Here is a 120,936-nt window from a genome sequence, read left to right as displayed (position 1 = left end):
AATCACGATCTTCTCTACATTTAAATTTGGTTTTGGGAACAGTCAGCAAAAAGGGGAGTATTTATGTAAACAATCAAGAATAAAATTAAAAGTATAAAAGTCGAACAAAAACAAGTAAAGGTAGAGGGAGAGGTAGAGGGACTGTATGTTATGCATGAGACGCTCAGTTATAATGCAGCTAACTCTTTTGCAGGTTAATGGAACTCTTGTGGGTGTATCCGCATCGCTAGCTACAGTTAAGCCCAAAATTATTAGCCCCCCTGAAATTTTGGAACATTACTCTAAAATTCTCCCTAAATTTTTCCATCCCTGATCAAATTTTAAAAATCAAACATTCGCCAGTGTTATTATGTAGAATCTGGTGCATTTTGGAGTGTTAATATATTAGGAATGCTTAATCTCAAATTGTGTGAAATGTGGAGTGGTCAAAATTAATAGCCCCCATGTGATTTTTTTGCTTTTAAACGCACACGACCAACCTGTCACCTTTCAAGCCACACCTTTGCAGTTAGTTAATGTCCAGACAACACCTGAACACCCAACCAGCATTGATTGTTTACCTAAAGACTTCAAGGAACAGGCCTACAGGCACTTGAACACCTGTCTGAGAGGGGACTGCCTTTACAGGCATACTGAAGATAAAGGAAATCTGTCTGGACCTCAGAAAGAACATCATTGAGGCCTATAATATGGAGAAAGGCTATACTGTAATTTCTAGATGCTTCACAGTCTGTAGAACAGCCGTGCAAGGCATCATTACAAAGTACAAAGAGTTCCAAGTTTGTGCATAACAAACCTAAGTGTGGATGAAAATGCTAAATATCTCAATCTAGAGAGAAAAATCATCAGGGATGTTAGCAAGCAACCCTGCACATCCGCCAAAATGATAGTTGCTGACCTTGAGACCTCTGGGGTTAAAGTCTTGAGGAAGACAGTAGCGAGGGATTTTTATTGTGGAGGCCTCCAAGGTCATCGGCTGAGAAAAAACCCTTACTCCAAAAGGGGCGCTTCAAAGTCAGACTGAACTTTGCCCATGCACATTTAAAAGCTAAAAATGAGTTTTGGAAAACTGTCCTTTGGTCTGATAACATTAAACTGGAGCTGTTTGGGCACATGGATGTTGCCTATGTTTGGCGAAAAAAGGGAAGGCCTACAACCATAAAAGTACAGTTCCCACAGTGAAGCATGGTGGTAGGAGCCAGTGATGCGCGGGTACGTGTCTGAACGACCCGCCCCGCCCCGCCGTTTACAACTAACCCGACCGCAACTCGGACCGCAAAAAATAATTATTGAAATACAGGACCCGACCCGCTTCCCGACCCGCTTATTGTAAAAAGTAGTCTAACTTAGTCGTAGCGCCATTGAGCTACGCAAAATTGGTATCTCATATGCATGTAAAACAATAATATATATTGCCTAATTATATATAGCCTATAATTGCTCAGAATTTGGGAAACATGCATTTAGTCTACCTTTTTTTTGTTCCGTGTCAGCATTCATCCAAAAATGTGGCTATTTGACTCAACATTGAACATAATTAGCCTAGGATTTTCCTATACAAATTCTGTTTCAGCCGTTCCTCACATGAATGCCTTGAAGCTCTCCCAAGCATGAAATGCAGGCATAGAATATTATTAAGAAACTCTTTATTAACGTCTTCATCAATGGACCAAAAGTCCATTGCTCCGCAATTATAAATTGCAGCGAGATGAAACCTTTATTGCTCGACGTGGGGAAGAGCAGACGTGGGGCTTTCCAACGAGCCACTAGGCCTATATAAGTTGCGCAAGGACGCACACATTGCATGCTCATACCAATTGTAGGCTATAGCCTATGCCTTGATGCCATTAAATTAAGAAGTATTTCCTGATTTGGGAAACTTTTAGTTTATTTTTCTTTCCATAATACCATTCGATCTTGCTGCAAATTATCAGACTTGAGAAGCATCGGCATTGCATCGGCAACTTCGCTGCTCAGTAGACGATTCTGCCACTTTCTGTAGATCCAGCAGTTCGAGAAAAAAGCTGCAGATCATAGACAGAGAAAGCATATGCTCTGAGAACAGAACACAACTGCATGTCAAGTGTAGCCGAGGGTCTGTCTACGCAGAAACAACAAGTGCATTTCTACATGTTCGTGACAAAATGTGGGGGATAGAATCGCGTTTCAGTGGGAATGCTGCAACTTATGTCTTTCTCTTCTAAAGACAATTATGTACGATATAAATGACAAAAAAATAACGGCATATTTTTTGTACCGACCCGACCAAACATGACCCGCATATCATTAAAAATATTTTTTCTTGACCCATAACTGCGGGTGACCGCGGGTGACCGCGGTCGCCCGCTCGATTTGGATCAGCCCGCGCATCACTGGTAGGAGCATCATGTAATGGGGTTGTTTTGCTGTCTCAGGCACAGGGAGCCTTGTTTGGGTGCATGGGATCATGAAAAAGAAAGATTATGTTGACCTTTTGAGGGATAACATCAAGACGCCTGCTCTTAGTCTAGGCTTAGGTCACCACCAGGTCCTTCAGCATGATAATAACCAAAAGCATAGTGAAGAGTGGTCTAAAACGCCCTAAAGGATACCAAAATCAAGGTGCTGGAATAGCCTACACAGAGACCAGACCTCAACCCCATTGAGAATCTGTGGCACGTGCTTAAGAGTCATTGCACGAGAAAACCAGGCAGAACAAGCAGGAAGTGGGAAGAAGGGGGTCGGCCAAATCGGCTCATACTTTGTATATGTGATAAGTATGTGGAACTATGAACAGCCATATACTTAAAACCCTCCAGCTGTTTTTTGTTATGGAGTTCTGGGACCCGTCTCAGAGACCCTCAAAAATCCAACAATTCATGGCTGAAAATGACTGAAATTGCCATTTCTACCCTGATTATCCTGATAAAGATATGAACACGAGCTTTATGTTTCCATAGAGCTTAGGTAGAATAGTTTTAAAGACCAAAAGGTGCACTAGGGGGTTATCCACTGAAAGCAGAATTTTCATCCCTCTAAAATTGGTCATTTTTAGGAGGCATTATCTCACATTCGCAGTGGCTTTGGTGGATGGTTTTACTGTTGCTGGACAGAGGAACATCTTCTGATTCAAAAACAATGGTCGTCTAATTGGGCCACACATAATGTAATACCAGGAGGGTCTTTCCGGTATTTTTTCGGATTTTGGAGTATAATAAACCAGGTAATAATATCTCACTATAGGGTAATTTATGGTCAATTTTTGTGTCACTGTATGACAAATTGTTAAAGAAAGCTTTAATTAACTAGAAAAGCACTCAAAGAGTGCAGACCTCTGCATGCATTGATGCTCTTGGTTGTCATACATTTGAAATTATTCTGACTATTCAGATCGTCACCGAGTGGCCATACCATGCCATTACATCGCAAACATCTGGCATTAAATCTGTTTGTGATGTAATGCCATGGTATGGCCATGTGATGGCGATCTGAATATGGTTTATCATAGGCCAAAACACGACAAATTCTGCTAAAGACCCTCCTGGCACGGCACACATTATGTGTGGCCCAATTAGACGACAATTGTTTTTGAATCAGTAGATGTTCCTTTCTCCAGCAACAGTAAAACCATCCACCAAAGCCACTGCGAATACGAGATAATGCTTCTTAAAAATGACCGAAATTTAGAGGGGGGGGACATTCTGCTTTCAGTGGTGTAGATAACCCCTCGGGGCACCTTTTGGTCTTTAAAACTATGCTACCTAGGCTCTATGGAAATATAAAGCTTATCTTCATATCTTTATCAGGATAATCAGGGTAGAAATGGCAATTTCTGTCATTTTCAGCCATGAATTGTTGGATTTTTGAGGGTCTCTGAGAGGGGTCCCAGAACTCCATAACAAAAAACAGCTGGAGGGTTTTAAGTATATGGCTGTTCATAGTTCCACATACTTATCACATATACAAAGTATGAGCCGATTTGGCCGACCCCCATCTTCCCACCTCTGCCTGGTTTTCTCATGCAATGACTCTTAAAGCAAGAGTCCATACAAGAAAACCATGCAGTTTGAACGAGCTGTAGCTAAAGAGTGCTTAAGAGATATGTGCCAACCTAGTAAAAGACTATTCGAAGAAGTTGTTGTCAGTTGAAGCAAAGTAAGGCTACACTATTGACTATTAATGGTCTGGGGGCTAATCATTTTGAACATGTCAATTTTTGCTTTTCTTGTCACAAATCAGAGCATGAGTAAACAATGATCATCAAACTTTGTGGGCATACTGTCTTTGCGCTTCTGTAATCATATAAACTAGGCACATTTTTGGAAATGGTCATTTTCATGTATAAACAAAGGATTATGTCTGAATTCATAAGGGGGGCTAATCATTTTGGGCTTAACTGTATGTTAGCACATTGTTGTCATTACCTATGCACTCACAAGGATCCTTACAAAACTACTGGAATTCTGGCATATTTCACTACAAATGGAAAAGGGGAAACATATTAAAGTGTTTGAATGAATGGATAGCCAGAAGTTCATCGCCCGAAAGCTACCATTAAGTGAATCCTGCCATGTCTAAAAACAGTTAACGTTAACGTTACATAATGTTGTTATAATAACCAAAATTGTCTGTGAAATGTCCACCAATAAACACACAAACGTGCGCTTTTTGGATGTGCATGATCTACTCATTTCAAAACGATCGACAACAGGATGGTACAAGCAAGTGGATTTGGTTTATTATTTAATACAAATCAAAACAAGAGTGAGGTTAAACCAGTGTTAATATTTAATGGGCCCCGGGCCATTTTGTACTAGATATTGGGCCTCAAGGTCAAAAAGGTTAAAGGTTGAGGTTCTTCAGATGCTGCGTGGTGTCTTCGCGCCTGGCAGCTGTGCTTAGCCTGTACTATGTCCGAAAATAGTTCCAAATCTAAATTGGTTTGGTAAATCCCTTCGTGTTAATTTTCATTGATATTTGTACTCGATATGAATGTACAGGTTACGAGATATAATTATTTAATTATTATTTTATTAAAAGAGTTCATTTGATTCACTTTTGCAACGACATGCCAGCTGGACATTTTGGAATACAGCGACTACGCTAAGCTAACCGGGCCGTTTCTAGATTAGGACAGTGTCTGGGTCGTCTACAAAACGCTTTGGCTCACTCATCCAACTCTAGGGACTGCGGGGAGTGACCCAATTTCACCTAGGGGTGGCGTATTCCTTTAAGAACCCCTGGCCCCTGGCTGAGATTCAGTACAGAAGAAGGGGGGAAAACTGCTGTTATGCGTCTTCCCTACATCCCTTCTATCTACAGGTAAGAGAAAGTTCAATCAAACTTGAACTATGACAAACTTGTTAGGACAAGGACCCATGTTTTGTTTTGTCACCAGGCACATTGAGAGGGATATAATTCCACTGCTAGTGGCTAGTTCGAATTCAGCTCTTGCTTAAATGGAACCTTTCACCGTTTGTGTGTAGAGGGTAGCACCATCCCTTGTTTCAACCAGGTTAACCCTCTGGATTTGAAAAACTAGTTTTTGGCTAGTTTTTGTCCTAGAAACATATAAGTGACACCATTAGAAACCTTTAATCAACTAGTTTCCTGTAAACAGACGGCATGAATTTTTCAATTGGAATAGTTTAATCGGAATAACAAACATGACTGTAGTCAGATTGCATGTAAACTTCACTTCTGCAGAGTCTGATTATTCTCTTAGTCCAGGAACTGAGTTACTACTTCACTGTGAAGAGGGGGGTGCATAACATCTATCTTTACAATTGTGGAAAAAATGTCTATTATACATAATATTTAAAGAGAGAACTAATTGAATAACTTATCAAGGAACTGATAAACATAGGCCTCATTTAATGAGATGAAATGTTGCATATTTGTGCAAAATAGTACTGTGGGACTAACAAGTGCATCTCAAAAATAACTATTGTAAAAATCTTTTCTATTTTTTACATTTATTTCAGATTCATACATATAAATATTTAATGTCTTTTGTTTTAATCTTGATTATTAAAGATAAAGATACATTCTTGGATTTTTTCCATCATCAAGATTTAAAAAAGGAAAAAAGAGGTTTGAAATCATTCACTTTATACAGTGCCTATAGAAAGTCATCATACCCTTTTGAAATAGTTACTTTTTTTTGTCTTACAGCCTGAAATCAAAACCTATTTTAAAAACAATCTTTTTCAGTTTTATTCACAAATTTAGCTGTACAACATCAAAATAATGAAAAAAAAGTCAACAGTTCTGAAAATTAATAAAAAATTAAAAACTAGAATTACAGGGTTGGAAAAGTCATCATACCCCTGACTTAATACTTTGTAAAGCTTCCTTTTGCTTTCATTACAGCCATCAATCTGTTTGGATATGTCTCTATTATAGCTTTGCACACCTAGATAGGGGAATATTTGCCCAATTTTTTGTGCGGAAATGTTAAAATTTAGTCAAATTCTGTAGGGAATGGCGATGGACTGCTCTCTTCAAGTCAATCCACAGATTTTCTATAGGATTTAAGTCAGGGCTCTGATTTTGCCACTCAAGGATATTCACCATCCTATCCTTAAGCCACTGCTTTGTTCTTTTGGCAGTATGTTTAGGATTATTGTCGTGTTGGAAGGCGAATGACCTCCCCATCCTCAGCTGTCTAGGAGAGGGACGCAGGTTTTCCTCAAGAATGTGGGTGTACTTGGCAGCATCCATTTTCCCTTCTATCCTGACCAATTGCCCAGTCCCCGCTGAAGAGAAACATCCCCAAAACATAATGTTGCCCCCGCCATGCGTCACAGTGGGTATGGTGTGTTTTGGGTGTGTTTGGGTGTGTATACTGTGTTTGGTTAGCGCCTGGAGCTCAGTCCAAAAACTTCAATCTTAGTCTCCAAAAAGTTCGATCTTAGTCTCATCTGACCATAAAAGCTTTTTCCACATGGTAGCAGAATATTCCAGATGTGTTTTTGCACTGAACTCCAAGCGCAATGTTTGGCGAAAACCAACACAGTACACCACCCAAAACACACCATACCTAGTGTGAAGCATGGTGGGGGCAACATTATGTTGTGGGGATGTTTCTCTTCAGCGGGGACTGGGCAATTGGTCAGGATAAAAGGGAAAATGGATGCTGCCAAGTACACCCACATTCTTAAGGAAAACCTGCGTCCCTCTCCTAGACAGCTGAAGATGGGCAGGTCATTCGCCTTCCAACACGACAATGATCCAAAACATACTGCCAAAAGAACAAAGCAGTGGCTTAAGGATAGGATGGTGAATATCCTTGAGTGGCAAAGTCAGAGCCCTGACTTAAATCCTATAGAAAATCTGTGGTTTGACTTGAAGAGAGCAGTCCATCGCCATTCCCTACAGAATTTGACTACATTTTAGCATTTCTGCACGGAAAATTGGGCAAATATTCCCCTATCTAGGTGTGCAAAGCTATAATAGAGACATTTCCAAACAGATTGATGGCTGTAATGAAAGCAAAAGGAAGCTTTACAAAGTATTAAGTCAGGGGTATGATGACTTTTCCAACCCTGTTATTCTAGTTTTTAATTTTTTATTAATTTTCAGAACTGTTGACTTTTTTTTCATTATTTTGATGTTGTACAGCTAAATTTGTAAATAAAACTGGAAAAGATTTTTTTAAAAATGGGTTTTGATTTCAGGCTGTAAGACAAAAAGAGTAACTATTTCAAAAGGGTATGATGACTTTCTATAGGCACTGTATATAATGAATCTAAAATATATGAAAGTTTAAACGTTCTACATTATGATGATTTTTTTTACATGGCCCAACTTGCTTTGTACAAAAGGCAGTGGCCCTCATTTATCAACCGAGCGTAGAAACCAGTGTATATCTGAGCGCAGAAACCATCTTACGACAAGGCTCACGTGTGATTCATCAAACTTTCGTATCACTCCAATTCTAGCGTAAGAATAAACGTGTGTTGATAAATGTGGCGGCTGGAAACAAGCGTAATTTAAATATCACGCCCCTATAATATGCTTGTTTTAATGGCCTCGCCCCTAGAATTTACGACATGAAGGTGCATTATACGTCCAAAAGAGATCATTAGTGATCTCCAGCCACAGTGACGTCCAGCTGAACCTTGTTAATTTTGACAGCTACAACCCCTGGCAAAAAATATGGAATCACCAGTCTTGGAGGATGTTAATACAGTTGTTTAATTTTTTAGAAAAAAGACAGATCACAGACATGACACAAAACTAAGTTCATTTGAAATGGCAACTTTCTGGCTTTAGGAAACATTAAAGGAAATCAAGAAAAAAAATAATTAATCAGTAACAGTTGCTCATTTTAGACCAGCCAGAGGGGAAAAAAATATGGAATCACTCAATTCCAAGGAAAAAAATATGGAATCATGAAAAACAAATTGACAAAAGAACACTTCAACGCACCACTAGTACTTTGTTGCACCACCTCTGGCTTTTATAACAGCTTACAGTCTCTGAGGCATGGACTTAATGAGTGACAATCAGTACTCTTCATCAATCTGGCTCCAACTTTCTCTGATTCCAGTTGCCAGATCAGTTTTGCAGGTTTGAGCCTTGGGATGCACCATTTTCTTCAAATTCTACTACAGATTTTCAATTGGATTGAGCATTATCGAAGATGTAACGATCGCCGTCTCCCCAATGCCTTTACCTGACATGCAGCCCCATATCATCAACGACTGAGGAAATGTGCATGTTTTCTTCAGGCAGTTGTCTTCATAAATCTCATTGGAATGTGGATATAACTAGATGAAAGTCATATTCAGTGATGAATCGCGTTTCTGCAATGGGCAAGGTGATGATGCTGGAACTTTTGTTTGGTGCCATTTCAATGAGATTAATGAAGACAACTGCCTGAAAAAAACAAGGTCATTGATGATATGGGGCTGCATGTCAGGTAAAGACATTGGGGAGATGGCGATCGTTACATCTTCAATAATGCTTATATTATTATTTATTATATAAAGTTTATATTGACATTTTGGACACTTTTCTTATCCTTATTCTAATCAATTGAAAGGATGTTTGGGGATTTTTTCAAGATGATAATGCATCTTGTCATAGAGCAAAAACTGTTGAATTCCTTGAAGAAAGACACATAAGGTCAATGTCATGGCCTGCAAATAGTCTGGATCTCAATCCAATTGAAAATCTGTAGTTGAATTAAAGAAAATGGTGCATCCCAAGGCTTCAACCTGCAAAACTGATCTGGCAACTGGAATCATAGAAAGTTGGAGCCAGATTGATGAAGAGTACTGATTGTCACTCATTAAGTCCATGCTTCAGAGACTGTAAGGTGTTATAAAAGACAGAGGTGGTGCAACAAAGTACTAGTGGTGCGTTGAAGTGTTCTTTTGTCAATTTGTTTTTCATGATTCCATATTTTTTTCCTTGGAATTGAGTGATTCCATATTTTTTTCCCCTCTGGCTGGTCTAAAACAAGCAACTGTTACTGATTAATTATTTTTTTTCTTGATTTCCTTTAATGTTTCCTAAAGCCAGAAAGTTGCCATTTCAAATGAACTTAGTTTTGTGTCATGTCTGTGATCTGGCTTTTTTCTAAAAAATTAAACAACTGGATTTAACATCCTCCAAGACTGGTGATTCCATATTTTTTGCCAGGGGTTGTAGAAGCTGTCATCAAGGAAGGCGGGAAACTAGAGCGATTTAAGCGCAACAGACTTTATTTTCGCAGAGAGAACGTATCATACTATAAATACATTCATTACAAAACCATAAGACACTGAAATTTGCCCTTTGAAAATAATTTAAAATATATAATTCATAAATGTTGCATTTGACAAAGAGAAAGTATAATCATCTCCTATGGCTATTCTAAGCCATCAAATGTGTCAATATAATATGCTACATTAAAGCAAATAGGCTGCACATGTACAGGAAAGGTGTTATGTCCGAGAGTTATGTCCGAGAGTCCATAAATTCAACTCATCAACTTTGTAATCCACCGGCGATTTACTGCTGCACAGTGCTATGCCGCCTGAAAAACTTCCGTACGCGAGTTCAGACTAGACGTGAGATTTGAGCGTATAGCACCGGTCACGTTCACATTGATAAATGCCAAACTTTGCGTGGAAACAAGCGTACGCCTGTTTTACGCCTGGTTTTGGTCGTACGCACGTTTCATAAATGAGGGCCAATATGTCCCAGTTGAATGGGAGACAATAAAAAGATGTCATAACATTCCCATTTCTCTATACATTATCCAAAATATCAAGGTGGTCTCCAAGGTATTCCTTGTACTTTATTAAGCATTTAACAGATTTACAATCTTAATACAGTATAAGCACATTCAATTATTTACAATAATCACAGTCTCTCATGAATGCAGTGCTTCGAAATCTACTTATGTCTGAGTATTTTGGTTACTAAATCATATTATCTGCATTTTTTTCCAAACATTCTGAGGCACTCAAGGTTCATCATAGCATTCTAGTTTTTTACAGCTGGTTTATCTGGTGTCTGGTAGTAAACAAGTAGTCGTACTTTCATTCAATGGCTCTAAATCTTCAGTGTTGATACTGGAAAACCTCTCATCTCTGTCACCGAGTCCCTTTTCAAGCATCTTCTTCCACAGTGTCACTGGCAACAAAGAAAAAGATTTAGCATACCAGCATGTAAGTTTATCAAGTTGAATTATCATCTGAATGTGAAGGGAATTTACATTCTGTTGACAACCAAAATAATATTGCACATGTTATTATGGTATCATTGTACCATGATAAGGGAGACGAACAAATGAACTTGACTTGACTTGATTGTACAGTGAACAACTTTAAGCTTGGGCTTGGTTAAGTTACACAACATGAGGGGCTTTTTTATTTTCAGTAAATATAACAAATGCATAGGAAGATGCCACGTAGTCACTGCAATAGGTTTTTTTTGAAGACAATCTAGAGCAGGGATTGGAAACGGTCAAACTACTTTGACAAAATGGACATGGCTGAGAGCTTTTACAGCGCCCTCCACAATTATTGGCACCCCTGGTTAAGATGTGTTCTTTAGCTTCTAATAAATTCATTTTTTTCCCAAATAATATAGGACCACAATGAAAAAAAAACGTAAAATCCAACCTTTAATACAAGTGCATTTATTTAGAAGGAAAAAAAATCCCACATTAAGAAATAATTATTTTACATCAAATCATGTGTGCCACAATTATTGGCACCCCTGATGTTAATGCTTTGTACAACCCCCTTTTGCTAATAAAACAGCACCTAATCTTGTTTTATAATCTTTCACAAGATTAGAGAAAACAGAAAGAGGGATCTTCGACCATTCCTCTTTGCACAAAATCTCCAAATCAGCCAACGACCTGGGTTCTCTCCTCTGCACTCTCCTCTTCAACTCACCCCACAGGTTTTCAATGGGGTTGAGGTCTGGGAACTGAGATGGCCATGGTAGGAGCTTGATACGGTGTCTGGTGAACCATTTCTGTGTAGACTTGGCCATATGTTTAGGGTCATTATCTTGCTGAAAGACCCAGTGACGATCCATCTTCAGCTTTCGGGCAGAGATTTTGATTTAAAATGTCCTGGTATTTCAAAGCATTCATGATGCCATGCACCCTAACAAGGTTCCCAGGCCCTTTGGAAGAGAAACAGGCCCACAGCATCACCGATCCTCCCCCATACTTCACAGTGGGCATGAGGTGCTGTTCTGCATACTCATCTTTTTGTTACGCCAGACCCACTTAGAGTGTTTGTTGCCAAAAAGCTCTAACTTTGTCTCATCTGACCAAAGCACACGGTCCCAGTTGAAGGCCCAGTACCGCTCCAGACGTTTGTGCTTATGATTTTGAGTGAGAAAGGTTTTTTTCCCTGCATGCCTCCCAAACAACTTGTTGGCATGTAGATAGCGCCTGATGGTTGTTTTGGAGACTTTGTGACCCCAAGATGCAACCATTTGATGCAATTCTGAAACAGTGAGTTTTGGAGATTTTTTTTATTTCTCTTACCATCCTCCTCACTGTGCGTGGTGGCAAAATAAACTTGCGTCCTCTTCCAGGCTTGTTTACCACTGTTCCAGTTGTTTTAAACTTCTTAACGATTCCTCTGACCATAGATATGGGCAGGTGTGCGAGTGGCTATTTTCTTATAGCCATTTCCTTACTTGTGAAGGGTCGACACACATCTGCCTTACTTGAACAGTGTGTTCCTTTGTCTTTCCAATGTTGAAGAGAAATGGCCTCTGTGTCACATCATATTGATAGCCCAGGGAAACAGGATGTTAAGAATTACTAATTAAATGTTCCTACATACTCTGATTGACTTTGTAAACTACCGTAGAAATGACAGAAATGACAGAAATACTTTAATTACATTCATTTCCTAGGAATTGTTAGGGGTGCCAATAATTGTGGAACAGGTGATTTTATGAAGAATAATGATTTCTTAATGTGGGATTGTTTTCCTTCTAAATAAATGCACTTGTATTAAAGGTTGGATTTTACGCTTTTTTTCATTGTGGTCCTATATTATTTGGAAAAAAAATGAATTTATTAGAAGCTAAAGAACACATATTTACCAGGGGTGCCAATAATTGTGGAGGGCGCTGTATATTACTAGTACCATGCCATGTATTCACATAGCTGATCTCCAGCCAAGACTGAATAAGATTGGTTTGTTTTTAAAGGTTCCTTTCAACTCATTTACCTTCTCTCTTTGAAGACTGTGAATTTGATTTCATAGGAATTTTAACACTTTTCCCAAGTGACTGGGTTGTCAGATTTATGAACATCTTCCTCAAATTTTTGGAGAGATATTTGAAAATAGGTAGGTGGTAGCTCGCCACCTGTTGGGAGACCCCTGATCTAGTATACAGAATGTTCTAACAACACTTTCAAACAAAAATATACTAATTAAAAGACAACATTCAAAATTCGCAAACAAATAACTTGTGTAATTGCAAAATAAATCTGTCTAACTCTTTGAATAACCTGTCTTTTTGTATACAATAACCTCAAATTCTTTCTCAGTGACAACATTCTTTTGTTTACTGCTGGCTTTGCAATTGCACTTCTGGCTGTCAGCTGATTTAATTAATAAATTGCACAGATACAGTATGTGGTAGGACTTTTACTTAATGAGGCTGGACTTTTCCACCTCTGAACAGGAGGCAGAACAGGCTCAACTAGCTTGTATGTAATGTTGGGCATAACTATACACAAGTTTGCTTTCCTGCAACCGGACATACAGTATATTCTTCTTACGGGAAACCAACTTTGGCATAGTTATGCCCATCACACCGTGGGGAGATAACCGCTATGTGGTACCCTTCCCCATGGACCAGATTTGGTGGACATGTGTGTTGTATTCAGTGTTGGTCAAGTTACTTGGAAAAAGTAATTAGTTACTGATTACTTATCTGACAAAGTAATTATGTTACTTTATTGATTACTTTTTCCAAAAGTAATTAGTTACTTTACTAATTACTTTACTTAGTTACTTTTCAAAAACACACTAGCTAGGCTACACAACCTGAATATGCTATAAAGCAATACACCTTTCAGCCTAATTCTATTCTTTCTGCATATTCCATCATATAAAATAGAATCCAATGCAGTGTTGTGCATAAATGACTTCTGTGAACTATGAACTGCATACAACACATTTGTAAATAAAGAACGTGAATTCGTTCAGATTATGTGAAATGAACAATGAGCGTCACTGCTGAGTTCCAATTAAACGTTGCGCAGTTAACCTGCATGTCACGCTCCAATCTTTCATCGATGCTGCAGATGTAACAGTTGCAACAACATTCGGAATAGGCGCGATGTCGGTGGTAAAACAAAAACAGTAGCTGTAACTATGGGAAAAGTTTAGGAAAACCTCATGCAGGCTATTAAATGCAGCATGGTCATGCTCTCTCCCGCACTCTGTTGTCTCGTCTGTTGTTTACATCTCTCGCAATGCGTTGCACGTTATAGGCTACTGATTGTCACCAGACAGTCTCAAAGCAATTAAAATCACAATTTAGTAACGCAGTAACGCAGCCTGCTTGCAGGAAAGTAACGATAATCTAATTACTGATTTTGCTTTACTTTACTCGTTACTTGAAAAAAGTAATCGGATTACAGTAACGCACTACTTCTAACGCGTTACTGCCCATCACTGGTTGTATTAACCACGTAAGCAACACCGTGGCAACATTGTTGTCTTGCATTAGGTGACACAATGGTTACATTGCCCTTCTAACAACTACTAGGCCTATTTGGTTTTCAAAAGTCAAATGCTCCCTGACATTTGAAAATAAAGAATGTTTCTTGACTCGAAAAATACACTATTGCTTGCGAACTCGCTTCATTCAACCCTTAGAGACATTGCGGGCCGGTGCACTAAAATGTAGCCTAGATAGTTTTATCTTGTGCTCTTCTTCTTGAATTTCCCCTTGGGGGTCAATAAAGTATCATCTATCTATCTATCTATCCATCTTTAACTTCTCGGAATTTAGGCCTCCACAACGTCATCACCAAATACATCGTTTATTTTTAGTTGATCAACCACATTAAGTACAGTAGTCTACTTCAACTGCACTGACAACCGGCAATGCTGCAGCGGACTTAAACTGCCACCTCTTGGCGATAAGTTGTAATACATTTCATGCAGCAATCACAGAAAGCACAAGTGAAATGGCCACTTCTAAATGGGGCCCACTGTACAATGGATATCTCTCTATAGCAAGTTTTGCCATTGGCTTCTTGTATCACAATAAGAAGTATTGTAAAGGACAAGACAAGAAAAGAAAAGGACATTACACAATCTCATCATGCTTCCACGTTAGCATTCACGGAAACATAGCTTGATGGTAGCATTGATGACCAAGCGCTTTTTATTGAAGGCTTCAACACTCCAATAAGGCTCGATAGAGACAAATGCAGCACTGGAAAGGCAAACGAAGTCGGAATGTGTCTTTATATCTACAACCGCTGGTGCTCTACAGCCATCATTCGCGAGAGTCTGTCCATGCCTGATGTAGAGCTCCTGGCCGTGTCACTCCATCTTTTTTATCTACCAGTTTCCCAGAGTTTCCCCAACTATATTTTATTCTTGTTTGTATTCACCCCAAAGCCAATGCGAAGCCATCAAGAACACTATGAATAGACTGGAGCTGATTGCACCTGACTCATCCAAACATATTTTCAACCACCGCCCTATGGACAAATCATTGAAAAATAGCAATATATTACATGTGCCAGTGACGTGCGGTCAGGGTAGGCAGGGTAGGCAGTGCAATTTCAATTCTAAAAAGTAAATTTACGGCTTATTTAAGGTCAAAAACTCAAACGTGAAGGCTTACGCAAACAGCGATTCACAACACTGAACTACGCAGCAAAGCAAACATGCCTGGTTACCGTGGGAACGCCCAAGCAAGCAGTCCCGAAGCTTGCTTGGATTCCAAAGGCCAGGGTAGGCTTTTAAGGTCTCTGCCTATCCTCACCATTCATTTCAATGCTGCGAATTTCGGAGGTTGCGCATGCGTATTACATGATTCATGCGAAAGTTTATGGGGAGCATAAGCATGCTTATTCCCGCCAAGTGCTGCCTTTAGAACGCAGATAAGCCAATGGCAGTCCGGCCTCAACGGGGCTCGGGGACATCAGCTCGGACTCCAGATAGGAAACAGCAGGGAGGAGGTAGCCTACAGTTACAAATTAATGGTGGATTTATGTAGTTTAGCTAATTAAAAACCCAGACGGATAACCATGGTCAACCAAGTACACCGAGACGCTAGAAAACGAGGTTATATTTCATCAACAGTACCTACAAGATGTCTCACGTTTGCAGCAGGTCTACTAAAGAAGCTAACAACGCACCAGGTATTCACTATTCATCATGTCACGGGCAGAAAAAAAAGTTTGGGTCTCAGTTAAAACGCCCCCCCCCCCCTCTTAATCCCCCATAAATACCAGTAGGTCCAGTGAGGGAAATTAGCTTAGGCTATTTGTTATTAAAATATGATGAGGAGGACCCCAACGAATTTTCATGCACACCTAGTGACGCCTTTGATTCTGTGAAATGACTAAGTAGGAGGAGTATTACCATGAAAATATAGTACTATTTGCGAGTGTATGGATGGAATTTACACATGTGAATGGCCACTGCCTACCCTGCCACAGACCTCACCGCACGCCACTGATATGTGCCACACGTTTTGGCAGAGTTCTTGATAAGTGCTATGGTTCTATTTCAGGGGCTTATAAATCTGTACCCCTTCCTCCTCTTGGAACTGCTGATCATAACTCTATCCTTCTTGCACCAGAGTACACAGCAGTTAGGAAAGCATTGATGAATGAAGGGCATGTTTTGAGTGTACATCTTGGATGAACAGGTCAACAGTGTATCGTCTTCTATATCTGTTTGCGTAGATAATGTCATATCCCCATTAAAGAAATTACCATCTTTCCTAATAATAAACCCTGGGTCACTAAAGAATGTAAGGCTATCCTGAACAAAAGGAAACAATTGTTCTACACTGAATCTATGTTGGAGAAGAAACAAGTGAACGGAGAGGTGTGGCAGGCCATCAAAAAAAGCTAAATCATTGTACAAAAGTAAGATCGAAGTGAAATTCACACAAGGTAACCTCCAGGAGGCCTGGCAGGGTTTTAAGACAATGGCAGCAGTAAACACTGTGCGGGACTTCAGACCTGTGTGTGTGGTTGGCAGCAGTGATGAATCCCTCCCCAATGAGCTTAACTCTCTATACACCAGGTTTGAGAAAGATTACTAGATCACTAGTTTGACCCCGAGTGACCCCATCATCGTCACAATTGAGTCTGTGGTGGAATGTTTGAGAAGGACAAAGATTAAGAAAGCACCTGTGGGGTGTCCTACGAAGCTCGATTAGTGGCTTAGTGAGGTATGTTGCGCTGGATTTGTTTTAGGGTCGCTGTGGTGGAGGTATACTTTGGGGCTGAGCAATTTACAGAAATATGTGGTGTGTGCCTTCCAGAAATAAATGGCCATTTTTATTTAGTGATGAAAAAATGACTTTTTGGCACTTTTTGCGCTCCATATTTGTGACACTAGCTGATCTGACATGACTTGTTTGCGGTAGCACACATGACGTGCACAGATGATGATTCTCTATAATATTTGTTTTACTGCATTGCAATGAACAAAGTAAAGGCAAAAAGTGTTTATTTGTCAAACTAATTTGGATGCAATATGAGTCTTGAATTGGATACCATACAGGAGTTTGCTAGGATCTCAAAACCGTGTTATGAACGTGACTTGTCATAGAGAAACACATGATAACATTGGATTATGAACATAGGCTATTCCACACAAAAACACGAGGTATGTGGAGCTAAATTAAGTTATTATTTTGCTGTCACTTCGTCTGTTTTATGGCCTAGAAGGTTGTATTTGGTATCTGTGGATAGCTCTAGCTCTCCTCTTTCATCTGACATGCGTGCCATATCTTTTTGATCGCGGTTTAACGAGGAAATCAAACGAGAGTAAAGGTAGCCAAAGCTATATGACATTATTATTTGTTTGTAACTTCGTCTGATTTTATCATACGAAATGATCAATGTATTTGGTATCAATGCAAAGCTCTGCTTCTCCTCTTTCATTTGATATGCGTGTCATGTCTGTGCGATGCGTGGTCCGCGAGTAATTCAAGCGAGAGTTCTGGATGCGCCGGTGAACGCAGATCAATATAGACTGTAAATATGATATACTTTGATTTAACTTTATCATTTTATTTTATTTTCATACTTGATCGTACAGACAAGTGTCTAGTATCGTTGGAAAGCCCCGGTTCTGCTCTTTCCTGCAATATAAGTTTCATCTCGCTGTGACTAATAATAGCGGAGCAATGTAACAAAGAAAATGTGTGCATTTTTTTGACGCACTTTGCGTCAGAGGGGTTAAGGGGAGACACTACAGGTGAATAGGGTAAAAAAATTAACTTACAGATATCATCATGAAACTTCACCAGCTGATTACTCACATAAATGTGTGAAAAAAATGTATTGCAAGTTTTCTGTATTTTAATGTTTGAATATGCTAATTAGGCGTTCTCATTAATTATGCACTAATTTGCATATATTTCAAACCTCAAAAACTCAACATTAGACAAAGCCAGGTCCAAAATTCTTTTTTCATGTTGTATATATAGTAAATCCAAAGACATGTCCAGACCAGAGGGGTTTATGGATGTTTCATTTTGTTTTCCAGTAAACCTGAAAATACTGTCAATACCCATAAAAACTTGATTTTTGCCTCATGTTTAAGAATAAAACGTCATATAAATCAGGATTAGAATAATAAATCAACAAACCCCTCTGGACAAGTCTTCACAATATACTTAGGAATAAAACTGGAAAGTTTGGTGTATGTAGGTGATACAGAAGTGGAGTTTTTGAGCTTAGAGTGGGAGAGGAAACCGGGGGAAACTCGTTTCGAGAAAACAGCCTTGAAACCATAAAAACACAGCCATTGAGATACCGTTCTTAAGCCTAGACCCGCCTATAAACTTTCGCGATTGGTTGCTAATACGAAGGAAATGCCCATATTTGGATGCATAGCGTCATGCACAAGGAACAGAGCTTCCCAACGGTGTCACACACGATATGCTTCGGATCACGGTCACGGTAGGACATGACACTTAAGAATGGGAACTTTTGGTGAAATTAGGAAAAATATATAGGGGCCAGTAGTCAAAATGTCACGAAATAAACACCTAAATGTGCAAACCGGACTTTGTTGTTGTAGTAGGGTGAAAGAATACATGCTAAGGTAGCAAACTAGCACAAAATCTCAAAATTGGCCGATGCATGGAAAAACAAAATGTTCACCTGCCGTGTCTCGCCTTAACTTAATACCCGAGTTAAGGCTTTGTGTAACCTCGATATGTCTAGATAACCTAGATATGTCTAACTTGCTTCGTAGGATACCCCACAGGTCCAGATCACATCTGCGGTTACAACTGAAATACTGTGCAGAGCAGCTTGGAAAAGTTTTCCAGCAGATCTTCCAGATGTCTCTATCCACTGTCTCACAGTCATGAGCCCTTTTTAGACTGAGAAACGATACATTAGCGTTTAAGAAATAGCAGGCTCAGGGGGAGTTCGCAGTGTGAAAGGTAGATGTGTTTTGGTCCCGGGTTGCCTAAAGCCGAGTTCAGAGGCGAGTTTTGGGAGGCGTTGCCTAGCAGGATGTCACACGCCATTTGGGAGTGAACAATGACGTTAAAGGGATAATCCGGAGTGAAATGCACTTTAGATCAATTTTTCGGACTATTGGGAGTACATACGTTGAGTTGACACCAAAATCATGTCATTCGGATGTATTTTGAGAATGTTCGAGTTCACCGTTTTTAGCCAAAACTCGTTAGCCTGGAAGTGACCGGGGCAAGTCCTTTCGCCGCTACAAAACGCTATTTTTATACCTCTTCTACTGTTCCAACCAACACTACACTTACGTGGTAGTGAGTAGAGGGTCCCTAAAGCCAAACCGAAGTATCCCCACGTCTTTATGTGGTCAGATAGAGAGTCCAGAATGAATTTAATCGAGTCCGTACCTTTCCGGAAATGTTATCAAAATGTTGTTAACGCGTTGCTAGCTGCAGCAGCGACATTTCCGGAAAGGTACTGACTCGATTAAATTCATTCCGGACTCTCTATCCGACCACATAAAGACGTGGGGATACTTCGGTTTGGCTTTAGGGACCCTCTACTCACTACCACGTAAGTGTAGTGTTAGTTGGAACAGTAGAAGAGGTATAAAAATAGCGTTTTGTAGCGGCGAAAGGACTTACCCCTGTCACTTCCAGGCTAACGAGTTTTGGCTAAAAACGGTGAACTGGAACTTCCTCAAAATACATCCGAATTACATGATTTTGGTGTCAACTCAATGTATGTACTCCCAATTAGGGATCGACCGATATGGTTTTTTCAGGGCCGATACCGATATCGATAATTATGAAATTGGGAAGCCGATAACCGATATGTGCAACCGATAAATGTAAAAATTATGCCATTTTTAGGAAAGGAATATTTGAGTTGAATGCAAAACCCTCTAAATCCATTTTCAGAAATAGCAAAAATCAGTTGTTTTTATAACTTCCAGCAGCCTGATGCCTATCAAACTGCAATTTTAATGTCATTATCAATTAAAAACAAATCAAAAGTTGGACTGGTATACAGTTTGTCAAAATTAGATAGGCTATAGGCCTACCAACGTATTTCTGTAGCCTATTGCAAATGGACTTCTGGATGGGATTTACATCTGAATTCATTCTAAATTCAATTGGTCATGTAGACTATACACATAGCTTGCATAAGTCCTAGCGTAAATATTAAAACTTGTAGAATGCAGAGGTAGCTAGGCGGTTATTAGTTTGCGTTTATTTTCATAGGCCTCCTAGGCTGGGCAGCGTGTCTGTCTGCGTGTGTGTAGGCTACCGTGTGTGAGCGTGCATGAAGAGGGGGGAGAGGTGAAAGAGAAAAAGAGAACCTAGTTGGGATGACACTGGCGTGTTTAAGTTCAAATAGCACTTCCAATAATAAAGTTATGTGTATATGTACAAAAGCAATGTGCTTTTAGGACCTGAGGCCGAGTCACGTTATGACTTCCTGAAGTTATCACCTTTGGGGATTTATCATGAACGGCTTTACCACTGCCACATTTATTTCGCTAGTGATTTTTAAAGTCTCAATAAAACCTGTTGTGTTGGCTAACGCTAAACGGATCAATAGCCTGCACAACACTAACGTTACGTTTTATTTCGGCTTCCCTTGACTATCTCTTTCTATGATTGCAATGCTATCTAACTCTTCTAACACATTAACAAGCGTAACGTCGCCAAGGGGGATTAGACATTAGCCGACGTTACGTTTAGCAAACGGCGAGATTGTTTGCTTAATGCACAGCATTACAGTTTCATTGGGACTGATAATGCTTTCTGTTGCTGGCTTACAAAGTTAGCCTGGCTGCAGTGGGTCATTTTCACGAGTAGAGCGTTGATGCATTTAATTTAATGATTTAATGAGCGCTTTTGCAACTTTCGTGTAGAGGTTTGTTAGCCAACTTCTTGCAGTGCCAGCAACAGAGCCTGCAGTGCTTTCTACACATGAGCTCGTTTCGAGTCGTTCCCGTTGTTCAATTTCTCCGCCTCGAAACAGACTTTCACATCGTTTAGCCTCCCGTGTTGATTGGCTGATTCGTTGTGCTTAACAAATCAGATGGTGTGGTGGGCGGGACATTGCTGTAGAGCTCAGAGTGATGAGTGCAGGCAGTGGAGACCGCGTTAGGGACAGAACGGCTGCAAAATGAAAGTTATCGGCTTATCGGTGAAAAATATGGCCGATACCGATAACCATAAAAATGCAGAATATCGGCCAAAAATATCGATATCGACCCCTACTCCCAATAGTCCGAAAAATTGATCTAAAGTGCTTTTCACTCCGGATTATCCCTTTAAGCATGCCTTGGACCTCGGAGATAAACTGAAACACAACTGTCATGCTAGTGCTACGTGGTTTAGTTTCTAAATGATGGCGGGCCACTTGTTATGATATTTGAATGCCAAATGAGGTCCTTTTGTCTGTCGAAGTCATGCTTTGGTGTGCTGAGTCCTGAACGACTGCTGCCATTTCAGTTAGCTCGTTGGCTAGTTAGCTAGCTAGATCTAGTTCTAGCATTAGGCAAACGTTCCAAAAAGATGTGCTGGCAGCAGACGGTTTTGGTAACATAGCAACAATAAACACTTGACCGAAGCGCTGAGAAAAGGAGGTTCAGGGCACTCTCAGCGTAAAAAATGTGATTGGTGGACACAGCCATATATATATATATATATATATATATTTTTTTTATGGACACAGCAGCTGAAGTTGTTCTTGTCTCTTGTGTGTTTCCTGTATTTTAACCTCCTGCCTTGCCAAATACGTCATCAGTCATACACCCCTAATAGCGGGGTTGACCTGTTCCTTTCACACTGAGCCCGGGTTGACTACCCTCCCCGTGTCGGTCAGTGTGAAAGGAACCGCCTTAACGTTAAATTCGGCTGATTTAGCGTTAAATTCGGTCAGTGTGAAAGGGGCTATGGAAACTCTACAATCATTCCCATTCCCAAGAATAGTAGCCTTAAAGTCCTGAATGACCTAAGACTCATTGCCCTCACCTCTCGTCATTAAGATTTTTGTTATTATAAACACCACAGCTTCAAAGATGGATCCTCTTCAGCTTACATATTGTGCAAAAAGAGGGGTGGATGATTCCAAAATATTGAATGCCATCCATGAACACCTAGAAAGCCCAAATTATTTTACCCGACTCCTATTTGTGGATTTCTCGTCTGCCTTGAACACCATCCAACCTCACTTGCTGGCTAAAAAACATATGAACTGTTTCAACTTGGATCATCAGCTAATTCCATTGATGATGATTCACAGACTCTGTCTGAGGAAGGACTGTGTGGCCCGAAACGTCACATGTGGTGAATAAAAGAAAGAAATAATATTGGAGCCTTAGTGTGCGGACTTTTTTGTCCTTTTACCGATTCACAGACTCTCTCACCCAAAAAACACAGAAGGTTCTGGTCAACAAGAAGTTCTCTGACATCAGATACACGTCCACTGGCTCACCACATTGTATGTATGTCCTCTCACCACTGCTTTTCATCTTGTACACAGATGACTGTAGAAGCCGCCATGCTGATCATCATCAACTAAAGTTTGCTGACGACTCAGTTCTCCTTTCCCTGTTATCTGGTTCTGTCCAAGATCACAGGCCTGTCCTCAGTTTGAGTTTGTGGAATGGTGCGATAGCTCCTTTTTGGAGCTAAATGTTACAAAGACCAAGGAGATGTTCGTTGACTTCAACAAGTACAGAGGATGCAGGACTGCAACTACAATACATGGGGAACTAGGTTTTTTTTTAAAAAAAATTTACACTTCCTTTATTGAAAGTATACTGACCATTTCATCTATATGCTAGTTTCATTCCCTCTCAAAAACAAGAAACACCTCCGGAGCATTGTGCACAGATGTTCTAAGGTGCAGTTGGTTTTCCTTAGAGTTGCCTTGTCATGTAGTGATGTCAGACACGAAGAGGGTGGTCAATGATTTTAGAAGACTCTACCCATGTCTTACCTTCACTTTTGAGGCTATTCGCTTTTGAACTTAAGTATGCTCCCAGCCCTCCCCTAATCCCTCTCCTGGGACTACCCATCCCCCCCCCACACACACACCCCTGTCTGTCCTGTTCTACCTTTTATCCTATCTTATATGTTGTGTTATGTCTTACATGTCACTATGCCTGCATGGAGAAATTGCCCCTCAGGATATATATTTTTAATTGAATAGAATCTAATTGAACCATGAAGACTTACTGTATGTTGGCTCCTCAGCGCATGGTGAAGCAGACCCCTCTGGTGATGGATCTCTGTCTGGTTCAGTAATGTCTGCTAGCTGGTCTTGGGATTTTTCCTCCAAGCTTGCAACCATATCATCATAGGCCTTTCTTGCTTCAGATGATAGCTCAATCATCTTATGATAGAGGTCCTATGACAGGAACAGGAATTTCCATTTAGGCCAAAAGTCTAAGAATCTTTTGATGATGCATGTTTTCTATGATCTATGTTTTATATCTTTTAATATTTCAGAGCAAGAGGATGCAAACTTTTGCACTCAACTATATTTTTGCCTGATTAAACAAAGCCTGACACTGAAAAAACATTCTATGTTTACAAAATGTGTACAGTTGTGTACAGTTGGCACATAGTTTCTATTTAATGCTTAGTGCAATTTGTTAAATAGTCTTTACATTGATAAACATATACACTATAAGCAAACAACTTAACAAAGCATTAACACTAGAAGCGCCGTGCCCCGGTCATTTGACCGCTTTGACGACCTACTAGAAGCGCCGTGCTGGTGTGAACTACTTAAAGCGCGGCTGAGGCGGTCAAAAGACCGCTGAGTCCTTAGACTGGGAGGCTGTTACTTACACACAATGATAGCTAGATGCCGCTTCGTGCACAAATCAAATCGTTTGGTCATAAATTCAGTTTGCACTAAGCCATGTGTCATTTGTGTCAGACCGTGTTGTTGATAGTCTGTGGTTGCTTCATTATGACATACAGCACGTTTGAGTTATTCATATGTGTTGATTTGTGTGATTTGAGTTCTTGAACAAACCTTAAGCAAACTTGACTTTCAACTTTTTCATAGTATTTCATTTTTTATATTTAGTTTTTACATTTTGTATGCTACTTAGAAATGTTATTTATAGGCTATTTTTAAAACGGAGGCATGCGTTCTATGATTAGGAGCCTGACCCGACGGGAGGGGAAGGATGAAAAATGTCGACCCAACACCGGTGTTGTTGGATCTCGAGATCCGTAACACCGGCCCGCAGTTCGGGTTTGGGCAGATAATCTAAACTCTAAAATGAATGGGTGGCTAGTTCTAATTCACTCCCCAAATTCACTTCTATTCATTTAATAGGTAGCCTATATGTTCGCGCCGCCGAAAATGATCGGACCTGGAACAAAGAGCCTAACCTAGTCTGGTTTCAATTACACAGTAGCCAGGATTTCATGCCGCATTTTATGGGCTACCGCGGCTACTTTCTAAAACAATTTTCATTCATTTAGGGAGAAGCATCTTGTAGGGTCTAGCTACCTCGGAGGGAGGGAGATAGAGAGAGCAGCTATGCTGAGCAGGCATAGGCGCGAGAAGTAGTCTAATTAAAAATGATGAGTGAAAGATGTTCTCCGTTTTGCGAATGTGTAGGCTATGTTTGCGATGTCTGCTGAAAAAAAGCTATAGGCCTATTGTTTCTACAATTTAAGCTAACTCCTATGTGAATTTGTGATTCAGCATTGAGACACACATTTTAACGTCTTGGAGGGGCAGAGCTGTTGCCCACTGGTTAGAGCTTCAGCCCCAAAACCCAAGGGTTGCTGGTTTCATCCCCGACCTGATCATGGCTGAAGTTCTTTTGAGCAAGGCATCAATAAAGTATATTCTATTCTATTCTTTGCTATTCATACAACTACACGCACACTGGCGAATTAGAACATTCTGAAACGCGCATATGCGATGAAACATGATTGCGCATTCTTCCCCACGAGTTGCCTAAACAGCCAGCCTACAGCCTATGCAGGGGACAGAGAGAGGGGGTGGGGGTGGGGAGGCAGTTGTCCTCAATGCCGCAGTGATGTCTGTAGCCTAAGTGAACCGGTTAGACGAGTGTATGGGGGAGGGGGAATGATCGGTTTCAAATAGGCTATGTTTGCAATGGATAGTGTGTTATGTATAGACCCCGAAGCCATTTGCTTTGAGACTAACGGCTGGCTGATAAAGTTATTGGCTGGCTAGCTGGCTCAGCCAAAACCTAAATGCTGCTGCAGCCGCCAAAGTTTTCATGGCTGATAATGGCTTTAGTTGCCACTTCATGTCTACAGATGTCTATATTGTACTAGATCTCAACACACAATGTTATTGTATTGTTTTGGACAAAGTTCTGCACGTTTCACTTCAACGTAGACTGCATGCGTTGTGAACAGCGCAGCAATCTCTGGAAACGGAGGAAGTCGCAGTAATATTGCGTTCAATGCTGTAAATCTGTCTATTCCAGAATATTTGGTTCATATCATCAATCTTTGGTTTTGGTGTTTGTGCAACCGGGCCCTGAAGATTTAACAAAAGTCTGAGTAGCCCTACGTAGGAATTAGAAAAGTATGTAAAGCGAGATCAAAATTAGGCTACCTTGTTTGCTTCTTTCCCCCCATGTCATCTCAGCGCGAGAAAAAAACATTGCGGAGAACTTGCACTTTTAATTGGTCGTCAACTCACTGTGAGTCCTGTGTATCGTAGCAACGAGCACAATACTGATGTGGTGTATCCAGTGGGAAAATCTCATGTAGGCCTAGTTTCTAGGCTATCGTTTATTTTTCGCGTGCGTCTCTATGATATAATTTATATTATTTTTAGATGCAAAAAGTCTAACTGGCAGTTTGTCAGATGGCGGCTCAATTTGGCTTAGAAAATTATTGGCTGGCGAAATTATTTTTCGTTAATGGTAAACAGTATTGTGATACATCCGTTTATTTCAGATAGTTTGTTATTAAAAACCATTAACAAAAAATAATTGTTCGTCGACGTTGAAAAACGGTCAGTGAATTCAGTCAATATAAGCTACAACATTTCGCTCGTGCCGAGATGTGAACCCGGGTCTACTGCGTATTAGTCAAGGAAGTTAACGTTGCGCCACTTAACGTTTCACACTCTAGAGCATGGAAACCCGACCGAAGCCCGACGGGACCCGTCGGAACCCGACGGGTTCGGTCTGAGTCGGACAAATATGTAGAAATTATATTCGGGCTCGGGTCGGACTCGGACACATCAGCGCCATAAGACATTTGAAATGTAAAATGAAAAACAACTTATTTCACTTGAAGTTCGTTTTTGTGATAGGTTTGTAATAGAATATCCTGATTGTCCTGATTCCTGATCCTAACAGCATAACATATTTCCTCCTGTGCGTGAGATTTTTCTATTGCATGCGACAACGAAACACGTAGGTCTACAGTCGGCTAAGTGCAGTTGTGAGCCGTGATAAGATGGAAGATTGCAAACAGAAGTTAGTTTAAGACCATCAAAAATGAGAGAGTAAAGTCATAGCATGTAGACATAGCCTACATAACTGCCCGGCGCGTGCACTTCTTGCTCCGTGTGTGTGTGCGCTCATGGCTCCGCTTATCTGTGCCGACGTTTCTGAATGCCTTTAAATTGATTGATACAATCGGACTTTCCACACAAGCAATATCCACGTGTGTCATTAGTAGTGTTATTTGAACTGTGTCGGGCCCGGTCGGACTCGGACACAAATATCTTAATGCCTGTCGGGTTCGGGTCGGATTCGGTCAATGCGCTGTCGGGCTCGGGTCGGTCGCGGACAGAAAAATTCGGCCCGATCCACACTCTATCACACTCTATATAACTGGAAATGGGTGTTTAACACGACGTAACTCCCTTTTCGTTTTCGCTCGTTTTATGCTTGCATATTTCTCTTCAGAGCTTCCCCTACAGCTTTAGCGTGTATATTTATACATATAGGCTATATATATATTTAGAAATTGCAAGCGTGGTTCTTCTTGTTCCTTACGCGTCTCAGACTTCCAGATGTAAACAAGGAGCGATCGCCTCCTGCAGAAACTGCAAGGTTGCAATAGACCTCTGAAGTTCGCCTACAAAAAAGCCACCATCTTTGCCCAAATAAGGAGATCCGGTATCTTGAGATTTTTTCTATGGGAAAATAACATGGGGATTTTCAATTATCGCACCTGTTAAACTCTCGCGGGGATAATGACATTGGAAATGCAGACATTTTTCACTACACAGTTTTGTCCACTGCCATCTAGTAGATACTGTGATCTTCTGTAGGTGAAGACAGCACACTTTGATCTTTGCTACCCCAGAGCTAACTTGCCATGCAACTTGCCATAGGGAGTTAGCTTCAATTAACTCCCGGATCTCCTTATATGGGCAAAGATGGCAGCTTTGGATCCTTGGATCTATAGCGGATAGGGACACTGGGTGCGGGAGGAAATATTACTGTTTTCGATGAAACTGGTCAGTCAAGCAAAACAACGATTTCTAAGCGATTTTATGACTTTGAAAAAGTTGCATAGGGTCTCTTTAAAGATCCCATGGCACTTATCACAAAGAGTAGGGGGTTCCCTGGTGTCCTGGCTAAATTCCCAACATGGCTCATTCAATCTGGCCCGCTAATCTGGTGTGATTGGCTCATTCACTCCCTCACTCTCCACCTCAATACTGGTATGTGGTGAGCTTTCTGGCGCATAATGGCTGCCCTTTGAGTGTCAAGAGAAGCACTATATAAATGTAATGTGTTTTTGTTGTAGAAAAAAAGGCCACTTTATTTGGCAGTGGCTCAAACCCCCTTTGATGTGTATGTGTGTACATGTCTGGACCTTAATGTTGCAGCCTATATGTTCAGTGACAAATGTATGACATCTAAAACAAATCCAGTCTGTAGTTACATCTGTAGTGTCTAGGAGCTGGGTTAGCATGCAGCAGCCTGAAAACTTATGGTTTCAATTCCTGGCTTGACCCAGGGATAGTGGCCCTTGTCATATAATTGGCGTATGCAAGTCACTTTGTATAGAAGTTAGTGCTGTGCAATACTACGGTATATATCGTTGTACGACAGAAAAATGTCTATCGTACGATACAGTCCTCTACCGTTTATATCGTAATTTTAACGTGTGTGGCTTAGGGATGTTAACCGGTGACTGTTTGACCGATGGTTGACCGTATCCACGTTAGCCGACCAAAGTTGTCGCTAGTCGGTTAAACAAAAAAAAAGAGGCATCTTTAAATTAGGCTAAAGACAGTGGACTAAACGCTACTACAGCTAGCCATCTCATTCCAAGAAGATCTTTTATTGCATGAAGTTAACAAATTATCCCTCTCACTCAATTTTTCATAACGCCTGCTTGTAGGCTAGGCTACGTAATAAACCAATAAAAACATTTGGCACGAGGTCACAGCGGTGGCCGGTGCGTCTTTTGCAATCTGGAAGTGTGCCGTTTTATCCATTGGTTTTATCATGTTGCAGTCTAGGCAACTTTCCGCATAAGATGGGCTTAAATTTGGAAAGACATTACATCTACATTTTAGGAAGGGTCATCAATGGTAACAGATAAGGTAATGATCATCTTTCGTTATTGTTGTTAGCACTTCCTCAAACTAAGCTGCGTCTCTTCGGAGCTGTCATTTTCATAAGTGAGCCGCGGCCATTTCAGCTTCAAATGAGCTTCTAACGCTAGACAAACGCCTTTATTTGCAACGCGATCACCTTGTACCCAAACCATTTTCGGAGCAAAGGAACCATCTGTCCGCCATTTGCAAGCTCCTTGGTTTGCAGGACTCATTGGCGCTGTAGGATTTAAAAAAGTGACGTGAGTGAAAGGGCGGCGCCGGGGCTGTGTGTATGAGCGTAGGACAGAGAGATGAGAGTTGGGAAATTGCGTGGCTGTTATTTCAAATAGCATAATTTATTTTAAACGAGTCGGTTAACCGGTTTCAACCGGCTAATGAGCCTCGGTGGTCGGTCAAGAACATTTTTAGTTTTCGCCATCCCTAGTGTGGCTGTGACTGCTCAGACAATTTAACTGCAGGTGCGTTGCCGCTTCTCGCAGCGGGCAACGTAAACTTAATTTACTGACTCGGGATGGGTGGCCAGGCAAATGAACACAGGCAGCTAATAGTAAACAAATTAAACTTTTTTGACGTTGGCATAAAGACTAGTGTTGCACGGTGCACCGATACAACAAAAGTATTGCAATACTCTGAAATTAAAAATGTCACAACACCTAATGTTAGCCTACTTTACAATACGTTTAAGAATGACTGTTCTTCTGAAGAAGCGATGCGTGCAAGGCAGGTCTCCCCTAAAAGCTAGCCCATGGCTGTGCGTCTTTCCCCCCCTCCTCACACACACTGGTATGCGCAGCAGTGCTATTAACAGCGAGACATTGCTGCTAGTTTAAGGGATGCTATTGTAACACACAAGTATAGACTAATATCAAGTTGATTTGCTCACTTGCATCTCTCAAATGTGTGTTGCTAAGCAATCTAGGCTATGGCATTTAGATCATTTAGGCTTACTATTGGGTTTAACGTCATTATTTTCTCTCACGTATTTCTTAAAGTGACAGGCACTTAATTACACCTACTGTACACAACCACAACTGTAAAAAAAAAAATGTTTAGAAATTATAAGAAAAATTTGCATTCATGTGTGGATGAAAATATATCATTTTAAGTAGAAATTCTATATCGGGATATATATCGTTATTGTGGTATAACTTTTTGTCCATATCGCACAGCACTAATAGAAGTGTCTGTTAAATCAATACATGTAAATATAAATCTTAAAGGGATAATCCGGAGTGAAATGCACTTTAGATAAATTTTTCGGACTATTGGGGGTACATTGAACACGTTGAGTTGACACCAAAATCATGTCATTCGGATGTATTTTGAGAAAGTTCGAGTTCACCGTTTTTAGCCAAAACTCGTTAGCCTGGAAGAGAGGGTCCCTAAAGCCAAACCGAAGTATCCCCACGTCTTTATGTGGTCGGATAGAGAGTCCAGAATAAATTTAATCGAGTCAGTACCTTTCCGGAAATGTCGCTGCTGCAGCTGGCAACGCTTGTTCAACACTTTATTAACATTTCCGGAAAGGTACGGACTCGATTAAATTCATTCTGGACTCTCTATCCAACCACATAAAGACGTGGGGATACTTCGGTTTGGCTTTAAGGATCCTCTACTCACTACCATGTAAGTGTAGTGTTGTTTGCAACAGTAGAAGAGGTATAAAAATAGCGTTTTGTAGCGGCGAAAGGACATGCCCGCGTCACTTCCAGGCTAACGAGTTTTGGCTAAAAACGGTGAGCTCGAACTTTCTCAAAATACATCCAAATGACATGATTTTGGTGTCAACTCAACGTATGTACCCCCAATAGTCCGAAAAATTGATCTAAAGTGCATTTCACTCCGGATTATCCCTTTAACTTTGAAAATCAGCATAATATCTTAAATGTGTAAACATGTTCAGCTTCTCTGTAAGGATTCTGTAATCACCTGTGCTCCATCATAGTTGAATATGCCAACGAGACTGACAGGAACTGCTTTGTTCACACACCGACCCAGAGCCTTCCTAGAAAGGGCAAAAACAAAGGGAATGTCTTGTTCCCGGCATGTATTGATGATGGTGTAGAGAGCCTCATCTAGACCACCTGTTTATAAAAATGAGGATGAAAATAGAAGTAAACAGAATGCAAAAAAGCAGCTTTCTCAAACTGACTGATAGTCAATTCAATTAGGAGTTATGATCCTTTTATTTTCCAAGTTAAATATATGCATAGAGTGAATTTGAGGGACATGTCCATCTGAAAGACAAAAATTAAAAAACGGCTTAGCTACTAAATACTTAGTTTGCATCTGAAGTTCCAAGATTTCCCCCCTAGACTTTTATACAAAAAGTTCTCTATTGTCTGATATCTACTTGTGGAAAACATCAGACGTTCCTTTCTCATCACGCATTCGTGTTCCCTCCCCCCTTGGCTACGCACCTCCCTGAACTATGAAACACTGTTCATTCATTCGCTCACTCACTCACTCACTCACTCACTCACTCACTCACTCACTCACTCACTCACTCACATCGTGCCTCCCTGAACTATGAAAACACCATTCATTCACTCACTGATATGCGCGATGCACGAACAGCGCGCTGGTCAGGCCATCGCTTCTCATGTATACACAAACGCACCTACACAATGTTACTCATTAAAACTTCTGTGTCCCTATCTCCCCGCTTGCTACAATGTGAAATCCCATTGCAGTGAAATCGTGTGCAGAGTTGTGCTTTTTGGTCAAATACATACTCGCTTACTGTACTAATACTGACACTTTCTTTCACTGTTACGTTTCCCCCGCTGCCTTCTGCATTTGTGACAGTCAAACAAGAGCATGCTATGCGCGGGTACTATTTAAAGTCAGCTCAGTTACAGCGCAGCCATTGGTTTGGGCTCCATTGGTTTGGGCTTTGGGCTTGTAAATAAAATTAGTCAGTCGCTAGACAGAAATTGCGGACCCATTGGTGAAGACACCGGAGGCAACTTCAACATTCAGACTCCCTTGAGGAAGATTGAGTTGGCCCTGACAGAATACAAAAGGTGGAAAGAAACTGCGCCTACTCTGCAGAGGCGTTGGTACACATGCACACTTATACTTAGGGATGCAAACACTATACATGGGGGGATTTAGACTCCAGAGGGTTAGAGGACTGTCTGGGTCATGAGGAATGGTGTGGGGGAGGTCAAGTATTCTGTTTTTGTGTATATATATGTGTTGTCATCCGTTGTTTCATTCTGTGTTGTCGCTAGAGCGAACAAACTGTTGTGCTGGGGAAATGTTATGGCGAGCTATTGGGACCAAAAGCACATAATTGATTTGTAAGAGAGAGACATTATTTTACCTGTAGCTGGTTTACTCACAAATGTTGCATTATGGGTAAGAGCACCTATATGTTGGAGGGACGATGAAAATCTAGGGTATTTCGTCCGGAAGCGGTATTACGTGCCTACGTCACCACAGTGATGCGTGTCCTCGACTACATTTGTATTTCCTCATTTTGTCTTATAGATGCTGCCAGGGGTTCAATATTTATAGCAAAAAGCAGAGGGCTGAGGTCGTCCCCTTGCCTCACCCCCCTCTGTAGGTCAAAGAATTCAAAACAGCATTGGTTTACTCTCAAAAGTGATTTTGGACTAATATGCTTTTTGTGCATCAAAGCATATTAGGAGTATAGCATCAAGTCAGTCACACTTGTGGGATATTGATCTGGACAGTTATGTAACAGAGGTGGTTGTGAATCAGGTTGACCCGCTTTGATGTCAATGAAATTTACTGCAGGTGTACTAGAGGGCCAACTGTGAGACGACCCCCAAAACAGGAATGTTTTTACAGGTGGTGGATACTGGTAATTTTTCCATCTTCATCCTTCTTGACTGATTTTTCACTAGTTTTGCATTTGGATAGGGTCAGTGTTACTACTGGTAGCATAAGCCAGTATCTGGAGCCTACAGAGGTTGCACAGGGTAGTCCATCTCCTCCAGAATGGCACACCAATACTTGTCATTGGCAAAAAGATTGCCGTGTCTCCCATTGCAGTCTCAAGAGCATGGAAGAGATTCCAGGAGACAGGCAGTTGCTCTAGGAGAGCAGGGCAGAGTGGTAGAGGGTCGTTAACCCAATAGCAGGACCAGTCTCTGCTCCTTTGTGCAAGGAGGAACAGTAGGAGTTTTGCTAGAGCCCTACAGAATGACCTCCAGCAGGTCGCTGGTGTGAATGTCTCAGACCATATTGTCAGAAACAGACTTTTTGAGGTTGACCTTAGGGCCCGATAGCCTCTAGAGGGACCTGTGTTCACTGCCCTGTTCTGTGCATCCCTCCAAGGGTATGCCTCCCCAGACCATTACTGACCCACCACCAAACTGGTCATGCTGAATGATGCTGAATGATGTTGCAGGCAGCATAACGTTCTCAACGACATCTCCAGACCCTTCAATGTCTGTCACATGTGCTCAGGGTGAACCTGCTCTCATCTGTGAAAAGTACAGGGCACTAGTGTTAGACCTGCCAATATTGCATTCTATGGCAATGTCAATTGAGCTCCACAGTGCTGGGCAGGGAGCACAGGTCCCTCTAGAGGCCATCGGGCCCTCAGGCCACCTTCATGAAGTCTGTTTCTGGCAGTGTGGCCAGAGACATTCACACCAGTGACCTGCTAGAGGTCATTCTGTAAGGCTCTAGTAGGGCTTCTACTGTTCCTCCTTGCACAAAGGAGCAGATACTGGTCATGCTACTGGGTTAAGGATCTTCTACCACTCTGCCCTGCTCTCCTAGAGCAATTGCCTGTCTCCTGGAATCTCGTCCATGCTCTTGAGACTGCAGGGGGAGACACAGCAGTCATTTTGGCAATGGAACGTATTGGTGTGCCAATCTGAAGGAGTTGGACTACCCTGTGCAACCTCTGTAGGCTCCAGATACTGGCTTATGCTACCAGTGGTAACACTGACCTTATCCAAATGCAAAACTAGTGACAAATCAGTCAAGAAGGATGAAGATGGAAAAATTACCAGGTGCCACCACCTGTAAAAACATTCCTGTTTTGGGGGTCGTCTCACAGTTGGCCCTCTAGTACACCTGTAGAAAATTTTGTTGACATCAAAGCAGGTCAACCTGATTAACAAACCACCTCTGTTACATAACTGGCTAAATCAATATCTCACAAGTGTGACTGACTTGATGCTATACTCCTATGAACCAGTGTTCCCTTTATTTTTTTGAGCAGTGTATTCTGTCAGTTGGGTCAGTTTAGTATATGGTGCATCAAATGGGAGAAAAAGAGGGGTGGCTATTTTAATTAACAGAAATCTGGGCCCTGTAACTCGAAAAATCAAAACACAACTTTACGTTACACATGGCTTACGAACTCGTAAATCATAACGATCCGGGTGTAACTGAAACTTGTCGCAAGTCACACGTGAGATGCACGCAACTTAAACTGGAACTCGAAAGAGAAACCACTGTAAATATTGTAGTAACGAGGGAATCAGCGCCCGTTTCCCCCTGACAACTTGAAAATGCTGTGCGTCCATGCTGAGGATAGCCTAATGAAATAACTTTTTTTTTTTTTTTTTTTAAACATCTTATTCTCAAGCTGACGAACATAACGATACATTCTAGAAAGAAGATTTGGGACGTGAATACAGAAAAAGTAAACAGCTGGGTGAGGAGCACACAAGACGCGACGGCGAATGGCAGGAAAGGAATGATTGCTAAAATAACGGAGAAGAGAATGCAGGAGGGCAGGCCCGAAAGCAAGCGACAGTAGCCTAAGTTGTCCTAGGTTGTTCAGACACTTAAGACAAAAGTTACGACTGCTCCATACCACACGTAACGCTGTCGTAAGTTACGTTACACGTAGACTTGCGAATAATTTGAGTTTACACGCCTATCTTCTTAGAATAGAATAGAATAGCCTTTATTGTCATTGTATGTTGTACAACGAGATTTGAATGCCACTCCTCTGGTGCAATCTGCATGCAATATAAATATAACATTTTGAACAGAAGATGAAGAAATACTTTTAGAGCTATATACAAAGAAAGATACTATCTATATATCCATAACTATAAAACTATAACTATATACCTATAAAAAGGAAACTTTATATTTATCTATAACTGCATAAATAACACAATCTGCAGCAAACCTATGTAACAAAAAAAAAAAAAAATAACAAGATAACAAAGTGGCAAGTCAACCAGGAAGGAAACAGTGTCGACCAGTACATCTATTTAGCAGTAGCAGCAGTTATTGCACTTGTAGAACAGTATATCTATTAAGCAGTGGCAGCAGTTATTGCACTTGTTCCGTATGATGTACGTGTTTACATGAGCAGCAGTAATTTCACTTGTTTAGTGGTATTGCACTTTATGATTGTAAGTATTCACAGTATACAGCAGTTTGTGTGATCAATGTGATTGTAAAATAAAATATTAAAATAAAATATTAACAGTATGCGGCAGTTTGTATGATCAATATGATCAGTATATTACGATAGGGTTAAGGTATGTGTAAGGTCTAAGAGCAGCTAACGTGTGCTTCGAGTTACAGGGCCCTGGGGCCGGTTTCACTAAGGTAGTTTAGACTGGTCTATGGGTTAAGATAGGTCTTAAGTTTCTTTTTAGCCCAGTCTAATTTAATTAAGCCAGTTTCACAAAAGTTAAGACTATCTAATTATAGACTTAAAAAAATAGACACCTCGCCCCCAGGCTAACATGGGTCGAAAGTGCTATATCACCATGGTAACAACAGAAAAGGTGCTAAATTACGTAGAACTAGCTTATCCATTTGAAATAAGCAGGCTAGCATGCATGGCTAGCTAATGTAGGGCTTCAGTCCTATGATAGTCAACAGCGTCTGATTTCAACTAACCTGGCTAGATTAAGGCAACAGTGCATGTTCCTGCATACAAATAAAATGTAAACGACCTCAAACGTGTCATGCACACATTAAAAGAGCATGCGGACTGGTAGGTTGCATGGTGAAAGTAACTTAGCTTCCTAGCCAGCTAACGTTACACTGCCTCGATAGGTGAATTGGGATAGACCATGGGTAGGACAAGACGGGAGCAACATATGTATCTGTTACGTTAGCCAACGACAACCACACTGGTCACTACATGCATTGCACAAAAAAGTCTTTGTATGTGTTAAACTCCTCCAAAATGCACAGGTTAAGCAATAGTAAGAGTAAAAGCAACAGCAACAGTCCACTCGGTCCGCCATGTTTTTTGTTTTGAAAAGAGTCTTAAAATACCCAGATTACCCACTATAGAGCTCCACAGTCCCGCCCCTCCTCCGATAGAGGTGCTTGTCCGGAAGTACATTTCTCATTCATTTCTCCCATTGACTTCTGGAAAAATTCGGATATAAAGAGTTTTAGACCATGCCTTAGGCTAACCAGCTACGATGTGACTCATAAGCATATAACTTATAATTTCGAGTGAAAAAATTAACAGAAAATGTAAAAAAAGCGAAAGGTACAAGACTGTGTACATATCTTAAATTCCGAGATAGAGAACTCAAATCCCATGATGCTTTGCAAACGTACACACATTTCCAACATTTGCAGCCTAACGATAGTTTAACATGGTTCCATATTAATCTGAGAAAAGAAGATGATTACTTCCTACCGTTTCCATTGAGTAAATTCAACCTTCAAGATGAGAAAACCGTTCTTTTTCGGAAGACCACACATCGGTCCTGACAGCCCTGCAGCCATTTTAAGTTTTGAAGTTCCAGCGAGACATAGCTGGAAGATAGGCGCGGGAAAAGTTGAGTACAGTTTGTTTGGGATTGCCATGGCAACGGCGATCTCTACCAATCAAAGGCTCTGCTTTCACCAGTTTTACACGTTAGGGTGTCGGGTAGTGTAGTACTCTCTCGTTAAATCGTGAATAAAGCATTGTTTTCTCAAAACAAGGTTGATGCCCCCATTAACTTTTGACATCTATATGAGCAGGTATAATCGCTTAGTCACATCGTAGCTGGTTTTAAGTCTACCATGGACGGTTACGATGTTATGGCTTATTCTCCAATTGTCAATGGAGAAATTGGATTGGATTTTTTCTTCCGGACAAGGCTGTGGGCGGGACTGTGGAGCTCTATTCTTTACATATAGTCCTACTTAGGATAGTCGGCATCTTAACTGCTTTGTACAACAGTGTTATTTAGACGTCTATGCTAGTTATTCACAGTCTATCTTAGTGAAACCGGCCCCTGGTCTTTTGTACAGAGAAGGTGATACAGGATAAATCAGGTCGGTATGTCAGGGTTGTTGGAACTGATTTTAAGCTTGTTAGAACAGTCTGGCTAATGGAAGTTTGTTTTTTTCTTGTTCTATTTGTGTGTTCTTATTCTCCACAATGGTGGATGTTGTATGCATGCATTTCTCACAATTAAGCAGTCTCTCCGGGGATGAGTATGAGTTGGCCTATTGCCAACGCAGGCGAGCGTCTTTTTTTCGCGTCTCTTTCGGCGTTTTATCTTCTGCTTCGCTCTGCCTCTGTTCGTATTTGGTCACTCGTTATTTCAGCTCAGCTAGCACTGTCACCATGTTCTCTTCTTCCACATCCTTTGGATTCCGTTGCTCATCTTTTTTCGGTGGTCTGCCCTTCTTATTTTGTGTCTTTTTGACTGCTGGCCATTGCGGTAGATTATTGGGAGTAATTTGTGCAGAAAATAAGTTGAGGTTTGGCTAGTTTTTAAAAATTCTCCTCAGGCTCCTCCTCCTAAGAATCAGGCTGCTGTCCCAGCCATGACATCACAGCAGTCCTTCTTAGTAAAATTGTATGTATATTTCATTGGGATATAATATATTTGAGAAATATGTATTTTGTGTGTAAGGTGGTTCTTCAGCACTAAAATGGATGACTTTGTGGAATGTGGATGCCTTTCAACATCCATTGAACTATCTATCAACATCCATCAGCATATATCCACTTCAATTCCTACCTAGCAACCAGCATAGCAACCACTTATTTAGCATAGAAACCATCATACATACCCTAGCAACATCCTAGCAATCACCTCAATTACCCTAGCAACCGCCTAACAACCACCATAAAAACAACAATGCCAACCTAGCCACCACCATACCAAATTATAATTGTATCTAAATGAAGGTTTCGGTTTGTGACCTGTTGAAGGTACTGTATGTGCTGCAATTATCATGCTTTGTGATTGCAATCAATTTTGAAATGCCTTGAATCTATTGATGGTTAGGTCATATCTATATGTCTAAAACGGTCAATCTCTGGCCACAAAACTTGCCAGAAGTCATGGTGTAAGGGGCTTTTTTTCACATGCTTCTTACGGGTAGAGCGTAGCTTAGTTACTTACTGACAGCACGTAATAACACCGCTGCTGGAAAAAAAACTATACACTGTGGCTGGTAGACTTAGATTTAGAGTGTCTGGCTCCTTAACCCTATGAGCCCGACGGACGCAAAGTGCGTCAAAAAACAGACCCATTCTTCTCTGTTACATTGCTCCGCGATTATTTGTCGCAGCAAGATGCACGAAAGAGCAGAACCGGGGCTTTCCAACGAGACTAGACACTTGTCTGTATGATCAAGTATGAAAATGAAATAAAATCATGAAGTTAAATCAAAGTATATCATATTTACAGTCTATATTGCTCTGCGTTCACCCAGGCATCCAGTACTCACGCTTGAATTCCTCACGAACCCGGTATCGCACAGACATGACACGCATATCAAATGAAAGAGGAGAAACAGAGCTTTCCATTGATACCAAAGATATCGATCTTTTTGTGTTATAAACAGACAAAGTGACGAACAAATCATAATGTCACATAGCTTTGGCTACCATTACTCTCGTTTGATTTACTCTTGAAACCGCTATCAGAAAGATATGACACTCGTGTCAGATGAAAGAGGAGAGTTAGAGCTATCCACAGATACCCAAAACATAAAACCATAAAACAGACAAAGTGACAGCAAAATAATAACTTCATTTAGCTCCACTTACCCCATGTTTTTGTGTGGCATAATAGCCTATGTTCATAATGCAACGTTATCATGTGTTTCTCTATGGCAAGTCACGTTCATAATACGGTTTTGAGATCCTAGCAAACTCCTGTATGGTATCCAATTCAAGACTCATATTGCATCCAAATTTGTTTGACAAATAAACACTATTTTTGCCTTTACTTTGTTCATTGCAATGCAGTAAAAAATATTATAGAGAATCATCATCTGTGCACGTCATGTGTGCTACCACGCAAACAAGTCAGGTTAGATCAGCTAGTGTCACAAATGTGGAGCGCTAAAGTGTCAAAATGTCATTTCTCGTCACTAAATAAAAATGGCCATTTATTTCTGGAAGGCACACACCACTTATTTCTGTAAATTGCTCAGCCCCAAAGTATACCTCCACCATGGTTCTTATATTGACATTTTCAGGACAGTCAGGCCTACACAACCATGCAAATCATGTCGAACTGTCAGCTTGCTGTGGTGAGATACACGTCAAAATGTAAGAATTTGTATAGTATGCTTTTTACATTTGTATTATTTAAAAATCTGAATCAAATCAATGCAAGTATTTATACATAATATTGTGGCAGATCTATGTAGCCTAGACTGTGCTGAAAAAAACAATATGTAGCATGTGTAAATGGCACTTACAATGACCAGGATAAATGCTTCTAATTAGAGGTAGTGAAAATGCCCATAAAACAGCTTAGGGCTCATAGGGTTAATGTCCATTAATTCATGCAATTCCAACAGACAGAAGTGCCTAACCAAGTGATCATGAGCCAGCACAGGCAAAACCATGTGATTTTGGGACATTACACTATGTATCTTTCAATACTATCCATTTCTCAATAGTGAAACACACAAAAAAATATGGCCCAGGTTGAAAAAACAACCACAGATTCCCTTTAATAACAATTATGCACTAAATATATGTTTTTTGTTCAGACCTGCTTTGATTAAGTTAAACTCAAATATGCAACTATTCACTCTTACCTTTGGACTGAATGCGCTCACAGTTGGGTGAGATGATGACACATTTTACTTTATGAAGCCTCAGATGCTTGAGAACTTCTCGTAGACCCATTACTAGCCGGCGTTTTATGCGGGCTTTCCTTGGATCTTTCAGATACAGGCGATCCTGAAAGCGAACAAGCTCCTTCAACAGGTTGGTCACACATTCATCCACATCCTTACTCAGGACCTGGTTGCAGTAGCTGTCAGAATAAAGAGCTGTATTTTAGATGACTGTGTCAGCATGGCGTAACAGTGAAAGAAAATCAAATACATGTAGACACTACTGGCGTGGGTGCTTGTATATTTAACCTGAACATGATCAAGCACTTCAAACACTTCAGGGTAGGATGGTGCAGAGATGGAACAAAGTCACTGTTTGTACAAAGTCACTGTTTGTCAAGTAACAAGTAAGTCTCAATGCAAAACAATTAAGCCTATAGAGATTGAGAACGTGACGTAAAACGCAACGCATTTTGGGAATAGGTGGCCCAAAATTAAGTTGTTTTACTGACGTGCGGGAACAACGAAGTGCAGTTGTCGAAATGCCGTTTACCTGCTGTGTTATAAAATTCAATAGAGTAACATGAAGCTTATCTTTTATAGTTTTCCAGCGTGGAAAAATAATAGTATACGTCATGTTTCAGAGGTGACAAAAAGGCGAGGAATGGCTTGGATAGCAGCACTAAGGAAGCGCGAGATTATAACTGTTTTTCACACAATTTTTTCACACTTAGTTTTCATTATTATCATGCCAGATCATAGACCCAGACCCACTAGTTTACATGGGCTGGCATCAGGCGAGCCAAACATACCCATAATTCTTTGTGTTTTGATGACTTTGGTCACATGTCTTAGCGATCTCTATAGTCAAGTAACAAGTCAAGACAGAGAAGACCCACATAACCCAAGTCAACAGTTACCAAGTCCAATCACGTCTAATCACTTGACTTGACTTGACTTGACTTGAATTGACTTGACGTCTTAAACTAGTCACTGTGCATTGTTACTTCATGCTCTGGTATTATTGCCTGCAGAGAAACAGTTAGTGCTCAGAATTAGCACAAATAGTGAATACTTTTAAAATATTTATTTTCAAGTTAACATTTGAAAGATTGATTAGGCATCAGACTTTCAATTTAACTCATAACAACTTTCAAAACTCCAACATTTTTAAGAGCTAATTGAACACACTGAAATATTTAACTTACTTCTTGTGGCCTCCGACTTCACAAAGAGTACAAATGGCAATGCAGATTAAGACTAGGCGATCTCCTAGGCAGGTAATGACTTTGGACAACATAGTCCCAAGTAAATACCTGCCTAGGAAATAGACATGCTATTAGTAGTAATAGACATACTGTACTCGCAACATGCTATCTGACAACAAAGGATTCCATTCACTATGGTGGTTTAATTGAGTGCATTTTAAAGATATCTATTTTCCACTTCTTAATTCACAATACTAGACATTAATTAAGAGTGGTTGTTAGTCAACAGTTGTCAACCATCTTGCTCCATGCGTGGATAAGCTTAGCTCAGTACGCATATCATTTCTATACATTTCCAAGCTTCAATTTTTTCTGGATTAATCTCTGACATCATCTACTAGTAACAGGGGTTGGGGTAAATCACAACTGAACTGGAGACTTCAAAGTTTGAAGTGAGGGCTTTGTGAGAGGGCTTTCCCAGATAACTTGTTGATGTTAGCCTTCTGGCTAGCTAGCCTATGGACATTAGCGATGTCGCCTGTTTGAACTAAGAGCGTTCACTTGACAACATCAAAAGGTATGGAGCTTCTAAGTGGGAGCCTTCCCACTTCACAGCTGCATGAGCACAGTCTCCCATGAAACAGGTTTGTAAGGATTATTACTAACTACATTGCAACATTGTGTAGTAATGTAGATTATTACCTCCGCCAAGGTTATGTTTTCATCAGGGTCTGTTTGTCTGTTTGTTAGCTAAATAACTCAAAAAGTCATGGATGGATGATTTCGATGACATTTTCAGGGAAGGTCTGAAATGACCCAAGGAAGAAATTATTATATTTTGGGAGAGATTCGTATCACCTTCTTGATTCAGGAGGCGGTTATGTTTTTTGCTTGGCGGTGTAATGGCATGGTATGGCCAGATGGTGGCAATCTGAATAGTTTAGGTTCAAATGTATGACAACCAAGGAAGAACAGTAGAGGCAGAGGTCTGCACTCTCGGAGTGCTTTTCTAGTTACATTATTGATTGACTCCATTGGAAAAATTCTACAATTTACAATGAACACCAGCAAATTTCAACTAATGTTATCCCTACCTAGACCACAGCACTGACACATTAGGCTACCACTTTACTTACTCTCTAAATTTTCTACTGTGGATTTTAGGATGTTGTGGAATGGTGGCCTCCATCAGGGTATTTTCATGTGGTTGATCCACTTCAGGACCATCAAGAAAAAGATTGCCGATCTCACCTGCAGTAGAAACACACACGCTGAGTGATTAAAATATCACTCCTGTCTCCTAACCCATGGGAAGAGTTGATGTTGTGAATGTGTCACCCATTTTTGTCTACATACACTGGGTGATCATTGGACTTCCAAATATAAAAGATAAAAAAAAAAACCTAGCTATTCTAACTAACATGCAGTGTATATCCTTATTGAGCATTATGTTAAACCTTTACATAAACAGGAACAAAAAGCCCTTCTCAATTACATCAGCCAATGATATCCCTTAGGCCTATACTGCACAAATGCAAGGCGTCTAACTTTTAACAACGGCTATAGGCTTCGGCAAACCGAAGTTCCTTTACAGAGCAAGCAGTTCTGGCTCACGTGACGTGAACATTAGCTACCTTATGCATTATCACTTCACTACCCAACACGTAAAAAGGAAAAGCGTAACCTATGAGCGTATGTTGTGGTTTGTGATAGAGAAAAACACAGCTATGGTAACCTACTAACAATAAGGATTTGCTTACATCACACAATACCTTACATTGCTGTTAGGTTGTCCCAAGCCTTTAGATGATCCATACTCTACGCATTAACTGAATCTTAACTAGTTATTTGAAACTTAAACCCAACGCCAAAATGTTCCAAAGACCGTAGAGGATGCAATGCCTAATCTCAATGCAATGCTGTCAGAATCACTGCTAAGAAATTGTGCCTTTTACTGTTAAACGCTTGAAAAAAAAGATTTTTTCTTTACAATATTAATTTCTTAAGAAAAATACAACTATTAAAATACTAGCAGTTTAATGCAGTTTAACTTATTTATACGGTCACTTCAAGGCATTCAGTCTAGATACCAAACTTTTGACACCGCCATTCAAATACAGACTATAGCTAATCCACAAACTCTAGCATTATTTGTGTCACATTTACAGTATAGCACAATATGCACAATGATATGCATGATAATTAGTTGGTATGAACAGTATTTATTGCTTTGGAAATGGAAGCATGTGATGACATAATGCTAGCTGGACATTTTCTGTTTGCAAGTGAACTATGAGCCTGGTAGCCACCTTGCTTGCCTGAGTGGAATGTGTTTAATTCGGCAGATCATGTAAATGCTTAGTTTAAGGGGGGAAAATGTTGAAGACGTCAAGACTCCAATTCCATTACACAAAGGCAAAGGCCACTCTTTATATTATTGCCCATTGTCCAAATCACATAAATTATATATATAACGGCTGTATAGCATGTATAACGGCTCTGGCTCTTGCAGCTGTAAATGGTGACTATAAGTTGCAGGGCCAGCTAAACTGTGAAAAAAAGTGTGGCTTATCGTCTGGAAAATACGGTAGGTTGAGTAGCATAACGTTCAAATTCTGCTGCATCGATTGACATTGTAAACTTTCGGAAGAATGAAAAGCAGTTTGAAGTAAAGCTACTTATATCTATTGACTAAATGTTGGTGCCCCAAAGCCCTTTGCTGCCCTACACAGTGTGTGATGCACGTGGGGAATGCGCTGGCATTGTAAACATAGGCTACAATTTGTGCGCAAAGCATGTTTCAGTCAAGACATTTACTGTTGTAGGCCTAATACTGAATGATATCACAAATATACCTGTGAAATATGCATACGAGTTTACTGCTGCCAGCGCGCCTGCTCTAACACTCTTCTCACTTGATGATCAGCTACGACTAATGTAGCCTCAATTTATGAAGGGAGATTATCCAAGAGTCATTTGTCACCTCAAATGACCCTTGGAGGAGTCCTCGTCCAAAGCATCTAATTAGTAATAATTCCTAGCACAATACAGAATGATGGAATATGAACCTCCATATATGTCAAAGGTTGACCAAAATTCAAACACATATGTGTTCGAGCCAGTACCTTGAGAATCAGGTTGATCCACATTACACAGGCTCTCAGTAGTATCCACGTTTGTGTTCTGAAACTCTTGAGTAGACGGGGATAGACCTTGTTCTTCCAGCAAACGGTTTTTCTTTCTTTCCTCCCGTTCCTTCAGAATGACCTGAATTGCATACAAATATGAATTGACTACAAAGAATGAATCAACATCTTATCAATACAAGTAGCAAGATTTAAAGTGACATTAACAGATTAATATTAGTGTGCTTGCAAAAGCACACTATTGTTATCCGTGCATTTCATATTATTTATCTTGAAGCAAACTTTTGTCTCCCTATCTTGTTCTAGGGATTTGGAGCTAGAGACACCGTTCCACCTCTCACGCGTGCATCCTGATGCGAGAATGGTGGCTTGTATACAGCTTTTCGATACGCCTTGTCATTCTCCTGTTATTCCAGTTTTTCCGGTCGATTTTTTCCCATAGGAATGAACGGAGAAGCGATTTTTGAGCACTGATGCCCACACATTTTTCCACCTGTAGCCCAAACCGTAAGACATAAAGTCATGAAATTTGGTACGCTGATAGAGGAGACTACCCTGATTGACACCACCAGGTTTCATGCTCGCCACTCTCACGCCCTAGCGCCACTACAGTTGGAAAACACGTTCATGCCCGTAACGTTTGATCCGTATGGCCGATTTTGATAAAACTTATACCATTGGGATCCTCTGACTCAGCCGATTCAAACGCACCATATTCCGCCATGATGGATTTTCCACCATTTAGAATTTTGTCCAAAGTCAAAGTAAAGTGACTCTGGCCGCATAGTTTATCCGATCATCATGAAACTTGGCACGCGTGATCTACAGACCAAGGCGGATCAATTGCCTTGATTTCACCTTCATACGTCCAAGCGTTCACCTGTGACAACCAATTAAATTCAGCGAGCGAAGCCGCCAAACAGGAAGTGTGCCCCTCTTGGAAATGCTGTGACGTATGAAAGCCATATTTGGTGGGATGACTTGAGATCTCATCCAAAGCATCCTCAATACATTTGGTGTTATTTGGTCTCTCGATGGCTCTATAATTAGCAAAAATGTGTGTGTTGGCGAATGTATACTATTAATTGGAATAGCTCATCTTAAATTGCTTAGGTAATGCCAAAAGGACATTTCAGAGTGATTTAAGATACAATGTTGATATTTAAGAAAAAAAAAATCTAATTATGGCCATTCTTGTAAAATGTATTTGTGCAATTGCCACAGCACCATGTTGTTCTGTCACGGATTCCGACAGCTGCATTATGTCATGACAGCATATTCATACTTTGTCATTTACTGATTGGGTGACGGAGATGGTCTGCAATGGTACAGTGAAGTTAAGATACCGGGATTGTCCGCAACGATGTCTCGTCCTGAGACTGATTAGATCTTAGCAACGCCATGACCCCGAGGGGCAAGTATGGACTTACTCGCTGTTAAATGTATTGGATGTTCATTTGCTATATATAGTCGTAAAACACACGATGTTTCACAGCGACGGTGTGTTTTGGACGATTTGTATTGACCTGAACATTCTGGGTAAATCACTCCCAAAGAATCATGTGACACCACAAAGCCTGATTCTCTGCTAGTCAATCAATGTTGTTAGAAGGGCAAGGAGGACACCTTGTGGCGTAACTGGGTAGCGTAATACATTTTAGAAACGTGTGAAGTTATGAGTTGACGGCAAAGACTCTCTACTTTCGTAGCCTTGGAAAGATATATCCGTAAGTGTTGGTTTGTTTTATTGTTACGTACACAAGTGTTTATTTGACATAAAAGATGATATTAAAGTGTAAGTTTGGCGGAAATTGAAAAAAAAAAAAAATTCTGAATGAAAATACATCAACTAAGCCACGGAAGAAGCATTTTTCGTTGATCACGCAGTACCGAGCTAGCACGGGCAAGTTTTAAATGTGCAAAAACAAACTATACATTTGTAGGCTATACAATGTAAAGTATAGTCACAACAATGGTAAAACAAAAATAATAAAAAATAAAACTTAATTGCACAAAATGAGACATTTTTAAAAGTTGAAAAGTTGTCCAATGGCTGATACTTTTCAGTCCTCCTAAACTCCCTGCTTTGCATTGATCTCGACAAAAACATGGAAATTACGTTTCAATTCGTCAGTGAACTTGCACTTGCGTTTCGGCATGGCTGAAGATGCCGGATAGTTTTGCGCGTTGCCAGTGGTAAACAAGGAAGTGTGCGCTGATGAGGTGAATAACCAATTAAATGTTTAGGCCGAGAATATCGACCAATGACGGTAGCTCTAAGGTCAGGCTCAGACACTTCAACTCAATGCAAAGCGAACTGTAGGGGGAGGGCGTGATTAGCCTACTATGTGAATGAAAGAGAGAGCAATGCAAATTCGGTGAAAACACGTTAGGCTAGAATAACAAAATCCCGGACGATTCTGAAATTCCGCCCGGACACATTTTTAGGTTTCAAAAAGAGGACATGTCCGGGCAAAAGAGGACGTCTGGTCACCCTATAGAAACGTTTTCATATTAGCATTTGTCTAGCCTCGCTGACTAGCCTAGTTAGACTAGCTTGGGACTCGTGTTTGTGCGTGTGTTGCCAACTAATGTTAGTCGTGGTTCTCTATGTGGAATTTATGTATGTAAGCCAGTGGTTCCCAAACTTTTCTGGTTCACGGCACCCCTGAACATATCCCTCTACATCCATGGCACCCCTATTTTTTTACCTTTTACTCTCCTTTGTGTCATTTTGGTGCTTCATGCATCTTATTTAACCTTGTGATATGTTGGATACCCATTTCATTGCAGAGGATAAGCTAATTGTGTTTGAAGGGGACGTGACTTAACATAGGCTATAATTAACTATTTTTACGACTTGATTCAAAACAAGGTCGGGGGCATCATTTTTTTTACAGTTAAGAGTTTTCCGATACAACACTCAATGCGTCGCTACCATGGCAGGATTTTTCTGCTTGGCTTTCGTTATGAAGCCTTTGACTTGACCCGTCATCGATGCTGCCCTGTCAGTGCAAACTACGCATATCCCTGCTAACTTAACTGGAAAGCTATACCGGACACGTTGCTGAAGCTTTCCGTTCGCGACGTGTACAATTCATTTTAGAAGACTGGTCTATTTTCCGTCTCTATCCCACAACTCTTGTAGCTACTTTAATAGTGGAAGCTAATTCAACACTTCAGTTCTGCACCTGATGTAGCTTCCCTGTACGCTCATGGTTTGTAAAGCAGGCAACAATTCTGTTACCCTGAACAACTCATCTCCGGTAGCATTGTCCAGTTCTTTGCCAAATAAAATTATCTGAAATCTCATCATCCACGTATCTCACGATAGCGATCAGCTGGCAAGGCCAACTGGCCAGTGAAGTTTTTCCATTTCTTATGCAGCATCTGGGCCTAGCATCACTTTAACCATTTGCAGGCTCTGTTAAATTGTGTGGCTTTTTAACTCATTCACTGCCATTGACGTCTATAGACGTCAATTGCCTTTTTCAATGGGGAGGGCTCCTGGGTGGGCTTGGGAACGATCTGGCAGAGTTTCAGGCTTGTAAACAGACTGTACTAGCGATCCCAACCGCTAGATGACAGCAGTGCCATTTGGATGATTAGTATCTGCCTATAGTGCACATGCAGAGACAGCATGCAGCATGCAACAAGCAAAGACACTGAAGATCGACCACAGTGGATCTAGTTTGCACGCAATGCAGGGAATAAATATGCTTACTTCTGGATGGAAATCCAAAATATCCAAAATATGCTTACTTCTGGATGGAAAACATGTGAACGGTATGATCCATTTACATTGGATATTGCTATATAGACTAACAACAACTTTGCTAGTGCTAGCTTGCTAAGTCTACCGTCCTGTTCAGAGTCTTTAGCGACCATCAGAGTCCCTAGCAACCTTGACGAGACTGACGAGATAACAGTGCAATCGTGGTAGACATACTCCTGAATCGCTAACGTTAAAAAGTTGATTTTCACAAAAAGATCGTTTTCTCCATGTTTTGGTCAAAAACAGGTGTTTTTAGCAAAACTAACCCATGTTCTACTGACGATTACTAAAGAACGGAAAACGATAGAAACTAACCGTTTTTTCCTGGTGAAAGAAGAGAGTCTACTCTTTCATTTGGTACCTTCAGTGTTTACATAGTCATAAAGCTCACCGTTCGGTGGATCTTGGAAAAACAGTCAAAATGCTGTAAAACGTCTGGCAGTATGGAGCGCTCTGCACTGAAAATCGCTGGCAGCCAATGAGTTAAATTTAGCAAGCAAATCAGAAAAACGAGCCACACGCACGATAGAAAGCATAGGTTCAGCATTCAGTGTCTTTGTTCTGGTGCGGCACATTCCGAGGTTCATGTGGAAGCGAATGCACTCTCTTTAAAAACATATCCATTGCGTGTACCTGCATTCTACCGTCTGCTGTCAATACAGAACAACAAACAAACGAACATAATGTTAATGCAGTTGTTAACATTACGCCCTGAAGTAAAGTAAATAGGGCTGTCAATCGATTAAAACATTTAATCTAATTAATTACATACTCTGTGATTAAATAATCTAAATTAATCGCATATAAAATGTAATCGCAAAATCGCAATGTCAACACTATTTCTTTGCAGTAATGTGCTACTTAAGAGTTGACGAACTCCGGTGATATGCAAATTCTGTGCTGCAGACATTGCAGAGGACTTTCTTTTTAACACCGTCAGGCCGTTTTTTTAAAAGTAAATGTTCCAATCAATGATCCAGGCAGCACATTCTCGTCTCCCCATTTTACGGTCCAATGGCTACTGAATAGAATGGCTCCGGGTCAAAGGTCATCGATTAATCTGCGTTCATTTTTTTAATCAGTTATTTTATCTCAAATTAATTAATCTAAATTAAGGCGAGACACGGCAGGCAAAAACATTGATTTTTCATGCAGTGGTCAATTTTGAGATTTTGGGCTAGTTTACTCCTTCAATATGTGTTCTTTCAATCTGCCATAAAAAAAACGTTGAAAATGTACACGAAGATGTTTATTTTATTACATTTTGTTTACTTGCAGTAGTAAGTTACGTCCAAATTTACCAAGAAGTTAGCATTCCAACGCAACGTGCCGGGTTTCGCCTGTTTACAGAAGACTGCCATGACCGGTGTCGTTGAAAAGCTCCTGCACAAAGATATGTAATCCAAATAAAGCCATTTCCTTTCTATCAGTAACCAATCGTGAATGTCCACGGGGGGTTTTAAAGCTAATGACGAAATTTCATTGGCTACTGCTGGTTTCTGTTAACATGATTTGCTTAGACGCATCACGTGGTGTACTCCTGACACTTCCGTAATTAGCTTACCGCGGGACTTTCGAAAATGCCGGCGATACCGCAATTTTCTAGGAAAAGAAAGCAGCAATTGAGCTCTGCGAGGTGTGTAAAGACAAAGAAATCTGTTGGATTAGCTGAAAAGCCATCAGGAAGCAGCACATCTGACCGTAAGCTGTCGTTGGGAAACCGGGGGGGATTAAATGACAATGCCACAGACTGCGCGACACAGCAGTGGCTAATTATGCATGTCGCGCGTCTCAATGAATTGATATGCGATCTCTTGTGCCCCAATTGTGCTGCATCGGGTCTATTTATAAAAGGTAGACCCAGAAAACCATGGGTTTTGTAGCAGTCTGCTTCTAGAGTGTAGTAATTGCAATGGAGAGAACGGGTATAGGCGAAATGTTTACACATCCACACGGCTGCAAAGCGAGACGAGAGGTGATGTCGCTTTTGACGTGAATGTCCGCATGGTGCTTTTGGCCCATGAATTAGGGATGGGATATGCTGCACTGAAGAAGGTCTGTAAGGTGTTGGGAATCACTTCCCTTCACCTGAAAACATACCAGAGGCATGACAAGAGAGTGACAGGTAGGCTATGGAATTAGGGATGGAATAGGGATGTTGATTTTGGAGGTCTAATGACCTGTTACATTTTATAGTGTTGTTGTTGTGAACATATTTTCATGGATGGAACAAGGATGTATTTGTAACTACAACAAAATGTCAAATAAATAGTCTTTTGCAGTACAACTTGAGTTTTCAGTTCAGTGGCAAAGACAAAGGGACAATGAAATGATGTAGCCTTATCAACTTATGGATATCGAAGAAACATATTATCAATTAGAGAGAGAGAGAGCCCAAGAGGGGACATCTACGCTGTTGTTGTCAGGTTTACACACACAAAAAAACACACACACACACACACACAATTATGGATCTGTCACAGATCATAACATGATAAACATTTAAGCTTTTAAGAGCATTTCTAACAACAAATTAAAAACACAATAAGTGCATCAATACGTGTACTAAGTACATCAATGAGTGCAATTGTCTGCTATAAGATGGCCTTATTCTTTATAGTCATTTACAGTTTGGTTTGTCTAAATGGTTGCTACAGTATGCCATTACATTTATCAGACACCTTTTTGTCCAAAGTGACTTACATATGTCAACAACATTACAAGGGATTACATTGTCCCCGGAGCAACTTGGGCTTATGTTCCTTTCTCAAGGGCAAAACAGTGATAACCGCAAATTGAACCGAATGCTTTCATCCTACTGCTCGCTAACCCAGTTCCTTAACCACTACACTACCACCACCCCCAACGTGCCTGCATGATCTACTCCCTGGTCCTTTCCAAAAGAAATTGGGTTTTTGCCACTCAAGTGAAAATAAATGTACTTCAATGTAATTATGTAACAAAAAAGGGACAGTTCTTGATACAACAGGCATTTTTTATTGTAGTGGCAGAAATTGAAAGAAGACTGGAGTCACTGCACAAGACCAGGGAGCAGATCAGGCAGGCCTATGCTGATGTTGATCCAGAGGTGGCAGAGTTGCTGAGGGAGGATGCTGATGCCATAATCAATATCAGTGTCTCTTTTGATGGCACATGGCAAAAGCGTGGTTTCACCTCCCATTATGGGATTGGTATTTGCATAGACATTCTCACAGGACTGGTCATTGACTTTGAGGTCTTATCCTCTTACTGTCATGCATGTGTCATTAAGCAAAGCGCTAAGAATGAGGGAAAAATCACTGTTGAGGAATTTGACAACTGGAGAGAAATGCACACTGACTGTGCCATGAATTTCTCAGGGTCGAGTAAGGCAATGGAGCAGGAGGCAGCAAAGAGAATGTGGGCCAGGTCAGTCGGTCGCCACCAGTTGCGGTACACTGAGATGCTGTCAGATGGTGATAGCTCTGCTTTTAGGGAGGTCCTATAACTGAACCCATACCCTGGGCATGAGATTGAAAAGCTTGAGTGTATCAATCATGCGCACAAACGAATGGGTACAGCGCTCAGAAAATTTAGCGCTGAGCGGAAACTGGGAGGAAAGGGTTTGGGGAAATTAACAGCGAAAAAATGCAAAATATTGCAAAATTATTACAGGGGGGCCATTTTGAATAATCAGGGGTCATTAGATTCCATGAAAGCCGAAATTTGGGCAGGCCTTCTCCACTCCATGTCCACAGACGAAACTCCATTGCACACTAGGTGCAATGTGTCATGGTGTTGGTACCGGAGGGCAGAAGAGAAAGGTGAGACCCCCGAAAGCCACACACGACATGCCACCACTTACCTCACACGAGAGGTGGGTGAGAAACTTCTCCCCATCTACCATCGCATGTCTAGCGATAGACAAAAACTCTTACTTCTTACTTTACTCTTACTAAAAAGAATGCAGCATGGTGGCACTCAAAATGTGAATGAGTGCCTCAATTCTGTGATCTGGGCCCGATGCCCCAAAACTGTTTTTGTGGGTAAGAGCAGGGTCGAGGCAGCAGCAAGCATGGCCATTTGCTCTTTTAATGAGGGTGCCTCAGCCATGCTGCCCAGGGTGTTGAAAGCCAATGCTGTTCAGTCTGAGAGTGCCAGACGCAAGCGTAAATTGGTGAGCACAGCAAAGAAGGTTGATAGGCACCAGCAAGAGATCTCAGAGGGGCCTACTTATGGTGCTGGAATGGATTTGAAAGCTGTCTATATATTGATCTTGTTCTGTGTCATGATACAACTCTCTGTGTGGTTTTGTCAGAAACGTTGTGGATTATACGGCCATGTTAATACATTGAGGGCCAGATGTACTAACGTTTTGCGCCTATTTCAGGCGTAGCGTGCGCGTAAAAACATGGGGAGGATATGTATTAACAGGCCGCAATGAGCGCAGACTGCCTGCCGTAGGAGCTGAGAATGGCTATTTGCGTTTTTCCGTGTCATGCATATTAATTCCTGGGCGGATCAGCTGAAAATGGGTGTAACGCGCAAGTACAGGGGAGGAGAGGTGCTATTAGCGATTGATTAAGTATTCCGCCATATGTATGAAAACAGCGCACGTCTATTTTGCGTCGAAAAACTTCCGCCTGCTAAAAGCAGGTGTAATCCAAATTGCGGTTGACTGCTTCTCTTAGAAAAACGTTTACAGACAGCTGAATCAGTATTCAGAGCATCAGTTTTCTTCATTGTACTATGTCAAAAGCAACCTTAACTTTCGTTTGCCTCTGTAATATCGTATTGTCTCTTTCACGACATGGCCCTTCTCAATCTGTTAGACTCTATTTTAAGTCATAGCCCTGGTCTACGTGTAGTAAATAGTTCAAGTATTTTTTTTGTTTTAGTGGATTAGTAGAACTACTAGGCCTACTCTCTCTGTCGCTGCTCGTTGACATTTCTTTGTATCATGTATGATCGCTAAACTTTGATTCTTTTTAATGTTGCAATATTCAACTGCGCTTGTCGTTCAGCTCCGCACAGCGCAATTGGCGTTGTACAGGGGGCGGGAACGGGCGGTGTTGGACGCAGTTAACGTAATGAAGTGACAGCTTAGTAAATTCCACGCAATATAGTAAAGCACAGCGTTCGCATTCTGCGCATACGAACACTCGGTATTAGCGCTGTCTTAGTACATCTGGCCCTGATTTTCAGGAGCTTGGAATGTTCTATATTATTATTACTAAGGGCCTGAGCATTTATTATGTTTTTGAGCAATTTTCCAATAGAAATGTATTAAATTCCCCTATTCAAATCTTTAAATGCCGTTTTCTCAAAATTAGTTTTATGTCATTTTCCGGTAGATACTTCTCAGCCTATGTAGCACCTATGTACACCAAACTTTCCAGTTATACACTTAGCAGTATTCTGAAGATATTTACAGAGGGATTTGTTAATAAATCATTCTTGGCCTGATTTATGTGACATTTTAATTAAAAAAAAACATGGCGAAAATTGATTTTTCAGGGCTATAGACAGTGTATTTTGATTTCCTTGGTAATGAAAGAAGATATCCTGAAATCCCTCTTTAAATTTGTTAACATCTTGTGTGTAAACAAAATGAAAAAGAAAAAAAATCACCTGGCTTTATCATATGTCCAGATCTATCTACCGAAAATATATGCAAAATCGCGCATATTTAATTAGATAATGCCTAATTTGCATAATTAAACATAATAATTTCAGAAACTTGTAATACATTTTTTTCTCATACATATAGTAATCAACTGAGGAAGTTTCATGGTGATATCTATTATTTAAAAATGTTACCCTATTCACCTGTAGTGTCTCGCCTTAATCAGTTATTTTGACAGCCCTACTTTTATCACATGCAACCAATCCAAAATCGATTTCATATTCAGAAACGTTAACCAGTAAGAGCCTGGTTGCTTTGACATATCAAAACCAAATTTTATCCTATTACATAATTTGAACAGGTGAGTCGTCCTGTTTATTTTACCATCCATTTGAGGCTATAACACATTGCAACTTATTCAACAGTGAGTAAACTGTGGATGTTCCCGCATAACAGGATAGCTATACTCCTAACATTACTCGTATTTGTTCTAGAAACATGCCTAGTTCCTTAGGCTCCCTCCTCCTTCAGTGGTTACGTGTTTCATGCTGGCTACACGTGAACAACTCATACTTAATTCAACACAAGGTGTACAGACCTTAGAGGTGTACATTTCATTTCTATACATCAAAGCGTTCGCCCGTGGCAGCCAATCAAATTCGATGGCGAAGCCTCCAAACAGGAATTGAGGTCAAGTCTCGGAAACGCTTTGAGGTATCAAGATGATTTGGGACACCATCCAAAGTAGCCTCAGTAAATTTGTCGTAATTTGGCCACTAGGGGGCGCCGCAATTAGCAAAAATGCATTTTGGCTCATATCTCGTTACGTCTTTGGGATGACATCTACATTTTCACATTGGAGGTGCTCTGGGCCATACCACTGATGAACCTAGGCAACCCGTCAGGTCAGTGTAAGAATTCGGCAATCGAGGGCAACGCCGCCAAACTCGAAGCAGCTTCGCGTCTTGGCCAAACTTTGGCACTTTGACCTGAGGGCGAGCGGTCGCGTCTCCTGCCAGGGCGCTGTCGCAGCACGTCGGAGCAAGCACACTTCGCACTTTCCCACTGCTATCTCCAGTAGCAGTGGGAGCAATAACTGTACTGTACTGTTGCTGGTGGCCTGTTGACTGTCCCAGGACACCCAGACACTGTCTCGGGACACTAGACACTGTCCCGGGACACCCAGACACTCTTCCGAGACACCCAAGCACTGTCCCGGGACACCCAGACACTGTCCCGGGACACCCAAGCACTGTCCCGAGACACTAGACACTGTCCCGGGACACCCAGACACTGTCTCGGTACACCCAAGCACTGTCCCGAGACACCCAGAAACTGTCCCTGCACACTAGACACTGTCCCGGGACACCCAAACACTGTCCCGGGACACCCAGACACTGTCTCGGGACACCCAGACATGTATTTCTCTATGGCAAAGCATGTTCATAATCGTGTTTCTAGATCCTAGCAAATTCCTGCATAGTATCCAATTCAAGGCTCACATTGCATCACACTTTTCTCGACAAACAAACAATTTACTTTATTTTACTTTACTTTACTTTACTCATTGCAATGCAGTACAAAGTCGTTGTAGAGAATCATCATGTGTTGCACACACAGGCTGGTGTGCTTGCTCAGGTCAAGTTAGGTCAGATTAGTTTGCGTCACAGATGTGGAGCACAGAAAGGTCATTTTTCATCACTAAATAAAAAATGACATTTATTTCTGTAAGGCACACACCACATGTTTCTGTAAATGGCTCAGCCCAAGAGTCTCCCTCCATCATGGTTCTTATATTGCCTGATTCAGAACAGTCAGGCTTACACACACACACAGGAGTTAGCTAGCAGCTTGCTGGGGTGAGATACATTTCAAAATGTAAGAATTGAATAATACATGCATCAGTGCAAGTCTTAATACAATTAAATAGTGGCAGATCTTAGTAGCCTAGACTCTTCTGAAGAAAAAAAAAACAAAAACAATATATAGCATGTGTGAATGACCAGGATAAATACTTGTCACTAAAGGTAGTGAGAATGCCCTGAAAATAGAGCAGGCCTCATAGGATTAAATGTGCATCTTACCTTTTTTAAAGGAGTTGGTTTTTTTGCCTTAGGGACTTCCCGCTGTTTTCCCTTCTTTACAAGAGGACTCGTAGAGTCCAAGGGATTGTGAGCAATCTTGTCCTGTACCCACAATGGCTTCTTCTGATGGGATGGTTCTCTCTGCGTCGCAGGTAGCGCACCTCCAACTAAACCATCACTATGCTTTAGTATTAACAGTGATTAAACATAGTGCACAATGTTTTCATCAATAGTACCGTTTTTCATTCTTCTGTAAAGCACACTGAAATGGTTTGGTGTAAGAAATGTGCTTTACAAATAAAACTGCCTTGCCTTTTCGATAGTAATCAGTCAATAGTGAAAGATAATGACTGTGTAGAACTGTTTTGCCATTGACTACTGCCGTTGAGACAATTTTAGTTTAGTTAGTTTCACTTTGCCCATGAGTTCAAATAATAGGTGAGAGCAGAATTCATGCTGTGCAACATCTCCTCTCATAACACTACTTCAGACAATCACACTCATTCATGCACTTATTACACTCATTTATGCACATATTACACCTATTGATGCACTTATTGTGGCTTTTTATGTTGTTAGAAATGCTCTTAAAAACCTAAATGTTTTTTTCATGTTGTAAGTCACTTTGGATAAAAAGCGTCAGCTAAAGTAAATGTAATGTAATGTAATCGATTAATCGTGATAACGACATCTACAAATTATGAAAATAGCATAATGGAAATATAATGATTATGTAAGGGAACGCCGGTCATTATCGGAAAATAATTCGACAGGATGAACAGAACCCCGACGCGCAGCGGAGGGGTTTTGCTTCGTCCTGAAGGGAATTATTTTTATTATTACTTATTTTTTTCAGTTCTAAACAAGTGTCTGTCGCATTATGCAACCACATATGAATATGTTATCAATCATACTTTCTATAGATCATTCTTGTCAATGTTTCATACTTTACATATTAAAAAGTTTTAACACACGTATAATCGCAAGCCCAAAAAACAAACAATTTGTTTTCTTGATATGGGTAGGATATACAGTAGTTATATTTTGATAAGACACAAATAATTTTACCCATGCCACAAGTCATTATTAGTCAAAGGGGCAAAGTCCGAGTCAATAGCATGGAAGTCCAAGTCGAGTTAGTAATTCCTAATTCAAGTCATCAAAATCGGGAGTCGAGTCTGACTCGAGTCCTCATCTCTGTGATGAACAGTATGAACCATGCTCCAAACATCACTACTTATTTTGACTTAATTGACAACTTTTCACTCACATTTTTTGTTTCTGCAACTGGACAAATATTTTTTTTTTTTTCTTGCAACAAAACGAGGAGTGTGTGTGTATAATCCCAACCAGGCTTTTACATTTTTCACAGCAATGAAAAGACATCACATAGGGTTTCATTCAAGTCTATTTGTAATTATTTTGTCTCAAAAATATATATATGTCATAACATTTTCTTAAATAACTTAACACAATAACAGCTCTGTTGTGACTTATGTTTTATGTAAAATGCATATATTTGGGATAGAAACAATCCACGGTATTGTCTTTCACCCATTTACACTATACATTTTAAAAGCATTTTGTTTGATGCATTTATTTTGAGATTGGGAAGTCAGCAGCACTGACAATGTATATCAGGAGTAAAATAACGTTTAAAATTAATTAATCTAAAGAAATCTCAACAGTGTCTAAAAGACTCTGTTAAAGGAGGAAAATACATTTCTGTATAAAGTAAGATTGCAGTACCTGATAATGTGACCGGCTTTTGCTCCGGTTTCCCTCTCTGGGATTGCTGCTTCAACTCCAACGCAGCCAGCATATTCCCCAAATCCAACTGCACAGGGTTCTTACTTTTTCTGCCACTGGGTTTCTCTGCTCTCTGTTGATGAGAATCAGAAGAGTAAGATCTATACAAATTGCTGTGAAGGGCAATAGTCAACCAATACACAGTTCAAGTTCAAGCTCAAGTTCAAGTTTTTTATTGTCCTGACAGTCCTGGACAGCACTTTCAGAGTAACATTTCTAAATAAGAACCTAAACTGAATAGTGAGTGACAGCCTAACTCCAAATAGTACACTTTGTTATCCAGTGTAACTACTTGGCCATTTTGGTCATCTTAATTACAGGGTATGATTCAAGTGTATACTGCAATTAAATGTCCTCCAATTAAAATCACCGGGCACCCTCCTAAATCTTAAAGAGGTACCCCTAGTCTGCTAGATTCTGCTAAAAAAAAAAAAAAAAAAAAAAACTTTAACCGACAAAACCAGGTTCACCTAAATTATGGCATTTGGCTGCTGGACTATGTAGGACAATATTCAAATCAAAGAATATTGATCCTCCTCACCAGAAACATATGCATGCATTGCAACAGACAAGCAACTCTGCCCTCACAAGGAAAACTGAAAGAATCCTTGTGCTCTAGGGAGATAGATAGATAGATACAGTAGATAGATAAATAGATAAATAGATAAATAGATAGATAGATAGATAGATAGATAGATAGATAGATACAGTGAGGAGAAAATGTATTTGATACCATGCTAAAGTTGCCTAAAAAGAGGAATATAAAATCATAATTTGACAATTGATCTTAATGTCTTAACTCAAAAACTGAGTAAAAATAAAACCGCTAAGTACATTAATTTCCTTTGTGATTGAAGAATGTATCGTAAATACATAAATGCTAGGGGGAAGGAAGTATTTGACCCCCAATGTAACCCTATGGGAATTTAACATATGCTCATTGAGCTCAATGCAAATCAAACAGGCTACTAGGCCTACTGGAAAAAGCACCATGCCAATCTCTAGATATGGTGAAGGGTATGTGATGATGTGGGGCTATTTTAATTCCAAAAGCCAAGGGAACTTTATCGGGATGCATAATATCCTGGATCCATGAAATAGCTGGCCTTTAAAAATAAAAATCAACCTGCCCCTATGTTAACCCTACAGTGGGTACGGGTTAAGAATGCACCTTCTCCCGCGGGACTCCCGAAGAGATCCCGCAGGCCGTCAAGCTGATTTTTTTCGAGGCTAAGGCAATGTACCCAAACAACCACCAGGTGGCAGAAAGTTTCATCCCGCATTTCAAAATGATGAAGACCGCATATCCGTCAATAGTCGACTCCTTAATCTCATTTAATCATTACAATGAAGGTGATGACTGGCGAAATTATTCAAACGACGTTTCAATGAACCATTGTTGAAATGAATGAAAATGGTTATAGAAAATCGCCTACAGCCTATCGCCGACACAGCTGATTCTTTGATTGATTCTAAGCTGTTTTGATGTAGGGGATGGGTAAACTGGCGCACTACAAACATGTTACCAATCAAATGTAATATTAGTAGGACTAGTCTACTTAGACACTTTAGTCATAGGCAACGTTGCCATGTTAATTTGGGCTAGAAGTGCTTGCTTGTGGTGGCGCTCCTGTCCGCTGCTTCTCCCGAATTGTGTGGCAAATTTGTCAGCAATCAGCTTAAATGTCAAATCATATTTATTTCTCTTTGTCGCCATGGTATTGGGGGAAACGCGGAGAAACGAGACGGTCAGTCCTCGTATTTTTTCTTCGCGTTTCGTTATAAGAAATATATAGGTAATAGTTAGTCTTCTTCCGTATTGAACAGGCTACGGGACGCTCTCTGTTCCATATTTTAAGGAACTACTCAATGCACACACACTACAATGAAAAACACACAAAGAAATCGCTAAACATATAGCCTACAACCAAATGACACTTTAATGCAGCGTTTCTCAAACTATGGGCCGCGAAACGTGGAGACTGCTGCTGATCCGCGAGACATGGAGTGAAATTAGGTCCGGTGATCTGATAATTTGCTGCGCAATTGACCAAGCAACCGCGGACCGACAGAAAAAGAAAGCAAACGTTGCTGCTATCGGGAGGAAATGCTTGCTAATTTTATGTGTTTAAACATAGAGCCATACAATTAGGTGTCTCTGTTATTATGATAATTTTCGAGCATAACTGCTTGTCCATAGCTCAGTGACAGGTGTTAATAGCCTTGCCATAAGCACTGCTGTGGAATGCAGGTGCTTCTTTTATTATGCGGTTAGAGCATAAGCGCTTACTCATATAGACCAGGGGTCTTCAACCTTTTTCAGCCCAAGGACCCCTTGGCTGTGAGAGAGACTGAGCACGGACCCCCACACCTGGCACACCTCAAATCATGCCTATTATTTGAACCGTCAGTCATTAGTGCCTACATGCATGCACGTACGCGCACGCACACACACATTCTAAACATAAGTTATTATTAACAGGGGGGTAACTGCTTTATACAACTCGTTTCTGATAATTCTTTACATAGTGTTGCATAAACTCGCCCTATAATAGAATGAATGTCACAAGGGTCAACTAAGGTGGATATGTAAGGGATAATCAACGACGCACCGTGCGTTTCTAGGAAAATAATGCACGTTTTAAGTGTTAATAAGGTCCCGACGCCGCGGGCATTATTGCAGTGCATTATTTTCCAATAAACGCACGGCGCGGAGTTGATTATCCCGTTTATACCACTGCTACTATCATTTTCGTTTATATTGCCGCTGTCCTAGATACAACGTTGCTGTGTTTACCGTTACATTCACATTGGCGAATTAATATTCAAGTGTGAGAAGCTCCGCTTTAACCCTCTCTGGTGGTATAAATTCAGCTAAATTCAGGCAAAGCTTCATTTGCTCAACCTGATACAGACAGAGAGCCTCTGCATCTTGTGTAAATATAACTTGTCTTACACAAGGAAACACAAACACACAAGATTATCGTTATCGTTTCATTTTGATGGTATGACATCGCGGAGAACGTTGGATTAATGAATTCACACAGAACGCCTTGACCCCCGGTTGAAGACCCATGATATAAACTATAACTCAGGGACAGGTGCAAAACCACCAACTGGGATGGATCGAAGGGCAAGCAAGCACTGCCACACAACGTGAAGGCCTTTGTGTTGTCAACCCTAAACAGAAAGTTTCCTACGATGGGGAGAAGTGGCCGCAAGGACTGCATCGATAAGATCAACGAATGCCTTCGCAAGCCCCGAAACCCCGGTGATACATTTTCTTTCCTTTAATTCAGTAAAAAATTTGTATCTGAAGAACTTTTCCGAGCATTCTGCATTACCGTGACCCTATACCTTGGATGTTTTTTTTTCTCATTGGAATACAGCAGGACAGGATGCCTTTTATCTATCAAACGCAAAAGCTGAGATTGTTGGAAGGACTAGGCTACTCAACAAACTTGTTTTTCGTTTCTGGGAGATCTCGTTATCGTTTTGGATTGTCGGATTTTATACTTATTGTATATATAGGATGAACAAAGTCCATGGATTTGCTATATTAAATCCAGTAGCCTAATAATTAGGCTATGTGCCACGTCCGATTTCGCAAGTGGTGTAGTAGGCCTAGGCTACATTTAAAAATCGACAGCCGTATGTGAGATCCATTTCATGAAGAGCAATTGTCTTGTGCGATCATGCCCCCTCCCCCACACTCGTCTAACCAGTTCACTACATTATAGCCTACCTATATGTGGCACTGAGGACGACTGCCTCTCCCTCTTCTCTCTCGACAGACACCTGAGCCCGACACTATGTCAATGTAAAAATGTGCGTGAGTGTGCGCTGAACCACGAATTCACATAGGCTATTAACTTTTCTTTTCAGCAGACATCGCAAACATAAAAAAAATCGCAAAACAGAAAATCTTTCATTTTTTAATAAAACAACAACTTTTCTCTTGATGAGCTCCGGAGAGGTTCTTCGAGTGGGTTTCGAACCCCGATCGCTGGCGTACCTTGCACATGCTCCAACCAATTTCGCCACAGCTCGATTGTTAACACCGTGATGCTTTATTCGTGCCATGCACTTGACATGTTAAACTGACGTTAGTTATTAATTCACCACATGATAAAATGCTGTCATATAGCTTGACGCCCAGCAGCCTATGGTATCTCTGAATCAACATGAACATGCATACGATACATACGTAGAAACTTATATTGCGGAGCTAGGCCTCCTAGTCGATGGTTACAATGAATCACCCTCACTGCCCTATCGCATATCTGACCATCCATTGTTACAATGTTACAAAATGCGCAATCTTCTCCATGCATGTAGCCTACGGTTATAAGTAAAGTGACAAGCATAGGCATGTATTAAAGAGATTTATGTTAAATACATTTTATTTTCAGTCGTCAAAAGTGGTGGGGACAAAATCTGTGATAACAAGTGCTGGGTACATGTAGGCTACCCAGCGTCGCCGGTTAAAATGAACATGCCTCCGTTTTAAAATAGCCTATACACGGAAATGCGGTCTATAGGCTAACCGTAATGAATTCATGAATTAATCTAAGGTTGCCTTTCGAGTATTTCAGGTTGAATTGAAGGCTATTTCCTTCTGATAGGCCTATAGGCGATTTTAACCATTTTCATTCATTTCAACAATGGTTTATTGAAACGTCGTTTGATTAATTTCGCCAGTCATCACTTTCATTTTAATGATTAAATGAGACGGATATGCGGAGCATTTCTCTCCCCCTCCATTGACCAAAACGTTGCTCTGGCATCTCTGCTGGACTGACTGAGTTATAGGCTACGTCGAGTGAGAGAGCTGTGAGGTAGGCTGTAAACATTCGAAAACTCTGCAACTGCAATCTAACATGCCGAGCGTCATGTCTCTTTTCTCCGCTTGTCACCAGCGCGGTGTCCTCGGGTTTTTCCATGAGCCGAACCTTCATATTATTAGGGCGGTCTATGTTGCCCCCTTGCGGTTGCAGTTTTCCCGATGCTTCGGGAGTCCCGATGTGCGGGAAAGAAAGGAGCATTCTCAACCCGTACCATCTGTATGTGTTAAATTCCCATAGGGTTACATAGGGGAACCGATTATTTGCTCCAATAGCTACATTACGAGTGGCGAATATTTTCGCGAGGATCTGCTTGGACTGGAGAGGCACACTACCGGTGAGATTTCGTGCACCAAAAATGCTTCATGCTTTGAGGAAAACAACTTGGATTTGGCGTACGTCAACATGTTGGTGATGCTGCGTAAAAACAAAGCAAGGCACAAGTAACGTCTTTGCATAATAACACAGTAGCCTACAACGGCAACGCACCACACAGAACATTATTTATAGCCGCTACTCGCAGTGTAGCCTATCGCTGTACCTCCATTATCGTGTTTTCCACCAGCTATTTACGTCTCTACCGAATATAAGGATTTGCTCATATAACATCAGCCAACACTTCAAGGGCCACTACAAAGTATCTCGGGGGCCGGATCTGGCCCGCGGGCCGCTAATTGAAGAGCCCTGTGGTTGGGGGTCCCAGAGTGGTCGATCAACAAACAAGTCTATTTACACAAGATGAAGCGGGATACAACAGCAATTCACAACTGGCACAATACAACATCTGCGTGCTCAACAGAAGAACTAACAACATCACCAACAAAACAGATTGTGAGCAGTTAGTTGGCTTCTCAACAGAAAATAAAACTTTTAACACCAACCTGCCCTTTCCCCTTCGGTCTTGTGTTCACCTTTTCTTCAAATTGCTGTGCAGTAACCTCTTTTTGTGACGATGTTAATCCATCATATTGTGCCACCTGGAAAAGAATGCTAATTTGCAATGGCTGTGGCATGTTAACTACATGTACAATGGTTTTAATTTTTGGTCAATACTTACATCTTTGGGTGGCCTTGTTTGGAGGTCTCTTTGAAATTTGCGAAGATATGCAGGTGATACAACCAGTCCAGGGAACTCCTCTTCATCCTGTAATTAAATATCAGATTAGAGGCTATTTTCCCCCACAAAGGCAGCATGCTGCATGTTTCACTATTTTAGAGGAAATGGGATTGGTTTTTAACATTATGATTGACAACCAAAGCAAGATTGCACTATTTCAAAAAAATTAACAACCAAAGCAAGATTGTACTATTCAAATGTTTGAAGGCTTACTTCAAATTTGGGAGGATCTTTAAGCATGAAAACATCAACCTTCTCCACGTCAGTGTCTTCTGAGGTCAACTGATGTACCTTCTTCTTCCTTTTTTTCCTCTTCTTCAGCATTGCCTTTGTGTTTTGAGATGTTTGATCCAAAATCTAGAAAAATAACATGAATTACTCTAATAAGCTTGTATTAACTTTGCTATTGCTATCTCTTCTCTGTGCAAGCAATAACCTAATCTGACACAGTTAACTGTTGGAAATGAGTCAGAGCAGTTAGCCTATACAGTGGGGAGAAAATGTATTTGATACCATGCTAAAAGTTGCCTAAAAAGGAATTTAAAATCATCGTTTGACAATTGATCCTAATGCCTTAATTCACCGATTTTCTTTGTGATTGAAGAATGTATCGTAAATAAATAAATGTTCTTCCTAACTGCTAGGGGGAAGGAAGTATTTGACCCCCTATGTAACCCTATGGGAATTTAACACATAGGGCTAACATAGGGGCAGGCAGATTTTTATTTTTAAAGGCCAGCTATTTCATTATTTTATGAGGAGATGAAAGCTAGATACTTCAAAGAAATGTATTATGAACTAGACCAGGGGTCGGCAACCCGCGGCTCTAGAGCCGCATCCAGCTTATTAGCGCCCTCCCTGGTGGCTCCCTGGAGCGTCTTCAAAAATGTCTAAAAATGAATGGGGGGGGATATATTTTTTGTTTCAATATGGTTTCTGTAGGAGGGCAAATATTCTTAGCGTTTCCCAATGCTGTAAAAATGCATAATAAATATTACATTTCTGTCAACGAAGATATGATGGCCTGCGACACGCGTTTCAGCCTATGGTTGGTAATTTTCCCATTTAAAACGTGTCTCTTCTCAAGTTAGAAAGTGCAATAAGACCAACTGAAAATGAAACCTGGCGTTTTTCTAGGCTGATTTGACATGGAACTACAATCTCATCTGGCATAATAATCAAGGCAATCAAGAGACATAATAATAAATAATAATACATTTTATTGATATAGCGCCTTTCAAGACACCCAAGGTCGCTTCACAAATGAATTGAAAATACTGACACAAAATAGCCAGGTGCCAGACAGAGCGGCGTATTCGCACAGCGTTCCTGTACAGACATCAAGACAGACATTAGACAACCACTACAAACAAGTAAAGTCAGACAAACATAGACTAACACTCAATAAGTCCAAAAAGGCAATCTTGGCGCAACATTGAGTCCTTCACGAGTCCCACCAAGGCTGCTACTGAAGAGAGCTCCAAAACAGATCGTTGGACCCGAGAAACCCCTCCTATCCTGGCCAACGCAAATCCAAGCAGCTGCAGTCCAGCCGGCTAGCATGTCCTTCTGCACACATCCCCATCCAGATCGCTAGTCATCAAGGCAGGCAGTCCGGTAGCTCCTCGGTCAAGATGTTTGACGAGTTCAGTTTAGAGCTGTCCCGATTGAAGTTCGCAGGGCCAGACGCTGAGAAGGCCGCCTCGTAGTGCACTCAAAATGACTTTAGCGACAGGTAGTAGCCTAGGCAGTCCAGAATCTTCTTTCAGTTGGCAATGATGTTGCGGGCCGGACTGTTTTAGGCTCAAAAAAGCGATATGCCAGCCACAAACCGCGCTGAAAAAAGGACCTACATGTCGTTGGCATTTAACTCAAATATTTCAAACGAAGACGGAACAAAACATAACATAAAATGAATTTTATGACAAAAATTCTAACATAAACGAGAAGCTAGACGGAGCGGCGTGACTCGCCAGCGTTCCCGTATCCTAGCGACATGTTTTAAATGGGAAAATTACCAGAAATCTTAGTCACTTTTAAAGGAATAGTTCGGTATTTTACACTTTAAGCCCGTTTTCTGTATTGCCTAGCATGAATACGAGTGTTAGACACCGAAATTTCGACGATTTTAGCTTGTTTGTGGAATTTGGCAGCTTTAGAATGGAGCTTTATGGCTTTAACATTGCTCGCTTTGTGCATGGTCTATTCTGTCCTTAAAACACCCCTAAACGTTCGTTTTCAAAAATGTGCAGCTCACCGAGTGGTTACTGGTCTTCAACGATCTTCTATAGCAAGTTTCGCAGTGAAATTAAAATTCTGTTCTGTTATATTAGGCACACACGGTTGAAAAAGTACTTCCGGGATTTCGAAAATCCCTGATAACAGATGACAGAAGCTGTATTTCGCTGCTAAACTTGCTATAGAAGATCGTTGAAGACCAGTTACCACTCGGTGAGCTGCACACTTTTAAAAAACGAACGTTTGGGGGTGTTTTAAGGACAGAATAGACCATGCACAAAGCGAGCAATGTTAAAGCCATACAGAGTTCCATTCTAAATCTGCCAAATTCCACAAACGGGCTCAATCATCGAGATTTCTGTGTCAAACACTCATTTTCATGCTAGGCAATACCGAAAACAGATCTAAAGTGTAAAATACCGAAATATTCCTTTAAACATGATGCTAGCAGGCGACATGCCACTGGTCTAATCCGTTTCAATGATCTATGCTTGGCTGAAGCTAAAAGTTGTACCGCCAGACTCACAGAATGGCTGGATGAACGGGAAAAAGGTAAATATCAATTGTTTTGCTCGAGGGGAGGTGGAAAATGAGCTTATTTTCAAAAATGGCGGAATATCCCTTTAACAGACTTTTTACGGTAGGTTTTTTTTGGATGTGCTGTCTGAAGGCATATGTCCGAACTTTTCCTGCTGCCGACCTAGTCATCTCTCCGTAATGTTGCCGCCAAAGCTGCTACGTGAATGCATTCTCGGAGAAAATCCGCACTTGTCAGCGATGATCAAGGGAAGTATTACATGCATGTCACTGAACAGTTCCCTCTAACACGCTGCAGAGGTAATGCAGCAAGGCTATATAGCTGTTACTCACGATGTAAAAAACTACACTCTTCCGCTGTCAGGCATCCACAGCTGACAGTGCGGCCGCATTTATTAGCTCATTATCTGCCCAGCAAAATAAAGCCCAATTGACGGAAATTCTACATTAGATGTGATACAGCCTACATTTCGCATTTATGCTTCAGGTCTGAATGTCCGCTATACCGTCCGAAATACGGCAAGCAATTATCGCAGAATGAGAGAAAGTGCGATTGCAGGCTACTTCTGGAGAAATGTTTCAACCCAAGAGATAATAAAGCGTGGAAAACCGTTCACGGATGGTGATTTCAATGAAGTTAAACTTAAAGCACCAGCACAGCAGAGTAGTCACGTGGTGTCATTCTTTCCTGGATGCGCTGCAGGGAAAAACATTTAATCATGAATGCTCATTATGTATTTGTAGCCTTTTGATAGTAGGCTAATATAGCTAATACACGTACAGCCTGTGTTGCCTTCGCATCAGGCTTTTAATTTTTTGCGGCTCCAGACAGATTTGTTTTTTTTTGGTCCAATATGGCTCTTTGGACATTTTGGGTTGCCAACCCCTGAACTAGACCCAAAGGCTGCAAAATTATTGGCAAGAAAACAGCGTAAGCAGCAAACAGAAATAGCTGACCATAACATACAAGACCCCAAATCGAACCAACTTACATATGACCCAAAGGAAATTGAAAATGTATTCAGAAATTGTTATAAGGAACTCTATACCTAAATGTCATAGGACAGACAAAATCTTTTCTTGACTTGCTGGGTTTACCCTCAATATCGGACATGCATCTGACAATGAAAATGGAAAACATCCAAAGCCTGCCTTAGACTGACAGACTTTGACAAGATTTGGGAAAGATTCTTGAAAGATTGAAGTCTTTTGAGTAAAGCCTTTAGGGGCATTAGTTAAAAGACTGCAACTATATTGTGTATATTGTGTGGCACAGTTATATCCTCACTCTTGCACTTTGTTTCACTTTGGAGTGAGGATATTACTGCGCAGAGTCTAAGTGCTCTCAATGTTATTCCGCCACACAATATAGCTATCCCTTTTGCCTGCTTAGAAATGCACCACGTTTTATTTTGTCTCACCATACTTGGTCGTGTGACTAGTCGTGTAACTGTATTTTAAAAGGGAAAACATGGAGGTGTTTGGTCGCTTCTAACTTCATCTCTGTTTGGATCCTAATGAATGCATTGGGCTAGCTAAATGCTATCAAAGTTGCGCCGCGCGCCAGAGCCAGTGAGTGCACACATTGAAACATGAGAGGTATGTATCAACTCGTCTTAATTAAGCGAATAACATATGAAAAAACGGTGAAGTGTTCCTTTAAAGGAACCATATGTAGGAAATGTATTTCAATTAATCATAAAATGGCCCTGATATGTCACTAGACATTTAGAAATCATGCTAATTTCAAATACTTATATCACTGACAACAGTAGTCCGGCCAAGATATTGTCATTTAAAAGTGGAGTTGCAGCCCTCAACTGATGTTGATGTTATGTTGTGTTTTGGTTTGATGCGCCGCCCTACACTTATCTACGAATCACGAAGTCAGTAGTATTTCGCCATCCGGGTTGCCAGCTATGCTAGTTACCACCATAGACAGCTGCAGCTACAAACGTGTCAGATAAAAAATGTCTAACGTTATGGAACCTAAAAGACCTTGTTATGAATCCGAAATATGTCTAAATAAAACAAGGATTTAGGAGATTGAGACGGCTGAAAACGGAGGAGAATTTGAAGACAGACGTGTTGTTAATTTGCTCCTGGACAGGTAAAGATTTATCAGTTTGGCTAACTTACTTGTAGGCTAGGCTACTGTAAATGGACATTTTAAATAGCCTATTCATGACAGTTGAACAAAAAAGGTTCAACTTTTGAAACAGTTGAAATTGAAGTTGAAATTGAAAAGGTAGGCTAATTGTTTGGGAAATAAAAGCAGCTAGTAGGCCTAGTCATTGCTAACGTTAGCAATGCATTATCAGAGTTAGTTTCTCTGTCATTATGCTGAGGAAAACAGCACTTGCCATTGAAAGCTAGCAGCCTACGTTCCTGCTGCAGTTAGCTGGCAACCGCGACTCAGAGGGGAGGGGGAGGCGATACACCGCTCTACAGTATTTTGAAAGTAATTGCAGTACTCGTTTTGGCCAAAATCCTACATACGGTTCCTTTAACAGTCCGTTCACTATGACTGGATAGTGTTTTTCCTGGATTGTTTGTTATAGAGGCCACTAAAACTTTTTTTATTTTTTGTGTCAAAACTTGTGAAGAGTATTTCAAGCAATATGTTAAAAAATGCTCCAGAGAGAATGCTCCAAACATCTCCTACCCCACCTTTAAGTTATTGCCCCACTCTTCAGGCACAATGACATTCCAACGTTTGGCATCGCCCACCTGCTGATCACTTATGGACTGCACCTGTGTTCACCTGTTTTCCTGCACCTGTATTGTTTTCCTGCACCTGCATCCAATGATTTTCAGTTGTATTTCAGTTGTATTTGGCTTGCACTTTGCAAAGTCTACTGGTTGTTTAGTTGAGACAGAATGCTCTTGTGTTGCTTCTGACTTCTGAGTGCCTTTGTGAAACCTGTCTTTGGTGAATAAAACTTCTAAGTTGCCTCGCACTTGTGTCTTGACATCCTTGGATCCTGACACATTGTCTTTATGCCGAAAAATCACTTGATATGGTTAACTGGGAAAAAACATATACTGTAATAAGCCTTTTTGCAGATGATGTGATTATCTAATTTAATTATCCAGTGAAATCTTTTGATAGATTAATGCAGAGCCTGGAAAAATAGTCACTACTCTGGTTATAAACTGAATAAACGTAGCACAAAAAGTAAGGAGATTTGTGTTTGTCAGATTATTTATCTGGGGTAACTGCTCTTGGCAACACATCTTGTATTAGAAAGCCTGTTAATAAGTTCCCTCTCAAAAGGTGCCCCATTTTTTAGGAATTTGTATTTGTGGGCTGAGAAACAGCGCTGAGTACGTGGGTTGTGCCCATGAAAAATTTGCCAAATTTCTCTGCCATTGCCAAACAACCTTCCTCCAACCACTTCAACATTCCACCTTTTGATTGTGTTTAAAGACAGATCACGGATTAATCAGTTTCCATTTCGTGTTACAGTCACTTGTCTGGTAGAATACAGAACACTGAAAAACAGCTCACAAAGAAATTCTTACCTCCGTTGATGCACTTGGCATGGCAGAACTATTCAGAGAAGTTTTCTTTGGTGGCAGGGATGCAACATTGGCCCAGGAAGTCTGTTGGTGACTAGATTCTGTAATATATTAAAAAAATTCCATGGTTATGTTGTCCTCGGAAATGACAATGTATAGAGTGATTGTGTCACAAAAGGATGGATATTTCAATGATTACAGTCAGCAGCAACACACATTTCAAAATAACACACTACTTTCTGATGTTGTGAGCAGTCAGCAACTCACTACCATCCTACATATCGCTAGCTATTGGACATATCAACTACCCCTCCATTCACACTCGTAGCTTGATAAGGGCCTTTAATGGTAATAAATGGACCAAATCAGGAACTTTAGAGTAGACTACATCAGCAAATGTCCTCCTATTGTTACAGGAAAAGTAAGAGTGATATAATTCCACTGTGAATCCCTCACTGCCATATGAGGCGAAGACATAAGGGCAAGCTGTTGTAGGACTTCAAACCAATTAAGACGTGATCATCTATCTATATCAGAGGTTCTCAACCTTTTTAGGGCTAAGGCACACCAAACATTCAAACAGAGCGCTAAGGCACACTAACTTGTGGTTAGGCTACTGATTATAATGAATGTTAAGCTAATTGATTATGAAATGATTATTATCAAACAAATGATTACAAAGTTGTTATTTATTTATATGCATTATAAGTGAATTGTGAGCAGCAACATAAGTAACAACAAGTAACAAATAACAAGTAACAGGAAACAAACACACACACATACTAATAAATAAATAAATAAATGAATAAATAAATAAATAAATAAACAAATAAATAACCAACCACATAGGCATGTAAATCAGTTTACTTTAACACACACAGTAGCTCAAAGAGACATCCAACATGGATTAGGCTCAAAATATCATGTGTAGAACAAAATAACATTTAATAAATCATTTCATATCTGTATTTTCTTAAAGCAAAAGTATTTTCTCTTGTCACACAGAGGTTTCGAAAGTTATGTAAAAGTATTCAAAAATATGCCAAGACAACAGGGAACTTGCTGCAAAAGGAACTTTTGCCTAATAGCCAAACCAAAACATGTACGTGGAATAGGCCTACAACAATATATTTAAAATGAATAATGGATTAGAAATCAACACGCACTCACTGGGGGATTAGTGGGAGACCTGAGCTTGTTGATTAGCGCTGAGTTTTTTTAATTCTCGGTGAGATTGACGAGAGGGCCACTCGCAGGTCCTGCTCTACTGACAGGCGCGCTCTTCTGTTGTTTTTCATGTAGGCGAGCGAGGAGAATGCGACTTTGCATAGGTAGGTGGTGGGGAAATGTAAAAGTTCAGCAATAGCATGCCCGGAGATGAAGGGGGATTCAACTGCTGCAGATGGCCAGAATACATCAAGGGGCACCTTCCCAAACTCCAGCTGTAATGTGCGGTCCATTCGAAGCTGTGCGCACTCCTCCTTTTCTTTGAACGTGTGCTTCTTTGTGGAAGACAGCAGGTTGAATGGGTCACGTATCCAGTCGTGCTCTTCTACATCCATCATGGGGAAGTAGCGCTCAAACCTTTCTTGCAAGGATTGCAAGTGTGAGGCGATAACTGCGACTAGTCGCCCTCCTTGCTGGCCTAGCGCTATCGTGGTCAGAGGGAACATATCCATGCAGCCTTCACGCAAAGTTTCTTGCCAAAGATCCAACTTGGCCATGAATCCACGAATCATCATCAATGCAGTCTGCATTACTGCCCTGCATTTTCGTGTTAAGCTCGTTAAGATGAGCGAATATGTCGGCTAGATAGGCGAGCTTTGCGAAACAACATCTCATCAGATAACTGTCCCTTGTGTGGCACATCGTGTTGCTTGGCAAATTCTAGAAGTTCTTCTCGTAGCTCATAGAGACGGGAGAGGACTCTCCCCCGCGAAAGCCAACGCACCTGGGTGTGTATGAGAAGACTCTGATGTTCAGCTCCCATCTCAGTGCAGAGAATGGAGAAAAGACGTGACTTCAGAGGCCGCGATTTAGGCTGGCTTTACACGACAACGCTCCCGGGTGAAACCGACAAAATATTTTATCAGATGTGCCTTTCGTTTAGACGGCGACAGCGTTTTTGGGGCTTAAAAACGCAAAAAAATGAACCCACCCTCCAGAGTGGAAATCTTAAAAACGCTCCACCGTCGCGTTCCCGTCTAAAGGGTTGACAACGCAAAAGTGTGCTCTGAGCTGCTCACGCTGGCTATCCTCGCATACGCGTTGACGTCATATACATGTGCAGTACAGCCAAAAAATAACAAATATGTCGATTATTTCCATCAGTCAGACATTCAAGTGGCCTTAGCTGCTTTGATAGCTATTCAGGAGTCCTTTCAGCACATAAGCAGAGTAATTACTGATATATCAGAACAGAGAAGGCAAATTAATTACTTGTGATCCAACGTCGTTTGCAACAATAGCTCGACCTCCTCGTCTGTCCAGACAAAGTTGTCTGTCTTGCCTCGGTTCTTAGCCATGATTTGGTTCTTGACGGTGGGCTATTTTCTTTTAAGTCTTATGGCTATTTTGCGCTACTACGGAGAAAGTAGAAGGAAGTTTCAACGCATGCGCGCGCTCTTGGTGTTGTTGTTTGGCAGTGCTCCACAGTATCACCTAGCCACCTGGCATGCATACTACATCAAATTTCACACACTTTTGCGTCACCGTGTGCATGCAGATTTCCACCCAAAGACGCTCGTCTAAACGCGAAATAAAAAGTAGGAACGCAACGCCACTTTTGCGGATTGTGTTCAGATCGTTGTCGTGTAAAGCTAGCCTTAATAAAGTTGACCATCTTCACGGCCTGGCCTAACACCTCTGACAACTCAGGAGGCAGGGTTTTGGCAACCAGAGCTTCGCGGTGGAGAATGCAATGGTTTATTTTCACATTGGGTTGTTGTGTTTTCACTCTGGATACAAATCCTTTCACTCTCCCCGTCATTGCGGCAGCGCCGTCTGTGCACACACTGGAACACATGCAGGCAAGATGTCTGCAATGGTGTGAGGTTTTTTTCTGCTTAGCGATAAGTTCAGCGACTAAGTAACTAGCCTCCTGCGCTGCATCACACACCTTCACACAGTTCGTCATAAGATCCTCTTGCCTTTGATTGTGGTTCATCGATCTTCTGAAGAAGGACACGTCTTTGTCTTTCAAGTGAGGATGTTTGGTTTCTAAATGCCTCTTCAGTTTACTTGGCACCATATTAGCATTAGCTAATTTCTCTCTGCAATGGTGTGAGTTTTTTTCTGCTTAGCGATAAGTTCAGCGACTAAGTAACTAGCCTCCTGCGCTGCATCACACACCTTCACACAGTTCGTCATAAGATCCTCTTGCCTTTGATTGTGGTTCATCGATCTTCTGAAGGACACGTCTTTGTCTTTCAAGTGAGGATGTTTGGTTTCTAAATGCCTCTTCAGTTTACTTGGCACCATATTAGCATTAGCTAATTTCTCTCTGCAATGGTGTGAGGTTTTTTCTGCTTAGCGATAAGTTTAGCGACTAAGTAACTAGCCTCCTGCGCTGCATCACACACCTTCACACAGTTCGTCATAAGATCCTCTTGCCTTTGATTGTGGTTCATCGATCTTCTGAAGAAGGACACGTCTTTGTCTTTCAAGTGAGGATGTTTCGCTTCTAAATGCTTCTTCAGTTTACTTGGCACCATATTAGCATTAGCTAATTTCTCTTTGCAATGGTGTGAGGTTTTTTCCGCTTAACGATAAGTTCAGCGACTAAGTAACTAGCCTCCTGCGCTGCATCACACACCTTCACACAGTTCGTCATAAGATCCTCTTGCCTTTGATTGTGGTTCATCGATCTTCTGAAGAAGGACACGTCTTGTCTTTCAAGTGAGGATGTTTCGTTTCTAAATGCCTCTTCAGCACCATATTAGCATTAGCTAATTTCTCTCGGCCAAGTCGGCCATGTTGTGACGTCACGTCAACATATCTCAAACTGCGTGAAAAGTTTGCCGGTAGGCACAGAACCATAGAAAGAATAGGAAAAGTGTAAAATAGACCTCTTTAATTTTACTCATACTTTGACCCTGTTGCACAACAACGAGCAGGATAAAATATTCAAGATACAGCGCCCTCCACAATTATTGGCACCCCTGGTTAAGATGTGTTCTTTAGCTTCTAATAAATTCATTTTTTTTCCAAATAATATAGGACCACAATGAAAAAAAAGTGTAAAATCCAACTTTTAATACAAGTGCATTTATTTAGAAGGAAAAAAATCCCACATTAAGAAATAATTATTCTTCATAAAATCACCTGTTCCACAATTATTGGCACCCCTAACAATTCCTAGGAAATAAATGTAATTTAAGTATTTCTGTCATTTCTGTCATTTCTACAGTAGTTTACAAAGTCAATCAGAGTATGTAGGAACATTTAATTAGTAATTCTTAACATCCTGTTTCCCTGGGCTATCAATATGACGTGACACAGAGGCCATTTCTCTTCAACATGGGAAAGACAAAGGAACACACTGTTCAAGTAAGGCAGATGTGTGTCAACCTTCACAAGTAAGGCAATGGCTATAAGAAAATAGCCACTCGCACACCTGCCCATATCTATGGTCAGAGGAATCGTTGAGAAGTTTAAAACAACTGGAACAGTGGTAAACAAGCCTGGAAGAGGACGCATGTTTATTTTGCCACCACGCACAGTGAGGAGGATGGTAAGAGAAATAAAAAAAATCTCCAAAACTCACTGTTACAGAATGGCATCAAATGGTTGCATCTTGGGGTCACAAAGTCTCCAAAACAACCATCAGGCACTATCTACATGCCAACAAGTTGTTTGGGAGGCATGAAGGGAAAACAACCTTTCTCACTCAAAATCATAAGCACAAACGTCTGGAGCGGTACTGGGCCTTCAACTGGGACAGTGTGCTTTGGTCAGATGAAACAAAGTTAGAGCTTTTTGGCAACAAACACTCTAAGTGGGTCTGGCGTAACAAAAAGATGAGTATGCAGAACAGCACCTCATGCCCACTGTGAAGTATGGGGGAGGATCGGTGATGCTGTGGGCCTGTTTATCTTCCAAAGGGCCTGGGAACCTTGTTAGGGTGCATGGCATCATGAATGCTTTGAAATACCAGGACATTTTAAATCAAAATCTGGTGGCCTCTGCCCGAATGCTGAAGATGGATCGTCACTGGGTCTTTCAGCAAGATAATGACCCTAAACATATGGCCAAGTCTACACAGAAATGGTTCACCAGACACCGTATCAAGCTCCTACCATGGCCATCTCAGTTCCCAGACCTCAACCCCATTGAAAACCTGTGTGGTGAGTTGAAGAGGAGAGTGCAGAGGAGAGAACCCAGGTCGTTGGATGATTTGGAGATTTTGTGCAAAGAGGAATGGTCGAAGATCCCTCTTTCTGTTTTCTCTAATCTTGTGAAACATTATAAGACAAGATTAGGTGCTGTTTTATTAGCAAAAGGGGGTTGTACAAAGCATTACATCAGGGGTGCCAATAATTGTGGCACACATGATTTGATGTAAAATAATTATTTCTTAATGTTTTTTCCTTCTAAATAAATGCACTTGTATTAAAGGTTGGATTTTACACTTTTTTTCATTGTGGTCCTATATTATTTGGAAAAAAAATGAATTTATCAGAAGCTAAAGAACACATCTTAACCAGGGGTGCCAATAATTGTGGAGGGCGCTGTATTTGTTGTGGTGGTATAGTCAGGGATTAAAGCAAAAAAAAATCCTGAGCCTGAACTTTTTTAGACTCGTGCATGCGACTCTATACGACACTATGTTGGTCGATCGACTGGAAACTGGTTTACTTTTTGGAGTGTTTGCACACGACACTGGCAATAGTAGTCCAACACACTACAATATGCTACATGTAGCATTTAGGATTTCTTTTTATATCAAGTTTTGCTGCTAATCTTTGTCTTTGACAGGTTACAAATTGACCTACAATCATAAGGTGTCATGTTGTCAGGATATGTGAAATTGGAAGGCAGGCATTTGAAGAATAAGATTTAGTTGCAACCATTTAAGTTAAGGTATTCAAAAAAAGACAATGATTCTCTTTCTAAAGAATAATAACAGTGTTTCCCACAGATTAGAAGGCAATGTGTGGTGGTCGCCTCATGTCTGACTTTTTATCACTTTGCTTTCATATAACGTGATTTTATTTATTTAATGATTTTTTAACAAGATGTAAAGCACACACACACACGTGTAATTATTTATACATTCTGTATACTGACATTTCTGATATTCATAACAGCAAACTTTATTCAGCTTATAGCCTGCTAAATATTACAACTCTACCTCTTAAATTCAGCTGTTTGATTTAAGTCTCAAAATATTGTAAACAAAGTAGCATAGTTGGCTAGTTTATCATACTCTGGTTGGACTGTTCAGTGTCCCCGTGTGTTTAAGTTTCAAGGTAAGCTCATATTTTTTCTCCTTGGCACAGGCCCTTTAAATCTTGGGAGTTGAAAAACATTGGTATTGAGATGGTCAGTCAACTTGAATGCAGAGTTTTAATCAGAAGTGTGCAGCATAGCCTATAATGATGCTAACCGTATTTAATAATTCAGCTAGTCGTCTTCTGTGCGTCATTGCGTTCACGTTTGTGAATGTTTTGTTTGGATTAAATGTGCATGTCGAGGGGCGTGTGTCCATTGAGCGCGCACGAGAGCGGGCCAAGGATAAATCGTTTACTTCTATACGGTTTGGTAAAGTTGCACGCATAGTCTACAAAATTTGCGGAAGAACTTGCTTCCACCCGCAGCGTCAGGTGCATTAGTGCGACCGCGCTTCCAGCGATGATCTCGTTACGGACACAGACGCGGTGTGCACGAAGGGGAGTCTGTGTCTGTGTCTGTGTCTGAGTGTGTGTGTGTGTGTGTGTGTGTGTGTGAGTGTGTATTAATGGGTGCGTGACGCGTGAGTGACAGAGAGGGAGAGCAGGGAAAGGAAATTCAGCTTAACGAATGCTACGTGTTTTTCAATAGCGTTAACAAATAAATAATATTTTAAAAAATGAACGCAGTCAATGGCCAAACGCCGGAATTCCGGCACGGTGCCGGAAAACTTTAATCCCTGTATAGTTTATGGGGTTCGGTTGCATTGAGTAACCTAGCTTAGTTTTGGATTAACGTTACATTGACCCTGCTGCTGCAAACTGGATAAAGTATTTAATCTGATTGGGTGTAATTTATGGTGTTCAGGTGCATCGACTATTTTTGTATGTTGGTCTGTACAGTGTTGTCAATGAATTTCAATAGGATTAGGTTCAAGATTTCAAACAATGTTTGGAAGTTATCTGATCAAGTGGCGTTGAAGGAAGATTACATGAATGGCAAGCTGGCGACCGAAGTTCGATTCCTGTAATGTTTGTTTGCTGTAGCTTATTATTAGCCTATGATATTTTTTAAAAATAAAAGTGTCTGAATTGCTGCTAAGACGGCTTTACGGTATAGCTTAACGCATAACTATTTTGAATAATAACATCACCAGAGCGGTCTAGTTCTCAACAGCAGTTCTAATTAATATTTTATTTAATAAGTGCATTGACAAACCACAATTACAGCGTCGATAATCAGGCCATCAACATGTAATAGGCAGCAGTAACATCTTAATTTTCTAGCCATAATCAAAGTTTAGGCTAATAAACAGACTGAAAATAAATAACACTTCTGTGTCGACTTGGATATGGGCGGGTTGGATATCCAACCTGTTTGTCCTACAGGCCGCACCTAACTTGACAGGCAGCTAACGTTTGAGCATGTGACGTATCAATATGGCCGACTTGGATATGGGCGGAGTTGGATATCCAACTCCGGTTTCCTGCAGGCTGCAGCGACATGTACTTGTACCTTCTAGTGTTTATGTTAGCTAACTGTATCTGGATGTGGTGCCATCAACGCGACCAAGACGTTAGAGATGACACATGACGTGTAGTGATGCCTAGTATTAAAATAATAATAATAAAAAAACAGCAAAGATTTAAGTGGGATCAGCATGAGGCACCAAAATCCATGATCAATGTCGTTACTACCATTTGTATCGGCAGCATATTAGAACAGGGTGTCGGTGCCCAGCCCTACACGCAACGTGCCATTCAATGTCTTCAAATTAATGATAAGGAACGTTGCACAACTACTAGCAAAGTATACACATACTATTAAAAGAAAGAACTACAAACTTCAATGTCAAACTTCAATCTATGCTGCCACAATAATGAAATGACCACTATAAACTTAGCTTTAATAAGCATGAACATAATTAAGACCAACCTAAATGGATTTCAGACCTACATTTTAAGACCTACAATTCATATAAAATGTTAAATATAATATAAATATAAATATTAAATTAAAACACCACAGATACCCTGCAAACACAGGTAGGTCTTCACAAAGATGACGTTCTCAGTGCGTGAATTCCTCTGAAGTCACACAATTTCCAATCAGAGATGACACATTTTCCCTTCTACATTAATAAATACTGTACACGCAGTATCAAATACTGTAAGAGAAACAGAAAATGCAGTCACCTTTTTCCTGCAGCACTGGTTGCAATCCTTTGCAATCCAGATGGTTAACCGTGACTTCATAGGTTCCCTGTTGATAAGTGCCATTAAAAGTCTATAAGTGCTACAGCTCTTCACATCATGGCATCAATTTTACATGGATTTGTTATCCAGTAGCTTTCTGACTAGTTTGTTAACACAACAAAGTGGTTCTAAATGTGTACTCAGGCCAGGGTTTCCCAAGCTTTTCATGGCAGGCCGCCCATTTCTATTGCTTTTCTTACATTTATGTTGATGCTTATAGTTCTTAGCAGCTGCTTTTGTCCAAAGTAGGTCCAAATCAATAAACATTACTTCAAATTGCATTTTAATGTGAATGTTAGTCATGTAGCTTAGATAAAAAAACACTAATATTAGTAATAGACTAAAGACAATCTAAGAGAATAATAATAAGCATAAACATATAAAAACATAGGATAAATAATTTCTCAGATCTAGGTAAACAGACACAGTTTTAGGATATTCAAAAAAACATCATTACAAAGACAAATAGGTTAATTCAATCCACCAACGACAAACCACAGAAAAAAAAAGTCTTGGCAGTTGACAGTGACCTATTAGTGTTAATGGAAGGCTCATTTAGCAGACAAGAGTGAGCCTTAACAACACAGGGCTGCCGCCTTAACTAGCGTCTTCAATAAATAAATAAATAAATATATTATGTATAGTGATATTCGCTGTATTACTCTGTCATGTTTTCTCCCTGTCATTCCAAACCGTAGCCGCTAGTCTCCCTTCTCTGTAGAACGCATTAAAAAAAGAAACTTTTTCAAATCGAGTCGGCCTATGCGCACAGGCGACGCGCTCATTCAGCATGAGTATTTGATATCAGGTGCCACTGCCACGCATATCCACGCAGTGGATTTTTTCAATCTATGAAAATTAACCAAAATGTATAATTTCCAGTTAAAAGGGTTCTAGGACATAGGACCTCATTTCCAGGTTGGCCAGTGTGATATTTATCAGTGGAGACGTTATCTGCACATTTCATCCAGTCCTTCTAGTTTCAGAGTTTGCTGGTGCTTGGTTAGCGCAAGTCAATGGTATTTGCCAGCCTGCCACTAAAACAGTCTTACCCAGTCTATGGAGGAACAACCCCTTTAAATAGAATTGCATTACTAAAAAGATACTAAAATCCAATTTTCATTGACTAAGTCAAGACTAAATGTCATTAGTTTTCGTCAACTAAAACTAGACGAAAATAAGACTAAAATGCTCATACTTTTAGTCGAATAAAACTTGACTAGACTAAAAGGAGTATGAACGTGACTAAAACTGATAAAAACTAAAATGAAAGCTTGACAAAGACTAGACTAAAACTAAAACCAAAACAGGTTGCCAAAAACAACACTACTACTACGGGGGTCCAACCCACAGACCCTCGCTAATATGATCCACACCCCATAACAAAATACTTCCAAAGTAACTGTACACACACACACACACACACACACACACACACACACACACACACACACACACACACCGTTCCAAGTGTTCCAAGCTTAAAAAATGCAACAGTATGTGGAGTTGCATGTAGGAAATCAATGCAAAAGACCTATGGGTACAGTGAAACTGAGACCCTCACGTTTCACACAAAGTGTGAATATAAAACATGTCCTATAGCATGTCCCAGACCATCACACTACTATCGCCGTGTATGACTGTTGGTATGATGTTCTTATTGTGCTGCGTAAGCTTTATACCAGATGTAACGACACCCATTTGCCCTAATTGTATAATAGTTTTTGCATGTTGTTTTGTTATGAGGAAGTAGGATTTACTTACTTTACTGTTAAAGCCTTTGCTTTTTGAATGGTTGACTGCAGGAGTAACATATGGAGCAGATGGACTATTGCATGTCTGATGATCAAGGGGACAGCCAGCCATTCCATACCCCAGCTCTGGAAAGTCTGATGAATTTACTTCAAATGCTGCTATGTTCCCTGCCGTAGCTCTATGCTGATGCACAGAGAAAGAACTCAACCTGGGGCCTTCAAAAGAAAACATCAGGACAGCTTATGAACAATGTGGCAAAACAAATTCAATGTGATTTGTAAGTTGACTGAAGTACTGAGTAGGGTTGGGCATCGAAAACCGGTTCCATCTTGGAACCGGGTTTAACTTATCAATTCCATCGACATCGTATGTCCTTTTTGTTATCGATTCCCTTAAAGGGATATTCCGCCATTTTTGGAAATACGCTCATTTTCCACCTCCCCTCGAGCAAAACAATCGATATTTTCCTTGTTCCCGTTCATCCAGCCATTCTGTGAGTCTGGCGATACAACTTTTAGCTTCCGCCTAGCATAGATCATTGAATCGGATTAGACCATTAGCTTCTCGCCTGCTAGCTTCATGTTTAAAAGTGACTACGATTTCTGGTAATTTTCCCATTTAAAACATGTCTCCTCTCAAGTTAGAAAGTGCAATAAGACCAACTGAAAATGAAACCTGGCGTTTTTCTAGGCTGATTTGACCTGGAACTTCACTCTCATCTGGCGTAATAATCAAGGCAACTTGCAAACGTACCATAGGCGCAGTGATATCTTACGCAGCATCTGAAAATAGTCCCCATAGACAACAAGCAGTAGTAGTGCCAGTAGCTGCAAGTTGCCTTGATTATTACGCCAGATGAGAGTGTAGTTCCATGTTCCATGAGAGGAGACACGTTTTAAATGGGAAAATTACCAAAAGTCTTAGTCACTTTTAAACATGAAGCTAGCAGGCGAGAAGCTAATGGTCTAATCCGATTCAATGACCTATGCTAGGCTGAAGCTAAAAGTTGTATCGCCAGACTCACAGAATGGCTGGATGAACGGGAACAAGGTAAATATCGATTGTTTTGCTCGAGGGAAGGTGGAAAATGAGCGTATTTCCAAAAATGGCGGAATATCCCTTTAATGATTCCCTCAGCCTGCATGACGTCAGACTTTTTCCGGTTTTCCTGAAATTTTGTGTTACGACACGCCCTCTGCGACGACTCATAGGCCTACTACAAGTCAACCCCGAGAGGAGGAAGAGATCCAAAGCCTGGCTCCATTTCACTAAACGTGATGAAAATTCTGCCGCTTGCAACCAGTGTAGTATTGTTATCGTGTAAGGGTAGTAATACCAGCAATATGTTAAAACATTTGTCCGTGAAGCATGGGATTAAAGCAATAGTTCGGAATTTTGGACATAGGATCTCATTTCCAACTCAGTCTGGGTGATATAGGTCGGTGAAGACCATTTTCAGTGAATTTCTGCCCTTCCTATGAGTTGCAGCGTTCATCTCGTGCTAATCTGGTGCCAAGATAACGCAAGTCAACGGTAACATCCAGCCTGCCACTGAAAACACTCCACAGAACACCCGAAACAAATACATTTTACAATACGAAACAATACAGACTATCGATGCACATGCCTAGTGTTGATAGAACCATGTTAGAAATAAAACGAACCTTGCATCGCATTGCAATAGCCTACTTTGTTCCGTGTATGGCAGTGCTGGATTGATATTGAGAAACTAGTCCCTCAAAATGTAATAAATCATTGAGTTGCAAGGTTAGTTTTATTTCTAAAATGATTCTATCAACACGGAGATGTATATCGATAGTCCGACGATTTAATTGACTTGTCTCGGGTGTGCGGTGGAGTGAGTAAGACTGTTGTTGATGTCAGACTGATGTTACCGTAGAAATGTGTTAGCTCAAAACCAGCGTTAGCAAAGGGGGACGCTGCAACTGAAGGAAGGGGCTAAACGCGATAAAAACGGTCTCCACCGACCTTTATCACCTCGGTAAAGTTGGAAATGAGGTCCTATGTCCAAAATTCCGAACTATTCCTTTAAGCTCCAAGAGTGTCATGTGTTCGACAGCTAACGTTGTCGGTCTGGGCTCCAGAGTGCATATGCGGCCAAAATGTTTAAGAGTGTGCCTGAAAATAATTCTAGGTCGCACTGGTGCACCTGACCCTGCTCGGGTGAAAGCATACGTTTCCTTCACAAGTTTTAACTGTAGTTGCGTGCAACTTTGCCAAACTGTATAGAAGTAACCCCCTTGGCCCGCTGTCTCTCCCTCTGCCTCTCTCGTGTGCGCTCTATGGACACCCGCCCCTCGACATGCACATTCACAATCGTAAAAGCAATGACGCATAGAAGACAACTAGCTACATTATAATTATTTCGGTTAGCATCATAGCGTAGGTTAGGCTACTGCACAAATTTGATTCAAACTCTTGCATTCAAGTTGACTGATCATCTCAATGTTTTCCAACTCTAAGACTCAAAAGGGCCTGTCCCAAGGAGAAAAAGTATTAGCCTACCTTGCAACTTAAACACACGTGGGAAAACTGAACAGTCCAACCAGTAGACTATAATAAGCTAGCCTACTATGCTACTTTGTTTAGGAATTTGAAGCTTCAAGCCGACAGCTGAATTAAAGAGGCAGAGTTGCAATATGAATAGTCATGAATGTCATGAATTACAGAAATGTTAGCATAGATTAGAATATATAAAGAATTATATTATATATATACTGTATATATACATCTTTATAATTCTTTATAAAGAATATGTATGTTCTATGTGTTTTAAATAAAGACACGATTTTCTACGGCTTATTGTTAAAAAAATCATTCACATTATATGAAAGGAGAGCGATAAAAGGTGACCTTTTGGCGTTAAAGGCGATGCAATGAAAAATGTGGGTGCACCTAAATTTTTTGGGGAATTGATAAGAGAATTGATAATGAATTGGATTGATAGGCAGAATCGATAATGCCATCGATATTGATAAAAAACTTATCAATACCCATCCCTAGTACTGAGTAGGCCCGCCTAGTATACCATTACAATTAAGACTATTATACAACCTCAAAGACTGACCTTTTCTCTTGGGATGCAATGATTCCTGGAAATGTTTGTCCTTCTGACTGCGGTGTAAGACTGTATCCATGCCTGCTTGTAATCCCTGTAGAGACTGATATTGGTAAAAAAAAAAAAATGGAGTACGGTTATGGATACGGTTACACTATTTGGCAGATGTCTTTGTCCACAGCGACATACGAATAAAAACAATACTATAATTCATTTAATGCGAACAAATTCAAAAACTGGTCAGACTAAGTAGGGAGAATAGTGATATAAACAATAAACTATATAAATTCAAGCAAACCTAATGAAAATATACAATGAATGTGGGAGAATAGTGAATAAACAATAAAGTCATTCAATCAATCATATAATAACAATAACTATGGCATGTTAAGCAATATTAAAACATCAATTAAAACATCAATTTAATCAATGGCCTAATGAAAACAAAACAACACTATACTACAAGCCAACCATAATCATACTACAAGCCAACCATAATCATAATCAGACCAGTCACTAAGCCATGGGGTCAGGTTGCAACCAACGGGGGTCAGACCTGGTTTTGTCAGTTAAAGTTTTTATTTTTGCAGAATCTAGTAGACTAGGGGTACCTCTTTAAGATTTAAGAGGGTGCCCCGTGATATCCCTTATATCCCTATATTAAGCCTTTCTTGTCCAATGTGTAGGCGGCTACACTATATCACCCATGGATGAGTTTCCTCTCTCACTCAAACAAAATCTCCACTTCACAAGCATCTGCATAAACCAAACTTTTCAGTCTTATACCTAACCATGTTTAGAAGGTTTTTACTGAGGGGTTTGTTAATATATTATTCTTATCCTGATTTACATAACATTTTATTCCAAAAAACATGGCGAAATTGATTTTTTTAAAGGCTGGTATAGTATTTCCTGATTTACTGAATAACTAAATGAGATATCCATAATTCCCTCTCTAAAATACTTTTAATCTCTTATGTCAACAAAATGAAGAGAAAAAAATTGAAACTGGCTTTATCCAATGTTCAGATTTGATATTTTTAAGTTTATGCAAATCAGTGCATATTTAATTACATCATACCTAATTTGCATATTTAAACATTCAATTTCAGAAAATGTGTAACACATTTATTTTTCATATTGATCTAAGTAATCAACTGGTGAAGTTTCATAGTGAGATCTGCTTGTTAATTTTTTTTACCCTATTCACCTGTAGTATATCCCCCTTATAGTCAACACATTGGACAAGAAAGGCTTAACGAAATTGCCCAAGGGATATCACCGGGCACCCTCTTAAATCTTAAAGAGGTACCCCTAGTCTACTAGATTCTGCAAAAAAAAAAACTTTAACCGACAAAACCAGGTTCACCTAAATTATGGCATTTGGCTGCCGGACTATACAGCTAAAGGTGAATTCAAGCTAGATGCCGCGTCAATTACATGTAAAAGTCGCCTTACATTATCAGAAGCCAGTCGGGATTTAATAAATCCTGTCTGATCACAATGGACTAAAAAGGGCATGTATTGTTGAATACGTCGAGCAAGCAATTTAGCATATATTTTAAGATCGGAGTTTAATAAACTTAAAGGTCTGTAACTAGTACAATCTACAGGGTCTTTGTCTTTCTTTAACAGCAAGGACACAAGAGCTGTATTAACATCTCTTAAAAAAGAATTATTTTCCATTGAAGCTGTTATCATTTCTAGAAGTAAAGGGCCTAATTTCTCCCAAAATAACGAATAAAATTCAGGAGGTATTCCATCTATGCCAGGAGACTTGTTTGTCTGCATGGAAAGCACTGCTTCCCGCAATTCCTTTAGCGTTATGGGTTGGTCAAGACTCAAGGAATCCCCCACTGCTAATTGTGGCAAATCAAGCTGCCTGAGCTTGCCTGTCGTCACGTTTAATCTTATCCGGTAGAATCTCTGACTTATATAAAGTGGAGTAAAAATCCTGAAAAGCCTGGTTAATTTCTTTAGGATTTGTTGTAATGTTTCCTCTTGCAACTCTAATAGCTATATGTCTGAAAAGCGGTCGTTGGATCTGATTTTCATGGCCAGTAAATGATTGGGCCTAGAGCCATGAAAGTAATAACGTTGCCTGGTTCTATGTATCAGGAATTCCGATTGTTGTTAGGGCTGCACAATATATCGAATTTTAATCACGATCACAAATTCGCGTGATCGAGCGATATTTAAAATGCGTCATTCCGTCCATAGAACGCTGCACCGCGCAGTTTAGTTTCTAGATGTAGACACTAGTCACAGAGGATAAAGTAACGTGGTGAACATACCACAACAGGTAGCAGTCGCAGTGTTTCCCACACATAGACTAATTGGTGGCCGTGCGCCACAGATTCAACGCCGGCCACCACATATTGCGTTTCGCTATTAATTTATTTTTTAAAACACTATTCGCTGCATTTCCCTTTCCTCCTTTCTCTATGTCACTCACGCGTCTCTCTCTCTCCCTCACACGCGCACACACACACACCCTCCGTGCTCGCCGCGTCTCCATTTAACCCTTTCATGCACGCATTATGAAAAAAAATGTCTAGATTTTTTTAGTATTGATTTTATTACTCTATATGAGCCCAATATTGAAAATCAATTGGAATTTTTCAAAAATATGATTTTATATAGAAGTTATGTTATTGTCCACGTATGTGGACAGTGCGCAACAAAGGGGCAAAAAAGAATAAAATGTAATGACAGAAAATATGGAAACTATGGCCCTCTACTTCCTCCATACTACCCACCCAGCCCTCTACTACCCCATACTACCCACCCACCTCTCTACCTTCATACTACCCGCCCACTAGCCTGGCAAGCCAAACTACACAGAAATGTATAGTCTGGGGTCGGACCATTCACAGAGTTGAAGCCTGTGGGTGGGATGAACAGTTGTCTTTCAAACTGCCTCTGCACGTAATAGGCCAGCATTTGTGACCAATCGTAGCCGGTCGGCAAAACGGTAAATACATCCTTCTTTAAAAGGAATGACTTAAGTGCTTCTTTCTGCTCAAACTTCAAAGAAAAGCCCAAGTCTAACTCTTCCCAAGCCGATTCAAACGAGCGCGCTTCGTTAGCCTCATCCATGTTTTGTTTTTGGCGAAATTTTTTTTGACTGTCACACTCAAAGTGTGAACTTATCAAGAAAGAGGCAAATAAATGTTACACAGCTCTGCAACAGGTAGCCTATAGGACAATGATAGACTTAGCAGCCTTAACGTTAACTTGGAAAATCAAGGAGAAACAGTGAATCAACAGTGAACAAAAACTAGCAGGTAGAACGTTTAAAATCTAATTGTCGGAGTCGGCGCTGTTGTTTGTGAAAGACAAGTTAGAGGCGCCAAGACCCGCCTTACGTTGCTTCTGATTTGTTTATATTGAGTGATGCCTTCTATGGTTGGTGAGATTTAGGCACAAAGGACTGATGGATTGGTTATTGCTGTCAGTCAATCAGAGCTCGAACTACGGCAAGGCAATGACCAAAGTTTATCATCATGAAAAAAATATATATATAGTGCACTGAATGGGGAAATATTTTGCGTGAGAAATGACTTGGCAGCCCTGGTTGTGCAATACGGTCTCAAACCCAACTCGTCGAACGAGGACGCATGGTCCAGCCCCCTGGCGTCTTATCGGAAGCCGAAGGTGAGCTAATAAGGCGGGCTCAAGGACTCCGTACACAGATAGAGCGTTCTGATTGGCGAGGCTGAACTCGAGCCTGGCGCAGGCTTGTCCTCAACGGTGCGACCCTAGACCATCCCGCTAGGCAAAAATATTTTTGGCCGCTAGGGTGCGTCTAGATTTCTAGGCTACCCGCCCACCCCTCTACTACCCCCATTATTACTCACCGACCTTCACCCACCCCTCTACTACCCCCATATTACCCACCCCTCTACTACCACCACTACCCAACCACCGCTCTACTACATCCATAATACCCACCCCTCTACTACTAACCCACCCACCCCTCTAGTACTCTCATACCCACCCCTCTACTACCCACCCACCCCTCTACTACCCCCATATTACCATATCACCTTGGCATTACCACATGTTATTAGGTCATTATTTATAAATATGTTTACCAAATGTTTGTTTCTTTGCAATTTAAAGCAGTTAAAATCATATTTGAAAAAATATGGCCATTTAATTCCTCTGTTGCGCAACGTCCACATACGTGGACAGTTGCTTTTTAGGGTCTACAAACTCTAATTTGTAGATCTAAAATAATTAGCATGCTGCATAGATTTGATTAAAACTATTGCATCTCAATGCCAATGTTTTCCAACTCAAAAGGGCCTGTCCCAAGGAGAACAAGTGCTAGCCTACCTTGAAACTTAAAGACACGTGGGGAAACTGAGCAGTCCAACCAGTAGACTAAGCTAGCCAACTATAGCCTATTTTGTTTACAATTGTTTGAGGCTTCAGCCAGACAGCTGAATTAAAGAGGTGGAGTTGTATATGAACAGGCTATAATAGGCTATAGGCTATAATCTGCATAAAGTGTGCCGTTATGAATATCAGAAATTAAGGATTTTCTCTTTTTATATATCTTTTTATATATCTTATTATATAATATTATATAGATATAATATAATACTCTGGTGTTCCAAGGTAGGCTATTTAAATGTTATTTAATAAAAAAAAAAAAAAAAAAATCCAAACACCGTTATAATAAGCCTATGACAATAAAATTTGTTTTGGTTGAAATCAACAAATAATGGTGATAATTAATCGTGATATCAATATTGCTCAAAATAATCGTGATAATCATTTTGGCCATTATCGTGCAGCCCTAATTGTTGTCTCAAAATATTTTTGATTTCTTTCTTAGTAATATCATGCTGGGCTTCTACAAGTACAGAATAATTATTCTGTAAAATTAAACTAAGTCTAGATAATTCTGCAATTTAGCAGATTTCGCCTTATGCAAATTGGAACAAAATCTTATAGAATTACTTCTAATAAATCCCTTCACAGCATCCCATAAAATCCTAGGATCCTGTACTGAACCAACATTGAAAGAGAGAAATTCGTCTAGTTCAGTGAATTGTACTAAATACTCGTCATTCCTCAATAAGGAGGAATTAAAGCGCCACCTAGCGGCCCGCTTAGCCACGCAGCCAAGAGTAGTATGACACAAAACCCCTTTGTGATCAGACAAGGCGATAGGAAGTAATACCGCAGAGTTTATAGTTTCAAAGAGTTGCAGGGAAGAAAAAAGAAAATCGACTTATGTCTGTGCGAGAAAAAGGAATAATCTTTCAAAGTAGGGTTAACAGATCGCCATAAGTCTATAAGACTCAAATTCGCCACCAAAGACTGCAAGGCAGCGGTTGCCTGCACTTGGTCCCCGGAGGCATTTGGGTTGGAACGATCCAAATTTGCATCCAAAACAGCATTCATATCTGTCCCAACTACAATATGATAACCTGTCAATTCCAACATTTTCTGTAACAAGTGGTCATAAAACCTTTTATCAAATTTGTTTGCTGCCGACGTATTCGATTTTTGTCGTAGAGTGGGTTTTAATTCCTCGTAATTTGTTATAATAATGGTGCATTCCTTATCCGTCAAATAAGGTGATTGCGTCATCATTAACCCTCTACTGCATGGCGTTGCCATATGGCAACACATGATTTATCTTAGTGTTTCTAATTGGCAGTAACACAAAACCTACATTTCACTATTTTTATTTGAAAAAGGGGATTTACATTTTGATTAAAAAAAATAATTGTTAGGTCCCATGACTAGGATATATTGTTAGTATCTATTTTAAGTATAGGTGATAATTCATGCAGTAAAGTGGTGACTTGCACTGCAAACCGCCACTTTTATGTGAACGCACACAAACTCCAATCAGGTTAACCCCTGTTCAACAAATCAACTTCTTAATCAGCGTTGTAGTACCGATTCACACCAATGAGGATGAGCAGGTTTTGTCAACCCCGGTTTAACAAAGTAATCCTGGGTTACATCTGGTTAGGTTAAACTCCCTTTGTAGTACAGGCCCCATGTTGCTAGCCTAAATGGCCATGACATTGCGTGTTACATAGTATATGCTCCATAGCCTACACATAGGGCTAATGTAGTGGTGGGCAAGTATGCAGTTGTGTAGAGGACGTCCTCCGGTTGGCATTGTGTGAGGGAGGGAGAGAGACAGTGGCTGTGTCCAGAAGTCAAGCGTGCACGCTGGATAGTACCTTCTTTCCAGTAGCGTCTTAGTTAGCTTGCTCCTCAGTATGCATCCCTACCTACATTTGGACAGCACTAACTAGTTGGCGTCACCTGACTCGGGGAGGGGGGTGTGTTGACAGTAGCCGTGTTCAAGTTCAACTCCAAATGACCTCTTGCAGCAACGAGAGCTGCCGGTGGCAGCAGGGGCGGGGATGCAAACGCTGCTATGAAGTTGTACACTCTCTACTTCCCGTGGTCTAGACTTGACCATGTGACGAATCACGAGGCACGGACCCGCACGGACTCTTGTGGATATGGGGAGGCATCTAAACACCTGCACACACGTCAGGGATGTAAAAGCCAATTAGGGCAAAGACCTGACGTCATGAAGGCAGGGTCTAGGCTCCGCTGCTCTCCGCAGTACCTCCAGACCGGCTGCTCTTTTGCGGAGCAGCCGCCTGGCCACGCCTTGCTCCCGCGATAAGTTGAGGCCATGTGATACCGACTGCCGAGTCGAAAACACGCCCATCTAGACCATCGTGGACAGATTTTTAACCACGTGCATCTTGTGCTGCTCAGTTTTTGTGCTGCGCAGCCAACTTGAACGCGCCTAATTTGCATGACGTTTGGAGCTTGACCTGTGCTGCGCAATGGATTATGGGATATCTGAGGGCAAAAAAGATGCATCGATGCACGCTTGGAAATCACGCCAAACGAAGTACCCAACTAGTGAGAGTGCTTGACTTTCGGACAGTCTATTCTGACGTAACTTCCGGAAAATGCACACTGCCCAGCGTGCATACTGATGTTTCAGACACAGCCAACGCGTATGTGTGTTGCAGTCACAAGTGTTCCTCTTCCATGGCCTGGAGGTTAGGCTACAACATTGTAACAAACTGAGCCTAACTGTCAGGACGGTGGCTCCCAGAATGCATTGCAGGAGGGTTCAGAGAGATGTTGTTGTTGCTGTAGCTGTTGTGTGATTTGTGTTGCCAGATTGGGCGGGTGCCCGCCCAATGGGCTTCTTTTATATCGTTCGGCGGGTGAAAATAAGCTGTAGGCGGGTAAATAACATTTTGAGTTCAATGGTTCTCTATGAGAAAAACGTCATCGGGCGGTTTTTTGCTGAAGACGGCGGGGTGATTGGGCGGAAATCAGTCAACCCAATCTGGCAACACGTGTTCACCCGGTGTTTGTGTTAGCTTGTGTAGTCGTCCCTTAGTTGTACCTCATGTAAGTCCCTGTGTGTGTATACTAATTAATAAACAACATAAAGGCAAGCAACGGAGTCAAGTGGAAATCATTATCCCTTTCTAGTATTAGTATACCGTGCAACATGTTCTAAAACATTGCATGATCTTAGCGGCGGAGAAAATGAGCCTGGTCATGTCCACCTATAGGGAGGGAAAGTGAAAACCAGCGCCCCAAGTGGTTGCGTTCCTATCGAAGAGCAGCTCCAATGTAAAGTCCCATAGACGGACTTTTCAAAAAAATACTACGCAGCTATACCAGCGATCTTATCCACCATAAATATTTTTCAGTCGGCATACTGTAATAATCTACTAACTGTGAAAATATCAGACCCTAAAACGTAATTGCTCGTTTCATTTCATAAATGGACTACAACTTCAAGTGACGTGACACCCTTCGACGACGTTACTCACCTAGCATGGTTTGTTTATTAGCCTGTTAGCTAGTTGGTTAGTTAGTAGACAATCACACTTACTGCCAGCTCTTGTGTGAGTAGGAGCACAACACAAGTTTTCCCAACATAAAGGTAATTACCACGCGGTTTACATCGCTCTCTGTTATTACAAAAATATGATAAGCAAGTTAAGCAAATTGCCGTTTTGATCAGTTGGAGATGGAGCGCCCAAACTGGTGACGTCAAATGCTACTGTAGCTAGCTACTGTAGTTCGTTATCACCATGTTACAAACAAACTCAAAACAATTAAACTGATCCTAAAAAATAAAGTATGACCACTAGAAGCAATAGAGCTGACCTACATGGATAGCATATTGAAGGCATTTAACTAACTTCCGATCGTGGGCCGAGATATATTTTTTCTAAAAGAAAATCCCATCCACTCCTGGTAGCCTCTAGGAACGCAACCACCAGGTGGCGATGAGATTACTTTCCCTCCCTATACAGATATCCCCCTTCAGGAAGACTGTGACATTTACTAGGCTACTGATTGTCAATGCTGTTTATTGTCAGCTTGAAAAGTTTAGGCTAAAGAATCCATGCTCAAAGTGATTGGCTAGGCTGGACCATCATTGATATTAGAGAGGTTTCCCTATCATGAATGAATATTTGCCAGTGTTTTTAAGAAAAGTTTACCACTACGAGGTAACCACTGAGGGTAACGAGTAACGATATCGACGTATGGCTGTTACAGAACATCATGATAAGTATCAACCACGTCATCTATTAAAATCGTACAGCACTCTACTTTTTTGCTTGAGAAACGCAACCGGTTGTGTAACCGAACGTGCAACGCTGGGTAAAAAAAGGGATAATCTTGGGTCCATCAGGTCCCCCCACAGGTGTATAAATCAAATCAAGCACCTAGATTATGAATGCAGACTTCAAAGTGATTAATTAACCTGTTGAAAGGGGCTTAATGAAACCCATCCGACTACGTTCGCGTAAACCGTATCTGGCTTTAGGTTATCCTCAACCTAATATGACACGCTCCAGACGGGTCAACAGTCGTCATAAAAGTTAACGTTAACGACACTTTCCAATCTACTGGCAACTTAACTACTACGACAGATCATAAATATCACATGTAACATGTTAAACCACGTGTAGAAGTCAATCTAAATATTTAACATAGGCTACGTTAAAGCATTGTGCGAACTTAGCCAAGCCAGCTAGTTATGGCGGCGTTCTACACTGCCTACATGCCTACATCTTTGTGAACAACTCGTCAGTTATCCGATCTGCTAGCAAAAGTGTAATAAAAAGTAAGTTACGGTTTCATTGCAGATTTGGTTAGTGTTGTTATACAGACTTGTCGTACCTTTTTTGGCAGATGGTCAGCTGATTCTGTGAAGCTCCCAGAGTGCGTAGAATGGCCTTCAGTCGTCACAATAAAAGTAAGCTGCCATGCATTAGTTTGTTCACTGTTGGTTCAAATCACGAGAGCTTCAGGAAATAACAGGAGTTTGTTGCATCAGATTAAAAGTAAAACATGTCAGTTAAACCTCCACAGTAGAACACGGGGATGTAAATAATTCGAATTTGATATAAGGCAAAATGGGTTTCTCATGTACCAGTCATCTTCATCAGGTACCAGTAGATGGCGAAACCGGTCCTTAAAAAATGGCTAGAAGAAGAAGAAACCTACGGTGCCCTCGAAGGGACATGCTAAGATTTGTTTCTTTGTTTGTTTTGCGCATAGAGGTTTTGCGTTCCCTCTTTTTGCACTCTCTGGCTTCCATCCCATCTTGCCCTTAGTAGTCTTATAGTAGGCCTACTTTTACAGTAGGCCTATGTCCAAAAAAGTAATACAATTACTTTTCCTGTAGGATTAGGATTACTACATTATTTTCTCCCAAAACATCCCAAAGATCCGTAGTTATTTATTTATTTTATTTTATTTTTACTTTCCAACATAGATATAGGCTACTCACAACCTGGTACAAGAGTGATTTTGGTCTCTTGCTAGTTTACATGACATCAGGGGTGTCAAAGTCATTTAGATAATCAGCTGCTTCAACAAACTATTATTTTCTCAAGTCAAATACCCATATTCGGGAAAACGGAAGTCTTCAAATGTAATATTTATTGGTAAATTTCATAATTTGCCAATTACTCAATGTTTTTACTTTTTGCCATACAATTGGCAAGATTCTGATGAAAAACAACACTAAATAAAATCTAGGTTCAGTGTAGGCTACAATTTCCACTATCCAGTGCATTAAGCCTTTACATTCGGTATTCTATGGTGCTAATTTAGCACATATCTAATTTGCATGTATATCAGAAAACATGTTATATTTAACAAAAATGTTTTTAACAGTGTTTTTCTTAAAAAAAAGACAATTTGGTAGTTTTATTTATTTATTTTTTGCAAATAACACTAAAAATGTTTACAAAAGCATTGTATAAACATTTGTGCAGTGTAATTTATCAAAAGTAAGAATGGATATCATTTTGAAATGATTTTGCACCTATCATGACATTAAGATTGTCATTTTCAGCAGCAAAAACTTCATTGCAGGCAACAAAAAAATCTTAACCAATTTACAGGACTTTTAGGTGAAACTTTGATGGACCAGAGTGTCAAAATGAAAGAAATCCAAATGCTACATTATTAATACCATAGTGTTACTGGGAAAAAAGCAGATTAAGTAAACAAGGATATGGCACCAAGAGTACATCCCTGATTGGCAGGCTTCATTCATCTAAGCAGAAGGTTAGATTGCAATATTTATGCATCCCAAATCATTACACTTCAGCAATCCCTAATAGTCTTCCTCAAAGACATTCAGCCATCCATTGACAACCACACCAGTCTGACACACTTGAGCAAACTTGCAGTTGTGATGAACAAAGGTCATCACACATACTTATATATGGCAAGGCATTCTGTTTCTCTCTACTCACACTGATTTTTGCACAGCAAGATATCTGGCCTTCAAGAAAACAAAACAACATAAAACAAAACACACTATCACAATGCTGAGTTTACAAAAATGCAGGTATATAAAATAATGAAAAACATTGAAATGATCACAACTAAGGGTAAGGTTTAGCATAAAACATGTTTGTCTTGAAAATAATTTTGATATTGCTGTCAATATATAATACTGAGTGTTTTATCACATTGGCAACACAATAATTTACACAAATTTGAACTGAACTGAGTGGCATCAATTTTAGAACTTGCACTGTAATCTTAGCATATCATTAATACTGTTCATATTTTGCCTCCATTTAACCAGGTGTAAAAATGGAGGCATAGTTACATTAAGTAACAACATTGAGACTGGTCTGTCAGGATATCTTTGGTCAAATGTGCTGGGGTGTGAATGAACAAGAACTACTAAAAAGTAGTATGCCATGGTCCAGCGAGCATGTTTGGAATTCTTTCACATGCTTCAATGTTAAGGTCTAAAGGTTCAAGTCACAAAGTGTCTTACAGCATCTGCACCTTGGTGCACCACCATATCCAGCAACTACAATCTCCTTTAGGCTCATCATTCAGGCTATTCCTAGCACTGACTGTTGCACACAACACTGCAGAATACAGGGCAACAGAGGCCAAAAGGCTGACAGGTATCCCAAATAACAATCCATAGCTGCACCAACACTCAGACTACTTCCCTTTGTTTTCAACAGAATTTTGTCTCAATAAACACATATAATGTTCCAGTTCTAACACTTCAATACTTGTCAAAATGTATACCACAGAAATAATAATTAAAAAAAAATGTAACAATGAAATCGGTGTTTATAAAAAAAGTTACGGTATACATGTTAATATGCACGTGACTGACGGAGATGATCAAATAAAGCAAAGGGCATGCGAACTTTGTTCTCATCACCGATTTACAAAAAATCTGGTCCAGTGCAGTAAGTTTGTAGCTTTTCAGCTGATTTCTAATGAAGATTAGTTCCCAGCCCAAAGAAAAGCATGAACATTTTCATTAGCAGCAAAATAGTATAAGGATCACTAAAGTAAAGGAATGATACATTGAAGAGCCATTCATAAATTGTGAAATTACACCTGAAACATGAGCATGAAGATGAAATGATACGAGACCATGAAATGCACAAATCAAAATTATGAGAAAGAAGTGGGAAATAAACCAATTTTCCAGTTGACTATTTTACAATTATAAGAAATATTGGCCAGGTGGTCAAATGTACTTCAGAGATTAGGAATGAAACAGAATATTGAATTATCCCATTTCATACCACTTTCATTTGATAATGTGCATGCTTATTCCCTAAAACAGTGTAGAGTTAAGACATTGTAAACACCTGGCCACGTGGACCCCACACCAATGGAGTTCTATTGTGCTTTCAAGTTCTTCTATTACAAATTCAAAATCTATGGTGAAAGAATGAACCACACATATACACACATTCACACAAAAACATCAATATGGCTCTTCTCTGGATGGGTTTGGATACAGTCTGGCTGTCCACTTGATGTTATATGTTATTGCCATGCAGGAGACATAAGGCAGATAATATCTTTCCAAGTCTTGCTTGTACGTTCTGAACAAATATCCCATTTTTCATTGTGAAAGAAGTTTACAAATACATCATGATTCCAGGATCATGCCTCTGACATATTAAAGGTAACCTTATAGAGTGCCTGTCTGTCTCTAACAAGGATATCATTTCATCATGATGGAGAACAAATGGGTTACTGTGTCCAGGCAATGGCATCATTGTTTTGTAAAAGCACTTGTAAAAAGAGAAATAAAAAAGGCTAGTGAAATATTTAGGTCAGTAGTGCTACATTTAAGTGGTTCTTGGTCTGCCAGTGCAATTGGCAAAAGGACACACATACGCATGCACACGCATACCAACACAATGCCATGACTAGATGGTGTCCCAATCCCCGACTTATGCAAAAAGTTAGATGGTTTAGCCTTCAGTGGATTAATTCTCCTACAGTAAAAAAGGACTGCATATGAACAATGCTCTGATCTCTCAGCAAATCTGGATACAGTAGTGTGAAGATACACCAAAGTCATAGTGCTAACTTATAATAGGATTTTTCAGTCATGTTTGCTTATCTGACTGTGGCCAAAGAATGTAACCTTTTCTCTATTTACCTCATGACCCACAAGAGTTCTTTGGCCTCTACTAAGAAAACACACAGATGGTATTGATCATTGAGCACATCGCACATTTTCTGAGAAAGTACTATACCCCATTGTGCATGGCCAACGCAGTCTGTGGACAGGCTACTGTAACTTTTTAACACTGACACAGTTTAATTTGGGACTTTTTACGTATGGTAAATAGAATCAAGATGCCACTGAAAACCTTGAAATGAGAGGGTAAATCAAAAATATGTCCCAAGTAAATACTTGGAATGATGTCGTCATGTTTTCAGACAAGCTCAAAATTAAGCGCACTGAGGAGAATAGAAATAATAAAGAAAGCACCCCTGGAAGCAAAGGCTCATTGGTCAGAATCCCTCAAAACCTCAACACTTTTGTGCCTCCACAGGTGACATGGCGATGTAGGAGCCGTTCCTCATTGGTTGGCGGTTTTCAGAGGAGTCATCTGGCTTATCACTGACTTGAGTATAAGCAGTTTCATCTTTGGCCGTCTGTAGGAGAGACAATGCATGAAAAAGAAGTCAAGTTTACAGTACAAAGATGGCAACATGGATATATAAAACACTATTTAAATAAGCGCAGTCTTTACAGATATGGTGCCAAAAACAACTCAGTGATCAAACAAAATAAGAAGAAAGAAAAGGATCAAAATCACTGTATTGTCTGAATCTCTTCTCATACCAAAACATTATCATTTTAAAATTGTAATTCAAGGCAAGTAATGAAAATGAACAAAATGGGAAAAATAAGACTTACAGCAAAAGAATGAAAAGCTTCAGAAAAATCAATACGCTTTACTTCACTCTGAATAGGAACGGAAAAAAGTATTGAATTAAAAACATAACTCTGTGCACATTCAACTACATAGCCACCTTTTCAGTTAGTTATTAAAAGTGTTTCTACATTTTGATAAAATGTTACATGCATTCAGGTACACAAGTCCTCATTTATTCATGGATAGGGACCTTAGTTTCAGTAATCACAGCCATAGCTAAATCAGCATTTTGCCACCTGGAGAACATTTTTTTCCCCTGCAGAACATGCCACGGCACACAGTTTGGGACACACAGAACTAGAATCCCTCTTCAAGATGCTAAGACTTTTAAGGAGTTTTACCTTTTAAAAGAAATATATATCTTTTTGAATTTTAAAGCCTACAGGATGTGTTATATTCTAGGTAGGATATCGGAGGCCGATGAATTGCAAAACAATAACACAGGCTTACATCTGCTTTCACCATGCTAATTAAGAAACATATGGGTATGATTCACCACTCTTTCACAAAGGGAACGCCCGATAGATAAATCAGGTGGTGGTGAGCAGCAGTTCTTGAGCAACATTTCAAAACTTTTCAATGACTTCAAGGATCCTTAATTAAATGTCCATGACCTTTCACAACCTGCTAGTACACAAAATTGCATACACCACTGGTTGGGGATTTAAATGGAATTTAAATGAATTTTCTTATAGGCTACTTAGGCCATCACGCTCCAGAAATTCTCCCAATGCAGCAGCATCCGCAGAAAAGTACAATAACATAACGAATTTCATTAGACATACATACAACTAAATCTTCTTCCATGACTTTTCCCAAAATTTTCAAAGGAAAACTTTACTGCACTTTCCGTGACGGTGGGAACCCTGTGGTTTGTAATTAGCAAATGTTCCCAGTCATCAAAAAACATGCTATGCCTCAATCCAAAACATATGCCTGTGTAAAGCATAATTTATGACTGATTAAGATTACCAGCCTAGCCTAGGCATATTGACCCATTTCTGCCAGCCGTTCACTATCAAACTAATGCTCACAGTGTCATATACAGTGTTATGATGGCATTTATTCACAACAAAAATTAAGATCCTTTATTTCTATAAAACAATCTTCCTAACTCACCTTCCTCTGGCGAGAGCGACACACTAGGAAGATGAGGACTAATAGAAGGATAGCACCCATTCCAACAATGATGAGGGGGAAATTGGACACCAATGTGACAATGAGCAGCAGTGTCCTCATCTGGGCTGCAGATTCATCATCAATTGTTGCAGTCTGGAGACACAACAACAATTACAGGTAGGTTTAGGAATTATTACGCTGTTTGAAATATGTCAATAATGGTTTCAATAACTTCTCATGTCACTAGGTATCAATTACTTAATGTACAAAGGGTATGTCTTACCTCATTTACATACATGATGGGGAAAATGGTGCCATTGAGATGTTTTGTTTGGCTGAAAATAGAAGGAAATATTTTTTACTTCTCTGTACTTATTCTCCGCACATTGACAAAGTTGAATCTAATATAACATAATCTAATCTAATCTAATGTAGTTAAAATGCAAGGCTATTAAAGCAAAACAAAGAATTTACATTTGGATATCACTGTAAGTGTATCTGAGTGTGATTTTTATGATCACTTACGGAAATCCGCTCACTCTCTTCAGAATTATGTTCAACTGGGCTCTCTTGCAGGCACGAATAGGCAGACCTGTTGTCTGGAGGAAAATATATGATTAGATTACATGCACTAATCGCTCATTGTTTATTTGGATAGTTATCTATCAAAATGTGGTTATGCTATTATTTTGAATACAAGACGAAGTAAATAATAATGATTGCCACACATTTTATGCCAGAAGCTTTGTTAAATCCTATATATGCACCAATTAAAAGTTGAAAAAAAAGATATAGTCCTGAAGGACTGATTGTACAATTGTTGAGGGTTGGGCAATAGGGTTGAGATCATGTGACTATGCTGACTAAACCATTACTGAAAGAATACCAGCTGACCGCTTCTTCCCTAAATAGATCATCATAGGTCATTGCGTAATTTGAAGCAGTGCTTTAGGTCATTGTCCTGTAGCAGGATGAAACTGGCTCCAGTCAAGTACCATTCACAGGGTATGGCATGATGTTGCCCAACAGTGATGACCCTCTTTGTTTTAACTTCAAACTACTGGTACAAATTTCACCAGCACCCAAGCAATTCCAGACAATGGACTTTTCTGCTTCTGAGCAGTTGTTCCTGCTCCCTTAGTTACTGTTGCTAAGGTCACACAACCTTTTGCAGTGGTAATGATAAACTTAACGTAGGGAAAACCAGAGAACCAGCGTTTAAAAATTAAATTTGGTTATTTACAGTACTTGTTTTGACAGGGAGAACAGGCAGACACTCATGAAATGTCAAGGTGTACCGCCAGTAGGGCATCGACTTCAGGCTTACAATTAGTCTCAGCGCAGCCAAGCATGACACCACAAATCACACACAAGTCACAGGCTACAAACCGCAGCATGTTAACATTTGCAGTTTCTATTGTCTACTCATCTATGCTGCTTTCAACATCATCAATATAAAGTTATTGGTGTGGCCTACCGTGATTTAAGTGACGCAGTTTATTTCAAGAAACGATTAGCATGCTAACCCTGGTGTTTTACACATCAACACAAGTTAACTCCACAGCAAGTTTATAACCAATCTAATCTTGAGACTATCATATGTGAACTGCCAAATATATGTAGCTGTTTAATCAGAGCCATGTCTTCAGGCTACCAGTGAAATGTATTGCAATTCTAGTCACGTTAACATAGCCTTAAAATTAACGTTACCATGTTGCATCAGAATGCTCAGTCTTTTTTAGAGAGCCTGCTTTATTTGAGCGTTAACAGTTGATTTTCCAGTACAGATCAGCAAGAAAACAGCCACTTAATTTTCCATTAATCCTTTGCTTAACTTGGTCTGCTGGTGGCTGTCAGATAATTAGATTTTTTTAGATAATTATTGCGCACCTGCGACTAATATTTAGCTATATATGTGTGTGTGGTAGTTTAGTGACTAAGGAGTGGATAAGGGCTAGCGTGTAGCTGGCTGAAAGTTGTGGGTTTAATTCCCTGCTTCCACTGTTGTGCCCTTGAGCACCCCAAGTTGCTCCGGGGACAATGTAATCCCTTGTAATAAAGTTAACATGTGTAAGGCACTTTGACTTTGGACAACCGTGTCTGCTAAATTAATAACTGTAAATGTACACACCACCAGAGCCACCATTTGTTTGAGGGACAAAAGGAGGAGCTTCAGGAAAATTGGCAAATTTTCTTGATTTTTAGATTATTATGATTGACACTACATTTCTATCACGGTGCTTGATAGTATCAAGCACTCCTCCATGCTCTTTCCATGTGTTATGTGCCTCACAAATGTTCATCTCTGTGACGAAAACTCCAGATTTGCCTTTCTGCAACATTATATGTACAATCAGTCATCTAGTAAATCAGACCTAACCTACCGGATTCAGGTCCAAATAGGTTTCATGCTCTTCCTTGTTTGGGTTCATCCCATCAATGGCATCTATATACTTGGATTCAGCCTGATAGAAATGTGGGAAGGAGACAACTATTGGAGCACCTGAAACACAAAAAGCAATGCATAAAAATGTAATACAGCCTGTATTAAATAGCTGGTTTAGTCATCATTGAAGTTTTGAGAAAAAAAAAAAACATTTGTCTAGATCTGTTTAAGTGAAGCCTGCACCTATTAATAAACTGGCCCATGATTTGTTTATGTAATTGGCCTTTAAACACCGACACTGTTAATGGCAAAGGTCAAAGCAAGCTGACATGTTGCACCCTAACTTTTGCATTACCATGATTTAGGTAAAAGTGGAATTGGGTCATGATTAAACCACAGCAATTTAGCAGTGTAAACAGTTGTAGATAATTCTGTGTCTTTCATAGTATGTTAAACACTAAATATATTTCATCTAATTAATCAAACTGATCTAAGCATCACAAAGAAAACATTACCAGTCTTCACAGAATGTGAAATCTCCGTTGTGTTGCTTACTTCAAAACCTTCACATAAAGGGTGAACTATTACTGAACCTGGCACGTATAACTGAAGCATTCCGTTTGCGTTTTAACGTCCGCACCGCTACAACATCTGGTGTGGCTAGTTCGATTGATCAATCATAGTGGAAGCTAATTGTTGCAGCAGACAGGAAAACTGTACCCTGCAGGTACGTGCCAAGTGTAGCCTCCCTGTAACAATTCCTGACATTATGCTCACTAGCACCAGTGATTTACAGAGTTTAAAATTAGTTGCCTTTTTAAGTTCTTAAAGCCAAGAGACAGCAGGTTATATCTGAGGTGTATTAAGAGGGTCAGTGAGGGGTCTTTTTTACCTTCCCGGCAGACGCTGACTTTGAGTACACCTTTGCCCAGGCAATCACCAGCAGGGACACAAAAGCCAGCATTGGCAGGATTGTTGTCTGGACTCTCCAGGACATCAGAAGGCGGAGCAAAGCGGTAAGCAGGAATGCCCTTTACAACCTCATCGTTCACATACCCAAGATGAATAGATCTGTTTTTGAAGATTGTAAGGAAGCCATATCAGTGAGAGCTTGAATTTGACATATGAATACCTTTTTCTTAGTTAACAACATACAAAGTGCACATATCAACATTTTCAAAAAGAACAGTGGACTTTTTCATATGATATTTCAATAAAGCAGAAAAAGGCTTTGTTTTTCAAATGCCTAAAATATTTTCACAGTATTCTACAGTTTGTGAGCAATTGCGGGGGTCCTCATTAGTGGAGATCATCAATAAAGTACCACAATATATATATATATATATATATATATATATATATATATATATATATATATAGTATAAATAGTTATTGGAAAACAAAATATAATCTGAGTTGGTATGACAGTTTCTACACTGTAGTCCAGCAGGGTGACACTAATTTTATTCTCCTGGAGTCTAGAACTGATTCAAGCTAAACACATTGGGGCTGTTATTGCCTGAACACTGAAAATTATACGGTGAGGTAGGTCTAGTCTTTGGAGGTTTTCTGCAGTTTGTTAACAGAAATCTAGTTCAGTTACATTTTGCCATAGAAGTACAGCTTCAGCTTGGGGGGGGGGGGGGGTTAATGCCATCTTAATATTGCCAGATTTATAGGAAGAACTGGGTGTGTTCAGTTCAACCAAATACAAACCTGGGCAATTACTGGATGTTTGCACTTTCCTCATCATTCATATAAGATCCCAAAGTGTAAACGTCCAAAGTATAACTAAGGCTCATTTAACTAGGCTAAATCAATATATCAGCACCATGGGCATGACACTGAAGGGCAAACATTTATGAGTCAGCTCAATGCTCCCTTAAGCCAGGATAGCTATAGTTCACGAGAACTTTACTTGCTGACAGACTTTGTACTTTGTGTTTCACTGAAACACAAAGGGCCCTAAGTTTAAGCAAACATGACTAAAAGTACACAAATTAGTCACAACCGATCGAGTGTGAATAACAACATAATGAAACCATGCAAAGCGATATAGAGGAGATAAGATATAGAACGTACCGGCACAAGTCAGCTGCAAAAATATACAGTAGTTCATCTCTGGATAGAAGAGGGTGGAACACACTGCCATCTGTTCCGTTGATCATGTTACTCTGATTTGATGACCACCATGACATTTGTCTGCAGGAAACGAGCACAAAAAAAAAAAAATTGTCAACAGATTTTTCATACATGAATTATGATGCAAATATGTCTGTTTGCATTTAGGCATAGTAATGGTTTGAAATATGACATTATGTAAAGTAAATAATTGCTATACATCATAGCAAGTGTTGCAGAAGTGGTGTGGCATAATGAAGAACTCAATTTTCACAAGGTGCTCCAAGCACCGGGCACTGCAGGGTTCAGTTTGCAATGTTCTTAATCCCTGTATGGGATATTGTCATTTATAAAATGACACTAAAGAAAACTGCTTGAAGGAATAACACAAATCCTTAACCAATTATGTTATCCCAAAAGTATATTGCATGAATTCACCTTTAACCAATTAAAGTGAATATGTATCAAATAGATAGTTCTTATAGTTACATTTTACATGTGTGTCATCTTTCATATTAGCTAGAGCTATACCTTTTTTGCCCTCATAGTTATAGTTATCATTCTTGGTGTGAATGGGTCTTTATAATGGGATGTGTGTGGCTTAGTCTACAAACCAAACCAAACAGTAACAAAACTAGTCCTTCATATATTTACCGCAATCCATTCCATGTGTCAATCTTGCCGTAGTCCAGGTAATTCTCTTCACCGGTATTGAAGACAAATTCACCTTCATGGGTTCCATTTTTCTGTCATAGTAAAAAAAAAGAAAAAAGACTTTACTATGAATATTCATTGCATGTTAATAACAAACATAAAAGGGGTAAAGGAAAATCAAAACACAAAAATCCCTTTGACTTTTCAGCACTGTGCCCTGGCACTCTAAATTCCTAAATTCCCTAATGATTAGTGAGGCAAAATTTGGGACCACCTATGGTATCCACGATATTCCGCAGCCCAACAATGGGGGTCGCCATGACACCGAGACGGTTTTCTATTTCCGGCGAAGCTGCATTGTATCTGTTTTAACGTGACGGTTTACGGTGCTTAACATATCATAACGCATATAAAAGTACACTTTTCTATTTTTTTTTTTTTTTTAAGATTATTTTTTTGGGCTTTTTATGCCTTTAATGGACAGGACAGTAGAGAGAATGACAGGAAGTGAGTGGGAGAGAGAGTCGGGGTGGGATCCGGAAAGGACCACGGGGCGGGAATCGAACCCGGGTCGCCGGCGTACGGTGCAGGTGCCCCAGCCAGTTGCGCCACTGCCGGGGCCCACTTTTCTATTTTATATCGGTTATATATGATGTAGTATATACATGCTGAGGGCAGAATTGTCAATATTTCGAAAGAAATCTAAGTTGAGGCATAATCTAGTTAGCTATGGAGAACGCACATGTTAACAGAATGAACGGAAGTTGAAAACAGTATCGTAACCATCGCAACGATACATATTTCCGGGTTAAGGAATGAGGTGGATAACCATAAACCAAGCACTCAAACCTAATATAACATAACAATTAACAGAATTTCCTGTCTATTATTAACCAAGGTTTCTACATTGATTTTGCTAAATTTCCTCAGCTATTAGGTTAATACAGGAATGCCTTTTTCTTCATTCCTCCTTCTGACTGGATTCATTTGGCTACTAGAGACTGCGGTACACACAGGTCCAGTCAATACAAGGTTGTAATTTTTAATTTGTATAAAACACCATTATGTTGCTTCTACTTCTAACTTGTTTTTGTTCTGGCATCTGGTGACTGGTCTGCACTGCTTATGTTACTGGCTGTTACTGGCCTTCCCTCTTGCTGCCACTGGCTGGACTAATGCCACGAGCTGGGATTACCAGGTCAGCTGCACTATGACCTGTCTTGCATGGTGCTCATCCATCACAGTAACCAACAACACAGCGAGATCCTGCCTTCGACCCCAGATGCTTTGTGGATGACATACGTCGAGCTGCTGATAATGCCACGTTAAAACCCTGGCCCACAACACTCAGCCACCACATCTGACAACACAGCGCTTCGACTCAAACGAGACCAATCACACAACCACGACCAAGCAAGAGAATTTATTAATTTATTTTATCTATTTTTTGTTTGTTAATTGTTGTCTGTCTTGTATATCTTGGAGTCACAGGTACACTGGCAACTACACCGCTCCGTCCGGCATCTGCGTGTCAATATCTTGTATGTGGAGCACTTTCAGTTGCACTCTATCCATACAAAAATGTGCCATATAAATAAAAGTGCCTCGAGTTGACTTAAACACGATGTGACTAATACATGGGGAAATTACTGTATTTGTAATTTCATTTAAATGAATGGAATAACCTAGTCATTTCCATATGTAATACATTCATTGTTCAATGCCAGTCTCTCCTAATATGATCTCAGGGGTCCCTCACATATCTAAAAAAATAAGTGATATTTAAAGAAATATATATACCTGCTTGATTATGGATTAAGCATCACTATTGGTGATAATGTTAAATTGTTGAACTTTCAAATGTTTAAATACAATAAGGAAATGAGAACAGAGTGAGTAATGGAAAAGTGTAAAAGAGGAAACACATGCAAAAAGTAAAAAAGACAGTCAAAAAGTGGAGATGACAATGCATTTTGACTAGTAAAAACAACACCACTTCACAGAATACAAAATAGTTTCAATATAAAAGAGAGGGTAGAACCTTTTAGGAATAGCTGAAATACTCTTCAATCATTGTACCCATCCAATGTAACGAAAGTTTGTTTCAAGATGTATCTGAATTAATATGGCTTGTGGATCAACAGGCGTGAGCAAATGACTCAAGAACACTGCTCACATTCCAGGGGCCCTTCCTATGCTGGGATATATACTCCATATGCACCCTTGGACTTTCATACCACACTTTCATCGGACGGAATATCTGCCAACATTTTAAAAGGGAATTCTGATTTCTGCAGGAAAGCCCCACACATGTTCATTTTGACTTCAAAGATGAGTCTATGTGTTCACTTAATTCAGCACTACTCCCAAGTTCTTCATTCAGCATACTCACAAATTTCTACTCACAAGTGAGCACTTATGTGAGACATGTTTCACATATATTCAAAGTCATGAAGGGGCAAAGACCACAATTTAGTCAAAATGTAATACAGATGCTCACCTTATACATGAGTCCAAAATATTCATCAACTTCGGGTTTCAAGGAGTGTAACTTCGACATAAGAGGGTCCTTGAAACCCCAAAGAATCTCATGAACTGTACGGGTCATGAAGAGGTCGAGGCCCTGGGAATGCATCCAGAAGGACACCATAGTGCGAAGGACAAATGGGTAGGAGTTCAGCTCGTTCATTACAGCCTACAAGACATGAGAAAGACAAGGAGGCTGAGCAGGGAGTTTCAGCAGAAAGGTCATTAGGCATAGGAACCGGTCATGTCCAAAACAGACTGTAGAGAACTGAATCACACTAGATACAAATGCACACTCACCACAACAGGAATGTAGACTGTTGTCAAGAGGTCAATCTCAGGATCGCCCACAGACATATTCCGCAAAAACACAAAGCTTTTTGGATTCAAGGCAAAAATCTTTGTGCCATTCTCCAGAAAAGACACATTTTCCCGTGGTCGATATTCCCTGAAAGAGTACGACCAATATTTGTGAAAGGGAATAGGCTACACACTTCCAACACCATCAAGTCATAAATTCTGTTGAGGTCATGAACGGAATGGCTTTTGTTGTTTATGTTTCAACAACATCAACGTCCTTGACAGTGTGCTAATGTTTTACACTGAAACCTTGATTACAATCTTGATGTTCTTGGCAGTCACAACAAAGATGAGTGGTAATTCTGAAGGACAAACAATGCAAAGGGATTTCCTTGGAACTGCCATCCTTGGAACCCACAAGCAGGCAAAATGTTGTATACCATTACATTATATTTCAACTCAGTATGTCACTACATTTTCATAAAGCTTTTTTTTTATTAAAAATTAAAAATACCCCTACCTGTAAGTGTATGGCCCTATTTGAGTAACTGAAGGCTTTCCACCCGCTACAACAACATCAGGATTGGAGACATTGAAGAAATAATACTGCATGTATACTGGAGGAGGTGGGTTGATCCAAGAATCTAATACTCGACTGTTTTCTGTCAAAGTCATCTCCTGCGGGGACACACAAACACACACACACACAAAAAAACAGGTCAAGACACATAACGGTTAAAGTTTCCTTGTTAAAACACAGGACTATATGCATGCAAAACATCCATTTAATTTAATTTCGAGGCATCTTAAGTTACAAAGTTGTCTCTACAATCTTTGCTTCATTATACTCTACAAGGGGAAATCAATGTAAGCAAAAATATGTTACTCCGGTTAAGATATGATCAATGAATGCTTATTCTTAAGGGCTTGTTTTTAACAAGGAACAGTAAAACACTTATTGCAGTGCTATTTGTTGAGTACACATGGTTGAGTATTAATGTCTAAATGTCTTTTGGTAAGTTTATTCAGATCTGTATTAAGTATTTTATTTGTATCCTTTAGTACTCCAAGATTCCCTGTGAATGTTAAGTGTGCTACAAATAAAATCAGGTTTCCCACTCAAATCTAAAATTCGATAGCTTCCTAGTCGCGTAGTGTTCAAGAATCTTTTACTTTTTTAGAGTGGGAGATTAATAAATGGACAGAAGTTGTCAGTTTAGAAGTTGTCTATGCTGTTTTTAGAAGTTGTGTGCACTGTCCTTGAGCTGTGAAAAACTAAGTGCATTTACTAAAAAAATGTCATTGTGTTACAAAACATTTAGGCCTATTAAAAGGTACCGTCAGCAATTCAGACAAAAGGTTGATGATATTTCAGCATGAAAACTAATCAAATTAACCCCTACCATGCTCCTCAAACTACGTTCTGATTAGCTATGTCAGTCCAAGCCCCTTTGTTTCCCCATTTACAGAGCTAGGACTGTAAAACAACCACACTACATACAATTCACATGACTACCAGTTGCTCTGTTATGTTAAATAACTTTATCGATGGTGTAAGGACTGTGAGAGGAATTTCAAGAGCATGAAGATAAATCCAGTGGTGGTAGCATAGTGGTTAAGGAACTGGGCTAGCAAGCAGTAGCCATTGTCGATTCCATTCCCAGTTCCCACTTGTAACCTTGAGAAAGGCACTTAACCCGGAGTCCCTGCAATTGGTCTATGCAAATTGTTTTGGACACATTGGCAGCTAAAAGCATAAACACATATTTATTTATTTTTTAAAGAAAAATATCATATTAGGATGGGCACTCTCATTCAAAATAAATAGATCACTCTGTAGAACGCCCAAAAGAACATCAGATTTTGCAGTCCTGCTGCTGTTTCACGCACAGTGTGGTTGAAATGTTACAATTGAATATTAAATGCTTCATAAATAAGTACAGCTCAATTTGACATGAGCATGGTGTGATGAATAAGGTAAGCCTTCAAGCTACACACACACACACACACACACACACACACACACACACACACACACACCTTTAACTGAGATGGCCTTCAGTTAGCTCTCATTGTAGAGGTGTTTTGATGCACCAATCAAGACTTAAATTATTTGCAAATACTCCATACGAATCTGAATAAACATACCAAGATCACATAGACATGTATGGTCAACAGCACTGCAGTACATGTTCAATGAGCCCTCAAGCTCAGCGATGGGCCTAACCGCTTGTAAGACCGAAATACATGCCCGGGAGTCATATGAAATGTTGTATGACAACGGTATGACCTCTTTGGTGGCAAATAACTCTCGTATTTTTCAATCATAGTCCACATAACCAATGTCTACGAGTCTGTGTATCGTGTAAAGGCGGCCAGTCCTGCATTTGTATTTTCGACCTTGCTTTTAAAGAGAGCAACTTCCTACTTTAGTGTATCTGAACTCGGAGGCTCAATTTAACCTCTCAAACAGTATTAGGAGGTTCCTATTTTGAGTCGGTGCCAGCCACAAATAAAAAGTTCCAAGTATTTCAGGCAATAAAATTCCAAGTATTTCAGAGGAAGGTAGCTCCCATTCTTTAGCAGTAAGAAGACCCTTCCCCCTACGCATTCTCCGAGACACCTCCCAACCTCAACTTCCTTCGAACTGGACTAGTAGCCTAGGAGTAACATTAAACATGGAGCAGCTAACGTTAACACAGATAAGACGACAGACGAAGTACTAGTTACTTCGAGGTTAATATTAAAAACCCAACCTTAACTCACGATAGAACCGGGTTTGTATATTAAAGCAGTCACTTAACGTTTACGTATCTAGCTCATACACGTGGTATAACGTTACTGTTCGACAATATAGTTAATCGTCCATACAACCGTCCTTCCTTAGTTAACATTGGTATTTATTAAAGGTTTTGGCAAAATTCTGCTTTTGAAATAACGTTGACGTTAGACATTTCCTTGCGTTAAGTTACACCCAGAACTACAGATTCGTTGGAACCTTTAACAGTAATTTCCGCATTAACGTTAACTGACATTGAGTGGAGAAGCTCGTCCAGCTATGCTTGGCATAAGGGTTTACCGCTAACCGTTGAGGAGGTTACTTGAATTGTAACGTTACTTTACTTTCAGCTAAGAAATTAATTCGCTTTAACATAAGGAGCATCATACCTTTTTCAAACGACTGTGGATCATCGTTTGGAAGACTTGAGCCACAAGCAGCGCGATCCCAAGAATTAATAGATGAGCGCAGACAATTCCCGTAACATAGATGGCACACGATCTTCTCGTCATGTTGATAAGAATATGAATAACAGTAACGTTGACGCAAATTATGCCCAGTAAACTAATACTATTTCTACGGCTGAGAGTAGCTTACTAACGTTACAACTTCCTCTTGAATTCGTCGTTTTTTCTGCCTTCTCTCAGCAAAGTAACTGTACTGGTCGACTGATCCTTTAACCGTGTACCACCTTGTTCTTTCTTCTGCTAAAAATGTGTTGTCTTCCTCAAGTCTTCACAGTCACAACATGCTTCTTCGGTGGTTTCAGCAGCAGCTGTGAGAAAGCCAGCTGATAGTGCAGTGGATGGAGGAACACCTTTGCTCCCTCCCTACTAATTTAAATGAAGTCGGTCATGCGAGCAGAGACGTTTGGGTGACTGAGGGAGTGGGTGTGTTCCATCAATAGGTTCACATATTGCATTAAAGAGAAAGCTATCTGGTTTGGTTTTTTTGTTTGTTTGCTTCGAACTATGCTGATGAAGTTCGGCAGAAACCAGGCTAGTTACCGGGATTACGTACACTTCAACAGCCACACTAATGCAAATAGTATGCCAGCATTAATACAAGGGTGGTGATAACAGAGGAGCCTCAAATTAATTACATGGAAGAATAATGTTCACTGCATTTTCGCAAAAGTTGTAAACCGTTTGTGTAGGGTTCCTTAAGGAACTACACCGGCCACATGAATAATGTGCTATTACAGTCAACAACGACATTTTTCGTAATCGCTTTTGTTTAATGAACTCGGTGTGCTATTGGCTGAGACTGCCACGGACCACCATCTGAAGACCACCCCCATTGCTCTGTGATTGGCTAAACATCGGTGAGTGTGATGCAGTATTTGATCGACTGATTTTAGGGCGGGATTTCACTAAAGGGGGAATGAAAAATCCCTGAAATACATTCAAGCTGAAGTATCAGAGCTTCAAAATAACTAGCTCAGTACCATTGTCACTCAACTCAGTGTGAGTAATGATGAAGTGGCATGAGGTAGAGAAAGTTAATCGTTGCTTATAACTACAGGCTTGGTTTCTTGCTGAAATGAGGCATGAGCTGTTGGGATGAGCCTACTGAATGGCATTGACATGATTGCAGAACCAACTCAGTTGAAAAAAAGATAGCCTATGCCTAAGCCTAGAAATATTCCTAGTCACTGGAAGTTATTATCAGGAGGGTTCATTTTAATGTTGAAAATGTTATGTTTTATAAAAATCTGAAAGGTGAAGAGGTTTTTTCAGCGCTTTTTGTGACGTGTGGGCACGGCCCAATGGATAGATAATAAGAAGAGAGTTCTCTGCCAAAAATGAATGCTTTCAGCTTCCATGAGAATTTACTTCCTGCCCATTTCATTTTGTTTACATTATGTGGCTATATCTAATCTAATAATAATAATAATAATAACAGTACATTTATTTATTTATCGCTTTTCGAAGCACCCATGGTTGCCTTGCAGAGTGAAACACAATCTAGGCCATAGTTTTTTTGGTTAACTGCCCCACAAATTTATGGCAAAAGTGCATGGTGCATACAGAAGGTAACAACAAACCAATCACACAATAATATGCTGGAAATACTCAAAAAACTTAAGCAACAATATTACATGCAATTGTATACTGTTTTTTAGATATGGCATATAAAACATGGAGTGTGGTCATGTTTTGTAAAAATGAAAAAAAAAAGAAATATTTTCCATTGTCAATTTCCTGGTTTAGTCTACATGAAATGTGCATATGCTTAGTTCCACTAGGCTGATAAATAATAGATTAATTTTATTCCCAGGGACCAATTCACCTTCATGAAATAATTTGACAACTGATGTGCTAAACATCACATTATATTGTAGTAGGCTATGCTGGTCTCAAGGAAGCACATCAGCCCAGCCCATAAGAACTAATTTGTGGTTTAGCACAACAAAGACATTGATGCACTTTCATAAAACTGCCCATATAGGGCACTGCAAATGTTACGTTTGCACACATTTTCACACACATTTGGCTGATGTAGAAACTGTGCACAGTGTAGTTTCACTGTCAAATGCAAAACATACACACACCCACATAGCAGAAAACACCTCAAGGTTCGTGGTGTAATCACCTGCAACACCGTCACCACCTTTGTGATTTATTACAGTGCATGAAAAAAAACTGACGTCATTGGGGTGGGTTTTGGCCAGCGCAGTTGCTTAAAAACCAACTGCGTTGAACTGCGCTGGCCAAAACCCACCCCAATGACGTCAGTTCAAAGTTGTGATAGGGCCGTTTGGAAGAATCTCCCCATGACGAGTATGACAGGTGTCTCGTTCTGCCTCCTTACCCAAGACACTAGAGCGGACCAAGACGAATCAGTTCAACTGCACTACAACCAGCGTCTGGGATGGCGCTGGAGCTTATCCCTGTGATCCATCTTGCTCTGTTCTAGAATCTTTGCTCCTTATGTTAGAACCTGCTAAAATGAACAGAAATCGAACGGATACCTTCTTATTTGTGATTTCTGGAACAGCGGTAGGCTAGCCTACCGAAAACGTGAGGATACTCTGCTATTTTATGCTGTTGGTTAAATATATACACACGGAAAACACTTGATATTTAATGAATGTGCTGCAATGCAGGCCTGTTAACTGTATGACAACAGTGGTTTATTTAAACACATCATATCAATTTATTTCGTCAGTCACCATGCTCATTTTAATGAGTACGAATAAAAGTTTTACTGTATTTAATACAAAATCCGCGATATCTACCGCGATATCTACCGCGAGGTCTCCAGCGAGGTCTCTCGCGAGTAACTTCAGGTACGTAAGCTCAGTCAGACTGTCCGGGATGAGCTGCGTGTGCTAGTTGCCCCTCCTGCTAAGACTCTGCAGCTCTCGTTGACGTATGAAGCCAGCCTAAGTCAGCCTAAGTCAGCCGCAGCTCATCGCAAACGCACCTAATGGCCCATGCTAGGCTAGCTACTTCAGCCAAAAAAGTTTGAAATTGGCCGCAGCCATCTTTGAGAAAATGGTGTTCCATGGGTGTTCATTTCCGTCACCAGCTAGAATGAGCCAATTAGGTTCCACGTTACAACGAGACAACGTAAGGTACATCGTTGATGAAGATTGGAGAGTGAGAGAAGGTGTTCGTGAACGCGCTCCTATCGTTAGGCTACAGCAAAGCCATCGATATCTCAAAGTTGCGACAACCGTTGACTTCCATGTTAAAGCCAGATTAGAGCGGTCACGTGGTTAGTGGGTAGACTCAGTAGTTCCCTCGGTCCCTGGTTTACTACGGGATTGACAGCAGCGATCGCATTAATATTTACGGTAAATACTCAATGAAAATTACTATAAACTGCATTTCCACATACATATACATTACTCAATGAAAATGCATTATTATGCACACGACTATAAGTCATGTAGAAAAGTCGTATTATATTCATTCATTCTCAATGGAATAGTTCCCGGATGTGCCGCCATTGTTTGTTCACGGGAGTCAATGGTAGTGTCGCAACTTTGAGATATCGATGGCTTTGGGCTACAGGCGCAAATGTCTATAATTATTTGAGTTGGGATGGTGGTGGAGAAGTTTGCCCCTTGTCTCGAAATCCTATAATGTGATATTCATATGTCACGATATAATAACCATGGCGAGTCAATATTGAGCAAGAGTTCACTTAGCATACACATAAATATCCCCACAGTAAATGCTTTGAACTGACTGTAGCCTAGCCTAGGATGTTATGTGCGCAATAGGCTGTAGTAATAGGGTCAAACCCGGGACAAATTAGTAACAAGCTGAATTTTTCAGGATATGTTCAGAATACCTTTAGGAATAACATACTAAAAGTCCCCGTGAATCCCCCTTGTGCTCTCTGAGATATTCAAGATGGCGTCCAAAATGGCCGTCATTTGGAGATTATTCCATATTTCAGGCATAAAACCTAATACAAATGCAATTAAAAGGTCAAAATACATGTTTTATAGGGGAAGTAAGTCAATTTCATCATTAGTTTATTGAATGGAGAAATTTCATAATAATACAGTTGCCCATAAGTATTGGAACACATGCTAAAGTTGACTGTATAAAATCGTCTTTTGGAAATTGATCTTAATGCCTTAAATGGAAAAAATTAGGAAATATCCAACCTTTAAGGACATCAAGTTTGTTTGTGAATAAGTATATATCATAATGATTTTTATTTCAGTTAGCCTATTAGCTGGTTTCATTCTCATTGAGCTCAATGCAATTCAAACCAGCTAACAAGCTAACTAAAATAAAACCATGCCAATCTCTTGGTATGGTGAAGGGTATGTGATGATGTGGGGTTATTTTAATTCCAAAGGCCAAGGGGTCTTTATCAGGGTGCATAGTGTCCTGGATGGATCCATTTATTTAAAATAAATAAATGAATAAAAAATTGTCCTGCCTCTATGGGAATTTAAACACATAGGGTTAACATAGATGTTCCAATACCTATGACCCCTGCATTTAAAGGAAAACATTTATTAATTTACGATACATTATTCATTCAGAAAGATATTTCCTAATTTTTTTTCATTTAAGGCATTAAGATCAATTTTCAAAAGATGATTTTTTATAGTCAACTAGCATGTGTTCCAAATTATGGTCGGAGGGGACTGTACATCACTTCAGTCATCATTTTCATCATCAGAAACTGGTCTTGATTCTTCAGTTTCTTCATCATCTAGTAAAGAGGATGACAGAGTTGGCCTTCCTTTGCATCCAACTTGCACATAATCCGTGCATAACTCCTTACAGATAATGCATGACTCCGTTGTTGTCGAAAATCGAATATCTATAGACTGTTACAATTTATATGTTAACTCCTACTGAGCTCAGGACTTCGCAAGTTCACATTTAAGAATGTTCACAGTACTGCAAATGCGTGTAGGTTTCCAAGAAGAAATATTACAATCAAGGATTGAAGTTACAATAAAAGTCATTATTTGCATAATGAATACATCTCGTATACATCTCGTATGTTTATGAAATTACTTTATTACTTGATGTTTAGGACGTTATGTACAAGTATAATATTATATGCTATATGAGTTCAGCATTATATATAATATTATGTGCTATTATATTACAAAGGTTATAGAGGGAAAATGGTTGTCTGATTGTTTGTCTAACCGTGCGTTCACATCAAGAGCTACCAAAGTTGCAAGATCGCTTTTGTAGCTGGTAAAATGCAGCTGCTACATAATAATTATGAAGTTGCTCATGACATGAGAGATTTTAACCTTCAATTTTAATTCTCTTAACTCAATTTTTGTTAGAAAATTTAAGATAATCTGCTATTTTATATAGCTTATAATAATAATAATAATAATAATAATAATAACAATAATATGTAAAATTGTATTGTATTGTGACCTTAATATCGTGTAGCCTATCGTATCATGGATTGAGTGCATCATTACATCCCTACTTTTAACTTTTTGTAGTCGCTCTAGTTGCCCAAGTTTTGCCGCTGGTCGCTTTTGTTGCTTTAGTTGCTTGTCTCCATTCAAAGTCAATTGCTTCCGGTGATTTTGCAGCTTTGGTCACGCTTGGTGTCAGGGCACGGTTACATTATGTTCCATCTCACAATCATGTCGACTATCAAATTTGAATGTACATTTTGTGTCATTGTCACATTAATGATCTTGTAATCTTCGTTAACTTTAATTTTAGCAGTGTGTCAATGGTGAATTTGGATTCCTTGTATGAGAAAACATATTTCATGGTTCCATCCAGGACACTATATGCACCCTGAGAAAGTCCCCTTAGCCTTTGGAATTAAAATAACCCTACATCACATACCCTTTACCATACCAAGAGATTAGCATGGTTTTATTTCAGTTAGCCTATTAGCTGGTTTGAATTGCATTGAGCTCAATGAGAATGAAACCAGCTAATAACTTAACTGAAATAAAACCATTACGTATGATACTTATTCACAAACAAAATTGATGTCCTTAAAGGTTGGATATATCCTATTTTTTTCCATGTAAGGCATTAAGATCAATTTCCAAAAGACGATTTTATACAGTCAACTAGGATGTGTTCCAATACTTATGGAGGTAACTGTATTATTATAAAATGTCTCCATTCAAGAAACTGATGAACGTGACTTCCTTACCCTAAAAAACATATCTTTTGACCTTTTAATTGCATTTATATAAGGTTTTAAGCCCGAGATACGGAAAAATCTCCAAATAGTGGCCATTTTGGACGCCATCTTGAATATCTCAGAGAGCACAAGGGGGATTCACGGGGACTTTTAGTATGTTATTCCTAAAGGTATTCTAAACATATCCTGAAAAATTCAGCTTGTTACTAATTTGTTCCGGGTTTGACCCTATTTTGAGCTAATGCTCTTGGACTGTCTACCCGACGAAAATGACTCTTAATAAGTAGACATGGGATGTAAGAAACATGTGGATACCTGATGCTATTTGTGCTGCACCCAGTGTGAATTTGCAGCTTAAACCTACATTTGTAGACAGACAAAATGAAGCCAACGCATATTATAGGCTTACCGGTAGAAGCGCGCATCCATGTGTTGTGTTTCGAGCAGCATGCATTTTAAGTCTGCTGTCACTGTCGGAAACTTTTGCCGTTATGTAGGTTATGTGACCCCACAACGCTGCGTTGTTCTGAACCACAGGTAGGAACTGCAGCTGAGCGTTTTAAAATAGTCCTCATAGCCTACACGACAGTGAGTAGGTTAATAATTGGGTTTAGAGAATTGCTTCGCATTTCCTAAAATATCTTATAATACCTTGCCAACTCATACATAGTCTAATGCAAACAACAGTAACCTATAACATTGCCTTTTTTTATTCACAAAGCCTGGTATAATGATACAGTCTAATCCACAGGCATTAAGTCAAGTATCGGTAACTTAATTCAAGTCGTCAGTCAGCTTAAGGCTGGCTTACATTGCACGATTTTGGTCTGTTTTAACAGTCGGCGACTAAATTTCCAAAATCGGGCGGAAATCTTGGGAGTTGTACTGAAATCGCAGCGCGCTCACGTCATCTAAATCGTTTAGTGTAAGGTGCCAATTTTAGCGGTTTTAAGTCCGTCGGAGGCAGTCTTTTTCTAGTTTTGCCGTTACGACAATATCAAACATGTTTGATATTATCGGAAGTCTTTTCAGTCGTGGCTCATGCAAATAGTGACGTGAACATTAAAAACCAATAGTAACCTTGCGCGAACATGAAACAGGAAGGGGCAAAATAGGCGACAGCTGTAGCCTTTATGATTATTTGTTATTTAATTTCTTATAATTTATTAGTCGGCTGTTCTACGTGACAGAACAACTCTATATCTGTTAGTGATGTCACACATCAAACAATGCTGCAGAAACGCGAAAAAAATACTTTGATATGAGTAGACTATCATGTGATTTCCTGTGAATGATGACGTGTAGCCTATTGCACGATGGAAATAATTTGAGGGAATCTAGCAGCAGTCTTGTAAATAGTGACCCACAGTCTTTGCAAAATCCTAATCTGAGACTGGCCTGTGACTAAAAACTCAATGAATTGTCTTTAGATGTGAGAGGGTCTGAGACTGTAGTTTTTCAAAAATCTTTTCCAAATCTTTGAAAAGTCTGCCAATGTAAGGTAGGCTTTATTTATGTCTTCTGGAATGCGTAATGACGCGCGACGAAGCTCGTGCCCAACTCGAAACTCGTGCATGAGCTGTTTCGTGCATGAGCTGGTGCCGGATATGTTGCAACCTTGGAACGCCATTTTTTCAAAGATGTCGGCGGCCAAATGACATGCTAACTGGCTGAAGCTAACCCTCCAAATCCTGACCCCCTGCTTCAAACATTTTGAAACTCAAAGGCGCTTTTAACTATGTTGCGCATGCAGATATCACTACTATGGACATGCATAGGCTACTATACAATATCTGATGACCATTGATTTTTTTGATGTTATAGGTTAGACACTAAAAATGTCCACGATAGATTACGCTGTCGCTCATAAATGCGGAAGTAATCTTTTTTTAATATAGGCGGTCTTGTGCATCTCCACGTTTCACGATTGGCCAAAGTTACCCAAACCACGAGAACGCGCACAGATCTGAGCAGAAAGCCTAGTTTGGCAAATTCACCCGTGAGTGAGTTTCGTGATACCACTCAACTCTGATTGCGACTATCATATTTGTCGATCCAGGTTATCCAAGGAAAGCCTGGTTATGTTCAGCAAGATTCGTAGTATACCCCACAGATGTGGGTAGCCTATTATTAGAGTGTACTCTAATGTTATCTGAAGTATTCTTATCATTCCGCTGACACTTTGTGCGCTTAATTCAGTTTCAACCGTTTAACCGTAGAAACTTCATTCAAACTGTGCTGCGTAGTCTTACTTAGGTAGGGTGACCAGACGCCCCGGTTTTACTGGGACAGTCCCGATTTTGTGTGGCATGTCCCGAGTCCCGACAAAAGCCTGTCGGGACGCTAATATGTCCCGGTTTTCACCAACCACTATTAAAGTGTAGTTTTATTATAGCCCGATCACTACCTAAACCCATGTAGAAACATTTAAGCGTCCGACGTAGCCTATGATTTTGATAATGTGTGTGCTAGGGATGCAACGGTACAGTTTTGCCACGGTTCGGTTTGTATCACGGTTTTTGGGCCACGGTAACGGTTCGGTTTCAATATATCAATATTATCTTGGCTCTAGCATACAGGAGGCTATATTTGCCTTTTCTATTTCAACAATGTGCTTCTACTTACACTTGCAGAGAAAATATTAAATGCATAGCCTGACACAGATGAAGCAGAATCACAAAAATGTATTAAAAGAAAAGAACACCATCATTGCCTTCTGTCATAAACAGGCAATGTTATCCATAGTGCAGTGCAGCATAAAGTAATGTGTAGTTATTTATTTAATAAACTCACTGTTCTTCACACATTTAAAGAAAATACTTAACTGTTATACACCCTCAAAAAAGTAGTGAACAATTCTGAAAATCTTCTCAAAATAATTGGTGAGGTAGTATTATGTGTAGTTTCAAATGGATATTTGATTTGGGAGTGCCTGCCCTGTCCTCTTTTATGAACGTAAAAAATGTAAACATAGACAAAAGTGCAGTGCAGCATTAAAAATATTAGAACAATGAAATGAACATTATTGCAACCTGTTGTCGGGGGGGGGGGGGGGGGGGCAATATTCCGAGAAGAAAGTGGCAAATTTGCCACTTCACAAAGTGTCTGTTTCCCCTGTGTCTCCTGTCGTGTGTGTGTGTGTGTGTGTGCGTGTGTGTGCGAGAGAGTTGTGTGATTGACGAGTGGACGAGCGATTGACTGATTTAGCAGTGAGTTTATTGTTTTTCGAGTGGACACCTCCCGCTGCCCGTAGCCTAGCATGTACAACGTCAGGAAAATAAATGACCCGAGTTTGGAATGACATGTCAGCCTCCCCATCTCCTATAACCTCCCATCCCTACAATATTTTCCAGTAAACTTTCAAAAAGAGAATACACTCAGCTGTGTCGGCGTCACGCTTTCTTAGGCTACTCTAGCGAGCAATCAACGCAGGGCAGAAACCACCGGTTACACCGTTACACACAGACTTTATAATGTGGCAAATTTTCGACCTTCTAAAGTGGCAAATTTGCGTCTTTACAAAGTATATACGTGGCCCTAATACGCCGTCGTATTCGTTATGTCTTTGGGAATTATAGGAATATTGTTGTCGAAAGGCTGCAGCAATGGATGGTTGGGTTTTCGGTGGCAAACTAACTCTCCGTGCTGCTCCACTTAAAGGGATAGTTCGGATTTTAAGACACGAAGTTGTATGGGTTCCCTGGGTGCGTTCCATGTAACGATTTATATGGCTTCCTTCCTCCCTCGATCCTCGATCACCGGAAATCGCTCACAGTCGAGGGCACGAGGACATCTCATTCATGTAATTGCAACCAGAGGAGGCGAGACCGAGGACAGAGGAGGGAAGTGGCAATCCCGATACGAGAGGAAACATAAGACCATCCCACGCGGAAGTGTTATTTCGGAGATGGGCGTTTTGTGGCTACGCATGGATGACGTGTCCTGCATAACGTTTAAAAAGGCCGCCTCGATCATTCACATCTGGTCAAGTGCAAGAACAATGGGAACGCCGACGTTCAAATGTAAGTGGTAGCCTAATTGTACCCCATGTCATGAAATGAAAATATGCCGGTCATTCTCATGACTCAAGCGGCCTCACAAGTTCAACAGGTTTAGCCTACTCAACAGACGTTACAGTTGACATGTTTGTCGATGCATGCGTCTTTTTTTATTCTTCCATAATGGGCCAATTACGAGGCTACTTCATACCCTAAGCTTTAGTCTAGTTTATTTCAGCGCGTTTACATGGTAGGCTAGGCCTCGGCTCCAGCACTTCAAAATACAGGTAGGCCTAGTATTCGAAAATGCACATAGCCTAATAATATTATTAGCCTAATGTGCATTTTCGCATAGCCTACGTTATGTAATTTAAAAGTGGTGCAGGCCACTTATAAGTATGAGTAGCCTATAGTGTATAATGTTGTTTTGTAATACTCACAGGGAGTGACAAGCAAACCGAGAGGCTGATCCAGGTCCGGATGGACCTGGATCACCTCTTCACTGGGAGGCGGCATACCGCCACAAAGGCCTGGACGTGAGTGTTCTCATTTACTCAGCTTCATGCTTAATGTCCCGACGCAAACACGATGCAGGTGGTAGGCCTCATCTAATGTATGTAACACTATTGTGTATGTTACTGCCTTGTATAGGCTACACTAACAATGCCTAATTACATGTAGGCCTATAGGGGTGGCGATAGGCTATATGGTTCGCATGCGGCAATAATTGCTCTTGTGAGGCTCGTGCCGCTCAACTGTTGTCACTTCTGCTTGGACTTTTTTTTTTTTTTTTTCTTTGCCGAAATATTTCTAGTAAATAAAAGTACATGTCATAATGTACTGCCAACAATTGCAATAATTTCACCACTTGATGTAAAGGAATCCAAAATAAGCAGACGCGTTTGTTTCTTTAGCCATGTCAAAAAGCATATTGTTGCAATCAGCAAAACCCTTAACACAGGCGCAAAATAGGCCTACAAGGAGGAACACAAGGCATTCCAAGGGTGGATTTTTAGCATAACCCTTCGGACAACAAGTCAACGGTACCTAAATAACCTGGGGTGTATATAGTGGCAAATGAAGAGGTGGGTAAACGATTAATTCTGTGATTATGGTAAGGTGGACTGTGCCATGTGGTAACAGTTTGCGGATGAGTGTAGCCTAAATGTAGTGAATCTGGATAATACAGTGTGTTTTCCTTTTCAATGTGAAAGGAACATTGAAAAGGTGGCTAAACGGCACACTGAAATGTCAGAGGTGGGTAAACTGGGTTACTTGCATTTAGCTTCCACTACTTCCCGGAAAATAACACTAAAAATTGTTACAACTGACTTTGATGTAGATCTATACAGACTTAAGTGATGCCTAAAGCTTCCAACCTGAACATTTTGTTTGTTGTGCGGCTCTTTTGAGTGGTGTGGATTGGGTCGCAAACCGTAGTGGTTGCATTGGATCCTTCTTTGCTTGACTAATCTGGAGTTTGTTTGATTGCAGTGAAATAATCAAAGTCCTGGATATTCCACAACTGAGCCCCTCCCAGTGTGCCAAGAAATGGGACAATTTAAA

General features: G+C 40.2%; 2 protein-coding genes across 2 annotated transcripts; both read right to left on the bottom strand.

The window, feature by feature from the left end:
* Positions 1-9,745: 9,745 nt before the first annotated feature.
* On the bottom strand, positions 9,746-92,603 carry LOC134089319 (selenocysteine insertion sequence-binding protein 2-like). The gene is made up of 17 exons (XM_062543760.1): positions 92,561-92,603; positions 92,308-92,410; positions 83,101-83,194; positions 80,022-80,227; positions 78,198-78,264; positions 69,616-69,713; positions 63,529-63,672; positions 63,256-63,342; positions 63,080-63,175; positions 57,295-57,427; positions 55,546-55,712; positions 44,061-44,202; positions 42,072-42,186; positions 39,707-39,927; positions 30,659-30,813; positions 23,368-23,539; positions 9,746-10,608 (listed from the first exon to the last, which is right to left on the bottom strand). The coding sequence occupies exons 3-17, from the start codon at positions 83,168-83,170 to the stop codon at positions 10,478-10,480; spliced, it is 2,004 nt and encodes a 667-aa protein (XP_062399744.1). The 5' UTR covers positions 83,171-83,194; positions 92,308-92,410; positions 92,561-92,603; the 3' UTR covers positions 9,746-10,477.
* Positions 92,604-93,332: 729 nt separating this feature from the next.
* On the bottom strand, positions 93,333-109,914 carry scarb2a (scavenger receptor class B, member 2a). Its single transcript, XM_062543759.1, has 13 exons — positions 109,144-109,914; positions 106,496-106,653; positions 105,976-106,123; positions 105,650-105,844; positions 103,150-103,241; positions 102,457-102,576; positions 101,267-101,445; positions 100,373-100,491; positions 98,514-98,587; positions 98,272-98,323; positions 97,989-98,141; positions 96,851-96,898; positions 93,333-96,585 (listed from the first exon to the last, which is right to left on the bottom strand). Exons 1-13 carry the CDS (start codon positions 109,264-109,266, stop codon positions 96,460-96,462), a joined length of 1,587 nt encoding a protein of 528 aa, XP_062399743.1. The 5' UTR covers positions 109,267-109,914; the 3' UTR covers positions 93,333-96,459.
* Between the last annotated feature and the right edge of the window lie 11,022 nt (positions 109,915-120,936).

The sequence above is a fragment of the Sardina pilchardus genome, chromosome 8, assembly GCF_963854185.1.
Source record: "Sardina pilchardus chromosome 8, fSarPil1.1, whole genome shotgun sequence".
Taxonomy (NCBI): Eukaryota; Metazoa; Chordata; class Actinopteri; order Clupeiformes; family Clupeidae; genus Sardina; species Sardina pilchardus.
The sequence above is the reverse complement of the archived record's forward strand: the minus strand, read 5'-3'. Positions and strand labels throughout refer to the sequence as shown.

Excerpts from the sequence above, each read along its gene's own strand:
- LOC134089319 (XM_062543760.1), bottom strand. The coding sequence starts at position 83,170 with ATGGATACAGTCTTACACCGCAGTCAGAAGGACAAACATTTCCAGGAA. Across the intron at positions 42,187-44,060 it reads GGATCAACCTGATTCTCAAG|GTGAGATCGGCAATCTTTTT; the intron begins GTACTGGCTCGA and ends TTTCTACTGCAG. Across the intron at positions 30,814-39,706 it reads TGAGCGCATTCAGTCCAAAG|GTGGTCTAGATGAGGCTCTC; the intron begins GTAAGAGTGAAT and ends TTTTATAAACAG.
- scarb2a (XM_062543759.1), bottom strand. The coding sequence starts at position 109,266 with ATGACGAGAAGATCGTGTGCCATCTATGTTACGGGAATTGTCTGCGCT. Across the intron at positions 106,124-106,495 it reads ATAGGGCCATACACTTACAG|GGAATATCGACCACGGGAAA; the intron begins GTAGGGGTATTT and ends GTACTCTTTCAG. Across the intron at positions 102,577-103,149 it reads GACACATGGAATGGATTGCG|ACAAATGTCATGGTGGTCAT; the intron begins GTAAATATATGA and ends CGTTTCCTGCAG.